The 144,179-nt window shown below is 40.4% G+C and overlaps 3 protein-coding genes and 1 pseudogene across 5 annotated transcripts in view; 2 read left to right on the top strand and 2 right to left on the bottom strand.

Annotated features, from left to right (window-relative positions):
* Positions 1 to 8,006: 8,006 nt before the first annotated feature.
* tcta (T cell leukemia translocation altered) lies at positions 8,007 to 32,261 on the bottom strand. Of its 2 annotated transcripts, XM_072581888.1 has the most exons (4): positions 31,785 to 32,261; positions 30,542 to 30,616; positions 14,931 to 14,985; positions 8,007 to 12,962 (listed from the first exon to the last, which is right to left on the bottom strand). In XM_072581888.1, exons 1-4 carry the CDS (start codon positions 31,996 to 31,998, stop codon positions 12,920 to 12,922), a joined length of 387 nt encoding a protein of 128 aa, XP_072437989.1. In that variant the 5' UTR covers positions 31,999 to 32,261; the 3' UTR covers positions 8,007 to 12,919. The 2 variants fall into 2 exon arrangements, with proteins under 2 accessions (XP_072437989.1, XP_072437990.1); XM_072581889.1 differs by lacking the exon at positions 30,542 to 30,616 and having other exon boundaries at positions 31,785 to 32,228.
* Positions 32,262 to 65,547: 33,286 nt separating this feature from the next.
* On the top strand, positions 65,548 to 120,606 carry LOC140483613 (transforming protein RhoA). 2 transcript variants are annotated; one of them, XM_072581886.1, is made up of 5 exons: positions 65,548 to 65,846; positions 108,784 to 108,941; positions 111,298 to 111,418; positions 117,090 to 117,220; positions 119,483 to 120,606. In XM_072581886.1, exons 2-5 carry the CDS (start codon positions 108,786 to 108,788, stop codon positions 119,654 to 119,656), a joined length of 582 nt encoding a protein of 193 aa, XP_072437987.1. In that variant the 5' UTR covers positions 65,548 to 65,846; positions 108,784 to 108,785; the 3' UTR covers positions 119,657 to 120,606. The 2 variants fall into 2 exon arrangements, with proteins under 2 accessions (XP_072437987.1, XP_072437988.1); XM_072581887.1 differs by lacking the exon at positions 65,548 to 65,846 and adding an exon at positions 66,393 to 66,529.
* Positions 120,607 to 136,394: 15,788 nt separating this feature from the next.
* LOC140483612 (glutathione peroxidase 1-like) lies at positions 136,395 to 141,905 on the top strand (annotated as a pseudogene).
* The window catches only part of LOC140483523 (uncharacterized protein C3orf62 homolog), a 9,503-nt gene continuing 6,095 nt past the window's right edge, over positions 140,772 to 144,179 (bottom strand). The window contains exon 3 of the mRNA XM_072581690.1: positions 140,772 to 141,025. Within this exon, the coding sequence (XP_072437791.1) occupies positions 140,772 to 141,025 (254 nt within the window). The remainder of the gene's footprint in view (positions 141,026 to 144,179) is intronic.

Genomic DNA, 144,179 nt, shown 5'->3' with positions numbered 1-144,179 from the left:
CCAGAGAAGTGCAAGTTCAGTTATGGTTTACCATGGTGAATGTGGAATTACAGGGATGTGGTGGAGGGCTGGGCCTAGATGAGATGTTGTTTGAAGAGGCGGTGCAAACTTGAGGGGCCAAATAGCCTCTTTTCATGCTATAGGGATTCTATGCTTCTATGATAAGAGTCCAATGTGTAACACCGTTTCCACTATTAAATTAGGGTAGTTATTGGGAATGTGAGCAGTTTCCCCCTCAACCTTTTAGCTGGGGTAGGGAGGGGACAGAAAGGACCACAAGTACTCCACAAAACCCAGCTCTCTGCATTTTGCATTATTCAGCCATTACCATTGCTCCTACTCCAAAAGTCTATATCCTACTGCTTACTGACAGAAAATGTGCCAAAAACTGCCATTGGGGGCTTCTACACATGTTTAAAGGACAAGAACACCTTTTGTAAGATTACATTATTGAAATCACATACAACTCGTTTCCTGTGTAATTGAAACTGTGTAAACAGATTTGCTACATAAGCATAAAAATAACAACAATAAATATTGCTATTATGTAGAATGTGGACATAGCTAGCTGGGCCAGCAATTTTGCCCATCTTGGATTGCCTGCCCACCCCCGCTGAAAATCAAAGATGGGAGAAGTCTGCTGTTGTAATTTAACGGTGGGGGGGGGAAGTGCTGCCTTATAAAGCTCCCAGCCAAATTGTTTCTCTGGCAGCTCTGTAGGCCTAGCAGTGCCTACTAAGAGTGGTGGCTGCTGCTGGGGTTACAGAAACTGCCACCACAACAGGAGCCCCAGCAAAGTCCAAAGTTGGGTACTGGGTTCAAGAGGCTGGAGGGAGCGTGAAAGATGAAGGAATGACCAATGGGGATTGTACAATATAGCTGTTGGATTCTACGTGAAGTAAAATGTTCCTTTTTTTAAAATTAGCGAATTTAAAGCATTACAAAATAATAAGTATTAATGTAAATTAATCGATACTTATCTCAAATTAGCAGTTGAGTCATTGTTAATAATGATGTTCCACTTGTACAGATTGGCAATTCCCACATAACATACATAGGTAACAGTACATGGCTCAGAGTCCCATGAGATTGACTGTTGATCATAAAAAGTGCAGAAGTACTCATGTTTACAATGATACAACCCCCACTTTCTTTTGAAGCTAAGTTTTAAGAAACTCCCCAACTCTTTGAAATGTGAATTAAATCGATGTGAAAATGGAATTCACAAAAAATGCAGAGAACATAAGTGCCATGTTAAAGCATGCATTAATAATTTAGATTGCGTAAACAATGTGCAGGTGTGAAAAAAAATCCAGAGATTGCAAAATGTGGCAAAACTATTTTGTGTCCTTAATTGTGACGATTTCTTGTAACGTAAAAAATGAAGGCGTTAATGCAAATTACTGATTGTTGAAGATCAAAATTTGTGGACAGCTTATGCAGACATTAGGTGGATTTTAAGTAGATTCTTGTTAGGCAAAGAAACCTAAGTTTGTTGGGGTAGATAGAAATGTTGAGTTAAAAACACAATCAGATCAGCCATGATCTTATTGAATGGAGAAATAGGCTTGAGCCACCGAAAAGCCTACGTCTGCATCTAATTCACGGGTTCACTTGTATTTTGACATCAAAGGCAACAACAAAAAATGTCTCATGAGTTTGACACTGTTAGTTATTCTTAAACATTAGTGAAAACAGATCAGTGTAAGAATCTACTTAAAGTCTTTTTCATTAATTGTGTTTAGGTGAGTTCCAAGTATAATAAATATATAATGTAAAGGCTGTATTCAAAGGGGAATTTCCTTCCCAAATAGGTCTTTTTAAATTTCATTAACAGAGCTAACCCTTTAGAAAAGTTATTCAGATTTTTACATCACCAAACCAAATTTCTAAACATATTTCTGCTGAGTACAGCAGCAATTAAACGATTTTCATCTTACTTACTAACAATTGTTAGTTAACCAGTGATATTTATCTTCAGTAGACACAACACAAGATAATTGTTCTTCCTTTTTGGTTTGGGAGTACAGCCAAAAAGAGAATAAAAAACTATAGAGCAGCTGTCAGTTTATAATTGTCACCCAAACTGAGACAAGATTACAGCCTTGAAATACCATCTGCTATAAAATTGTGATGAGTTTTAAGTCTTCCTTTTGGCAAAGGCAGTACTTCGTGCACACTCAAGAGTACTGTGTCAGGATGTGATGACACCCATGCTATAATTAAAATAGCAATATAACCTGCAAACATCTTCTATTAGTCTACTCAATTCCTGCCATGTTGCAATGGGAAAATAGTCCACATGTAGTATAATCTTACCAGAATTTTTAAGACAAAGATTCCTGATAGACCTTTATTTCTTGGCCACTTGCACATTCAAAACATTGTTTGCTGAGACCTCGAGTGACAAATATACAGATATTAACCCAGAAATAGCTTGATATACATAAAAGTTAACTAATTTTGCACAAGTTGTGTAGGATTAACATTACAGAATTCCTGTGAAAATGTTTTAATCCCATCACTACCAAACACATGAAAGGCAAAGTCACCATAGTCCTATAGGACCACAGGGCTGCTATTTCTACAGAAAGAGACAACTGGTGGTGGTTTAACCTAAGGGTCACCATGCTTCAGGCAAGGGGAGAGGCTGAGGAGAGTCCTTCATGGTAACCTCATTAAGAGACCTTATGGGTTACAGGGAAAATACAGGAAAATAGGCGTGAGGATTATCAGCTCAGTGATGATCCTATTGAATGGCAGAAGCGGCTTGAGCCACTGAACAGCCTGCTCCTGTTCCTATTTCTTATGGTCTAATAGTAAATATGTTCAACAAAAATATTTTCTGCAACTTAACTTTGCACCTCGATTTTTCTGCTAAAAGAACTACAAGCCTGTGACCTAAATGCTTGGTAGTACAGAACTTAAGCATTGCCGAAAGGAGACCATAAGTTGAAGCTCTTTGTCTTCAGAACTAGGATACAAGAAACAGCCTTGAAAAACAGAAACACCAGTTTTTGTTTTGTGACTAAATTCAGAACTCAAACCATAAGCCAAGTTTAGTAGGTTTAAACAATGACATGAAGCTATCATTGAATCATATTGAACAATCATTTGTAAGTACAGTGGCACTCACTTGCCAACATTTGCTGAAACAGGCATAATGTCAAGTAACAGTGCAAAAGTGACTTCAAGCACGCAAAGATCACACACAACAGTGCAAAAGCCACAACCTAAGATCCCTTGCCACAAAAACCTACATAAATTATAATACAAGTTTCATTATACAGGAATATTCAACGTCGTTTATACTTCACAATAGTCCAGTGTATTTTGTAAATTTAACTTTCCAATGTTTGTCAACACTGCAATTTATTGAACTTATCAAACTTAAAAAACTCAGATTTTTTTGGCACCTAATAAAGGATACAACCTAGTCAGGCTTACAGTTATGCCATTTATCAGATGGCAAATATGGTCGGAGGGATTCAGCTCTACAATCTATGAAGTAGATTTTACAAAGCAACAGCAGCTTGAACCTTGTTAGGCTTGGATTGTTTTCTTTTGAGCGGGGGGGGGGGGGGGGGGGGGGGGGCGGGGGGGGGGGGGAAGGGAGGGAGGGGCGTGGGGGGGGGGAAGAGAACACAATTGAGCCGTATAAGATTATGAGGGGCATAATCAGGGTGAAGAGAGAGCAACTGTTCCCTTTGGTTGAGGGGTCAGTCAACAAGAGGGCACAGCTTTAGGGTAAGGGGCAGGAGATTGAGGGAATTTGGCAAAAACTGTTTCGCTCAGCAGGTGGTGGGTATCTGGAATGCAGTGTCTGGGAAGGTAATGGAGGCTGGAAACCTTACAACCTTTAAAAATTTTGCACAAGCACTTCAAATATCACAACATTCAAGGAAATGAGTCAAGTGCAAGAAATTGGGATTAGCGCATTTTTAAAGTGGCATTTATGTCAGTACAGACCCAATAGGCTGAAGAGCCTTTATTGCGCTGCATGAATCTACGAATGGACTTTCAACAGCATTTTTAAAAGATCCAAACATCTGGTGTTAAATTAGTTAGATTGATCCCTTATTATATAAATAGGTTTTGCTTATAGATTCATACAAATCTACAGCATGGAAGTAGCCATTAGAACCCCTCACCTCTTTTTAAACAGCTGTCCAATTTAGTCCCAAACGTTCTTACAATTTCAGAGTAAACCAATCAATAACAAAAAGGTCTAAAAATTGAGCAAGGTCACAGAACTTTAGCATTTCCAGTTGTTTATTTTAGGGGTAGGAATTACACTTTTCTGTTTTCAATCTTAAACACATCATTACAGGGAGCTTGGAGTTAATATCTGGAACTTCCTTACATATAAGGGAATATGTGAAATACAGTCAATGTCTGGTCACCCAAGCTTCCCTTACTCATTTTCTGTGAAGGGCTTAAAATGACATTAGCTAACACCCGAGACCTATTTTTATTCCTCAACTTGGGATCAGCAGGTAGAAGTTAATAGATTAAAAAAATTAACGGATAAAGGCAGCAGCTGATGAAACACTAGGCAAAACTAACACTAAGTTTTAGGTTTAATTCTTCTTGGAAGTTTTTACATTATTTTTGGTCTGGGTGACTGAGGGGTGGAGAGGTAGGGAAGAAAAATAAAACAATTAAAAAGCGGAATTTCTATTCCCATTTGTTATCCGGTGGCCCTTGGAGAAATTGGTACATAAAAAAACTAAGAAAGTAAGAAGTAGGTCATTTGGCCCTTTGAACCTGCTCCACCATTCAAAATGAATCGTGGCTGTTCATCCAACTCAGTACCCTGTTCCCACTTCCTCTCCCTACTGTTTCATCCCTTTAGGCCTAAGAACTATACCCAAGTTTTTCTTGAAAGAAATTGCAGCAAGACATCCCTAACTCCTGTACTTGAACCCTCTCGAGATGAAGGTCTTTTTAATCTCAGGTTGCAAGTGCACTGCTTTGTTACTTTCAATGACTAATTTAATGTATGGTTGCACATAGCCTTTCTCAATCTATCACCACTCAAATTTTATTGGTTACAACCTCATTTATGTGGCCATGCATGTGCCAACTCAGTCAACTTGTCCAAATCACACTGCAGCATCTCTGCATCCTTCTCAGCTCCCCCTCACACCCTGCTTTTTTCGACTACCGACCAGTTAGTTGGCAATTATAGACCAGTTAGCCTACTTTCTTTTTTAAATATTGAGATCCATTAACTACCTTCTAATCTACACAAATTACTCCAGAGTCTATGGAATCTTGCAAGATGATCACCAATGCATCGACTATTTCTCGGGCCACTTCATTGAATATTCTGGGATTATTGGGCAATGGAAATTTATTGCCTTTAATCTCATTAATTTCTGCAACACCATTTCCATACTAATAATGTTTCCTTTAGTTCCTCTCTCTCACAAGGCCCTATGTTCCCCAACATTTCTGAGAAGTTATTTGTGTCCTCCTGTGTCAAGGCAGAAATAAAGTTTGTATTTAATTAGTTGTCATCTCTTTGTTCCCTTTTATAACTTACCAACAGGAAACTGTATTTGTCTTCACCAATCTTCCTCTCTTCACACACCTATAGAAGTTCTCACCATCAGTTTTATGTTTCCCACAAACTCGCTCTCGTACTACTTTCTCTCTTAAATCAATCCATCTTAGCTGAAATCTAAAAATTGTTCCCAATCTTAAGATCTGCTGGGTTTTTTTGACCAATTTGTTTGCGTCCTGTTTCTAATGTATTCCTAATTTTTCTTGTTTAGCCTCAGTCAGATCACCTTTCCCACTTTATTTCTGGGCCAAACAGAAATAAACAATTGTTTCAGTGTATCCACACCCCAATGCCTAACCACCAACATTCTGTTAAGCAACGTTATCCAATTGTTCATAGCCAGATTGCGTCTCATATCATTGCAGTTTCCTTTATTTAGATTCAGGTCCTGATTCTCAGAATCAAATAAGTCACCCGCCATCATAATGTGATCTTACACAGCTAGACTGTCAAATCTGTTTCCCCTTACACAATACCCAGTCTGCAATGGCCTGATCTTAGTTGTTCCTCAATATATTGATGCAGAAAACCATGCCATACACATTCCAAGAAATTCTCCTCTACAATATTGTTACTGGTTTGTTTTGCTCAATTTAAATATAAATTAAGTTTGCTCAGAACTCAGCTGTACTCTTATTGCTTGTGCCTCTAATTTCCAATTTCCCCAGGTGACAATACAATGGCTTTTAGAGATTTTATCCTGTGTTTTTTAAAAAAAAAAATCAAGAAAAATTGAGAGGGGTATCAAATGGTCTGTTAAATGCCAACAAACAGCTTGTGAGGCCTTGTTTTATTTTCTGAAGTAGGAATAATTGAAGCAGCCTGAATAGGTGGGATCAAGCTCCCACAGAACTATTACTTGTGCCTTTCAGCAGGTCCTAGGGTCTTGAAGCTGGATATAGAAGCTCTTAATTCTCTTTCTGGAGTTCTCTTCCTGCTGCTAAAATTGCATATGAGACAATCTTTTTTACTGAATTTGCCGAAGTGTGTGTTTATGGGATGTTACTATAATATTGGAACAGTTCATTAGTAGTAATTAATGTATTATTTTGTTGAGCACTTTGACAGTCAACCAATTCTTTATTTTCATTTTGTCTGTATTTTACCTGTGGTGTAAAAATAACATTTTGCTTAAAGTCAAGTAGCTTGACCAATCAAAATGCATCTAGCAATGCAATGCCTTATTCTTACTTTTAAAATAAGAAAACGTTAGGGTCTAGGCTAACTTCTAAATATATTAAGAGGGGGTTTGGTCTGGTCCATAGCATCCAGCAGTACCACTGAAGTTTGGGAGTGTACACACAGTCGCCAATATCATTTTTTGCTCCTGGTTGTTTCGAAGCACTACCTATACATATACCACTTCACAAAAGCTACAGGAGCATCACTAGTCTGTAGGATCAGCCCAATTGCAAACAAACAGTCAGTGACCTGTACCATCCATCATTAGAACCTAGCACACAGTGCATAGTGATAAGCTTCTATGACTTACTGGCAAGTCACCTCCACTGCCTGTCAGAGATGGGCTTCAGAACAGTTTCACCTGGTAGACCAAAAGTCTGATGAAGATTGATTACTTAGCTGGTGAGCTCCCTTGAATCAAACACCTTACAAGAGGTTGGGGAAAACTGTGTGAAGAAAGAGTCAACCAGAATAAAACAGGTGAAGATCTCAAAACAGCTGTGCACAGAGTTGCAAAGTTTCAGATGAATGGCCTTTTATCCAATAAAGAGAAAGTGAGGACTGTAGATGCTGGAGATCGGAGTCAAAGAGTTTGATGCTGGAAAAACACAGCCAGTCAGGCAGCATCCGAGCAGCAGGAGAGTCGACATTTCGGGCATTAGCCCTTCGTCAGGAATGAGGCTTTTTCCAGCACCACACTCTGACTTTTTATCCAATCAGCCACTTGAGTAAATTAGAAAAAGCAAAATTGACAGTATTTTTGCATTTGTGCAAATCTCAGTAAAAAAAATATCAATTGTAAGGCTTGTATAACTTTACAATGAGAGAGCACTCTGCTGACATTAAAAAGAAAAGTATTTCATGCTCAACCAAGTTCAAAATAACTCATAAAGAGATTAAGTGATTTAAAAAATTCCCTCCTGCTACAGTGTCATTTTGCTCTCCAAAGATTCTTAGCTTCTTCTTCCACTGGACCCAACTTCTTGTTTTTTAAAATTAGTTGTGTTCAATAAACAAGCCGTGACACAATGTACTACAGCTCTCCGGTTCAGCCACACCTACTACACAGCTTGCATCCAGTGCAGCAAGCCTCAGAAACATACGATTAAATCACTGAAGGAGCTAGGAACTCAAATCTTCTTTAGTGCCAGGTGGTTAGAATTTTGGAAGTTGAGAAATTTTGCACTTTAGTAATTAGTACAAGAAGTAACCTTCAAATGATCTTCAGCAAAAGAATAAAGTACAAACAGTCAAGTTTTGTTTCTGCAACTCCTTTTATACAATTAAAAACTATCTAGTACAGTCCCTCCCAAAACAAAATTAAGGATAAATATACATATATACATACACACATACAGCAGTTTTTCCAATGTACAGCAGTCAGGAAACCTTTACATTTTCAACATAAATAGAAGTTAATCAACTTTAGGGGCACATGTTTACAAAGATTATCCAATTTAAGGATTACAGTGATATACAAAATCTACTGTATATATACAAAATATTTATATTAGAAAAATGCATTTCAGTAGAGTATAAATTACTTCAGTACAATTATTCCAGGGTCTCTAGAGATTTGAGACTAACTCTTGGCAAACTGCTGTCTAAATCCAAAGTTCCTCTTTTATTTTTTAAAGTGTAATATAGCAATGGCGTATCAATGCCGCAGTTCAACGGGGACCAGTAAACAAATAAATTATCCTTGTATTCATGTAAAAGTTCTGCATAAAACTGAAAATATGGCTACTCATCTTAAAAAAAGAACATTTACTTTTGGATTTATTTCAACCATTTCTGTCAGCAACATTTACTGAAGCATTTAAGTATTGCCAGTGGGGGAAAGAAAACGCCCAAGAAACGTATGCAACATGGTCGCATCATAATCACAGAATACATGCAAGTATTGAGTGACTAATCTTGTTGCTACTGCAAACAATATTGACAAGCAGAGGCCAAGCACTTCCTTTCAGAGTAGAGAGACAGAGAAATAGAGAAATAAATAAGAATCAGTCTCAGTGGATTGCATGCACACTAGCATTTAGTTAATGGAGGCTTCATTAGAAGTCTCAAACACCTTTCTCCTTGCACTTCTTGTTACATTGAACATCTAAAAGGAACTTTAAAAGGGCAAGAAAATGAAACGAAGCAGTTATGTGAGGCTTTCCTGTATGAAGAAAATATAAATACATAATATTGTGACACTGAGCCTTGGAATCCAAAATAAAAACTAAGTCCACATGTTCAGTGATGGTATTATATAATTGACCCTCTTGGGCTGGGGCACTGGGATAGGGGATTGTACTAGGAAACCATAGGAAAATATAAGTGAGAGAAATTCATTACAACTAAGATCAGTATAAAACATTGTGTGAGAATATAACAACCATCACCCAACTTTCATTTATGTAACGTCTAACATTCAACAAGCTCAATCAAGCAAAGTACCAAGTGCTAAAGGCCATCTGTTTCAGGGAGGGAAAAAAAGCATGAAACAAATTACAATTTTTTAAAAAGGGTTTAGAGAAGAAAACTGAATAGCTTCATATGACTATTTAACAAAAAAAACCTCTTCTTCCATCACATTCTATTACTATGACATAGAAAGACAAGGGTGTGTCTTTTGCTGATTTTTTTCTATCATCATGAACACAGTCAGTGATACAGAATCCATGTCTTTTAACATAGACAATGTTAGCAATGTCTGACACAACACTGACTAAAATTGTAACATCAGGTACGTTGGATGGAGAATTGGCTGAACGTGTGAGAATCAGCAGACTCTGGACTGCAGTCTCTGTAGTGGGGCCAACATATGACTCCAACCCAGAGTAACTGCTGAACTACACTGCTAACCCGGGGAGTTGTAGTTTTCTGTTCTGAGCTGAATGGTCTGATTAATAAATGTCCAATTCAACTCAATAATTTAGTGTGTTTGTGTGTAGATGAACACTTAAATTGGATTAAAATATGTAATCTTTTTCATTCCACCATATTTTGAATTCTGATCACTCCTGATACAGTAAAAAAAGCTTAATTATACTCACCTGTCATTAACAAATTTTCAGAAGTAAGATTTATTGTACTATCGTGTCTCCAATTATCTTTTGAACTCAAACACAACCCTTACATTTTATTGAAAGCTGGCTGTAAGCTCAACTATTCAAGGATACTAATGGTCTTTTACTCAAGGAAAAAAAATTTGTCAATGCACCTATGTAATTCATCATATAACGAAATGGGCTGTGCTCCTCAGAGCTCAAGTTTACACAGCAGAGAAGAGAATCCTCAGCTTTAGGTTTGGATAGAACAAATAAATCAAATTTGTAGAACTAACTTTTTGACAAAACTCTCTCATTACATACTCTCTCTCTTCACATACCTCAATCTCAAAACCAGCTATATATTATGTCAGAATAATCAACCCCACCACTTACTGAATAAGGAATAAATAGTAAATGATTTATTTTCATGAATGCAATACTATCTTGTAAACTTAAGTCCAGTGAAACAAAGTGATTCTAACTGAAAAGAACGTAGAATAATAAAAATGCAAGTAGAATCTAAAACATCAAAATTAGAAATGTACTTATGGTTCTGTTTGCTCCTGGAGATTTTTAAGCAATATACAAACAAAAGATGCCTGTTTACATCTTAAACTCCAGTCCTTCTTTTGGTACACTGTTGAAAAACAAAGGTAAATTGCTTGGCAAACACTTCATGAGTTGCTTTCAACTTAGATAGTCTTTACATGGACGGCAAAATAAAATTTTCCTTCAAGAATGTTTGCTTTGAAAATACACAATGTACCATGACAGCAACTAAAGATACAATATCACTTCACTCCAGCTGGCAGATTGCATGGACTTAAATATTCATTCTGTGCAAGGTAACCATACTTATATTGTTACATAACATTGCATCACTATTCCCAATAGTTTTGACGCCTGGCAAAAGAAAACGTGGAGACAGATTGCCAAAATATAGAAAACTTAATGGCAACTTGTGATTTATTTGGAATTTAAATAGAGACATGAAAATCAAGATTAATGGAGATGAAGAGTCTACCATTATGTATCTATTTCTGCTATGACAATGTCCTTCACTGCAACTTCCTACTGATTTCTTAAGATGGAAAGTTTACTTAAATTATGGGTTCTTGTCCTGACTTTCCACTTAGAGTTGATTTTTCTGTGGTACATTGTGGACTTTAGCATTTCAGGTTTCTTAGACATTATGTATGTAAAGTCTATTTCATTCACATAATGTTAAAGCGAGTAGTAAGTGCACGATAATCCAGTCAGCAGATTGAAGTGTGTTAGTTAAGCTTTGTGGAACAGGGTGAGCTGAACCAAGGACTTATCCAAACCAACACCTTTGACAAAACCAAGGTAATGCTTTACCTCCCTGTAGGAAAGCAATGTGACAGTCAACAGGTACGAATACTGGTTCTGCTCATGCAGTGTGCACCTAACATGGTTGTTGGGAAACAAACCATGCCCTGATGTGGGTCTCAGTAACATTCGGTAGCTAAATTGGGGGTACCAGAGGGTTCAGTTCAGTTTACAAGTTTTCCATGGTGAAAAACCATGCAGCTGGCAAGTAAAGCTTGTCGGTATGTTGGTTTACACAGTTGAGGAAATGGGTCCGTAGCGGGCTACATCATTATTGTAAGCCAGTGAGGCACTCCTGCTTTTCTGAATTTTTAAAAAAATAACCTTTCCAGAAAGGGCACCCCTTTAAAGAGAATCAATGAGGCCTCTTAAGGTATAGTCAAAAAGTACTTGCATGCTCTGGGAGATCCACCCAGTATTCTTTTAAAAGTTAAAACCTGGGTTTTACAACAGGTGTGGAATCCTGATTCGAATGGATGAACAGCCTCTCAGTCGTTCTGGGCACTCACTTCACAGCATGCCTGAAAAGTTGGTTCAGTCAGGCAAATGAGTACACAAGATACACTATAAGCAAGGTGTCATGCATTTTTCATCTAAGAGACAGGGTACCATCACTTGAAAGTTTCTCCTGAAAAATATTTTTCCCAACAGCAAGATCAAGATTAGAATTATACTATATAGGCCAAGTTACTGACATGAGCTCACCATTCTAACATAGAACATCATACAGGCATACCAGAATCATGCCACCCAATAATTATTTTACTGGATATTGGTAATAAGCTCCTCAGTTTCTCACCAATTGAAAGACTTAAATTGAAATCAGCTGTTACAGGTCCTCAACAGGTTACACGTCATTAACTTTCCACAGGACATAGAGTTGCCAAAAGGCGTTCCCAGCATGAAGAACTAATGACATGTGTTCACAGGAAGATTGAGCAATTACCTCAGATACTAATATTTCACTTTATTTAGCTCCTTCAGAGGTCATCCCATTCTCATCATTGATAATGCTGCAAAGAACTGTTTTGGCCATGTCTATACACAAATCAGCTTGGGTTCTGCCATTATTTGCATGCATACAGAGGACAAAACAAAAGCAACTACATATGGGATAATAAACTCAAACTGGTCTGTTTTAATTCCTACCAATGCCTCTTTTGGGTCTACAAAACGATCCCATTGCACTTTGGGATCAACATGAAAACAATTTTATAGATTAGCATGTAGACATTTTACCTGAAGGATCTGTGTTCCCTGATGTTACCCAATTCAAATTAGTATATCCTCAACAAACTGCTGTAGAACATCATGTCATTGTCTATGAAAATCTTGTCAGTTCTTTGATAATCCACTTCTGGGCTCATCAAATGACACCCATCACTACTTGATTTTAATCTTTCCAAATAGAATCACATTGTTTTTTTTTCATCTCCTTCGGATAAGATCCATTTTATAGCACTATTAAAAATCCTTGGGAGTTGCGTTAGCACAACACATTTAAATAATCAACATTTTCATTGCTGGTACCTTTCAATTGACATGTGCCAACATATACTTCCCTGGATTCTCAGCAAAGCCTAAGAATATTAGGAAAGAAAAATAAAATAACGGCACTGAGTCACAATGGCACGTTTCAAGTCATCAGGCGTAACATACAATATTTTGTAGAGTTTAGCACCCAACAGCAGTTTGAACATTCCACAGTCTCAATAACTTTACTCCACACATCAAGCCACCTCATGTCTCAGCTGCAGGTTTCACACATCTTCATCACTCACTCCCTGTGACTTTTAATTGACTCGCCACTGGCATTGTCCCTGTAGAAACAATTAAAAACATTTTAGGAGTCAAAATTGGAATCATTTTCTTACACTGGTTGAGGATTGCATTCTCAAAAAATGTAATACGACACTTGGTTTTCATGTTTCCAGAAGAAGAGCTTATGGTTTCAGTCAAATATCACATTATAGGCATTTTCAAAACTTGATTAACAACACAAACACATTTAGCAGGTCTACAACTGGCCCCATCATCCTTAGGGTAGGGGAAGCAAAGCCCTCCCAATGCTATCAAAAGATCCTGTTGCAAAGTTGCGAACATAATTTGACATCACTATGAAACACACTATAGTTCAACATTTACCTGTAAACTCTCAAATTACTTTATGATAAATACTGCAAGACCAGGTGCGGATAGTAATCCAGCATGTTAGCAAATTCTAGGGGCTGGCCACTCTAATGGCTGTTTATTAAGGCAGAGAGTACAAGTGAGGAAAGTCAACGGTTCATAGAACTATAAAGTAGAGAGGCTCTTTGGACCATCAAGTCTGCACCAAAAAAACTATTATGAATTTACATTGCTCCCACTTTCAAGCACTTGGCCCACTCCTTTCAAATGTTATGATACTACAAGTGCTAAAAATACTTTTTGAAAGGTTGAGGTTTTCTGCCTCAACTACCCTCCAAGCTATGCATCCCAGATTCCCACTAACCTCTGGGCAACATTTCGACCAATTCCTTCTAAAACTCTGGCCTTTCCACCTTAAAATTATATCCCCTTTTTATTGACCCTTCAACTTGGGGATCAGCTGGTTTTTATCCAACTTGCCCATGCCCCACAATCAGGTTTCCCCTCAGCCTTCTGTTATCAAGAAAACCTCAGCTTATCCTGCCTCTCTTGACTAAACTACTCCATCCAGGCAACATCCTGGTGAATCTCCTTTGCACTTCCCCCATTTCCTCATAACATGTGCACAGTGCTCCAGCTATGGCCTAACCAAAGTCCTGTACAGCTCCAAAATAACCTCCCTGCTCGTATAATTTTTGTCACAATGGATAAAAGCAAGTGTCTTGTAAGTCACCTTAACCACCCAATTAACTTGTCCTGCTGCTTTCAGGGATCTGTGCCCGAAACGTCGATTTTACTGCTCCTCGGATGCTGCCTGAACTGCTGTGCTCTTCCAGCACCACTAATCCAGAATCTGGTTTCCAGCATCTGCAGTCATTGTTTTTACCTCAAGGATCTGTGGGCAAGGACCCCAAGATCGCTTCCTAGCATCCTGCCATTCACTGAGTACATCCTTATTCTGTCTACACTGAAGGTTAAATTCCATCTGCCACTGATCTGCCCGTCTGACCAATCCATCCATGTCCTCCTTTCACCTAAGACCTTCTTCCTCACAGTAAACCATCCTGCCAATCTTTGTGTCATTAGCAAGCTTACTTATCATCCTCCTGCCCACATTACATATAAATAATATGGAAAATATTCATAAACAATAAAGGACCCAGCACCAATGTCTGTGGTATGCCATTGGACACCAGTCTTTAGTCACATAAACAGCCATCTACCATGACACTCTGCCTTCTACTACTGCAATCAATCTGCAGACTATGATCAAAAAGCTAATTTCATTTATGAACTAGTTGGAGCAATACAACTGGGCTTTTCTTTTAGTGCCTCATTCGCATCAAACAGGTTTGAGTCAGAGTTCATATGTACATATTTTTAAGCAACTTACAAATGTGCTCTAATGGGAATTCAATTACTAAAAGCACTCAAATCATAAGATAAAGTTCCCAAATGCATTAGCACCTTGAGACTAGCAGATTTACTTTAACTGCGTACTTCATGAACAAACATATTGAGATCTTTAGCAAAATTAGCTTTCAGATCAAGGTAGAAATTGAACAACAAAGCTGTTTTAAAAATTTTCTATTGTATCAGCATTTCACAATGTGTGATGTACCACATTTCCAATAGTTTCTTTAAAAAGAAAAACATACCAACTGGTAAAGTTTGAAGAGCTGTCTGGAGTACCTCCATTCTGACCTCCAATACCTGTAAAATAAGCTCAAAGTCAAACAGCTTGTTCCACCACACACGAAAAATCACAATTTGTATTTTTTAACAGCTGGAATGCACTGTGCAGCCCCAGGAATCTCTGACAACTTTTTTTTTTCTCAGAAAGATATTTGCTTCTGAAAGAAAAAATCATTCGCAGGAACATGACATCACCTGTAAGGGTCGCATTCACTGCGCATCTCTCTTCAAATGAATAATTTGCTGGGCCGTTTCAGAGTCAGAAGTATTGCTATGGGTCTGGAGCTACACATAAGCCATCAGAGTAAGGATGGTAGATTTCCTTTCCTAAAGCACATTACTGAGCCAGATGGATATTCAAGGGCAATAAACTGTAAGGTATAAAAGGGAATGTGACTCACTGGATTGCACTAGAGACATATAACTTGGGCTCAATGGGCAAATGACCTCTTCTGTGCCATAAGGACTTGTAAACTGCATTGAAAACAAGAATGTCAAAATAGAATTAAACTATACCTCAAAAAGATTTAGCTCCATAGCTCCTAAGGATCTAAACTTGACCATCTCCCTATCAGTGCTCAGTGACACCATCTATAAGCATGGTATCAGCTCCCAATGTACTTTAACAATATCCACCTCTACTTCTCTTCCACACATCTTGATCTCTTTGGCATCTGTGCTGTCAGACTGCTCATTTGACATTCAGTCTTGAATAATCCACAATTTACATTCAATAAACATTAATTCCATTCCTCTTATCACCCTGAATGCTTACCCTAACTTCTCCCCACTTTTATTGGCCATGCCTTCAGCTGACTAGAAATTTCATTCTCTTACTCTCAAACCCAGACCATTGACTAAGTTTTACAACACTTTCCCTAAGAGCTTCTTCTTGGGCTTAGCACCCATTTTCTGGTTGAAATTTCTAAAGAGCAATGGGACACTTTGTATCTTGAAGGCATAATATAAATGAAAAACATTGATACACAAATTGGCATGAGCACATTTCAGAGGTGTAACACATATCAAAGTTCTGATAAAATTTTAATGATGTTTTCTACTTAAAAACAACAACTTGCTTCAGACAGTGATCAACAAACTGATAACAAAGATGTCATTCTGCCTCACTTAGAAATAATCATGAGGTGAATGATTAGTTTATGCTTTAAATTGGTAATGGTTGCTTGAGACAACTTTCTGCTCAAATAATGCTATAGGATATTTTACAGACCAGCTTGAATCACCAACAGAGAAATTATGAGACACCACCTGCAGTGTTCTGGAGAATTAGTCTCGGTCCTGAGCTCAAAAACTGCTCTGGGCTACTTTGCTGTGACAGGCTCAAAGTTATCATATTCTGCACCGAATCCTTAATAGTTTGTGGACATTTTTGGTTTAATTAAAAATAACTTGGAAAAGTACAATTTCCAGTCCCCATGCCACAATTCTTTGAACCTCACTTACACTGCACCACCTCAAACAAGTTCTATGATTTGTTTTGTGGTTAGCACTGCTGCCTCATAGCACCAGGGACCCAGGTTCGATCCTAGCCTCGGGCGACTGTTTGTGGAGTTTGCACATTCTCTCCGTGTCTGCATGGGTTTCCTCCGGGTGCTTGTGTTTCCTCCCACAATCCAAAAGATATGCAGGTTAGGTGAACTGGCCATGCCAGATTGCCCATAGTATTCAGGGATGTGTAAGTTAGGTGCATTAATAGGATAGGATATTGAATCTGGGTGGGATACTCTCTGGAGGGTTGGTGTGGACTTGTTGGGCCAAATGGCCTGTTTTGACACTGTAGGGATTCTATGACATCTTGATAAGCAAAGTGAAAATTTAACCTCACATTATACATTCCAAATGTATAGGCAATGAATTTCAATCAGTCAGTTTGTTTAGAATAAGGCAGAGAGTCTGATATTGATATTAGAAATAATGCAGACAAGAAAACAAAAACGAATGTACAAACCTGCCTCTCAAAATCCTCAATGTTCCAAACCTCTTTACAAATAATTACTTTGTCAAATATCATGAGACCAGTCCCTGATGTCTGTTCTGCCATTCCATAAATTATGCTCAATCTGTACCTGCAGCAGCATTTACCTTGCTTTTGATCCATATCCTTCGATACCCTTACACAAAAAAAACCTATACATCTCAGTCTCAAAAGCAATGATTGGCTTAGCAGCCCCAGCCTTTCATTTGGAGAGATGGGGGGGGGGGGGGGGGGGTGAAGAAAGAAACACGTTTTGGATTTCTGTTATAGACTTGCTGGGAAAGTGTGTCCTGATTTCAATCTTATATTACATAAACACATCGCCCCTATTCTGATACACCCAACCACAAACAAATTTTGCTTCAGCTATTTCTGTTCAAATGTACTTTTGTTTCAAAGACAGAGGCAACCACAAAAATTTCATAATACAGCTCTCATAAGTGATGCCGTTAAGTATGGATCACCAGTTTACAGACATTCAACTTATAAATGTAATCGTATACAAGGATGTAATTTTAAATATCCAAAATACAAACATCTTCTGTACTTACGAACGGCTGTTTTATGCTGTCTGGACTGTGTTCTGACTTGTGCACAGAACCCGTTCGCAACCCACAGACTGTCTGTATTATAATGAATCTATTTTCCCTATATAATATTCATCACTATCTATCCATCCCCCATCTTTCCTCCACATCTGTTGTGTATACCTACAGCAAATGGACAGATGTTCAAGGAGGCAATTCACCAGCACCTTAACGGCAACTAAGGACAGGCCATAAATGCTAGCCTAGCCAACAATGCCCACATCCAATGAATGAGTAACTTTGAAATCTCAACCACTTGTTGCACATATTGCCATTGCTTCTTTTGCCAGTTACCTTAAACTTGTACTCTCTTGCTCTTGATCTTTATACCAAGGGAAACAGTTTTCCCTGACCTACATTACCCATACATCTCATGACTTTTTAAAATAATTTTTTTTTGGAATCTGTCAACTTTTCCACATGACTCCAAGTTTGAAATTGTTTCATGTTTCAACCAATGTCAGGTTAATGCACAGAAAGTTGCCAAAAAGTAACTATCTTGCCTCAAGTAGTTCAAGTAAAAACTCTATTCTTCCAGTGACTGAAGGACTAATTGTTCATCAAAGTCTTCTTTGAACTACTCCTGGTTCAGTCTCCTTGGAAATATGAAAAATGGCAGATTTTAAATCTCAAATATGTTTCTCTCTCTCTTTTCAGTTCAAAAAGGCAGCGGTTTTTAATGTGTTCCTTTGTCTCCCTTTGTCCTTCAAATCTTTGGAAGATCTTAAATACTGCTCTCATCTTGCAGCTTTACCAAAGTTAAAGTCACAATCATTATTTTTCCCTCATGGAAACTAAACTAAAACCAAAATGCCATCATGCTTTCTGAATTCAACTAAAATGAATTACAGTAAATTCTATCCTCTTTCCAGGCCCATTTCTTACCCATCTCATGATTTCCTGGCAAACTTCAGCCTGAGATACCATTCCAAAGGCACTATTTAGACTATTAAAAAAGATCCAAAAAATATCCATATTTAGATATTCAAGTTCATCCTTTCATTTTTCTTAAAAACTGTTATTAAAAGTCAGTTAGTTCAACATTTTTCAGCTGTCAACCTCCAATTCATATTCCACACTAATCCACTTTGCAGGACTGGGTCATTGGAAAACAACTTGAGAAGAAAACCACAGTCAACTTGAATCAATCTCTCTCAACTGAAGCTAATGCAAGATCTTCTACTGTTTCCCTGGAGATGACCTTGGTATACATGGTTTAATTACAGAGCCAAAATGAGTCAGAGGGTAAATGGAGATTTGCTGAACATTTAATTAAATGTTCCTAAGCAGGTTGAGAAACTTTTTTAACATTTATTTGAATATATCAAAAAATTTTTCTACAATTTATTCAGTAAGTGAAAAGGCAAGACAATCTGGCTCAAATACCCAGTGCTACCTAGACATCAGTCACTTGGCATATGCAAAGTAGTAGTCAGGACTCCTCCTAACATTTTTTCTCTCCGTTAAAACTACATTGTCCATAATTGTAGCCAATTCACAAAATATCACACTTGGAAGGTGAAAATTGGCAACTACACATTTTTATTTCTGATTGCATTATGTGAATGATAGGAGAGATCCTGAAAGCGACCAGCTGACCGAAGTGTTAATTTACTTTATATCTATTACTGCTACTGCCAGAAAGTTGTAAATCCAAGCAGTACATCATGACCTGTGGATCTAATACAGCTGACTATCAGTGTACAGCTGAAAAGTTAGTGGTCTTTAAGACTACACATTAAATCAACAGTCCCATTCAGGTGTTGGCACACTTTTCAAGGAGCAGGAATTCTTCTGGAGTCTCAGTCAACCTACAACACCACCTACACGAACACCTGGTCACCCCTTCTCTGTTTGTGTTGCCAAAAGTGACCCAAGTGCTAGGGAACTTGAGCAGGCCTGACAGCATATTTGGAAAGAGAAACAAAGTTATAATGGAGTCCAGTGTGAGATTACGGCCATTCCAAAGAAGAGTCACACTGGATTTGAAATGTTAACTCTCGTTCTCTCTCCATAGATGCTGCCAGACCTGAAGTTCTCCTGCACATTGTTTTAATCAGTTTTTGAGAAGATTTGAACTCAGGTTGATCATAAGGTCTGAGTAGTCTTGAAGTCATTTCTGATATGTCTTTGATGTAAAGTAATGTGGCTATAGATTTTGGTTGCGCAGTGCCTGCTTGTTGGGCTTTGTTTCTGTTCCAGACTACTCAGACCCCTTGGTATCATGGTAGCCCACAAACCTACCAACACAATTAAGCAGCAACCAATGAACCTAAAGGATCAATTAGATACGAACAGCAAAACTACCATGATTTACAAAATACCATGCAGAGCTGTAAAACAAAAACCTACTACATCGGACACACACGAAACTTACCACCAGGATACACGAACACCAATTGATCACCAAAAGACACGACATACTATCACTAGTTTCCATACATACAGACAAAGAAGGACATCACTTTGACTGGGACAACACACACATCCGAGAACAGGCGAAACAAAGACATGCACGAGAATTCTTAGAGGTACGGCATTCTAACCAGCACTCCATCAATAAACCCATCAACTTAGACCCCTTCTACAGTGCCCTGAAAAAAACAGAAATGACATCACCCACCTTAAGAAACCAGGATTTATAGAGGCTAGGCATACCACCAGCACTTCACTGGAGACTCTCACTGGTTATGTTACCTAGTCATGGTAACAAAACGTCTGAAAACAAACCTTACAGCTCAGTAAGCTAACTTACATACTTACTTTAGTTTTTATTTCAGAATCCCAGTATCTGCAGTATTTCGCTTTTATTTGAGTGCCATTTATGGGATCCTGCTCAGTTCAAAATGGTTGCTCTATTTATAGAGTCATCGAGTTGTACATCATGGAAACAGACCCTTCGGTCCAACACGTCTATGCCAGCCAGATATCCTAAATTAATCCAGTCCAATTTGACCACATAACACAGGAGCAGAAATTAGGCCATTCAGCCCATTGAGTCTGCTCTACCATTCAATTATGGCCTCTTGCTGAGATATTTGTATCATCAATAGTCACAGGTGAGTTGCCGGAAGATTGGAGGTTGGCAAACGTGATGCCACTGTTTAAGAAGGGCGGTAAAGACAAGCCAGGGATCTATTGACCGGTGAGCATGACCTCGGTGGTGGGCAAGTTGTTGGAGGGAATCCTGACGGACAGGATGTACATGTATTTGGAAAGGCAAGGACTGATTAGGGACAGGCAACATGGCTTTGTGCGTGGGAAATCATGTCTCACAAACTTGACCGAGTTTTTTGAAGAAGTAACAAAGAAGATTGATATGGGCAGAGCAGTAGATGTGATCTCTGGATTAGTGGTGCTGGAAGAGCATAGCAGTTCAGGCAGCATCCAAGTAGCTTCAAAATCGACGTTTCGGGCAAAAGCCCTTCATCAGGAATAAAGGCAGTGAGCCTGAAGCGTGGAGAGATAAGCTAGAGGAGGTTGGGGGTGGGGAGAAAGTAGCATAGAATACAATGGGTGAGTGGGGGAGGGGATGAAGGTGATAGGTCAAGGAGGCAAGGGTGGAGTGGATAGGTGGAAAAGGAGATAGGCAGGTAGGACAAGTCCGGACAAGTCATGGGGACAGTTACTGAGCTGGAAGTTTAGAACTAGGTGAGGTGGGGGAAGGGGAAATGAGGAATTTGTTGAATTCGACATTGATGCCCTGAGGTTGAAGAGTTCTGAGGCAGAAGATGAGGTGTTCTTCCTCCAGGCGTCTGGTGGTGAGGGAGCGGTGGTGAAGGAGGCCCAGGATCTCCGTGTCCTCGGCAGAGTGGGAGGGGGAGTTGAAATGTTGGGCCACGGGGCGGTGTGGTTGATTGGTGCGGGTGTCCCGGAGATGTTCCCTAAAGCGCTCTGCTAGGAGGCGCCTATTCTCCCCAATGTAGAGGAGACCACATCGGGAGCAACGGATATGATAAATGATATTAGTGGATGTGCAAGTAAAACTTTGATGGATGTGGAAGGCTCCTTTAGGGCCACTCCCACAACCACATCCACCCCTCACAATTCCTCATGCATCACACCTAACATCACTTCTGCCCTCCACATCATCGCTGATGCCACATGCTCAGTGACTTCCGCCACCCCTATTGCCGTGGTCAGCACCACTTCCGCCCCCACCAGCGCCACTCACCTGCATTCTGCTGACATGCCCCCCACAGACCCCACTGTCACTATCCCCACCCCCCAGAACCCCAAGGGAAAAACTACCCCTGCTCATGACTCCACCCCCACTCCCCCCACCATCACACCTACTCCAGTTACAGATTCCGCCCCCACTCCCAGCTCTACACCCACACCAGATCCCAGCTCCCAGCCCTGCCGAGTTTTCACCATCCCCCCAGACCTTCCCCTCACTGAGGACGAACGATCAGTCCTCAGCAAAGGACTCACCTTCATCCCCCTCCGTCCACGCATCAATGAATTTAATACACGCCGTGATGTTGAACAATTCTTCCGTCGCCTCCGCCTCCGAGCTTACTTTCACAATCAGGACTCCCGCCCACCTTCTGAGGACCCCTTCGCCTACCTCCAACACACTGCATCCACCTGGGCACCCTGCGCTGGCCTATTACCTGCCCTCGACCTCTTCATTTCCAACAGTCGCCGGGACATTAACCACCTCAACCTGTCTACCTCCCTCCCCCACTCCAACCTCTCACCCTCACAATGCGCAGCCCTCCAATCCCTCTGCTCCAATCCCAACCTCACTATCAAGCCAGCGGATAAAGGGGGCGCAGTGGTTGTCTGGCGCACTGGCCTCTACACCGCTGAAGCCAAACGCCAACTCGAGGACACCTCTACCTACTGCTCCCTCAACCATGACCCCACCCCCCATCACCAAACCATCATCTCTCAGACCATACAGAACCTCATCACCTCAGGAGATCTCCCACCCACAGCTTCCAACCTCATAGTCCGGGAACCCCGCACTACCCGGTTCTACCTCCTTCCCAAGATCCACAAGACTGACCACCCTGGCCGACCCATTATCTCAGCATGCTCCTGCCCCACTGAACTCAGCTCTACCTACCTCGACACTGTCCTATCCCCCCCCTAGTCCAGGAACTCCCCACATACATTCGAGACACCACCCACGCCCTCCACCTCCTCCAAGACTTCAGTTTCCCCGGCCCCCAATGCCTCATCTTCACCATGGATATCCAATCCCTCTACACCTCCATCCGCGATGACCAGGGCCTTCAAGCCCTCCGTTTTTTTCCTCTCCAGACGTCCCCAACAGTACCCTTCCACCAACACTCTCATTCGTTTAGCCGAACTGGTCCTCACCCTTAACAATTTCTTCTTTGAATCCTTCCACTTCCTCCAGACCAAAGGGGTAGCCATGGGCACACATATGGGCCCCAGCTATGTCTGTCTCTTTGTTGGCTATGTAGAGCAGTTGATCATCCGTAATTACACTGGCACCACTCTCCAAACCTCTTCCTCTGCTACATTGATGACTGCATTGGCGCCACCTTGTACTCCCGCGAGGAGGTTGAGCAATTCATCAACTTCACCAACACATTCCACCCTGACCTTAAATTTACCTGACCATCTCTGACTCCTCCCTCCCTTTCCTGGATCTCACCATCTCCATTAATGACGACCGACTTGACACTGACATTTTTTACAAACCCACCGACTCCCACAGCGACCTGGATTACACCTCTTCCCACCCTACCTCTTGCAAAAATGCCATCCTGTATTGCTCCCAGGAGGACCAATTCCACCACAGAACACACCAGATGGCCTCCTTCTTTAGAGAGCGCAATTTCCCTTCCCACGTGGTTAAAGATGCCCTCCAACGCATCTCGTCTACATCCCGCACCTCCGCCCGCAGACCCCACCCCTCCAACCATAACAAGGACAGAATGCCCCTGGTGCTCACCTTCCATCCTACCAACGTTCGCATAAACCAAATCATCCGCCGACATTCCCGCCACCTCCAAATAGACCCCACCCCTTTCCGCCTTCCGCAAAGACCGTTCCCACCGCGACTACCTGGTCAGGTCCACGCCCCCAAACAACCCACCCTCCAATCCTGGCACTTTCCCCTGCCACCGCAGGAACTGTAAAACCTGCACCCACACCTCCTCCCTCACCTCTATCCAAGGCCCTAAAGGAGCCTTCCACATCCAACACACATGCACGAATATCATTTATTATATCTGTTGCTCCCGATGTGGTCTGCTCTACATTGGGGAGACTGGGCGCCTCCTAGCAGAGCGCTTTAGGGAACATCTCCGGGACACCCGCACCAATCAACCACACCGCCCCGTGGCCCAACATTTCAACTCCCCCCTCCCACTCTGCCGAGGACACTGAGATCCTGGGCCTCCTTCACCACCGCTCCCTCACCACCAGACGCCTGGAGGAAGAACGCCTCATCTTCCGCCTCAGAACTCTTCAACCTCAGGGCATCAATGTCGAATTCAACAATTTCCTCATTTCCCCTTCCCCCACCTCACCCTAGTTCTAAACTTCCAGCTCAGGAACTGTCCCCATGACTTGTCCGGACTTGTCCTACCTGCCTATCTCCTTTTCCACCTATCCACTCCACCCTCTCCTCCTTGACCTATCACCTTCATCCCCTCCCCCACTCACCCATTGTATTCTATGCTACTTTCTCCCCACCCCCAACCCCCAACCTCCTCTAGCTTATCTCTCCACGCTTCAGGCTCACTGCCTTTATTCCTGATGAAGGGCTTTTGCCCGAAACGTCGATTTTGAAGCTACTTGGATGCTGCCTGAACTGCTGTGCTCTTCCAGCACCACTAATCCAGAATCTGGTTTCCAGCATCTGCAGTCATTGTTTTTACCTAGTAGATGTGATCTATATGGACTTCAGTAAGGCGTTCGACAAGGTTCCCCATGGGAGACTGATTAGCAAGGCTAGATCTCATGGAATACAGGGAGAACTAGCCATTTGGAATCAGAACTGGCTTGAAGGTAGAAGACAGAGAGTGGTGGCGGAGGGTTGTTTTTCAGACTGGAGGCCTGTGACCAGTGGAGTGCCACAAGGATCGGTGCTGGGCCCTCCACCTTTTGTCATTTACATAAATGATTTGGATGCGAGCATAAAATGTACAGTTAGTAAGTTTGCAGATGACACCAAAATTGGAGGTGTAGTGGACAGCGAAGAGGGTTACCTCAGATTACAATGGGATCTGGACCAGATGGGCCAATGAGAAGTGGCAGATGGAGTTTAATTCAGATAAACGTGAGGTGCTGCATTTCGAGAAAGCAAATCTTAGCAAGACTTACACTCTTAATGCTAAGGTCCTAGGGAGTGTTACTGATCAAAGAGACCTTGGAGTGTAGGTTCATAGCTCCTTGAAAGTAGAGTCGCAGGTAGATCGGATAGTGAAGGTGGTGTTTGGTATGCTTTCCTTTATTGGTCAGAGTACTGAGTATAGGAGTTGGGAGGTCATGTTGCAGCTGTACAGGACATTGGTCAGACCACTGTTGGAATATTGCGTGCAGTTCTGGTCTCCTTCCTATCTGAAAGATGTTGTGAAAATTGAAAGGGTTAAAAAAAGATTGACAAGGATGTTGCCAGGGTTGGAGGATCTGAGCTACAGGGAGAGGCTGAACAGGCGGGGGCTGTTTTCCCTAGAGTGTCGGAGGGGTGACTTTATAGAAGTTCACAAAATTATGAGGGGCATGGATAGGATAAATAGACAAAGTCTTTTCCCTGGGATCGGGGAGTCCAGAACTAGAGAGCATAGGTTTAGGGTGAGTGGGGAAAGATATAAAAGAGACCTAAGGGGCAACCTTTTCACGCAGAGGATGGTCTGTGTATGGAATGAGCTGCCAGAGGATGTGGTGGAGGCTGGTACAATTGCAACATTTAAGAGGCATGTGGATGGGTATATGAATAGGAAGGGTTTGGAGGGATATGGGCAAGGTGCTGGCAGGCAGGACTAGATTGGGTTGGGATATCTGGTCGGCATGGACAGGTTGGACCGAAGGGTCTGCTTCCATGCTGTATGGCCGATAAGTTTCTGAACCTCGTTCTCCTGCTTTGTTCCCGTAGAAAGTTGGTAGCCTAATCTCTGCTAGGGAGATGCAGGAAAGCACTCGACCAGGGGGTGAGGGGGGGGGGGGAGAGAGAGAGAGAGAGACAGAGCTCACAGGAGTGAGTATATGCCTGTTTTTATATTCAAGTCCTATCAAAGAGCAAACGAGAGAGAACAAGTGTGAGAGAACATTCTTCTTGAAATTAGATTCACTGGCTGAAGGGTTCTGGGCGGGGGGAGAGAGAGAGAGCATATGCCTGTTTTATATTCAAGTCCTATCAAAGTAAATGCCGTCACTGCATTTGCCTCCCACTAACTACTGGCTCAACCTGTGAGTTTACCTTGAGAGAATCCAGGATTAGAACTCCCAAGTCTCTTTGTACAAATTGTTCAGACTTCTGAACTTTCTCCCCATTTAGAAAATAGCCCATGTCTCTATTCTTCTTACCCAAGTGTATAACCTCTTATTTTCCCACATTGTGCTCAATCTTTGCCTACTTCTACTCTCTACTACTTTGCCCACTCTCCAAAGCTGTCCAAATCCTTCTGCAGCCTCTGTATCTCCTCAGTGCTACCTGTCCTCTTATCTATCTTTGTATCGTCTGCAAACTTAGAATGCCCTCAATACCTTCATTTAGATTGTTAATGTATAAAGTGAAACGTTGTGATCCCAACACTGAGCCTCGTGGAACACCACTTGTCACCCCATCCTAAGAAGGGCCCTTTCATCCCCACTCTCTGCCAGACAGCTAAGCTTCTATCCATGCTAGCACTTTGCCTCTAACACCGTGAGCCCTGACCTTACTCAGCAGCCTCCTCTGTGGAGCCTTTTCAAAGGCCTTTTTTTTTTTAAGTCCAGGGACATAACATCCATTGGTTCTCCTTGGTTTAACCTGTTCGTTACTTAGAGTAGTAGAGGTGTACAACATGGAAACAGACCCTTCGGTCCAACTCATCCATGATGACCAGATATCCCAACCTAATCTCGACCCACCTGCCAGCACCTGGCCCATATCCCTCCAAACCCTTCCTATTCATATATCCATCTAGATGCCTCTTAAAATTGCAATTGTGCCAGCCTCCACCACTTCCTCTGGTAGCCCATTCCACACACGCACCATCCCCTGCATTAAAAAAGTTGCCCTTAGGACTCTTTTATATCAATAGACAATAGGTGCAGGAGTAGCCCATTCTGCCCTTCGAACCTGCACTACCATTCATTATGATCATGGCTGATCATCCTCAATCAGTATCCTGTTCCTGCCTTATCTCCATAACCCTTCATTCCACTATCCTTGAGAGCTCTAACCAACTCTTTCTTAAACGAATCCAGAGACTGGGCCTCTACTGCCTTCTGGGGCAGAGCATCCCACACACCCACCACTCTCTGGGTGAAGAAGTTTCTCCTCATCTCTATCCTAAATGGCCTACCCCTTATTTTTAAGCTGTCTCCTCTGGTTCGGCACTCACCCACCAGCAGAAATATGTTTCCTGCCTCCAGAGTGTCCAAACCTTTAATAATCTTACATTTCTCAATCAGATCCCCTCTCAGTCTTCTAAACTCAAGGGTATACAAGCCCAGTCGCTCCAATCTTTCAACATAAGATAGTCCCGCCATTCCAGGAATTGACCTTGTGAACCTACGCTGCACTCCTTCGATAGCCAGAATGTCTTTCCTCAAATTTGGAGACCAGAACTGCACACAATATTCCAGGTGCGGTCTCACCAGGACCCTGTACAGCTGCAGAAGAACCTCTTTGCTTCTATACTCAATTCCTCTTGTTGTGAAGGCCAGCATGCTATTAGCTTTCTTTACTACCTGCTGTACTTGCATGCTTGCCTTCATTGACTGGTGTACAAGAACATCCAGATCTCTTTGTACTGCCCCTTTACCTAACTTACCTATCTTTCCCCTCTCACTCTAAACCTATGCCCTCTAGCTCTGGACTCTCCCACCCTATGGAAAAGACCTTGTCTATTTACCATGTCCATGCCCCTCATGATTTTATAAACCTCTATAAGGTCACCCCTCAGCCTCCGATGCTCCAGGGAAAACAGCCCCGGCCTATTCAGCCTCTCCATATAGCACAAACCCTCCAACCTTGGCAATGGCCTTGTTAATATTTTCAGAATCCTTTCAAGTTTCACAACATCCTTCCAATAGGAAGGAGACCAGAATTGCATGCAATATTCCAAAAGTAGTCTCCTCAAAGAATTTTAGTAGATTTGTCAGACATGACCTTCCCCCTGATGAAACCATGCTGACTTTGCTCTATTTTACCATATACTTCCAAATATTCAGAAATCTCATGCTTCACAATGGATTCCAGGATCTTACCATGACAGAGGTTAGGCTAATTGGTCTGTAATTGTAAAAAATATTTTACTTCACCAACTTGCCTATCAAAGTGGATAACCTTTTTCCAGACTTTGCTTTTTTGCTCATGGCAATGGTAATAATGCAGAACTTGTCACTTTTACAGATCTGTTTTATAATTAAGTTCCTAACTTCTCATTTTTTTCAACAGCCTCTTTTTTTTTCTCCTCAGTGTTCTTGATATGTATGTGGACCATAATAACCTGATCTTTCCTCTTCTATTTTAAGTTCCTCTCCGCTCAGACTAGATGCTCTTTTGTCTTTTGCCTTCTTCCATTTTTGAAGAAGGGGTGTAATGTTAGCAATTTTCCAGTCCTCTGGGAACTCTCCCTGATTCTAGCCAGTACTTGGCCCATATTCCTCTAAATCCTTCCTATTCATGTACCCATCCAGATGTCTTTTAAAATCTATATATTTTATCTGTAAAATAATTCCAAAAACAATTTGGTGTTATGGACCATCCTGAACATATGACCAAACAAACAGTTGCTCAATTAAGTTGGAATTATAAGAACAAATATTTATTTTTAGCCTATAGGGCAACAGCAGTGATGGCAGGGAGGAAACAAAAGACTGGAAGCCATTTGAGAGATGCAGGGTGTAAAAGTGATTGTAGTAGTGGTTATGGATAGTGTGGTTATAGTGGGACAGATACTGTTTTCTGCAACTGACTGTCAGTAGCCAAGACCACACTGCTTGTCTGGTACTAATATTAAGAGCATCTAGTCTGAGCGGAGAGGAACTTAAAATAGAAGAGGAAAGATCAGGTTATTACGGTCCACATACATATCAATAACACTGAGGAGAAAAAAAAGAGGCTGTTGAAAAAAATGAGAAGTTAGGAACTAAATTATAAAACAGATCTGTAAAAGTGACAAGTTCTGCATTATTACCATTGCCATGAGCAAAAAAGCAAAGTCTGGAAAAAGATTATCCACTTTGATAGGCAAGTTGGTGAAGTAAAATATTTTTTACAATTAATAGACAGAATGCTCCAGTCCAGAGGGATCCTTACATGAGACAAAATGCTAGCATGCAGATACAGCAAGTAGTTTACTGTATTCATTCATTGAATGAGGACATCATTAACTAGGCTAGTATTTATTGCCCATTCCTAATTGTCCAGAGTGTAGTTAAGAATCAACCACATTGCTGTGGGTTGGGAGTCACACATAGGCCAGACCAAGTGAGGAAGACAGTTTCCCTCCCGGAAGGACATTAGTGAACCAAGTGAGTTTTTTCAACAATCATCAGTCTCTTAATTCCAGATTCTTTATGGAATTCATCACCTGACATAGCAGATTTTAACCCAGGTCCCCAGAACATTACCTGAGTCTCTGGTTTAACAAGCCAGCGATACTACCACTAGGTCATCGTCTAGCAAAGACGACAAATAGAATAGTGGCCTTCTTTGCAAGCGGAATTGGAGCATTAAAACAGCAAAGTCTTACCATAATTGCTCAGAAAGTTGCATAAAACACTCCTGAAGTACTATGTACAGTTTTGACTCCATATTTAAAGGAGGGATGTACTGCATTGGTGACAGTCAGAGAAAGTTGATTATAGGGATGAAGGGAGTCTTTTCAAGAAAAGGTGAGCACAGTAAACCCATTCTCATCGTAATTTAGAAGAATAATAAAATTTACAACATAAATTATGAGAGCGCATGACAGGGGATTAGGCTGTTTTCCCTCATGGGAGGATCTAGAACAAGGGGGAGGATGAGAAAATGGAAGAATTTAGATTAGATTCCCAACAGTGTGGAAACAGGCCCTTCGACCCAACAAGTCCACACTGACTCTCCGACGAGTAAACCACCCAAACCCATTTCCCTCTGAATAATGTTCTGAACACTATGAGCAATTTAACATGGCCAATTCACCTGACCTGCACATCTTTGGACTGTGGGAGGAAACTGGAGCACCTGGAGGAAACCCACGCAGACACGGGGAGAATGTGCAAACTCCACACTGACAGGCACCTGAAGCTGGAATCAAACCTGGGACCCTGGTGCTGTGAGACAGCAGTGCTAACCACTGAGCCACTGTATTTGTTGTCTCAGAGAGGATTAGGATTCTCTTCTGCTGGGAACAGAGGGTGAGTCACTGAAGACACTCAATGTTGAGATAAACATAATTCTGAACCATAGGGGAATTGACGGTTAAAGGGAACAGGTAGGAATGCAGAGTTCAAGCCAAAATCTGATCAGAGAGGCCATTTAGAGAATACATCACACACCGTTTTCCCTGCAGGACATGGCCTTGAACTTCAAATAAACTGAAAGCAAAGGGAATATTAATTGGTCAGTAACTTCATACGAGTAAAATACATCAGTGCACCTGCTCAACAATGGAACCATGGAAAGAAAAATATCATGCTTGAATATCAAACTTCACAGTGAGTTAGCTGAACTCAGCCAGCAAAATATTGCAGACAAATGTTACTGAATCTAAGAGAAGAGACAAAAGTTGACTATTATGCAGAAGGCTGGGACAAGTTATTGTTCTTGACATTCCTGGTTCTGACAAAAAAAAAGGTTCATTTAAATTACCTGCAATTATTACCCAAAGTGTTTGCGAGAGGTGACCACTTCCTTGATTACCAATGTTCTTGGGACTGTCAGCATCTTCAGTTTTGGGGCAGGAGAACAGAGGTTACAGAATATTGACTTTTTATTTTTAGAAAAAGCCTTCAATTGCACAGGAAACCACTGTTGGTGAAAATGGTAAAGATGAAGACAAGAATTCACAATGAGTTCACACAGGCAGCTCAGTGGTTAGCACTGATGCCTCACAGCACCAGGGACCTGGGTGTGATTCCAGCCTTGAGTAACTGAGTTTCCACATTCTGCATGGGTTTCTGCCAGGTACTCCAGTTTTCTTCCACAGTCCAAAGATGTACAGCATGGAAACAGACTTTCGGTCAAACTCATCCACGTGCAGGCTATGTGGATTAGCCATGGTAATGGTAGGGATAGCTAGGGAGCTGGGTTTGGTTGGGATGAGCTCTTCAGCGGGTTGGTGCAGACTCAATGGGCTGAATAGCCTCTTGGCATAATTATCTGATTTTATGTGAGCAGCAACACAAAACTTTTAAGCAATTTGTTTTCTCAATGTTTCAGGTCATCTGCCCTTCCAAGTGAACAACTTCTGGCTACAGTGCTAGCTGTGGCTCAGTTGGAAGCACTCACCTCCAGACTACAAGGTGGTGGGACAAAGTCCCAAGCTCGGGGTTCAGCACATTAAAAAAAACAAGGCTGACACTCCACTGCAGTAGAGGAAGCAGGCAACTGCCAGAAATACCATCTTTCAGATGAACCCAGGTCCCAACTACTTGTTCAGGCAAATATAAAAGATCTTTGGCACTATTTCAAAGAAGTGCAAATGAGTTATCCCAGTTATTAAAAGTAAAGCATTGTTCATGCTGAAGATTTGAAACAAAAAAAAAGAAAGCTCGAATCTAATCGCATCTGTGGAGGGGAGAAACAGAGCTAATATTTCAAGTCCAAAGTCTTGGAAACTCAAGTGATTCCTGGTATCCTGTATAATATCTATCCCTCAAACGACATCATATAAAAAATGTATCTCGGTCGTTAACCACAATTATAATTTACAAAAACGTTGGCGAGACACAGATATTAGCGTGAGATGCCTAAATCGTACAGAAGCTTTAATTAGCAATAGTAACTTGAGATCAACACGGACTAGGGAAGTGTAAAATTCGAGTGAATCCCCACCCTATACACTCCCAACAACAACAGCCGCCGCTCACCGTCCCCCGACACACACACACACCTTGCCTGTAGTACATGTCATTGACTGTCGCCCCATAAAACTTCCAGGCCATGTGGATAGCCACCAAGCTGCCCAGCAGCCAGCCCAGTAGGATCTTGAAGATGGTCACCCTCATGTCGTTGCTGCTCCAGTCCTGAGCGAACTCGCTGCAGAAGGAGAGGAGACGCTCCAGCAGGAATGAGAACAGCCCGAGATCCCAAGACGGCGCCTCCATCGCCGCTCCGGGAGCTGCATCACTCGGGAGTGGAACCTTCCCTCGCCCCTACCTGTCCGCCAGTCACTGACTGGGACACTGCCGATACTGGAAGCACCGAACCCACCCGGGACAAGGAGGTGATTGGGAGGGGGATGGGGGAATGACCAACCGACACGGCCTCTCCCAACAACCGCACTTTCGACACAAACTCCACAAAATCCAACCTCCTCAACAAACCCACCACCTCTAACACATCTTATTTCATCTTTGGGGAGAGCATGGAAAATTCCTGCTTTGAACAAGCATTCATCTCTTGTGGAATATCGAACCGAACCGGTTTCACTGATGGCGAATCTGTCAATGTGAATGGAAGGTTAACGGCTCCAACTACAGAATCCGAGAATAGACAAAGTACAGTTCCCTGGCAACGAGAACGCGTTTCGTTTTATCTCTCACATTAATTCCCAATGATAGAGAATTCCCAGTGTTGGACTGGGGTGCACAAAGTTAAAAATCACAAAACATCAGGTTATAGTCCAACAGGTTTATTTGGAAGTACAAGCTTTCGAAGCGCTGCTCTTTCATCAGGTAGCTAATGCTCAGGATACACAGGACACAGAATTTATAGGAAAAGATCAAAATGTCATGTAACTGATGTGATGTATTGAACAAACCTAGATTGCTATTTAATCATTTAGAATGGGGGATGCAAGTTTCGATTGTTTAACATGTAAATTCCAGAACTTCTTTCAAGTCACAGTCCCAAGATAACTTATGTTTTTATTTTTAAAACTTTTATTTTTAAAAAGTGACATCTCAGTTCAGACAATGTATTAAAGGAGTGAGGTTAGAGTCAGTCTATAGTAGAGTGCTGGAAAAGCACAGCAGTTCAGGCAGCATCCGAGGAGCAGTACCTAGAGTCAGTCTATATCCCAACCTTGAGTTGGTTTGGTTCTATTTCCAAAGTAGGAATTTTAAAAATGTCACCTGGACTGACTGCCTACAGATTCTAAGTGATTAAAGAATTAACTGCAATCTAGGTTTGTTCAATACATTGCATCAGTTGTATGACACTTCGATTTTTTTTACGATAAATTCTGTCAAATGATCCTGCCCCACTCGCAACCTGACGAAGGAACAGCTATCCAAAAGTTTTTCCTTACAAATAAACCTGTTGGACTATGTAAAGGTAAAAACAAGGACTGCAGATACTGGAAACCAGTCTCTAGCTTAGAGTGGTGCTGGAAAAGCACAGCAGGTCAGGCAGCATCCGAGGAGCAGGAAAATCGATGTTTTGGGCAAAAGCCCTTCATCAGGAATTTGAACGGCTTTTTGCCCGAAACGTCGTTTTTCCTGCTCCTTGGATGCTGCCTGTTGGACTATAACCTAGTGTTGTGTGATTTTTAAATTAGATACAATCCAACAAAAAAAATCATGTTTTTGACAGCAATTTTGTAGTAAATTTTTCATGTCACATGCTATTTTTGAAACAATTAAAGGAAAAAAATTCTCAATTAATTGAATTTTGTTTAAGAACAAAATGACATGGCCATCTAAGGCAGTTGCGTTGGTCTTTAGATAACTTTGTTGGTTTTAGAATATAGTAGCAATGACATATTCATAAATATCAATACAGAAAATGAGCAAATGCTGACCATGTACATTCAAGGAGTTATCAATGGAAGCTTGAATATCTGATCACATTTCATGATTGGATTACATTATTGGACTACTAAAGTTGAATCCCCTCTCGTCAAGATTGGTTGCCCAGATGTGAGGTTCCAGGAATACCAAAAGAACCATGCACATGGGAGAAGAGATGGGGGTGCCACTCCATCCAAAACAGGCATGTCTTTTGTGGTAATAATCTTTATTGTTTAAATGTCCTGTCACTCTACTGGTTTCTCACAGTGTTGTGAAATACCCCTGACTGTTCACCCTCTCACAGAGTTGGTTGTAGGATTGTATCTGTCTGTTTTGACCACAAACATTTTAAGTGCTTAGTGGGTGGAGATATGAGAGGGAAACTGAGAGTAGGATGAGGTAGAAATAGAGACTAAGGAATGTGTATTGGACAGCCAAGAAGCATGAGGGATAAAAGAGTAATTACAATCAGGCATCTATATCAGGGAAAAATGAGAAGGTTTGATTTGAAAAGGAAGATGAAGCTTGGATTAGTTGGAGAGTGATGTTGGGGTTAATGGGAAACTAGAGATCAAGCTGAAAAGAAAGATGAAAATAGAGGAATGGCAGAATGGGGAACAGCTTCTTCTACTATTCATTTGTGAAATGTAGGCATTGCTAGCGGGCCAGCATTTCTTGCCCAACAGGAGGTGGTAGTGATCTTTTTTAAACCAATACAGTCCACATGCTTTGGATTGACTCACAATGCCGTTATGGAGGAAATTCCAAAGTTTTGACCCAGTAACAGTGAAGGAACAGCAATATGTTTCCAAGTTACAATTGTCAGTGGCTTATAGGGGAACTTAAGAGGTGTTGGTGTTCCCATGTAATCTACAGAACTTGGAGTAACAGCAGAAGTAACCTGACTAGTGAGGGTAATATTTCAGAAAACTAGCCAGCAAAGAGATTGCAAAACCTTGGGATCTTGCTGCAGATAAGCAGCAAAATATAGCTTCCACTGTGATTTGTGGTTTGATTTGACTCTTGGATGTTACTTTAGTTAACTGGTGGCTTAAATTAGTAAGTCTCTGTACCGAAGAGTGACTATAGGCTGTTTCTGGTGAATTCTGTAAAACTCTTTTTATTTGCACTATTACACACTATTAAGTAATAGATCTCTCTTTGGACAGACTATCCCTTCTCTCTTCTTTTAGTCTAACATGATTGTTGATATCACTGTTACATCATCCTACATATCACTAGTTCATATAACTCATAAAGTTAATAAAGGGCAACTAGTGAATGTGGTTCATTTGGACTTTCAGACGGTATTCGATAAAGTTCCATGTAAGATTTTAGCATGTAAAACCAAAACACATTGGATTTAGATGAGTGTACTTGCATAAATGGACAACTGACTAGTAGACAGGAAGCAGAGAGTAGGAATAAACAGGTCATTTTCTGAATGGCAGCCAATGACCAGTGGGGATCAGTGCTTGGAAACCGGCTATTCACAAAAATAAATTTAGATGAGGGAACTAAATGTAATATCTCCAAATGTTCAGGCGAGACAAAGTTGGGTGGGAGAGTGAACTGTGAGGATGCAGACATGCTTCAATGTGATTTGGACAAATTGATTGATACATGTGAGACTATTCACTTTGGTAGCAAAAACAGGAAGGTAGGTTGTTATGTGAATGGTGATATATTGGGAAAGACTTGGGAGTCCTTGGGTGTCCAGAACCACGGGTCACACTCTAAAGATACAGGGTAGGCCATTTCGGAGTGAGATGAGGAAACATTTCTTCACCCAGATACTGGTGAGCCTGTGGAATTTGCTGCCACAGAAAGCGTTGAAGCCAAAACATTGAATGTTTTCAAGAATTAAATATAACTTTTAGTGCAAAAAGGATCAAAGGAAATGGAACGAAAGATGATCAGCCATGACTATATTGAATGGATGAGAAAGCTTAAAGGACCAAATGGCCTATGCTTCTATCCCCCACCTGCCCTCCTACCGAAGTATAATTTCAAATTTACAACAACATAACAAACTATTTTGTCCAAATATTTCCTTGAATTATTCATATTCCCATCAATTCATCCTCCCCAAAAGTCAAAATTTCAGAGATCAAGACTTGCAGTGCTTTTATTGCTCTCGCTGATCTTGTTCTTATCAACGTTAATTGAAAGTGATTGCCTTCAGTAATTTCACTCATTAGATCATCATTTTATGAGGCGATTGATATAGTCTTCCTGTCACCTTCCCAGACCTTGTGATATTCAAACTAAATAATCCTTGCAGCTTTTAGTAATGTTAAAGTCTTTCAGTTTCTTCTGAATATTCCAATCAGAGTTTGAATAATATAGCTCATGGATATTAAGTTTGCCTAAGGGTTATACCTCTGATCCCTGCTTTGAGAACAAATGAAAATGTATCAGTTCATTTTTTTTGTTGATTCTTTCCAATGTTTCTTGTTCATTCATAGTCATCCACTATAATAATTATCTTAGGCTTTGCTTCAATATTGATATTTATGTTCTCTACCTTCAGCCCATCAGCAACCCTGCCAGTTTGAACCTGTTGCTTGGGGATGTCATCCTACAATTCAGGAGGGCTAAATCCCAATCACCAATCTTAGATTTTCACCACTTTTTCTATCTCACCATTGGCTTGTGGGTGAAAAGAATTGCTGATGATTGATTCCAGTGTCTCCTGCAAATTTTAAAAAATATTTATTCATGAACTGTGGACAATTCTCTGACACAGTTTTGCCTAAAAATAATACATCAAAAAATATTTGTGATTATTAATTTTATTATTAATGTTGATTAAGCTTCAGCATGTGAGCTTCAAACCACCCCTACATTCAATCCATTCCTATGTTTATCATAGCATGTGCTGAAAAGTAGATAGTTCTGTTGGAATTTAGCAATTTGTTGCACTAGAATGACAGATCAAAATTCATGGCCACCACACAGAGCTCTACGCTTCACTATCCATAAGTGACCATTAAGGATTGCACGAAGAATTTTCTCCCTCATGGCTTTAGTATTACAAATAATGATTGAAGACTCGAAGCTTGTCCACTGTTACTAGGTGTTTCCTTTGCTAGTTCCTTCAGAGGTGATTGGACACTATCTTGACCAGCATTCTCAGCTAAATTTCTAAGTCCGCAGACATACCACATCCTCCTTTTGTGTTTTCCTAATTTCTTGTAGCTTTTTATCAGAAGTTGGCATCAATTTATGTTATGACCAGTGAAAATGCTTTCACTTCTGAACTAAGTGTTCAGTCTGGAGTTTCTGTATGACCAACTGTGACTCTTGACAATGTGACTGCTGTGGTCTAATTTCTTCATGATATGTGCACAATTGTACAATGCTAACACATCAATCTGAGTCTAAAATGTTGTGCATACAGAGGCATTTTGGAATTCAGCAAAATGTCTTAATTTGAAATTGCAATCCCATTAATTAGAGAATCTTTTACATATTTATGGTACTGCCAAATCTCTCTCCTTTCCCTATTGAAACCAACATGCCCTTCGGCCCAACAAGTCCACACCGACCCTCCAAAGCGCAACCCACCCATACCCCTACATTTACCCCTTACCTAACACTAGGGGCAATTTAGCATGGCCAATTCACCTGACCTGCACATCTTTGGATTGTGGGAGGAAACCAGAGCACCCGGAGGAAACCCACACAGACACGGGGAGAACGTGCAAACTCCATGCAGTCAGTCGCCTGAGGCGGGAATTCGAACCCGGGTCTCTGGCGCTGTGAGGCAGCAGTGCTAACCACTGTGCCACCGTGCCGCCCTTACTATGTAGTATGAGATTTCATTTAACAGATAGTGCAGCAGTAATTAACTTTCCAAACTTCTAGCATGTGAAAACAAAAGGAAAGAATTATCAGGAACACAGACGTCATGATATGAATTGTACTTAGCGCCAATAGTTTATCTGGTGCCAATTGTGTCCTCAACTGTTGTCAAAAGTAAGAGGGTTTTGTTCTTAGAAGGATTTAAAAGTAAGGAGGTGGCTAAGGGGACAATAGTCATCCAATGCCATTGGCCAAAAGGGTTCAGATATTGATTGACACAGCATAAGCTACCTGCTCCCAGAAATATGATAAAACAAGGAAGTGCTTAGGGTCAGAGGTGAATTTTTTTTGTCTGCAGTTCTTATGAAGGGGACCTTGAAGGCAGCAGTTCTTATCAGATAGTCCCTAGACAGTAGTCTTCATCAAGCAACCCAGTAGATGGAAAATAGACTAAAAGAAGTGGAACATAGACTAAAATAAGAATAGAACATATAACAGTACAGCACAATACAGGCCCTTCGGCCTTCGATGTTGTGCTGGCCTTTAATAATACTCTAAGATCAGACTAACCTACATATCCTTCATTGTACTATCTTCCATGTACCTATCCAAGTGTCACTTAAATGTCCCCAATGTATCTGACTCTATCACCACTGCTGGCAGTGCATTCCACATACCGTCCACTGACATCTTCCCTAAACCTTCTTCCATTTATCTTAAATTTATGCCCCCTCCTGATGGACATTTCTGCCTGGGAAAAAGTCTCTGGCTATCCACTCTATCTATGCCTTGTACACCTAAATCAAGTCACCTTTCATCCTTCTTCACTCCAATGAGGTAACCAGAACTGAACACAATATTCCAAGTGTGGTCTAACCAGGGCTCTATATAGCTGCAGCATAACCTCATGGCCCTCAAACTCAATCCCCTTGCTAATGAAAGTCAATAAACCATGCACCTTCTTAACATCCCTATCAACTTGGGTGGCAACTTTGAGGGATCTATGGACATAGACCCCAGATCCTGCCTTTAACCCTGTATTCTGCATTCAAATTCAGCCTTCCAAAGTGAATGGATTCACACTTTTCCAGGTTGAACTCCATCTGCCACTTATTAGCCTAGTTCTGCATCCTGTCAATATCCCGTTGCAACCTACAGCAGCCCACCACACTAACCACAATTCCACCAAACCTCATGTCATCATCAAACTTACTAGCCCACCTTTCCACTTTCTCATCCAAGTCACTTACAAAAATCGGTGCCAGAACTGATCCCTGTGAAACACCACTGATCTCCGAACACCAGGCTGAATACTACCACCCTCTGTCTTCGATGGGCCAGCCAATTCAGTATTCAGACAGCCAGATTCCCCTGTATCCCATGCTTCCTTGCTTTCTGAAAGAGCATGCCATGGGGAACCTTACCAAGCACCTTGCTAAAATCCATGTACACCACAGCCACTGCTCTACCTTCATCAATGTGTTTTGTCACATCTTCAAAGAATGAAGTAAGGTTTTTGAGACAGCTTTTTGTGACCCGCCCCTCACAAAGTCATGCTGACTATCTCTAAACAAACTATGGTGTTCCAAGTAATCATAAATCCTGTCTTTCAGAATCTTCTCCAAGACTTTGCCCATCACTGACGTAAGACTGACTGATCTGTAATTCCCAGGATTATACCTACTCCCTTTCTTGAACAAGGGAATTACATTTGCCACCCTCCAATCATCTGGCACTACTGCAGTGGACAGTGAGGATGCAAAGATCATTGCCAAAGGCGCAGCAATCTCTTCCTTCACTCCCTGTAGTAACATAGGGTATATCCAGTCTGGCCCAAGGGATTTATCTATCCTTATGTTTTTCAAAATTTTCAGCACATCCTTCTTCCTATCATCAACGTGTTCTCACATATCAGTCTGTTTCACACTGTTCTCAGAAACGCCAAGATCCCTCTCAGTCGTGAATACTGAAACAAAGTATTCATTTAGGACCTGTCCTCTACTTCCTCCAAATCCAGGCGCAAGTTCCCTCCACTATTCCTGATTGGCCCTACCCTCATTCTGGCCAGCTTCTTTTTACTCACAAATGTAGAACACCTTTGGGTTTTCCTTAATCCTACCGCTAAAGCTTTTTCATGTCCCCTTCTAGCTCTCCTTAGTCCATTCTTCAGTTCCCTCCTGGCTACCTTGTAATGCTCTAAAGCCCTGTCTGATCCTTGCCTCCTCAACCTCAAGAAGCTTGCTTCTTCTCCTTGACTAGATCTTCCACATCCCTTGTCACCCAAGATTCTTTCAACCTACCATCCCTTCTTGCCTCCATGGAACAAACCTGTCTAGCACTATCAACAAAGGCTTCCCAAACAGCCTTCACATTTCTATCATGCATTTACCTGAGAACATCTGTTCCCAAGTTAAGCTCCTCAGTTCCTGCCTATTAGCATTTTAAATCCCCCTCCCCCAATTAAATACTTTCCCAAATCGTCTGCTCCTAACCCTCTCCATAATGATAGTAAAGGTCAGGGAGTTGTGATCACTATCACTGAAATGCTCTCCCACCCAGAAATCTGACACACTGGCACAGTTCGTTACCAAGCACCAAATCCAATATGGCCTCTCCTCTAGTCAGCCTATCTACATATTGCATCAAGAACCCTTCCTGGACACATCTGACAAAAAACTGTTCCATTCAAACTATTTCAACTCAATATGTTCCAATCAATATGAGGGAAGTTGAAGTCACTCATGACAACAACCCTGTTACTTCGACACATTTCCAAAATCTGCCTCCCAATCTGCTCCTCCATGTCTCTGTTGCTATTGAAGGCCCTGTAGAAAACTCCTAATAAAATGACTGTTCCTTTCCTGTTTCTGACTTCCACTCATACTGACTCTGTAGACAAATTCTTCTTGTTGGTCTCCCTTTCTGCAGCTGTGATACTATCCCCGATTAGCAATACCACTCCTCCACCTCTTCGACCTTCCCCGCTATACCTTTAGAAACATCTATGCCCTAGGACATCCAACAACTATTCTTACCCCTGAGATATCTATGTCTCCATAGTGGCCACAACATCATAGTATCAAGTACTGATCCATGCTCTGACTTTGTCACCCTTAATCCTGATACTTCTTGCATTAAAATAGACACACTTCAAACCTTCACAATGACTGGACCTTTGCCCTATCAAGTGCCTATCCCTCCTCACTGCCTCTCTGAACACTGTACCTGGCTGTTCACTACCTACTCCATCATCTGATCCGTAGTTCAGGTTCCCACCCCCTGCCAATCTTGTTTAAACCTGACAAAGATCTCTAGTAAACCTCCCGCCCAGGATATTGGTTCCCCTCCAGTGCAGGTACAGCCTGTCCTTCTTGTACAGGTCCCACCTTCCCCAGAAGGTATCTCAATGATCCTCCCTCCCTCCTACATCAGCCCTGCAGCCACGTGTTCATCTGCATTCGCTACCTATTCCTAGCCTGACTAGCACATGGCATCGCTAGCTCAAGCTAACTCCCTATATTCCCTTTTCAGGTTCTCATCACTTTCCCTATCTATGTCAATGGTACCAATGGAAGACCCAAGAAAGATTTCCGTAACAATTTGGGTATGCAATTGGATGCTGTCCCTACCAATTTAACAAGACCAAAACATTTCTGCCAACAGCCTGTTGTCCTAATCGGCTGGAATATCTGGAGAGTTAATCAGATACCAAAGACAAGGCAATTAAAGCAGAATTGCCTGAAAGTTGCAATGAACTATGTTAACAACTGGATTTAAAGTTGAGGAATATCTGTCAAAAATCTACTGTTAGCATCAAATTTGGTGGTTGCAGGTTTTGATAAACTACTATTCCTCTTGACATGAGATGGATTTCCATTAGGCCATAAGACATAGGAGAAGATAAAGGCCATTTGTTCCATTCAGTCTGCTCTGCCATTGAATGAGATTTCATTTTTCTGCCTTTTTCCTACAACTCCTGAACTATTTCCTTACTGATTAAAAATCTGTCCATCTCAGTCTTACATATTATTAATGACCCAGCCTTGACAGCTCCCTGGTAAAGAATTCTACAGATTCACTACCCTCTAAGAGACAAAATACAAACAAAACCATTTTTTACCCTGTCAAGTCCCTAAGAATCTTATGTTTTTGTAAGGTATGCTCTCATCTTTCTAAATTCCAATGAGTATTGGCCCATCTTACTTAACCTCTCCTCACAAAAAAATCCCTTCCTCGCCCCAGGATCAACTTTGTGAATCCTCTCTAGACTGCTTCCAATGTCAGTATATCTCTCTTTAGGCAAGCCCTTTCGAGTGCTTTATTTATTTAATTCTGTCAAGTCCATATGGAGCCTGAGTGAACCATTCAACTTAGGACTGTCATGAACCCTGAACCTCACTGCATACAGGAACAGACTAACGTGGTGCTCAGCAGCAGGTCATATAATACTTCTATGTAACATTCTGTCAAATTCTTCTTTAACATTCTCTAGAGATGGATGTTGTAGCACCTTGGAGTGTATAAATATACGGCTTTAGCAGTGTGAATCAATACAGTATTATTTTCATATTCGAGTCAACTAGGTTCCTGAAAGAGCTCAGAGGATTCTTGGCAGACCGTTGTCCTGTTGGCTTGCAGGGTTCTGTCTGCTTTCTTCAGATGACCAGTTGTATACAAACAATTCTCCTCAGTAAAGATGTCTTTGATTGTGTAAAATATAGACACAGTTTCATTGATCTCTTACCCCCTTCTGATAAGTATAGCAGTGATCTGACCTTTTACTTAAAGATCAATGGCACTTAGATCTTGTAATTTAGTTCTTGATGGCTAGATAACTCTGCTTAAAGCCATTCTAAATTGTCAGTCAGACCATAACACCTATGACTATGTCAAATTCGAATACTGTTTTGAATTCTTAAACTGGCCAAAATTTTGACTGTGGTCTTTTAGTTCTCCCAGGAAATCTGTATTCTCACCTATTTCTCAATTTGCAATTTCCAGAATTTTCTGGGTTTCAAACATATTTTGTTGTTTTCTTCCTTATTTGTGTGTTTGATTTGCAGATCTGTTTGTGTTGTCCTGTCTTTCAACATTGGAAGCAGCCCCTGTTAGACAATTTGTCTTGGTTATTGTTTTCTGGCTCCATCACATGAACACTTGAAAATAGCTTCCAAAAAGATTCCTCCTGTCTGGGAGGCCTTTGGATTGGACTGGACAACCACTTTTGGTCCAAATGAATTAACAGAGTTAATCCAACGAAGTTAATTAATGGAGTTATCCAAAGCCTCGATATTTTCACATATTATGGCCCAGTTTTGTGCCCTCAGTTCAGCTTGCCTAATGTAGTGGACCGCTTGCTTGAGTGATAGATCATCATTTGTCTCCAAAACCTCTGACAGCTTGGATGTAAATTAGTTTGTCTTTGAATTCAGTATATCTCCGACAACTGGCTAACCTACACCCATTGGTATTGATTCAAATGGCTCCCCTAGCCATTCGGATCTCCAATTGAATCGTACTTACTGAATTACAACATTCTGTTTTGGGCCAAAGTTCTGTTTTGGGCATCAAATACACTTCTGACAACTTTGAAATCCATCTGGGTCTGTTTTTTATCCTCTTGTTGCCTAAGAACATTATCTGCAATGAACTCCACTGTATTTTTGCATATCTGATGTTATTACACACCTCCCATCTTTCAATGTTTCTTCAAAGAAGATTTCTTTTAATTGCGCCTTGTGTATTCTATTGGCGTGATCAATTTAGATTTGTCGATCTCACCACCCATTGTTTCCATGGTTTTTGATTCGGTTCCACTTATGGATCCTATTTGGATGTCTCTTCAGGTAACTTATGACCTGATATACGTTAGAAATGTTTTCTCTACCAATAAGTAATTTTTTTCCTGGCTTTGATAGGGTTCTGAAAAACTCTTTTTTAAAAATTCATTCATGGAATGGGGAGTTAACGGCTGGGCCAGCATGAGTGTGCATCCTTATTTAACCTTGAGGAGGTGAGCTACCTTCCTGAACTGGTACAATCCATAGATGTTTTAACACTTGTGGCTTGCAAAGACATTTCAGATGGTAGCTGAGAATCAGCCAAATGGTGTGGATGTGGAATCATACATAGGCCAGACTAGTAAGGACAGCACATTTCCTTCCCTAAAGACATTAGTGAACTCGGTAGGTTTGTACATCAACCAACAATGGTTTCATGGTTATCATTAAACTTTTAACCATAAATTTTTATTGAATTCAAATTGCTCTGACTGTCAATGGTGGGATTCTAACCCTGATCCCCAATACATTACAGTACTTAGGTCTCCCATTGCTAGTGTTATGGACCTGACCAAACTCCCTCAAAATATTCAGAAGATAGTCTAGACCCTGGCTGTCTCTTATTTTAAAGGTAAATGTAAGATGTTGAGCTTAAGATGCAATCCAATTGATCAAACTACTGGATTTAAAGCACTATAGTTAAAATACAACAAAAAAAGGAATTATAATAACTTGACTCTACTGGAAAATTTAACAGAATTATAGATACAGTAACTGTTACTAATTAACTGTTCCAATATAGTAACATCCCATAAACACATCCTTGGAAATGACAAATTCAGAAAACAGATTGTTTAAACTTGAAGAATTTGCTGTAGCAACGTCAGTAGCAGGAACAGAATTCCTAGTATTTGTCTGTAACTGAGAGAGGGAAAAAATAGCTTCCACTTTTTCAAGACACCAAAAGCAACTGCTGAAAACTAAAACTAAATATCCTAATTCTGAGGGAGGTTGACGACACCCATTCTGGTTGCTTCTATTATTTCAATTTGTAAAAAAAACAAACATCTCTCAAACTGATTACTGTGGTGATTCTGGTAGACTGTTTGACACATCTGCCTTCAAACCTCTCTTCAAAACAGAAACAGGACAAAATACACCTCTTAAAGTCACATTAATCCAGCAACAATACCACAATGCCTCCTTCATATATCCATATCATTATACATAGTTTACTAAAAGGTGGATATTTTATAAGACAGTTTCTTGAGATTGAAGATGCCTTTCTTCCACTCCAGAATAATGGGTCCTGAATCAACACACCCTGGCACAAACGGGCAAATTTGCCCGAAACGTCGATTTTGAAGCTACTTGGATGCTGCCTGAACTGCTGTGCTCTTCCAGCATCACTAATCCAGAATCTGGTTTCCAGCATCTGCAGTCATTGTTTTTACCTCATTGATTTTACTGCGAATCCTCTTGCAAGGATGCCTGCCTTGAAGAAGTTTTCCTCCTCTCTCTACAAGAATCTCAGGGAGTCCCTCTCCCACTGCAACTCCCAGGTACTCTATGCTACTTTCTCCCCACTCCCACCCTCCTCTAGCTTATCTCTCCACGCTTCAGGCTCACTGCCTTTATTCATGATGAAGAGCTTTTGCCCGAAACGTCGATTTCGAAGCTACTTGGATGCTGCCTGAACTGCTGTGCTCTTCCAGCACCACTAATCCAGGTGGGTGGGCTGCTTGGATTTTATGTACGCTCTTTCTTCTGTTTGAGCTTGGCCTCCACTTATACCTTTCATAGATGCTCAAAATAGCTAGCACCATCATAAATACTTTTTTTCCAATCCGAGAACCTTTGGTCAAAAGATTTCCATGAATTGATTAGGATTTTGCATTTGTCAGGGAGGCTTTTGCATTTTTCAGGGAAGCTTTGAGAATGTCCTTGAAACAGAATCACTGCCCTCCTGGTAATTATTTGCCATGGTGAAGCCCAAAATAGAGAGGTTGCCATCTTGTTAGGCATACAAACAATGTGGGTCACTTAATGCAGCAGATTGACAATAACCAATAACTGAATGTTGGCCTAAGAGGGGATACTGACACTGAAACACAATTGTGCTGTCGAATTTGCAGAGGCGATGCTGACAATATTTCTCTCGGGAATTTTCAGAGAATCATCAGTATTTGGTCATTTCAGTGCTAGAACTGGGAAGGATAAATCTCTGGAAAGTGTGATTGGCAAAGAAAGCATTGGGAAAGCAAACAGCAATGGAATCTTCCTAACCAAATACCTAGAGCATGGTGAGGTCATAATGAGCACCCTACTTCATCTGTAAGGACCATCAGTTTTGAGATACATTGAATCCCGACAGCATGGAAGCAGGCCATTTGGCCCAGTGAATCCACACCAACCTCTCTGAAGTGCATTCCTCCCCAGAGCCATTCCCCTATCCTATCCCCTGCATTTCCTATGGCTAACCCATCTAGCCTGCACATCCCTGGACACTATGAGCAATTTAGCTTGGCCAATCCACCTAACCTGCACATCTTTGGACTGTAGGATGAAACCAGAACACCAGGAGGAAACCCACACAGACATGGGGAGAATGTTTAAACTCCACAAAGTTGCCTGAGGCTGGAATCGAACCCGGGTCTCTAATGTTGTGAGGCAGCAGTGCTAATCACTGCTGCATAATTTCACATTAACTAATTCAATACCTATTGTGGTCCCTTTTTTTGGCTGTGGGCTCCTGCAATGTGCAGAGGATCAGTATTTAAAAGTGAAGCTGTTTGGTTCTCACTTAACTGAGCAGATTAGAACTGGAAACAAGTTACAGAGACACAGACAGAGGAAAGGCAGAGAAGGTCATGCTGTTGTTCTTCCCAGCAGAGGTTGTCTGTTCTCTGTAGTAAAGAACTCTGTTTTAACTTGAAGAAAACAAGTTATCTTCGCTATAGCAATTGTCACAAGCTGATTTTGTACTTGATAATTCAGAGACATTTTCCAAATGAATCAGTGCTCTGTACTTCTTACAAACCAGTGGAAGCTTCCAGAGGAAGATAAGTGAATTGGAATCAGGAAGCAAAGGTTATTGAACAAACTTTCTAGGTTTCTCCATCATTTTCTCTTGTGCGTGAGTGTGTGCACACACATGTGTGAGAAAGCTAGGGGGGTGGGGGGAAGGGGGTGGCGGATGTCAGGTAACGAGAGTTTTAGTTAGCAGTGTTATATGCCAATGGTTTACATCTGTTTATGGACAGCTATCATCTAACTACTTATAGGAAATTTAAAAACCCTTGTTTAGTAAAGAAACCTGGTTCCTGCTTTCAAGCAATCTTGGGTCTGAAAGTCAGGTAAATTAGGATACTGTATGTACCTCAAGAAAATTTTAACATTTGGTACACTCCATAAATAGCTGGGCTTAACTCATGGCGAACTACCAGTGGGTTGCAACACGTCAGAGTCAAATATAAGGCCTTGTGGCAACACCCTTGCTCTAGGCATTGGCACCTACTTGATTATGTAATCGTTGAGCATAGATCTATAAAGACGACATAACCGATGTGATGAGAAGAATTGACAACTTCTGGTTTTCACCTTATCCAGTCTATGAGTTACTACCACAAAATCTGGTACAGACCATTCCCTCTGATCTAACAAGTGAGTCAAAGGTTATAGTGGCATGGTTTGGCAGGGGAGAGGTGGCAGGGACAGTTATGGAAGTGGTGTGCAGATCACAATTAATAGATAAATTAGATTGACATGACCTTATTAAAGGAGGAAACAGATTAAATACGCTGAATGATCTGTGGCTGCTCTTGTTACTTTTGATTTTAAGAACTTATTGCAATATAGAAAGGAATCCACCTGAAAGACTTTGAGTTTTCTAGAATTGAACCTAGTTGCGTCAATTTGGAAAAGAATTGTATTATTACATTAGGATTTATAGAGATCTTACTAAGTGAATCCTGTATTTTGTCCTCTGAAGCAACTCAGGAAGGAGGGTTCCACACACCAACACTTACAATCATATGAACACATGGGAGGAGGAACAGGCTATTTGGCCCCTTGAGCCTGTACCGTCATCTATTTGTGGTCTCAACTCTATTTTTTTCTCTACCCAAGAATCTATCAGACTTAAAAATATTCAAACACTGCGTCTATGAAGAAGAAAATTCCAGAGACTAATAAGTCTCTACGGGCAAGGAATTTCTCATCTCAATCTTAAATAGGAGACCCACTGCTTTTGAATAGTGTCACATAGTTTAGTCTCTTCAACAGGGGAAACATCCTTACAGCATCCACCCCATAAAGTCTTCCCCAAGGATCATAAATGTTTCAATAAGATTATCTTTCATTCCTATGAATTCCAATGGATATTGACCCAACCTGTCTCACCTTCCCACATACAACAGTCCCTTTATTCCAGGAAGCAGTTGAATAGATTTTCTCTGTACTGCTTATAAAGCAATTATATCCTTTCTTAAACAAGGAGACCAAAGCTGTGCACGGTACTACAAATATGGTATCATCAATGCCCTGTAGAATTGTAGCAAATACTTCCTACTTTTATTTTCCATTTCCTGAGCTATAAACAGCAATATTCCATTGCCTTCCTTATAACCTTGTTTCTAATAAAGGTCAGTTCCAGCTTTGCTTGGGTCTCATGAAGGCATAGGTTTTTGACAATTTAGTGCAACAATGTTGCTTTTGTACAGTAAAATTTCCAAGACACTTTATTGGAGTGTCACTCAATAAGAACAAATGTTGTTGACCAAAAGCTTAAGGAGCATTTTAAAAGATGAAAGCGGTACAAAAGATTTAGGGGGAACAATTCAGAGGCCTAAGAGCTAAAATGTAGTTCTTAATTGTGGGAAAAATGATAATCAAAAGAATGCACGATGCTTGGATAGTTGCAAGGCAGGAACAGGTTAGAGATAGAGATGGGCAAGACCACAGACAGATTTGTATACAAGAAAGGGATTTTTCAAGTACCAGAAGCCAAGGTACATCAGTGGACAATGAGTAATAAGTGAAGAGAACTTGCTGCGACCGATGATGGGGGTAGAAGTTTAAGTTTAAATTTGTGGAAAGTAGAGATGAGAGACTAGCCAGTGATGATTTAGTCTTAAGGTAAGAAAGGCAAGGAAGACAATTTTAGGTGCAAAAGGGTTAAGGCAAATGAAGAGACATGACATTAATTGAGGGGAGAATGGTGGTCTTTGTCAGACAATCGACTTGGCACTAGTTCAGGAGTTTAGATTGCAAACACTATAAATTATTTTATGAAAGCATGAAGTGAAATATATCAAAGTGTGCTTACAGCACAAATTAAGGTGGGACAGCAAACTGTGCAGAGAAGGTAAAGAGATATTAGAGGAACACAGGCGAGTTAGATGATTGGGTAAGAAAGTGGCAGATGGAATGTAAAATGGGAAAATGTAAAATTGCCTCTGTAATGGAGAATGGAAGAGCAAAATATATTTCAAAAGGTAAGAAACAAGTAAATCTTGGGATTCAGAGGGATTCTGGGATTTTCTTCACAAATTGCCAAGAATAAAAAGTTAACACTGCAATAAACAGTATAGAAAGCAATTAGTAGGAAGGAGTGGGTTGTTTGTCTTTGTCACAAAAGGAGTAGGAATCGGAGATGAGCAAGTCAACTCTAACAGCTTACATTTATATTGGGCTTGCATAATATCAAATCACTCAAAATGCTTAATAGAAAAAATAAAACTTGTTGAATCACTTAGGGAAACTATAATAGATGAATAAAAGCTTGGTCAATGGTGAACAGATGGAGGAAGAGAGATTGGAGTACAGAGTTCAACTTTTTAAAAAATTACTTTTTACTACTTGGATGACATGTAAAGTCACAGAGTCAGAGAGATATACAGCACAGAAACAGACCCTTCAATCCTGGAGAAAAGTCTGAAGAGAATGCCAAGACTGTACTGTGTGCCAGAAAGAAATTAGCAGTGCACCCTAATGCTGTTGTAATTCTTTGTTTGCAGGTTTAGCAAAATTTGAAATAAAGATCGCCCAGCTTGAGCCATAGTACACAATAAGTAGCTTTTACGGTGTAACTGTTAAATGCATTGTAGAGACATTATGAGTTGTTCACTTAATGTTCACAATTTCAGGGGATAAAGTATGAAGTCTGAACAAATATAATTGAAAAGGTTAGTTAGTTTCTCTCCCTCATAAATCTGGCCTCGTTCAGCACAAAGTAGAATTAATTTACTATCAAAGCACAAATTGGTGAAATTTCCACCAGCAGTAAGTATTGAGACCATGTCAGTAAATGCGCCTTTTTGTGAAACCTGAATGAAATAGGCATATCTCACAAGCGAACTTTGGCTGATTTGTTCTTCGAATAAACTCTGGATTTCCTCATGTTAGCTCCACTGTTTAAACAAGAGGCTGGGTTCAGGCTGAGCTATTTCCTTGTTGAAGGGTGTGTGCTGCAGTGTTGAGTTTAATTGCCTGACCCTATACAGGTGCCCTATGATACAGGACTTTAGCTTAAAGTTGTAAATAATTTCCCTCCATGGAACACTTGGTTTCTTTCATAACTGAGCACACTGGGAATCATATGTGAACAGTATGGTGTCCATAAATATTGACTCAGTAACTAGAAATTATTTACTAGGTTTCTCAGAAGTGACTTAATCTCACAAGATAACTGGGTAAGCAGGAAGTGACTGTACATCTGCAGTCCATCCACCAACATCACATTTCTTATATTGTCATCTACTAATTTATTACCGGCTATTTGTCCAATTTTTAATTAGCTTATAGGTTTTATTTCATTTAGCTAGCTAAATCAATATGTAGTCTATCAAGTGAATGATTTAAAATGATTAAGCTGATTAAAAACCTGAGAAAATAGCTGATGAGAGTTAGCAAGACTGTTGTCTTTAGATCACTGACCAACAATAATTTGCATCTATATGGTGCCTTTAACACAATTCCAATGCACCTACAGAGATGTTATCAAATATCAAGCTACCCAAGACGTTTAGGAAAGCAGACCAGAAACTTGATAAAATAGGTCAAATTAATTAAGGTTTTGATATTTTCTAATCAACCTGTTCAGAGATGTCATTACACAATTCTGGAGAAGGTGGAACTTGATGTCAGGCCTCCTGGATCAAAGATAGGGACATTACCACTGCACACAAGATCCCTTATAAAATATGTTTTCAATTTTGTTAAAATGGGCCAGATCAGCAGTTAAACTGATAATTCTCTCCAATTATTTGGCTAATGCTTGTGTCAGAATCTACTGCCTATTTAGATCCAGAAGCAGGCACAGAACTAAAAGCATCTGCCTTTTTCAAAGCCAGTGGTGGAAGCAGAGTCAATAATTTCAAAAGTAATATGAATAAGCACTCAACAGAAAAAAAATTGTCAGGCAATGGGAATACTCACATTTGGCCAGGCAAGGTAAGGATTGGCGATTTCCTTTCCTAAAGGAAATCAGTAAACCAGATGAAGGGTTTAGGGTGAGAGGGGAAAGATATAAAAGAGACCTAAGGGGCAACATTTTCACTCAGAGGGTGGTACGTGTATGGAATGAGCTGCCAGAGGAAGTGGTGGAGGCTAGTACAATTGCAACATTTAAAAGTCATCTGGATGGGTATATGAACAGGAAGGGTTTGGAAGGATATGGGCCAGGTGTTGGCAGGTGGGACTAGATTGGGTTGGAATATCTGATTGGCATGGACGGGTTGGACCAAAGGGGGTCTGTTTCCATGCTGTACATCTCGATGACTCTATGATTCTAATTGACAGCAGTTACATGGCTATTATGAGGGTGGCTTTTTATTCCATTGAATTCAAGTTTCACTCGCCGCCATGGTGGGATTCAAATCCAGGGGGTTAGCCTAGGGATCTGAACTACTAATTTGATGTCCCTGTGTTGTCAGCAAATTAAGAGTAAGAAATAGACCTGCCATCTGATTATTATCTTAGAAATTACATTTTTTGCAAAGCAAGTCATTAATGCACATGAAAAATAACAATGGTCTTGGTTGTTAATTGTATATTAATTTAGTATTTAATTGTATTCAGGTGCTGAGCAAATTGAAAACATAGTTGTTAGATTCGGAAGTGCATGTTTTTGTGTGTTTCCAGAAACAAATATTTATAATTGTATAAAGATTACATTTCAGTTCGACCCTTCATTATCTGGCTATCTGAATACCACACCCATAAGAAAAACTGAAAGAACTGTGGATGCTGTCAATGAGATACAAAAATAGAAGTTGCTGCAAAAGCTCGGCAGGTCTGGCAGCATCTGTGAAGAGAAATTAGAGTTAATGTGTCAGGTCCGGTGACCTTTCCTCAGAACTGATGGTAGCTAGGAAAATGTCAGTTTTTATGCAGAAGATAGGGCCTACTCCTTTTAAATGAGCTTTAACAGTTTAGACATCCCTGGTGGGGCATCTCTGATTTCTATCTCTTTGCTAATTTTGTATCAATGCTACTTACTGGCCCATTTATTACAGACTTAAATTTGGCTAACAAACTTAATATCAAACATCTTTATTCATGAGGTAAACAATCAAATTAGTCAAACATGATTTGACCTTATAAGATCAAAATCGCCACTATTTATTAGTTTGTTTGTCAAAAGGACTGCTGGTTATCTCTGGTTGTTGTTTCTAAATGCTTCCTCCACCACCAATGTTAAACTGACAAGTCTATAATTCCAGGTTTATCCTTCTTTTTTGTACAAGGGTATAACAATTGTAAAGAGTATCTTGTGGTGCAGTGGTAGTGTCCCTCCCTCTTGATAGAAGTTTCAAATTCAAATGGCACCTGCCTGGTACAACTCCTGTAACTAAGGAGGTTTGGAAGGTTGTGGTCAGGACCTATTAAAACCTACCCAATTCAGCATCCTAAAGTGCATTCCCTCTGGACTGGTTTACTTACTCACTTTGAGTGGAATTAGAATTAGATTTATTGTCACATGCACTCAAATGAGTACAGTGAAAAGTTTACTCACTGTGCCATCTTAGGTACAAAGGTAACTTGTTATAGATTCTTGAGTACAAATTCTTCCAGCAAAAGAAATTAGAAAAAAAAATTAAAAGTTCAGAATAACAGTCCTTCCAACCCAGTGCACATAGGCACCTATTCTCCAGTCTGTGCCGGGCCTTGACTCCAGACCATGTCGGGCTTCAACTTGAGGCTCTTGAGTCCAGAAGATTGCTGTGGAATCATCTTGAGGCTGGATGTCCACGCTGAGGCGAGGCCAGGCCAGGCTGAAAGACTGCTACACTGGGCTGCCAAGAGACATCCACACTAGGCCAGGAGATGGCCAGGCTGGGAAACCACCACATTGCTTCGGGAGACCACCACGCCGGGAAGCGAGGCCGCCATGCCATGCCAAGAGGCTGCCATGCTGGGCCAAGAGGTTACCATGACAGGTTGAGAGATCAGCATGCCACATCCATGCTGAAGCTGAGAGTCCGAGTCCACACTGAGGCCATGAGTTCAAGTCCACACTGAGGCTGGAAGTTCAGGACATTGCTGAGAAGAAGGAAATTACACAAAAAAATTTAAAAAGGGGAATAAAAAGAAACGGACAGAGTAGATGAGTTTCGGCTGAGGAGTCCTACTCCGCCAATATCTTAGAATACTGACAGTCTCTAAGGAACATCCTCTGTACCTATTTTTATCTATGTTACAGACAGATTGTGACTTTTAACGTGATTGCCTCTCCCTATTCTCACCACCTGTCTTTTAGCAGATTGAGATTTAGTTTCTAACCATGCTTAAACAGTCGTGGCATATTTCCCCACTCCCTCTGTTTGTTGATTCTGACTTTGTAAGGAGTGCAAACACAATGTTATAAATTTAAACTAGAAGTAGGGTTTCTTTCATACACACTTAAACATAGCGATGGAGGAGGAAATACTCCCTTACACAGGCAAACTTGCAAACATAAAAGAGAATTTTAATCAAAAAGGATAAAGAGATTATTCAATCTTGAAATTCATTCACAGGATGAGAGCACCACTGACTGGGGCATCATTTATTGCCCATCCCTAACTGCCCAGAGTGCAATTAAGAGTCAACCACATTCCTGTGGGTCTGCAGTCACATGTCAGCCAGACCAGTTAAGGATGGCAGTTTCCTTCCCTCAAAGACATTAGTAAACCAGATGAGTTTTTCCAACAATCAATAATGGATTCATGGTCATTATTAGAGTCTTAATTCCAGATTTTTACTGAATTCAAATTCTACCATCTGCCATGGCAGGATTTGAACCCGGGTACCCAGGACATTACCTGGGCCTCTTGACACTCTCTACACTTCACCTGATGAATGAGCAGTGCTCTGAAAGCTTGTGATTTCAAATAAACTTGTTGGACCATAACTGTTGTGAAATTTGACAAGTTTCAGAAAAGATTTATAAGGATGTTGCCAGAGTTGGAGGATTTGAGCTATAGGGAGAGGCTGAATAGGCTGGGGCTGTTTCCCTGGAGCATCGGAGGCTGAGGGGTGACCTCATAGAGGTTTATAAAATCACGAGGAGCAAGGATAGGATAAATAGACAAAGTCTTTTCCCAGTGGGTGGGGGAGTCCAGAACTAGAGGGCATGGACCTAAGGGGCAACGTTTTCTCGCAGAGGGTGGTGCGTGTATGGAATGTTCTGCCAGAGGAAGTGGTGGAGGCTGGTACAATTGCAACATTTAAAAGGCATCTGAATGGGTATATGAATAGGAAGGGTTTAAGAAGAATATGAGTCAAGTGTTACTAACTTTCAAGTGTCACTAACACTCAACACTGGAGCCCCCCAGAGGTACGCACTCAGCCCCCTACTGTGCTCACTGTATACCCATGACTGCGTCGACAAATACCAGCCATTTACAAGTTTGCTGATGACACCACCATAGTTGGTCGAATCTCAGATGGCAACGAAACAGTCTACAGACGGGAGGTGGAAGACCTGGAAAAATTGTGCACTGAGATCAGCCTAGCTCTCAATGCCAGCAAAACCAAGGAACTCATTATTGACTTTCGGTGGGATGTTATTCATGTTCCTCCTACACATTAACAGCACAGAGTGGAACGAGTGGAGAGTGTCAAGCTCCAGGGAGCGGTCATCCACAACAAGCTTTCTTGGATTCTTCATGTGAACGCACTAGTTATAAAGGCCCAACAATGTCTCTTCTTCCTCAGGCAGTTGAAGAAATTTGGCATGACAGCGAATACCCTTGCCAATTTTTATACGTGCACCATCGAGAGCATTCTGTCTGGATGTATCACTACCTGGGATGGCAACTGTACCATTCAGGATCGGAGATGGTTACAGAGAGTAGTGAACTAGGCCTGGACAATCACAAAGGCCAACCTCCCATCTATAGAATCCATCTACCAGGCCTGCTGTCAAAGAAAGGCTGCCAGCATTCTCAAAGATCCATCCCAGCCTGGCAATGTTTTTCTACAACCTCTCTCATCGGGCAGAAGGTACAGAAGCCTGAACACATGCACCAGCCAGTTTCATAACAGTTTCTACCCGACTGCATGTACTTACAAACTCTTAACATTCGCCTTTACCTGTGTTTTTGTTTTTGCCGCTGTTTACCTATTACTTACTATTATGTTACTTAACTCTGTGATCTGCCTGTGTTGCTCACAAGACAGCTTTTCACTGTGCCTTGTTACAGGCGACAATAAATTCAATTCAGTTCAACTCAATTCAATTCAAGTGCTGACAAATGGGACGAGATTAAGTTGGGATATCTGGTCATCATGAATGAATTGGACAGAAGGATCTGTTTCTGTGCTGTACACCTCTATGACTCTGTGTAGGTGCGTGTGACTTCTGACTTTGAATTAGTGAGGCATAGAGCAGGTGATTGGAATTCTCCTGAAATGATGATGAGAGTTTGTTGTATTGTGAATGTTGTATGATCAGAGACAGCAAACCTTAAGATAGTATCTTGCTTTTACTTTAGGATAAGCCCATTGATTGGAAAGCTATGGGCTTCAGTTCGCAGAAGATAAAGCTGAAAGAAGTTAATTGAAAACAGTTAGGAAATAGGTTACCCCAGTATAAAAATTTTACTTTGACAATTCCAGACCAGAAGTGTTTGGTTAGAAACCTGAATGAGTTATTTGAGCCTCATTAAATTTCAATGCGTGAATCATCAAAGAAGAGTCTATGAAGTTCTCAAGACCAGGAACTAAAAGAAACAGTTAAAGTAAACTTATGAACTCCACTTGGTATTTGAGTACTGTTAAGTGGTAGTGTTGGGATACATGGGATTTTGTTCTGTCGTGCATTTCAAAATCTTTAACGTTGTTCAAATATGCAAATACCTTGGTTTTCTTTATTTTATCTTTATCACTTCTGTGTAACAAACCTCTGTTTTATTGTTGAAGCCAAATCTGTGATCTATCAAGCTGGATTTCAGTCTGGCATCAGACATCTTGAAAAGTAACATCAACTGGGATCATAACATCTAAGTTTAAGTGACAAATAATGAAATACCTTCTTCTCCTATGATTGTTGTGTTGTCCAAGTCGAATTTATGGTCCCTGTCATCTGTGGTCATAGGACAAGCCAAACAGAGGACAGCCAGAGAATTCCTAGAAGCATGGCACTCATCCACAGACTCAATCAACAAGCACATAGACATAGACCATATATACTGGCCACTACAATGGACAACTCGAACCAGCAACCAGAAGCAGCAGAAACTGAACCAAATAAATTCCAGTAGATACAGTACAGCAGCACTTCACAGGAGGCTCCAAAGCAGTGAAGATGACACCAGAGGATGAAACGCTTGCAAATCAACTTCCCATCTTGGTGAACATACATAACAGAAAGTGTATTGCTAAGTGGTGGCAGTGTGGAATTGTCACTGGATGAGTAATCCACAGAGCCTGGCTAATGTTCTGGGGATAAAGTGCATAATCCTGCAATGGCAGCTGGTGAATCTTACATTCAATAAAATTAGGAATTAAAAGAAAGCTAGTCTAATGGTGATTAATTCATTGATATCCATTGGGAAAGGAAATCTGTCATCTTTACTCTACCTGGCCCGTGATTCTGGACCCATTGAAATACAGTTGATTCTTAACTGCCCTCTGACATAGCCTAGAGAAAATATCAGTACAAAAGTTATTTGGGATAGGTTAAAAATGCCAGCTTTACTTAGCTGTGCCCATATCCCTTGCAAAAATAAGTCACATGATTATAATAGCCATCTTTGTTGCGCTGTTTAATGTGCTTACAACACAGATGTATAAAAATTGTTTTTAATCCATTTGTGACATCTTTCTGGTGACTTTCTTGTTCATCGTGGCTTTGGTAAAGTCCTTTTTTCTCACAAGGTACAGCAATGCCCTCTGCCTCCACCAAAACATGGATTCATTTTTGTCCCTACGCTGTTTAAAGCCAATAACTTTACAATGAAGATTAATGTACCATTTCACTTTCGGTTTATTTGGTAGTTGTGACATACCTTCAGGTATTTTTGGGGATAAAGACAGTTGATAAATGCAAGTAGCTCTTACTGATATCACGGTGTAGAGATTGAAATTGGATAAAAAGATAAAATTGTTTCTTGAATTAGTCTAAAAGTTTTGCTGTTCTTTTTCTACCCAGCACTATACTTTACATAAAAACATGCTCCCTGACATTAGTCCTGAACTTAGCAGTTAATTGTGCTCCCTTGCTAGAAAGATCTGTGACCATCCTTCGTTTTATTACAGGACTTAGATGCTGGCTTTGTATCAAAGATCAGGACTGAAAACCAAGTTGCAGCTTGAGCATAACTCTATGTGGAAACCTAAAATTCATTTCTTTTAATAATATAATTCCACATTCTGTTTGATTTGTTAAACTGAATCTCATGTGCCCTTGAAGGCAAACATGAAAGAATTCACAGAATCATAGAAAATTTATGACACAGAAAGAAACAGGCCACTTGGCACACTGCATCTGTGCTAGCTGAAAAACAAGGCCACAAAACCTAATCCAATTTTCCAGAAATTGATCAAGAGTCCTATAGGCTACAGCCTACAGCTGTAAAAATGGACACAATTTTAAACATTGAGGGTTGCTGCCTCTGCTACCCTTTGGGGCTGTTACAGAAGTTCTGAATTATAGAATCCAACTACCCTCGCCATGAAAAGATATTTCCTTACCACCCCATCTAATCTTTCAACCAATCACTTTAAGATCTATGCTCCCTAGTCATGGTAAAGCAAACAAACCTCTTCCATTCACTTTACCTAGGCCTCTCACAACGTTGTACATTTCAATCAAACCTCCCCTCTGTTTGAAGCAGTACAACCCCAACCAATACAATCTTCTCTCATAGCTGTATTTTTCCAGTCCCTCCAACATCATTGTAAATCTCTTCTGTACTCTTTCAAGTATAATTACATGAGGAAGGAAACAAGGGTTGACTTTCTTTCCTTTCTAGCCTGGGGACGTTCAGACCTTGTAAAATTGAATGGCCTGGATTTCTGGACTGTCAGGAAACATATCTGATACAGCAAAAATGGACAAAATTAGGAGTCCCACCTCAAATCGGGGAGTAACACATTTCCGCAAGGGTGGCAGTGGAGTTGACTTCAAGCATGCAAAGTTCCCAGAGGCAGATAGTGATTTAAATGATCAGGATTTTTTATGTTGGCCATGCGAAATGGGTTTTTGGGCATAGGGTAGCATTGGGGCTATAAAGGGCCATGTGGATGTGTAAATGGGCATAGGGGGCACAGGGAGTGCGAGGAGACAAGGAGGTGGGCAATGTGAGTAGATTGTCACTGGTTGGTACAGGATGTATATGATATATGACGGATAGAGGGGTGTTGGATGGTATGGATGGGGCGTGTGGAGTTTGTGAGGGTAAGGAGGAGTGAGCAGGAGGAATGTTGAATTTTTTAATCTTCATTTTTAAATATTGACCTTTCTGCCCAGCCGGTCTCAGGAACTGGCAACCCTCTTAGGTTTTTCCTGGGTCACACAGTTCAGCTCCAAGACCAGACCATCCCTCACTTCTCCTTCTCCCACCTCCACAAAAAATTGAAAGTGCAGGCATCCATTTATAAAGTGTGGGGTCACAGAGCCTTTATCTCACAACTGAACTTTTTCTCAAAACAACATCTTGTATTTGTATAGCACCAAAGAGGGTGAATCAGTATCAGTTTGTTAAGGATTAAATTTTCAGTTACATTGTAAAAGCAAAGTGGACCACAAGTAGTGCACCTTCTGTATTACTAGCAAGATAGAGACTGGTTGAAGGTAAAATGGAGACAATGTCTGTGAAAACCATAAGAAAGTAGTAGATCATGTATTATGTGTGCTATAATAATTTATATAAAGCTTGGAGGTATTTTTAACCTACCAGAGTTAGCTTTATGCTTCACAATGATGAGACTGGCCCACTCTGCTTATGCATAAAATAAATGAGCGTTAGCCTGATTTCCAGAGTTTTCTAATCAATTCCTTAAGTTATCCAATATCAGCACCTTCAATCAGGGAGCTTCAGTGGAGCACTGCAAAACAAAACTTGATGCCAAGGTGGCAGATAACCAAAAGCTAATCGGTTTTAAGGAATACAGTATTTCAAAGGAGGAAAGAAAGATGAGGAGGCCAATAAACTAAGGAAAGGAATTTCAGAGTTTGCAGCCTTGGCTGCTGAAAGGATAGTTTTTAATTGTGGAGCAATTAAAATTGGAGATGCTGAAAAAGACAACTCAGGTATCTCAGAGAATTACAGAGTTGGAAGAGCAGCAGAAAATATGAGATGATTTGAAAACAATGATTAGGACTTTAAAATCAATGCATTGTCTAACCTGGAACCAAAGTATGTCAATGAACACAATGGGGGGATGGGTGATTGGGACTTGATGTACATTACGATATGGGCAGTAGAGGGTAGAATGTGAAGGCCACCAAGGACAGTGCAAGTATAATTACGCTTCTAAGTAACAAAGAGATGGATTAGAGCGTCAGCTGCATGTGAGCTGAAGCAAGGGCAGAGTTGAGTGATATTACAGAGGTGGAAATAAGTGGTCTTGTGCTGGCATGAATATATAGTTGAAGTCTCGTGCAGAAACTCAGGTAGTGTCTTTTGATGAGACCTGTGGAATTCTCTACACCATGAAGTTTATAATGAGGTTAGGAGCTGAGTTGCTCTGCTGGAACCTAAACTGAGCATTAACAGGCAGGTTATTATTAACAGTATGTTGTTCCAGCTGTCTGCTAATTGATTTCAAATTTCAATATTTGCCATTGTGAGGTCCAAACCAATATCCCCAGAACATGAACCTAGGATTCTAAATTACTAGATTAGAGTGGTGCTGGAAAGTACAGCAGGTCAGGCAGCATCCGAGCAGTAGGAAAGTCAACGTTTCGGGCAAATGATGAAAGGCTTTTGCCTGAAACGTCGATTTTCCTGCTTCTTGGAAGCTGCCTGCCTTGCTGTACTTTTCCAGCAGCACTCTAATCTAGACTCTGATTTCCAGCATCTGCAGTCCTCACCTTTGTCCATTCTAAATTACTAGTCCTGCGACATTACCTCTACATCACTACCTCCCAGGTTACCAGCAGAAGGTTTCTTTCCTCATATATGATCTGATTCAATGAAAGTTCATGTGATCTGGAATGAATGTTGAGGACTTGGTCAGAGTATTGAGTACAGGAGTTGGGAGGTCATGTTGCGGCTATACAGGACATTGGTTAGGCCACTGTTGGAATATTGCGTGCAACTCTGGTCTCCTTCCTATCGGAAAGATGTAATGAAACTTGAAAGGGTTCAGAAAAGAGTTACGAGGATGTTGCAAGGGTTGGAGGATCTGAGCTACAGGGAGAGGCTGAACAGGCTGGGGCTGTTTTCCCTGGAGAGTTGGAGGCTGAGGGGTGACCTTATAGAAGTTTACAAAATTATGAGGGGCATGGATAGGGTAAATAGGCAAAGTCTTTTCCCTGGGGTCGGGGAATCCACAATGAGAGGGCATAGGTTTAGGGTGAGAGGGGAAAGATATAAAAGAGACCTAAGGGGCAACGTTTTCACGCAGAGGGTGGTACCTGTATGGAATGAGCTGCCAGAGGATGTAGTGGAGGCTGGTACAATTGCAACATTTAAGAGGCATTTGGATGGGTATATGAAGAGGAAGGGTTTGGAGGGATATGGGCCGGGTGCTGGCAGGTGAGACCAGATTGAGTTGGGATATCTGGTTGGCATGGATGGGTTGGAATGAAGGGTCTGTTTCCATGCTGTACATCTCTATGACTTCCAGGATAGCTATCTCCCAACTGCATATACCACTGTGCCACTACCTCTGCTGGGTCTGTTATGCGAATGGGACAAGATATACCCAGGGACAGTGATGTTGTTGTCTGTGACACTGTGTTTAAGATGGATTTCTGTGACTATATCAGGTTGTTACTTGACTAGTCTGTGAGTCAGCTCCCGATATTGATGAGGAGTACTCCACAAGACCAATGGGGCTGAGCTTGCTGTTTTCGTATCAGGTGCCTAGGTAAGTGCAAGTTGGTCTGTTCAGTATTTTCTTTTGGGGACCTTTCAATGGTTTGATACAACTGAGTGGCTTGCTAGCTAGCTACATACATGTGAATATACAAATTAAGAAGCAGGAATATGCTTTTCAGCCTTTGAGCCAGCTCTGCCATTCATTAAGGTTGAATGTTGATTTGGTTGTAATATCAAATCCACATTCCCTGGCGGGACTGACGTACAAGGAGAGATTGACTAGATTAGGGTTGTTTTCACTAGAGTTACCAAACGAATGAGGGGGGGGGGGGGCGGAATCTTATTGAGACTTATAAAACCTGAACGGGATGAGACAGGGAAGATGCAGGGAGGATGTTATTGTTGGTGTGTGTCCAGAACCAGGAGTCTCAGTCTGAGGATTTGCAATAGACCATTAAGGACAGAGATGAGGAGACATTTCTTCACCCAGAAGGGAGATTACAGAGATTTAGGCAGGAATATAAAAAGGAGGTCCTCAAGAGTAGTAATATCTGGATTACTCCCAGTGCAATGAGCTAGTGAGGGCAGGAATAGGAGGATACAGCAGATGAATGCACGGCTGAGGAGCTGGTGTATGGAAGAAGGATTCACATTTTTGGATCATTGGAATCTCTTTCGGGGTAGAAGTGACCTGTACAAGAAGGACAGATTGCACCTAAATTGGAAGGGGAAAATTTGCTGGAGCTGCTGAGGAGAATTTAAACTAGTAAGGTGGAGGGCGTGGGACCCAGGAGATAGTGAGGAAAGAGGTTAATCTGAGACTGATACAGTTAAGAACAGAAGCGAGTCAAACATTCAGGGCAGGCAGGGACAAGGTAGGATTAATAAATTAAACTGCATTTATTTCAATGCAAGGGGCCTAACAGGGAAAGCAAATGAACTCAGAGCATCGATAGGAACATGGGACTTGGATATCATAGCAATCACAAAAACATGGCTCAGGGATGGGCAGGACTGGCAGCTTAATGTTCCAGGATACAAATGCTACAGGAAGGATAGAAAGGGAGGCAAGAGAGGAGGGGGGAGTGGCATTTTTGATAAGGGATAGCATTACAGCTGTGTTGAGGGAGGATATTACTGGAAATACATCCAGGGAAGTTATTTAGGTGGAACTGAGAAACAAGAAAAGATCACCTTATTGGGATTGTATTATAGACCCCTTAATAGTCAGAGGAGAAACAAATTTGTAAGGAGATCTCAGTTATTTCTAACAATAATATGGTGGTTATGGTAGGGGAATTTAACTTTCCAAACATAGATTGGGACTGCCATAGTGTTAAGGGTTTAGATGGAGAGGAATTTGTTAATTGTGTAAAAGAATATTTTCTGATTCAGGATGTGGGTGTACCCACTACAGAAGGTGCAAAACTTGACCTACTCTTGGGAAATAAGGCAGTGCAGGTAACTGAGGTGTCAATGGGGGAGGACTTTGGGGCCAGCGACCATAATTCTATTAGACTTAAAATAGTGATGGAAAAGGATAGACAAGATCTAAAAGTTGAAGTTCTAAATTGGAGAATGGCCAATTCTGACAGAATTAGGCAAGAACTTTCGAAAGGGCAAAAGTAAGGACTGCAGATGCTGGAAACAAGAGTTTAGATCAGAGTGATGCTGGAAAAGCACAGCAGGTCAGGCAGCATACGAGGAGCAGGAAAATTGACGTTTCGGGCAAAAGCCTTCATCAGGAATAGAGGCTGGAAGCCTCCAGGGTGGAGTGATAAGTTGGGGGGGGGGGGGGGGGTAGCGCTGGGGAGAAGGTAGCAAAGAGTACAATAGGTGAATGGGGAGAAGGTGATAAGTCAGAGGGGAGGGAGATTGGCAGGTAGGACAGGTCATGAGGACAGTGTTGGAACTTTCAAAAGCTGATTGTGGGCAGATGTTCGCAGGTAAAGGTATGGCTGGAAAATGGGAAGCCTTCAGAAAAGAGATAACGAGAATCCAGGAAAAGTATATTCCTGTTTGGGTGAAAGGAAAGGCTGGTAGGTATAGGGAATGCTGGAAGACTAAAGAAATTGATGGTTTGGTTAAGAAAAAGAAGGATGCATATGTCAGGTATAGACAGGACAGATCGAGTGAATCTTTAGAGTATAAAGTCAGTAGGAGTATACTTAAGAGGGAAATTAGGAGGAAAAAAACGGGACATGAGATACCTTTGGCAAATAGAATTAAGGAGAATCCAAAGGGTTTTTACAAATACATTAAGGACAAAAGGATAACTAGGGAGAAAATAGGGCTCCTCAAAGATCAGCAAGGCGGCCTTTGTGTGGAGCTGCAGAAAATTGGGGAGATACTAAACGAGCATTTTGCACCAGTACTTACTGTGGAAAAGAATATGGAAGATATAGACTTTAGGAAAATAGATGGTGACATCTTGCAAAATGTCCAAATTACAGAGGAGGAAATGCTGGATATCAAAAAAGGACCTGATCAGGTGAACCCGAGAACTCTGTGGGAAGCGAGAGAAGTGATTGCTGGGCCTCTTGCTGAGATATTTGTATCATCGATAGTCACAGGTGAGATGCCGGAAGACTGGAGGTTGGCTACCGTGTTGCCACTGTTTAAGAAGGGTGGTAAGGACAAGCCAGGGAACTATAGACCAGTGAGCCTGATGTCGGTGGTGGGCAAGTTGTTGGAGAGAATCCTGAGGGACAGGAGGTACATGTATTTGGAAAGGCAAGGAGTGATTAGGGATAGTCACCATGGCTTTGTGCATGGGAAATCATGTCTCACAAACTTGATTGAGTTTTTTGAGGATGTAACAAAGAGGATTGATGAAGGCAGAGTGGTAGATGTGATCGATATGGACTTCAGTAAAGCGTTCAACAAGGTTCCCTATGGGAGATTGGTGAGCAAGGTTAGATCTCACGAATACTGGGAGAACTAGATATTTGGGTATAGAACTGGCTCAAAGGTAGAAGACAGAGGGTGGTGGTGGAGGGTTGTTTTTCAGACCGGAGGCCTGTGACCAGTGGAGTGCCACAAGGGTCGGTGCTGGGTCGTTTACTTTTTGTCATTTACATAAATAATTTGGATGCGAGCAAAAGAGGTACAGTTAGTAAATTTGCAGATTATACCAAAAGTGGAGGTGTAGTGGACAGTGAAGAGGGTTACCTCAGATTACAACAGGATCTTGACCAGATGGGCCAATGGGCCGAGAAGTGGCAGATGGAGTTTAATTCAGATAAATGCGAGGTGCTGCATTTTGGGAAAGCAAATCTTAGCAGGACCTATACACTTAATGGTAAGGTCCTAGGGAGTGTTGCTGAACAAAGAGACCTCGGAGTGCAGGTTCATAGCTCCTTGAAAGTGGAGTCGCAGGTAGATAGGACAGTGAAGAAGGCGTTTGGTATGCTTTTATTTATTGGTCAGAATATTGAGTACAGGAGTTAGAAGGTCATGTTGCAGCTGTACAGGACATTGGTTAGGCCACTGTTGGAATACTGCGTGCAATTCTGGTCTCCTTCCTATCGGAAAGATGTTGTGAAACTTGAAAGGTTTCAGAAAAGATTTACAAAGATGTTGCCAGGGTTAGAGATTTGAGCTATAGGGAGAGGCTGAACAGCTGGGGCTGTTTTCCCTGCAGCGTCGGTGGCTGAGGGATGACCTTATAGAAGTTTACAAAATTATGAGGGGCATGAACAGGGTAAATAGACAAAGTATTTTCCCTGGGGTCGGGGAGTCCAGAACTCAAGGGCATAGGTTTAGGGTGAGAGGGGAAAGATATAAAAGAGACCTAAGGGGCAACGTTTTCACGCAGAGGGTGGTACCTGTACGGAATGAGCTGCCAGAGGATATGGTGAAGGCTGGTACAATTGCAACATTTAAGAGGCATTTGGATGGGTATATGACTAGGAGGGGCTTGGAGGGATATGAGCTGGGTGCTGGCAGGTGGGACTAGATTGGGTTGGAACATCTGGTCGGCATGGACGGGTTGGACCGTAGGGTCTGTTTCTATGTTGTACATCTCTATGACTCCATGGTGAGCCTGTGGAATTCATTACCACAGGAAGTAGTTGATGCCAAACCATTGAATGTATTCAAGAGGTGGTTAGATATACTTGGGGTGGATGGGATCAAAGGTTATAGGGAGAAAGCAACATTTGGCTATTAAGTTAGACTATCAGCTATGATTGTGATCAATGGTGGAGCAGGTTCAAAGGGCTGAATGGCCTCCTTCTGCTCCTGCCTTCTATATTTCTAATCTGTAGAGATTCTATGATTTATACCCTCAGAGGAAAAAAAGTTGACTAATCTCTGTTTTAAATGGATGACCCCTGAGTTTTAAACAGCGACTCCTAGTTCGAGATCTGTCATAACAGATATACTTTTCTCCACATCCAGCCCAAGCCTCTTCAGGAGTTTTAAAGAAATCACTTTGTGCTCTTCTAAACTCTATGATCAGATAATCACATTAGTGGTTCTATCTTCCTGAGACCAGGACTTTTTTGAATGCAAATTTTAGCTTGACAGCCATTGAGTTGGCACAATGTCATTTGACTGGTGTATTTATAATTTTTGCCAGAGCACTCACTGAGGTGAATGTAATCTTTGTACAGTGAGTACCACAGACCTGGGATTGAACCTGAAACCTTAAGTGTCTATGACTCAGTTCCACGCTGCAGAATGAATTTCACCAACTGAGGGGGTTAATTTCCTCTGGTAGCATGTTGGTGATTAATACGCCCGCATAAAATTGCTTTTATGGCAACTCAGTCATTAAAGCAGGCACTGAGGAATTTTCTCTGTAAATGTGTTAACCAGTGCAGTGCCACAGCCTTAACAAGAACAATCATAATTTGAAGAACACAGACACGAGTCCCCACCCTAATCTGAATTCTTCTGCTCTTTCTGTAGGTCCTTCACACGATCCATTACCAGCTTGCTGAGGAAATAGAGGCTTGTTTTTATCGAAGGGCTGTCTGTAGTGCTTTGAATTCTGACTGCCACCCCCTCAGGCGTGGCCACATTGATCTGGAGGGCGCGTTGTCTGAGCCTGAGCTGTTTGGAACCGAGAGAGAAGAAGAAAAAGGAAGCGGCGCCAGAGAAAGGACAACAGAACCTATCCTTAAACAGAGAGGGAAATAAAAAAAAAACCTTGTCGGTAAGTCACCTTCCCTTCTCTGTAACTGGTGAACTCCTCAGATTTCTTTTAGAAGTAGAAATTGATCCAAAAGGCCTCTTCGATCGATATAACTTCCTCCCTCCCCTTCTTTTGTTTTGGGGAGGGGGGGACATTTTTGTTCTTCTTTAGAATTGACAGGACATGTTTTTTTTTAAACACCTTCATTTGGCAGGGCTTTAAAAAGCAGTTTCCGAAATAAGAATTTTGAATTCTTACCAGTGAGATGTTGTGCATGTCTAGTGTTTTAGTCTTGGGTTGGATTTCAATTTTTTTTTGCCCAATTTTTCTCTCTTTTTTTAATCATCTGTTGCTGGCCGCCGCCATCTTGTGTTTGGAGGAGTTTTTTTTTGGGGGGGGGGGCTAACCCAAGGAAAATACAAGCATCTTGAAAAGGTATATATTTTTTTCAAAATATATAAACTTAAAGGTTATTATTTCTTTTTTACCAAAAAAAAAGGTTAGCTAACAGTCCCCTAGCTCCTTCCTCTTTTTTTTTCTCCCCCTCCCACTCCCAACTACAAAGTTAGTGTCTGTTGCTGGGTTAGTATTGCTTTTCCTAATTGGCGAGGAAGAAGTTTCATTTAACTTTTTTTTTTGTTTTTGTTTGTTATTTGTTTCTTTTCAAGTTGGATTTTTCTTGTTCTTTTAGATTGCTGCAAAAGGTTGGTGGTTTTCTTCTTTTTAATTCGGAGGGGAAACAATATAAACGGAGGCCTCTCTTTATGAGGGGAACTTTATATATTTTTTTTTAATAATCCAGAAGTTTTTTTTAAAAGCGTTTTACATGGTGTCTTTGTAATGCTATCGTATTTCGCACGACTTTGATGTTTGGCTGTGAATTTTTTTTAAGTATATGATCAACGTTGTTTTAGAAGTATTTTCAAAAAACGGAAATATCAGGACATCTAAAATGAGGTAATCTATTTTAAAATGGCAACCGCCCTAAATTTAGATTTTATTTGGCTTCAGAGCCTTTTTTTGGTGTGCTTGTCATATTTTTGTGGAGATTTTTCGACTTTTAAGAAGGGCGGGGAATTGAAAGCTTTGGTTTTTTTTTGTGTTAAAATGTCGTCAGGCTTAGTGTATTTATTTTAAAGAAATAAGCTGTCTGACGTGTACTATTTAATCTGTGTTCTTATTATGGGTTTCCTCCAAATAAAATCACGTAAACGTCCTTAATAAAAGTGAAATGTTAAGGTACGCGGACGTGGTGTCATTTCCCTATTTTTTAAAAACATATTGCCTCCCCTCCATCGATTTTTTTGGAGAAGCTATTTAAGAGCTGCAGCCTGAATATTCATCCTTATTTTGAAATGGCTATGGCGGCTTTCTTGTGTTTTTTTTAAGCCACGTTGACTTTTTTCCTTTCCCTGACAAAGATGTGTGAATATTAATTTTGATAGTTTATGAATCAACAGACCAAAGAGAAGAATAGAACTGAGGAGGTGCATCCTAAACAGTTCTGATGTCTTGGCTAACGCCACATCTCTGGGGATAACATTTTCTCAATGAAGGAAGCTTTTATTGTTTCCCATACGCAGAAAAGGGAACTGGTTCTGATGCTATTGGAACATCAAATGCAGTTTCTTGCCTATGTAAATCTTGTAAATGTTTTCATGTTTTATATGCACTGGGTTGATTAGCGTTCAACGTTTCTAGAGTGTTTGTTATTTAGTGTACTCCAGAATCATCCACCATTGTAAAATTCATTGTGCTACAATGTACCCTGACATTTGATCACCTCAAACATGATATTCGAGTTGCAGTGAATTTCACAAAACCGGATTTGTGTGCCAAGCTTTTGAACCTGATCTCCTGTAAATGTGACATAAACCAATTTTATTCAGGGGGTGGGGTGTGCTTCCTGCATGCTCAGAGATGGTAACTGTCTTGAGACTAGGACGGTTCGAGGTTTGAGCCTGTCTTTGATTTAGCTAATCTCTATTGAGACAGCAGTGTATATACAATTGGCTGCAGTGCATCTCGTGAAGGGTAGGTTGATCGTGGCTGTCGCAACCAATCATTGTGCAGAGAATCTTGCACGGTTTGCGTGGTGAGTTTGGCTGTGATGCCTTCCATAGTTGCACAGCTTACTAATGTCAGCAGTTGAAGGCGCACACTTCGGGGTGAAAAAAAATTATCACAGAATATGAAATTTTGATAGTGCTTGGTAATGTATAACTGTGTGCCCATAATAAAATGTCAGTGTCTGCACAAGTGGGAAAAATCTAAAACCTAATTCTCTATAAGGGGATTGGAGTCTGTTGCTGTGTTCTATATTCCTGTATCTTTTTGCTAAAGATTAGTGGGATGTAAACATTGTTTATTTTGGTGAGGAGAGCATAGAGAATGGTCAGCTAAATAAGGAAATGCATTAACCTTTCTCATAGAAAAATGTAAAAGGAAGGTTTTGCTTATCCCTCCTAATATCTGCTCAGGCTCAATTTATTTTCCTTTTTCTTAAAAAAAAATTCTTCATTGGAACCGTGGTGTTGCTGCTTAGGCCAGAACTTGGGGCCTTGGAGATCATTGTAGAATACCACTACTTGAACCTCAGCAGTCTTTGCAACTAGGTAAGATATTTATAGGATTTCACTGGTGATGAAGGAACACTGTTTTATTTCCCAGCCAAGTGATGCTGTTTGACCTGGAATGGGTTGTGATCCCATGTGTTTGCTGGTCTTTCCTTCAAAGTTTAGGGGTTCATGAGATTAGGAAGTTGAAAGTGCCTTAGGTGAATTTAATGTTGTGCATTTTCACAGTGAATGGTGTGAAAATACGTAATTCTGCTGAAGCTGGTACAATTGCAACACTTACACCCATCCAGATGCCTTTTATGATTAGGGAAAGTTTAGAGGGATGTAGGCCAAATGCTGGCAAATGGGTCTAGATTCGGTTAGGGAATCTGGTCGGCATTGCCGAGTTGGATTGATGGGCCTGCTTCCATGCTGTACATCTGACTCTGTAGAAGATCAAAAATGGTATATAGAACAGTTGCATTTAAAATCTGAGAGGAGCAACAGCCAGAAGAACCTTTGCTGTAGTAATGTGCTAAAGTGTATTTTAAGTCCCTGGATTTTGTACAACTGTTGCAGGTTGCAAAAATGATGCACTGATGAATGACTGAGATGATGGAATGTTATGACAATCAAGCAGGTTATGCTAGGAGTCCTGGGTTTAAGTCCCACCTGTTCCAGAGATGAGAGAACATTTTGAACAGGTTGATTGGAAAATATGTGGTGTCTTGGATGGTGCAGACCTTATTTAGTTTAAAGTTATGTTCACAGAAAAGTGGGGAGTAATTCTCCTATCATGCTCTTGACTTGTGTCTTGCAGGTTACACTTCCTCTGTAAAACTCCTTGCAATATTCATCTGTCTAAGAGGTGCAGTAACTAGGTGCATAATCCAAATGTGCAATTCCAGAGTCGTCCTATCACTTCCCTGTTTTAAAACTTAAATTTAAACATTAGCTTTTTACAAGTTAATGTCTAACCAGTGTCCTAGCATAAAATGATTCCTGCATGAAAGTAGCCTCATTACTGTGCCTTAACCCTGAAAACTGCACAAAATAATCTACAAATCTGTTGGTCACAAAATTCTGTGTCGTGGTGATAAAGCAGGTATTACTGGACAAGTAATTCAGATGCCTGGACTAATGATCTAGAAATAAGGTAAAATACCATCTGGCTAATCATGAACCCACTGACTTGACAGAAAAAATCTAATTTCAGTAAAATCCTTTTCAGCAAGGAAAGTTGCCATCCTGATTGGATCAGATGAATAATTGACTTCGGAACCACAGCCATAAGTTATGAAAGTTAGCTGACCTCTGAAAATACCTAACAAAGCACTCAGTTGCTTCAAGGTCTACAATAAATGTTGACCTGGCTAGTCATGTTCATACCACGCAAATTTTTTTTATTAGAAAAAAATTGTCACCAGCCACAGAATATTGATGCCAATGAACCTCCAGTGAAGTAATTAAACCAATAGGCTTTTTAGTATGTGTTTTTTTTTGTTCACCTCCAGTTTCCACGCTGCCACTGGACAAGCCTGCATCTACCAACACTTTGAGTTGTACAACTTAAAGACACAACTTAAATTGGAGCTACAAAATCCGTAGTTGTACTGTTGCTTTTCACAGTGAATGTAGTGAAAATACACATTCTGCTGAGATGTCTGTAGCATCTCAAAAATAGTATGTAGAACAGTTGCAGTTAAAATTGGAGAAGAGCAACAGCCTGATGAATCTTGCTGCAGTCATTGTGAATTGTTTCAGTGCCAATTCTGATCACGTTATACGTATCAGACCAGCAATCTATGCTTCTGTTTCCTTTGTTATGTTGTGCCAGTCTGAATTGTAAATCTCTTGATTTTGTATATCCATCATCTATTTTTCTTTTGTTTATACTGAAATATTCTAAAAAATGAGAACTATTTATTTTAAGAAGGCCAGGTATCCTAGTTGGAATGGGTGTGTTGCATTTTGAAAATAACCAAGCAAATTTATTTTCAATCATTGGTGCTCTTGAACTATATAAATACTGCTGAGAGTTCAATCATCCCAATCAATATTTCGCATCGCTCTAAAATCCTGCCTTTCTGCATCCTTTTATAACTTTTTTTTTCATCTAGTCCGTCAGTGACAGTTTGCGCCTTGTGTTGATTTCAAAATTCCATTTGATCTTTGTGATATGGAGGGGGTTAATTTTGTTTTGTCTCATTTGAGTAGTGATAATCCTCATTAATATGCCCGTTCTTATTCCAGTTTACCAGGTTGCACACCTGCTTAAATAACTCCCAATTTCAAAACTCATGACATGACCTCTTAACTTTCACTGAGAAAAGTCTAATTTCCAAGTGGTTCTTAATCCTTCTAATTGAAATGTATTCTGTCCTTCCTACAGCTGCCACAATTGCATGTGATACAACATAACCAATGTTTGTGCCAACTCCGATTACTTTCCTATTGAATATAAGACAGTAGTTGGACCTCCAACTAGAGTACTATGTGCAGTTATGAGTACCACACTTCAGGAAGGATTTGAATACATTGACGAGCGTGCAGAAGTTTACAGTGGTTCTGAGGATGAGAACTTCATTTATTGAAATATTGGAGAAGTTGTGTCTGTTGTCCTTTGAAAAGGCGAGGCGAAGAACGACTTTAACTTGTAAAATGATCAAGAAAGATAGCACATATATTTTAAAGTAATTTGCCAAATATGATAGCATCTGGAATATGCATTATGGCAATGTGATGGAGGCAGATTCAAATGAGGCATTGAAGAGAGCATTAGACAAGGAAAAGGCAGGAAAATAACACTAAATTATAACCCTCATTTAGAGAGCCAGCGCTAGTGTGGATATGACGGGCCAAATGGCCTCTTTCTGCACCATAATGAAAAATGCAGTACATTTGTTTTTTTTCAACTTGACACCTGCACCTGTAAAGCTCTATATCGAGCAAACCTTTTATTTACCCTGCACCTGCGGACGAGGATTGTGCTGGTTGGTCAAATATTCCAATAATCAAGAGGTAAGCATAAATCCTGACCAAGTGAAGCTTTGCGACATCAATATCCTTCAAAAAACCTGTTTAAAAAGATCAACACAACTCCTGAAATCAAGGTAAAAACACATAGTATGTAATAGAAACACAATGCTGGGGGTATACACATCCCTGTACTTTATTTGCAGCATAAACACTCAGACTTCGTGGTATTTGAGGTGTATAATTTTTGCTGGTTTATCAGGGGTGCTGCTTAAAACTAAGTTTGCTGTATCAATTCATCTCTGTACTTTTTGCTCTTTGTTAAGAATTTTATCTAGCATTTTTCAAATGACCCTGAATTTCCAAAGGCCCTGCTACTTCAACATACCATGTTCCCTGGCTAGCTTTTCTCTTAGGCCCGTTGCAGTGCTCCAGTGAAGCCCACACAAGATGGAAGGACAGCGTCTCATTTTCAGCTTGGAGACCCTGCTGCCTTCAGGACCTATTATTGGGTTAAATAATTTTAGAACCTGAACGCCTTCAATTTCCTTTTTCCACCCAGACACCCAGGCCCTATCATGTCATGGACTGCTTTCAGCACAGCCAGCCCATTTTCACCTACTTATCGTCCACATTATCGTCTTTTCTTTCTCAATGGCATGTTAACATTAATCCCTCACGCTTGCTGTCCATCTATCTGTTCACTGCCTTATGTCCCTCATCGCTGACTTCAGCAGTATCAGTTCTGAAGAAATTCTGGACTTGAAATGTTAACTCTGTTTCTGTCGCCACAGATGCTGCCTGATCTGCAGCATTTTCTGTTTTTGTCTCAGATTTCCGGCATCCACAGCTCTTTGTATTTTAATATTTTCCGTTGTTCTTTTATACAAAATATAACTGAGAAATTTCTCCAAGAGTGGTGAGATTATGGAATTCACTGCCACAGAAATTGGTTGAGGCCAAAATATTGTTTTCAAAAAGGTGGTAAATATTGCTTTTGTGGCTAAAGGGATCAAGGGATATAGGTAAAGGGCAGAATTCATATTGAGCTTGATGATCAGCTGTAGTCCTATTGAACCGCAGAACAGGATTCGGCGTTTGAATGATCTACTCCTGCTCCTATCTTCTCTGTTTCTAAATTTGGCATTACATTGAATCTGCTAGTTAGCTGTACTTTGGGCCAATTTAGTGCAAATCCTATTTGCATGCCTTCGTTTGTTTGAAAATAACTCCTGTTTTGTGCTCACTTCCATCCACAAAAATCCTGATTTTTGACCCTCCCCTTCTTCTAAAATTACTTAATCTGTTACAAATATAAGGCCAAATAGTCTCTTGTTTCATTTAATGTTTTTCCAATTTTATTTGCTAATATAGATGCTCTGTAATCTAACTAAAATGAGCTAGGTTCAATTAATTATGTCTATCATTGACTTAGCTTGTAATGTGACTTTAATCAGGTTACAGGTATTAATTACCAAAATGTACAACCTGCAGAGTTTTGGTCCATGCTTAGAGTTAAAACTCCTAGTTTCTAATTCCACCTCAGGAGTAGGTGGACAAGGAAGATGCATTCATGATATGGCCAAACAGGTTGAGTTGCAATCTACAAATCCTTTCAGGATACCCCAGTGATGGGCAGTAACAGCAAAAGAAATGCCTGGTCAGCCATGTGATGGAGGTAATATTAATGTCTCAACTATCACAACCTATAGCTCTGAACTGCAACATGTATATTACCAGAACAACTTTGGACTTGAGTGAACTGTGACACAGCACAAATGTTGGTTGCTTACTTTTTTCTGCAAACTAGAACAAAGGTTTATAACTTGGTATGTAATCAAAACAGCAATAATCATCTGTACTTTTTTTTTCGCCTTTTGTTTCCATAAGACTTTAAACGTTGCACTCATTTCTCTCTTCCTATATCATATTTGGAATTGTTTTAGTTTAACAAAGTCAGAAACTTGTTTGGATTACTTTGGACTGCAATTGAAATTCTCAAGTAACAACCAGCAATTCAGCTTTTGTCTTAGGGCCACGTTAGCTTCTCAAACTAAAGTTGTTCAACATTTCAAAACTGTATAATGGCTTTTTTTAATTCTCAAATTTCTGGAATAACTTCCATCCCTGAACAATGTTACAGCTGTTTTTCAGAAGAATGCAATGTATTTAATTTTTGTTATGCCATAAGAATTCTTTTAATCAAGACTGTTATGGATGTATGTGATGCCAGTATAGTGGGTCTGTGTAGGAAGGGGTGGTAATCTGAGGGAAATGCAAATTATTGTACTTGCAGAGATGCAAGTTGGAAAGCAGAACAAACAAGCATTACAATGAACCTAGAATCTTTTTTTTAACCACTGCAAGTGCCTAAAAGGTGAAGTACTACTTATCTTAAAACTTATTTTTAAACAAATTTGAAGGAGTGGATGATTTGGGATTTTTGAGGTAAAGGCTGGGTAGAAGGCGAGTAAGTATTTAAAAAAGAAAAGGCTAAATAAACTATATTTTGCTGGCCTTAGGAGCACCAAGTAATTAAAAGCCTCATACGGGTTAATTATACTACTGTGTTGTAGTTGAGGGTATGTTCACCGAGCTAGGGAGTTGATTTACAGATGTTTCGTCCCCTGTTGAGGTGACGTCCTCAGTGCTTTGGAGCCTCCTGTGAAGCTCTGCTGTACTGTCTTCTGGAATTTATTTGGTTCCATTCCTGGTCCTTCTGGTTGCTGGCTCCTGTTTGTTGTAGTGACTGGTATATTGGGTCCAGGTCTATGTGTTTGTTGGTAGAGTCCCTGGATGAGTGTCATGCTTGTAAAAATTCTCTGGCTGTCCTCTTTTTAGCGTGTCCTATGATTATGTTGTCCCAGTCAAATTTGAGGTCTTTGTCATCTGTGTGTATGGCTACTAGGGATAGTTGCTTGTGGTGTTTAGTGGCTAGTTGGTGTCCGCGCATGCGGATTGTCAGTTATCTGCCCGTTTGTCCTATATGTTGTGTTTTGTGCAGTTTTTGCATGGAATCTTGTCAATTATGTTTGTCTAGCACATGATGGGTATAGCTCACCAGATTGGAAGATCCTATACCCATCATGTGCTAGACAAACATAATTGACAAGATTCCATGCAAAAACTGCACACAACACTATAAACAGGCAGGCAACTAGAACACCAACTAGCTATTAAATATCACGACCAGCTGTCCTTAATAGCCATACATGCACAGATGACGACAAGGACCACAAATTTGACTGGGACAACACAACAATCATAGGACAAGCTAAACTGGACAGCCAGAGAATTTCCAGAAGCATGGCACTCTTCCACAGACTCCATCAACCAACAGACAGGCCTAGACCCAATATATCACTCAAAGAACAACCAGAAGCAACAGGAACTGAACCAAATAAATTCCAAGGAGACAGTATAGCAGCATTTCACAGGAGGCTCCAAAGCACTGAGGATATCACCTAGAAAGGGGCGGAAATGTCTGTAAATCAATTTCCTGGCTTGGCGAACATACCCACGACTACGATAACCGGCACCCAAACTACAAATCTTTAATGCAAACACAACGGTATTCAAGGTATCAGTAAGGCTGGTTTTGACAACTATTGTATTGACCTTCTATATTTGAAATCCAATGTGTAAGTGTTGTGTGTCAATGCAGTAAATTGAGAACATGGGTAATTTTTCATGGAAGCAGTTCCTTCTGTAGCATACTTTTTTAATTGCATCTGTGAAGCAGAAAATAACAGTGTCAAAGTGTGGCGCAGGAAAAGCACTGCAGGTCAGGCAGCATCTGAGTAGCAGGAGATGTTACGTTTCGGGCATAAGCCCATCACCAGAAATGTGAAGGGCTTATGTCCCAAAACATTGCATCTCCTGTTCCTCTAATGCTGCCTGACTTGCTGTGCTTCTCCAACACCACACTTTTCGACTCTGATCTCCAGCATCTGCAGTCCTTGCTTTCTCCTAGAAAATAACATAGTTTGGTTTTCTAGATAATATGCGATGGTGTTTCTCTTCCCTTTGTTACCCCTAATAAAAGACTTATTCAGAATGTAGAAATCTTTACTCATGATGTCAAGGAGCTAAGACTTGGATATATATATAGAACTTTGGCTCAAATGTCCTTCATCTGACCAGACTGAATCCTTTCCCTCTACCAAAAATGCTCATTAGTCAATTCTGTATCAACCTTTGGAACAAAGATTCTGTCCTGCAACATTAACTGTCTGATTTAAAAAAAAATCTTTTCTGTTCTAGCTTGCATGATATTGTTTTGCCAGATAGGCAGTGTGTATACTTGTTTTGACTTGAAGTAATTTTTGAATTTATGTCTTCATTTATCATCCTTGACCTCAAAATCCACTCTTGTCTTTGTTCTTGCAAATAAATGCCAGCTTTTGATGCTCTCCTCTTCATCTGTACATAAACTGATGATGCCAAGAGCCACTTCTCCAATATTTCTTTAAAATTTGGTTCCTGCACCTTCTCCTATCTCCAACTCCTTGTGTGTTTTGCTGTGTCTCAAATTTAAAAATCTCCATCATTCTCCTCATTGTGGTTAAAATCCCTCCAAGGTTGCACCATCTTTCTCACTTGTATTTGTCAGAATTCATGCTGTGCAAACTTTTCACTCCACTGACTGCTGTTTTCTGTGTTTCTCTTTTCTGTTTTGTCCAATGTTAATGGCTTTGCTTTCGCTGCCAAAGCCCATACCTTCATTTACTTCCTTAAAATGCCCTAATTTCTTTCATCCAGGCACTCGTTTTAAACTCGCTCATTTTACCAAACTTCTGATCACTATTTCTAACGTATTATTCATGTACTTAGTGTCCTCAACTTGGGTCTTTCATGATGTTTTTGGGACATTTTTACTACATTTAAAGGTGTTCCATAAAAATCTGTTTTCACCAATCAACCAGCATACAAAGGTGTTGATCTTTATTTGCAGCTGATCATATTTCTCTTGTTAATTTCATCTGTTTTCCTTGAATTGTTAATTGTTCTAAGAACTCTGACCGTATTTTTCTTTCTGGGCAATACGAAGGGCAAATTGTTTTAAGAGGAGTTACGTATATCTGCCTCATGGTCTATATTGTTTTGTCTGTACATTTTGCTTAGAATTCATTATCATTAAACTCTCAATCATTAGAAATAATCTTCGCAATGAGCATAAACTTTGAGCAAATAATGATGGAAACAAAAATTATCCAACAAAAAGAAATTTAATTAGAATTCTAAAATTTTTTTGTTTTTTTTGCTCCACAAAGTTTTTTATGGTCATCTGGGAGACTAAACCCCTTCAGAATAATATATCTTAACTTCAGGTGCACTTTATGTAGGCATGAAAATTAAAGCTTCAACAGTACCATACCTAAAGTCTTGTCTGATATCAAACTGCCTCAGCAAGTAATGTATATATCTGTGAAACCCAGCTTGTGGATTTGGTAATGTTTCACATATCCAATTTGTCACTGGAATGCACAGATGGTCCAAAGTGGCTCATCTTGGACAATTTTTGCCAATCCATTGCATTTACCGTATGTCTAGCAGTGCAGCTAAGATACTGGATTGTGCCCTTTTTTAAAAAAAATACAGAGGAACCTGATTGTCCGAACGAGATGGGCAGACACTATTTCGTTCGGATAATTGATTGTTTGATTAATCGATTCAATGCCTTTCCTCTGGGGCTTGAAGTTTTCTGTAAAGTCTGCTTCCTGTTCAGGAGATAAGGCAGCATCACAGCATGCAAGAGCCCCCCCCTGCCACCCCAACCAACACCACGCCCCTGCCCACTCCCTAACCCCGTCCAACACCGCTTGCCTCCTCCCCCACACCCCCACGTGACCCCAGTCTGCCCAGCCCCCTTCTCCAAGATAGCTGGAATGGACAACAACAAGACTGTTGCTGCTGCTGCTACTGCCTTTTTTTTGGGGGGGGGGGGGTGAGTCTCCAAATAGCACGCGTACAACGTTTTTCACAGGTTCCACCTTTCCCCTGTACTGGACAATGTTGGAGAGATTATCTGGGGAGGGGGTGCGGGGTTTACGGTACATGCCTGTGTAAAATTCCAGGGAAAGTGTGAGTAGAGAGAAAGATAGAGATATCTATCATTTAGAGATGGTGCCTGTGCTCCCATCAGTCCAGGACTGTTCTCTGTAGCACTTTTAATCACTGTAAACAAAAGACGAGATCAGTGTTGAACACATGTCTTTGATGTAACGTTTCTGTTGGGACCACGGGATCTCCTTCGGATATTCTGATTTTCGGGATAGTTGGTATTCAGATAATCAAGGTGCCTCTGTATACAAGTGATGCACCCATCACCAAGTTAAGCTTGATGAGGGTGCTGCTGTTCCTTAGTATAATCGCACATTTTGCAGTGTTGCTATGCAAGGATCTTCCCAGGAAACAACCTTAAATTTTGAAAACAAACTGTGTTTAGTTCATAAGCTGTTTTATTACTTGACTCTGTACATGTGTAAACTTTCCCTCTGAAAATGTTCAGAGTGCGTCAGTGGCTTCTGGTAATTTCACAATGTCAGATATTTTGTCAGCAAGCTTTTTGTTTTTATTTGTACTTTCTGCTTGAACACTGGATTTTGAGTTGTATTTGGAAGATGATCATGTAATTCTGAGTTTGTTATGTAAAGCTTTTAAATGTATTGCTGTTATGCAAATGATTACTTCATTCCCTAAATAGCAAATTATATTGAATTTTTAACTTGTGGCTGAATCAAATTATGTAAACATTCAAAGGTCTTGATATACCAATATAGTTTGTAGTGTTGCAGCCTATCCTCTATTAACCTAAAAGAGAAAGATCAAATCAACTGTTATGTACTTCATGGTGTTCATCCAGGACGTACTTTGCATCATTTTCTTAACGCATCTCAATTTATTGAAGTGTTATTATAAAATTTGCTCGTGTTGTTATGACTTAGATACTGGATTAGTGGTGCTGGAAGAGCACAGCAGTTCAGGCAGCATCCAACGAGCAGCGAAATCGACGTTTCGGGCAAAAGCCCTTCATCGGGAATAAAAATTTATTCCTGATGAAGGGCTTTTGCCCGAAACGTCGATTTCGCTGCTCGTTGGATGCTGCCTGAACTGCTGTGCTCTTCCAGCACCACTAATTCAGTATTTGCTTTCCAGCATCTGCAGTCATTGTTTTTACCTCCTTGTTATGACTTAGTCAGTCTGATTTTTAGCGCCAATGAAGCAGTTTCTCAAGCATGTAAAATAAAACAAAGCAAAAGCATGTGGATGAAAATTTAAACAAAACACAGTTTAGAAGAATATTCCCCAAAAATGCAAATTGCTCAAGGTATTATGTGCTGTCAAATGTACTGTTGACATGAAAACAACATGCTGGGGATCACAACGGGGTCAGATAGCATTCATAGAGAGAGAGAGAGAGCACGCTTAATGTTTTGAGTCTAAATGACTGTTCTTCAGAGCTGAAGTGAAGCATAATTTGGCAAAAGGTGCCAGAATACAAAATTTTGGCTCTTTTGTTTGAATTTAATATTTACAATAGAAGGAGTACTGGTGAAATAATATATTGCCCAAGTGTAAAATAACAGCCATCTTATTAAATGTTTTCTTCTTGGGAAAACTCTAAGCCATTTCCTGACTCTTTCCAAAGCAGTTTGGTTGGCTTCACAATAGCAAATCTGATGTGAAGTCCAAATCCATTGGGTCTGAAATGCCACAATTGATTGACTTGGAGCTAAGACCTTGAATACGTTTGGATTGTTTGCAAAATATGATCATTTATAAAATGTGTAACTAAAGTTAATGGTAGTTGTCTTTCCCTCTAGAATAGGGGTTTTCAAGACTATGGGACATTTTTAAGGTGAGAGGAGAGATTTAAAGACCTGAGGAACAAATCTTTTTTCAGGGTGGTTGCACATGTGGATATGAGTAGGAGCAGGTAGGTGTCAATTTAATTTGGGATTATGTTTGCTATGGACTGGTTGGTCCGAAGGGTCTGTTTCCATGCTGTATCACTAACTTGCATTCAATGGGGAGGAATTTTCACGGAGTCAAAGAGCAGCATTCCTTTCTGTAGGATGGAAAAACAAGGTTTTCAACGTTTAAATATTGTGCAGATTTGTAAATTTTCATGAATATATACATGATCCCAGGCAGCCACACACAATAGTCAGAAACATTTATCCTTTTTTTTTAGCAGTACAGATTTGTATTACAACAGTGACAAGCCAGACATAAAATAAATGTAGCTGTAATCACTGACAATTTTCTGACTTATCTAAAACGCCTTCATGATTTTCATAAATTTCATTTATCTGGCCATGGATCAAAATATTGAGAAATTAAACAGTGTCTATGGGCTGCAACGCTGGAATGTGTGATTTTAATACGTAAGGAATTACTAATTAAGGAATTATGTAAGGAAATACGTCAGACCATAGAAGGAACAGTTTTTTGGGTCCCTTTATCTCAGGAAGGACATATGTATTGGAAGCAATTCAGAGAGGCTCACTGGACTGATCTCTGGTATGGTAGACTTGTCTTATAGGAGAGTTTAAGTAGGGTAAGACTCTATTCATTGGAGTTCAGAGGCTGAGAGGCAACTTAATTAAAACATGAGATTCTTGCATGAGTTAAGTTTGATTCTCCATGTGGGAGAGTCTCTGACCAGAAGGCATAATCTCAGAATAACGGATCACCCATTTAAGACCGATGAGTAAGAAGCCAAAGTGGACATCAGCCCCTTTTTAGAAAATGAGGGAAATAATATTGGGGAACGAGAAATTGGCAGAAGAGTTGAATAAATACTTTGCATCAGTCTTCACCATAGAAGATATTAACAGAATGGAAGAATATTTAAATATTCGAGGTGGGGGGTGGGGGGGGTTGGAAAGGAGAGAAAATAATATCTGTTGTGAGAGGGGAAAAACGTGTTTGGAAACTAATGGGGCTAAAGACTGTTAAATCCTCCCTGCACCTGATGGGATGTGTCCTAGGATGTTAGAAGTTGCTACAGAAATGGTGGATGCTCTGGTAGTAAGCTTTCAAGAATCCTTATACTGGAAAAGTCTGAGGATTGGAAAACTGTTAATATCGCACCTTCATTTAAAAAGGGATGAAAAGCAGGTAACTATAGGTCAGTTAAATGGGAAAATGTTGAGTCTTTTATAAAGCATATAATAGAGCATTTAAAAATGCATAATATGATCAAACAGTCAGCATTGCATCATGGGGCAAATCATACCTGACAAATCTTCTAGAATTCTTTTGAAGAGTTAGTTACGGAGAGAAAGTGGGAGAATGGGGTTGAAAAACATATCGGCCAACTATGAATAGCAGAGCAGACTCAATGGGCTGAGTGGCCTAATTTCTGCTCCTATGTCTTATGGTCTTGTATTTACTATTTCCCTTTTTTGTTCTACTTGTGAAAACATTTGGATTTTAACAAGATGTTTGAAAAGGTACCACACAAGGCACACATCAGATGAGAGGCCATGGAGTTTGAAGTGGTATACTGGCATGGATCGAGAATTGGCTAATTAATAGAATTGGGAGGGGGGAGGCGTGCGTCTTTTTTTTTCAGGATGAAAACCTGTAACTAGTGTGCCAAAGGGATCATGCTAGGATCACAATTACTTAGAATATACTAATGACTTGGGGGATGGTGAACTATGACCAAGTTTTTGAGTGATGCAAAAATAGTTTAAGGCAACTGGTAAGGATGATGCACACACAATCTTGCGTTGTGGTACAGAAAGGTTAAACAAGTAGGTGAAAACTTGACAGATGGAATATAATGTGTAAAAATGTAAAGTTATGCTCTTTGGCAGAAAGAATGTAGGGGTTGAATATTACTTAAATGGAAGAAAACTGTGGGAAACTACAAAACAGAAGGATTTGGGTGTCGTTATCTGTGAATTATAAAAAGCCAGTTTCCCCAGTTCATTGGGTGTTAGCAAGGGCAAATGGAATGTTGGCCTTTATTTCAAAGGGATTGGAGTATAAAACTATAGAGATTTTACTATAATTAAACCAGAAACTAGTCAGCCTATAGCTGGTATACTGTGAACAGTTTTGAATCCTTCTTTATTTAAAGAAAGATAAAGCATTTTGAGGTAGACTGGAGGAGATTCACTCTAGTGATACAAGGTATGGATAGTCTGTCTTATGAGGAGAATTTGAGCAGATTAGGTTTCAACTCATTGGAATGTAGAAGAACATAGAAAACATTCAAATTTTTTTAAGAGAACTTGACAGGTTGATCTTGTGGAAAGATGTTGTTTCCTCTTGTGGCAGAGTCTAGGACCAGAGGGCAAATCTTTGGAGAAGGGTTTTCAGATTTGAATTGAGAGTTATGACTCTGTGGAATTCTTGACTACGGATGGCTATTGAGGCTGGATCATAAGTAAATTCAAGGCTGAAATAAACAGGTTTTTAAACAGTAAGTGAATAAAAGGTTATGGGGTAAAGAGTAGGAAAGGTAGAGAGGAGAATTATTGGATCAGCTGTGATTTCATTGATTGGCAGAACAGACTCTGGATTGAGTGCTTGATTCTGCTCTTGCACCTTATGGTTTTATGGGAGGTTTTAAATGCATCCTACTTGTATGGGAGACTACATGGATTACTTGCTGGGAGCAGTTAAGTCCCATTGTTTTTGTTCCAAAAGATCTGAGAGAAAATTTTAGATGACTTGTTGAGATACTAATTTATAAGTCCTCCAGTCATCCCAAACTCTTTACTGCCGAGTCTAATACTTTTGAAATATTGCCTTTTTTTCTAAAATATAAGAATGCAGATATTATAAGCTGTTACTTTGGGAACAACATAATCCACCTTGATGAAAAATCAGCCTGCTTTTAAAAACTGTTGTGTGGTAATGAACAGGTTTGCTACTTTATTGACTTTGTGATATGAATTACTGGCTAGGATACAAGAACTAACTCCCTTACTCTTCTGTGAAATAGTGCTATACAATCATTTACAGCCTAGGAAGGTAAATGGAATCACCAGTTGAAGATTTCACCCAAGAAATAGTACCTCCAACAGTGTAGCATTTCCTCAGTACTGCAGTGTGGATGTCACCCTGGGCTTGCTGCTGAGGTCTCTGAAATGGAACTTTAGTTCCGTAACGCTCTGTGATTGCCATGCCAGTGCTGAACCATAATAGACAGACTTGGGGGCAATGGGAGGGATATTAACTCTTTACTGTCTCAACCCAAATGCAGGCAGGCATTATTTCTGAACCAGAAAATGCAAATATATGTCAAGAATCCTTTTACAAAGTAATTGGTTTTCCAGGGCAGTTGAATAATCTGGAAGTCACTCAGCTCTTTTTTTCTTGGTCTTTCATTTGCACAGTTTGGGATAAAGGATCTTGACCAGTCCAAAATTTAAGAGTTTCTATGAAACAAGTTGGGATATTCAGAGGGAAGTTTTAAAGTGTTAGTTGAACACTTGGCCATCTATTGATTTGCCCTGCAAGATAAACTACCTTTACATATAGCTACACTTTCAACCTCATAATGGATATAATGTGGATGATGGGCATCTTTTACTGTTGTTTTGATACTGTTCGAGATAATTTGGATGTAGGTATCACTGGAACGACCAGCATTTGTTACCCATCCCTAGGTGCTCTTGAACTAATTGGATCTCTAGGCCACTTAAGAGGACAGTTAAGAGTCATTCAAGTTGTAGGTCTGGAGTTACATGTGGGCCGGATATGGTAAAGATGTCCTCCTTTTTCATCTAAAGGACCTTGAACCGGATCAAATGAATTCCAGCTGTAACTTTCAGAGATGAGCAGTTGATCAAATTTAAGCGTAAACTTCAGAGTTTGGGTGGAGGGAGTGTAATTTTTTTGTTTTGCACTTAACGTTTGCTCTTTACAATCTCTCTCATCTTGTCTGTAATTAGCAGAAACTGGAAATGACTGAAAGAAAAATAATTGTTCTGTCTGTCTTGCCAGGGCAAACATGTTTGCAGTAAACATTTGAAGTTTAAATCCCTTCAGCTCAGAATTTGAGCCAGAGGCTAAACTGCAATGTACCAGGAAGGGAGAATGTTTCCAGAACTCTTTGTACCAGGAGGTAGTCACGTTTTCCTTTTAGAGAAGGGTCTTCTGATTTGGCTAATGGCCAGGGACACTGAAGGCAGGTGTATCAAGTTCTGATATTAGGCAATTGGGAAGAGTCAGCATGGTTTTCTGAAAGGAAGATCATGTTTTAACTAACTTAGTACATTTCGTTAAAAGATAAAGGATAGCTTGTGGATGTATTGTACTTGGGCGGGGGGGGGGGGGGGGGGTGGGGGTGTGGGGGTGCAGAGGTTGCTGGAAAGGCTCATCAGGTCTGCCAGCACCTGTGAAGAGAAATCAGAGTTAACGTTTTGGGTCCGATGAACCTTCCTCATAACTTGGATTTACAGAAGGCGTTTGATAAAGTGCCATTTAAGTTTGGCATATCAAGGGAGGCATTGGCCTAGCCTTATCACTAGGCCATTAATCCAGAAATATAGTTCGTCTCATGGGAACACTAATTCAAACCCCTGGTTCAAAAAAAATCTGGAATTAAAAATTACTAACCATGAAACCATTGTTTGAAAAACTCATCTTCATTATTAATAGCTCATGGGAAAGGAAATCTACCACCCTTGCCTAATGTGACTCCAGACCGACAGCAATGTGGTTTACTCTCAACTGCTCTCTGAAATGAGAGAAAAAGAGGACTGCAGATGCTGGAAATCAAAGTCAAAAAGTGTGGCACTGGAAATGCATAGCATGTCAGGCAGCATCCAAGGAGTAGGAAATCCCTGATGACTGGTTTATTCCTGAAACATCGACTCTTTGAATGCTGCTGGAGATAAGGCAGGAAGAGGATACTGATTAGGAATGATCAGCCATGATCATATTGAATGGCAGTGCAGGCTTGAAGGGCTGAATGGCCTATTCCTGCACCTATTGTCTATTGACCTGGCCTTTTCTAGTGCCACACATTTCAACTCTGCCCTCTGAAATGGCCTAGCAAACCACTGTCGTACCAATTTCTAAAAGTCTGAATAAAGAAATGAAATTAGGTGGACCACAATGGGCCTAGGCACTAGGAACAGCAGAAACAGTCCTGTTTACCCTGCAAAGTCCTCCATACTAAGCTGGTCAGACTATATTTGGAGTATTGTGCACTGTTTTTGTCCCATATCTCAGGAAGGATGTACTTCTCTGGAGCATGTTCAGAGGAGGTAGAATGGTCCCAGGAATTAAAAGCTTGACATATATGAGGAACTTTTGACGACTGGGTTAATACTTAATAGACTTTAGAAGGTTATGGGGAGACCTAATTGAAACAAATAAAATGCCGAATGGCCTGGACAGAGTGGATGTTGGGAAGATTGGTAGGAGAGACTAGAATTGAAAATGTGTTGCTGGAAAAGCGCAGCAGGTCAGGCAGCATCCAAGGAACAGGAGAATCGACGTTTCGGGCATCAGCCCTTGGCAACAGTACCACTAATTGACCTGGTCAGGTCCTAAAGAACACAACTGCTAACCTGGGTCTGGTACCATCAAGGGAAAACATACCTGACTTCATTCTTTATCAATTGACCGGCTGTTGATGCAGGTGCTCATGACAGTATCGCTAAGAGTAACAATTGTACAGTTATTTTGGAGACAGGTGAAAGTGGGTACAGCAGATGCTGGAGATCAGAGTCTAGATTGGAGTGATGCTGGAAAAGCACAGCAAGTTAAGCAGCATCCGAGGAGTAGGAAAACCCTGATGAAGGGCTCCTGCCCGAAACGTCCAATTTTTTTTTTTTGTCTTTTTTTTTCCCCTGCTCCTCAGATGCTGCCTGACCTGCTGTGCTTTTCCAGCACCACTCTCTAATCTTGACTCATTTTGGAGACATTGACATGCCTTCACATTGAGAATACCCTCCATATGGTGTGGCACTATTACCATGCTAAATGAAACAGACTAGCAACTGTAGACTCTGCATCCATGAGGCCATGTGGGGCTACCAATACCAGCAGAATTGTACTCCAGCACAATTCACAGCCTCGTGTTCTGGTATGTCCCTCACTCTGGCAGTACCATCAAGCCAGGTGTTCAACCCTGGTTCAATGGGGAATGCAGGACAGTATACCAGGAGCATTACCAGGCATCCCGCAAATAAGGTGTCAACCTTCTCAAGCTACCAAACCGGTCTATGTGCATGCTGAACAGCATAAGCAGCAAGCGATAACCAGCTAAGTGATCTTGCAACTATCAGATCAGATCAATCCTGCCACATCCAGCTTTGTTTGGTAGACAATGAGAAAACTCAACTCACTGGAGGAGGAGGCAACACAAATATCCCCACCCTCAGTGATGGAAGAGCCCAACACGTCAATGTAAAAGATACGGCTGGAGCGTTTGCGGTAATCTTCACGCTAGAAGTGCTGAGTGGATGATCCATCGTGGCCTCTGCCAGTGGTCCCCAGCTTTACAGATGCCAGTCTTTAGCCACTTTGATTCATGACATCAAGAAACAGTTGGAGACACTGGATACTGCAAACGCTACGGACCCTGTCAACATTCTGACAGTAGTGCTGAAGACTTGTGGTCCAGGACTTGCTGCTCCCCTAACCTAACTGTTCCAGTACAGTTACAACACTGGCATCTACCTGACCATGTGGAAAATTGTACACAAGCGGAACAAATCTAACTGGTCATTTATCATCCTGTCTATCCAATCTTGATCATCGGTAAAGAGATGGAAGGTGTCACCAACAGTGCTATCAAGCAGCACTTGCTCAGCAATAACCTGCTGATGTTCAGTTTGGGTTCTGCTAAGGCCTATCAGCTCCTGACCTCATTACAGCCTTGGTTCAAATGTGGACAAAAAAGCTGAATTTCTGAGGTGAAGTGAGAATGATGGTCCTTGTCACGAAGGCCAAATTCAGAGTCTGGCATCACCTGACCCCCTAGTAAAACTAGAATTCATGAGTATTAGGCAAACTCTCTCTCTACTGGTGGAGTCTTAGCTGGAACACAGTTGTGGTTGTTGGATCTCTGTCATCCTGCCTCCAGGGCATCTCTGCAGGTGTTCATCAGGGTAGTGATCTTGGCCCAGCATCATCATCATCTGCTTCGTCAATGACCTTCACTCCATTAAGTCAGAAATAGGGATGTTTGCAGATGGTGCTGAACATTACAGAATCGTTCACAACTCCTCAGATACTGAAGCAGTCCATGTCCAAATGCAACAACAACTGGACAATATCCAGGCTTGGGCTGACAAGTGACAAGTAGCATTCACGCCACACAAGTATCAGGCAATGACTGTCACCAATAAGAGGCAATCTAACCACCGTCCCTTGACGTTCAATGGTGTTACCATCATTGAAACCCACAGAATGTTAATTAGTGGGGGATACCATTTGACCAGAAACTCCACTGGACTTGCCACGTAAGCACAATGGCGACAAGAGCAGATCAGAGGCTAGGAATACTGCAGGCAAGTATTTCCCCTTCTGACTCCCCAGAGCCTGCCCACTATCGACAAGTCAGGAGTGTGATGGAATACACCCCACTTGCTGCATGAGTGCAGCTCCAACCACACAAGAAGCTTGACACTACCCAGGACAAAGCAATCCATCTGCTACTGATGCTCAGTAGCAACAGTGTGTACTACCTACAAGATGTACTGCAGAAATTAACCAAAAATCCTCTCATCTTCCAAACTCGTGATAACTTCCATCTAGAAGTAAAAGGGCAGCAGATACAAGACATAGCGTCATCTGTAAATTTCCCTTCCAAGCAACTCGCCATCCTGACTTGAAATAATTGCTATTGTTTCACTGTCATTGTCAAAATCTTGATTTTCCCTCCCTAATGGCATTGCAAGTCAACCTGCAGCATGTGGTCTGCAGAGGTTCAAGAAGGCAGTTCACCACCACCTTCTCAAGATCAACTAAGACTGGCAATAAATCTTGGTGAGCCAGCAATGCCAATGTCTCACAAGTGAATAACTTTATTGTGGAAAATAACAGCTCATTGTTTAAGGGGTAACTTGCGAGCATTTGATGGATCCTTTTTGGCAGGATGTGACTACTTGTGGCCTGCAGGATTCTGTGCTTGGGCTCTGATGTTTTACAATTTACAACAATGACTTGGATGAGGAGAACTGTCAAAAGTATTTTGTGAGTAAGAGATAAGGAAGTTACAGGAGGATGTAGGTTGAGTGTGCAAAGCTCTGGCAGATGGGCTATTAAATGGGAAAATGTGAAGTTCTTAACTCTGGCCGAAAGAATATTACCTAAACGGAGGACGACTTCAGAATTGCAAGCTGCAGAAGGATCGGGATGTTCCGGTGCAAAAGAAGTTATTATGCATGTTGGTAAAGGGAACTACGGAGTACTGTTTTAGAGATTTGAGATGAGAAATTGAGAGTTTGATTTTTGCAACAGAAGTCAGTTGAGATTAGGTCATTTATGTAGATTGAGGGTTATTTGGGATAGATGGGAATGTGGAATTCCAAACATAAACAGGTCAGCATGATCTTATCAAATGCAGTACTGGCTCAAGTAGCCGAATAACCACCTGCTCCTCTATTTTGTCTTTCGTATGTTCCCTCGTTTGGAAATAAATATTGATACCCAAATAGTATGGCAGATTGTTAGACATTTGTTTTAAGATGTCAAAATCCATTTTTTTTTTTTTTGGGAGGAGTGTTTTAACTCCAAATCAGTTTGTTTTTAGTTTTCAGAACAACTCCTCATCAGTGAATAATTTTTAGTTCAATGTGGGCTTTGCAGTTCATTGGTAATTCTTTGTCCACCTTTTAAAATTACATGCCATTTGTTTAAATGTATAATAGGCTTGGAGAAGTCGATGTTTTGGATGTAACCCTTCAGAAACGTAACTTCACCACCAGTTGATGCTGCCTGGCTTGCTGTTCTTCCAGCTTCCTGCCTGTCAACTTTTTGGATTCCAGCATCTGCAGTTTTTTTTTTGTCTTTAATTGTTAAATGTTCATCAGTTACATTTGTGCTAATGAACAGCATTAATTGGGATTTCACTGGAGTACATAACAGCATAGAATGGTTCTCTGTATGGACTGATGCTGCACATATTCCAATTCCTCACCTGTTCAACTGTCTGGATACACTTTTTGGCATTTGTCTTTTTTCTCTGGAGGTGGTGGGTTTCTCTGGGAAATCTACCCCTTTTACCTTCATGAATTTGGTGTGGGGGTTGTTTTAAATGCAGAAGTCACACGTAGATATTAACATAACTCATTGACTCCAAGACTGCTTGTATTTTTTCAGCTTGTGAAGTCTATGTTCCATGTACATACAATTGTACATGTTCTACAGCCATATTTAAAAATGTTACTTCAAGGGGGAGCAACTTTAGACTGAACTCCAACCAAAACGTTTATGTTCCATCCATCTAAAAGTGGAAGTTCTAAATTGGAGAAAGGCCAATATTTACGGCATTAGACAAGAATTTTCGAAAGCTGATTGGAGGCAGATGTTCGCAGGTAAAGGGATGGCTGGAAAATGGGAAGCCTTCAGGAATGAGAACAAGAATCCAAAGAAAGGATATTCCTGTCAGGGTGAAAGGGAAGGCTGGTAGGTATAGGGAATGCTGGATGACTAAAGAAATTGAGGGTTTGGTTAAGAAAAAAGAAGGAAGCATATATCAGGTATAGACAGGACAGATCGAGTGAATCCTTAGAGTATAAAGGAAGTAGGAATATACTTAAGAGGGAAATCAGGAGGGGGAAAAAAGGGGACATGAGATAGCTTTGGCAAATAGAATGAAGGAGAATCCAAAAGGTTTTTACAAATATATTAAGGACAAAAGGGTAACTAGGGAGAGAATAGGGCCCCCTCAAAGATCAGCAAGGCGGCCTTTGTGTGGAGCCACAGAAAATGGGGGAGATACTAAATGAATATTTTGCATCAGTATTTACTGTGGAAAGGGATATGGAAGATATAGACTGTAGGGAAATAGATGGTGACGTCTTGCAAAGTGTCTTGAAATGGGTAAAGGTGGATAAATCCCCAGGACCTGATCAGGTGTTTCCCTGACAACTCTGTGGGAAGCTAGAGAAGTGATTGCTGGGCCTCCTTGCCGAGATATTTGTATCATCAATAGTCACAGATGAGGTGCTGGAAGACTGGAGGTTGGTTAATGTGGTGCCACTGTTTAAGAAGGGCAGTAAAGACAAGCCAGGGAACTATAGACTGGGGAGTCTGACCTCAGTGGTGGGCAAGTTGTTGGAGGGAATCCTGAGGGACAGGATGTACATGTATTTGGAACCGCAAGGACTGATTAGGGATAGTCAACATGGCTTTGTGCGTGGGAATCATGTCTCTCAAACTTGATTGAGTTTTTTGAGGATGTAACAAGGAGGATTGATGAAGGTAGAGTGGTAGATGTGATCTATATGGGCTTCAGTAAGGCGTTTGACAAGGTTCCCCATGGGAGACTGATTAGCAAGGTTAAATCTCACTGAATACAGGGAGAACTCGCCATTTGGATACAGAACTGGCTCAAAGGTAGAAGACAGAGGGTGATGGTGGAGGGTTGTTTTTCAGACTGGAGGCCTGTGACCAGTGGAGTGCCACAAGGACAGGTGCTGGGTCCTCTACTTTTCTTCATTTACATAAATGATTTGGACGTGAGCAGAAGAGGTACAATTAGTAAGTTTGCAGATGACGCCAAAATTGGACGTGTCGTGGACAGGGTTACCTCAGATTATAACAGGATCTGGCCCAGATGGGCCAATGGGCTGAGAAGTGGCAGATGGCGTTTAATTCAGATAAATGTGAGGTGCAGCATTTTGGCAAAGCAAATCTTAGCAGGACTTATACACCTTAATGGCAAGGTCCTAGGGAGTGTTGCTGAACAAAGAGACCTTGGAGTGCAGGTTCATAGCTCCTTGAAAGTGGCATCGCAGGTAGATAGGATAGTGAAGGCAGCGTTTGGTATGCTTTCCTTTATTGGTCAGAGTACTGAGTGCAGGAGTTGGGAGGTCATGTTGCGGCTGTACAGGACATTGGTTAGGCCACTGTTGGAATATTGCGTGCCGTTCTGGTCTCCTTCCTATCAGAAGGATGTTGTGAAACTTGAAAGGGTTCAGAAAAGATTGACAAGGATGTTGCCAGGATTGGATGATTTGAGCTATAGGGAGAGGCTGAACAAGCTGGGGCTATTTTCCCTGGAGCATCGGAGGCTGAGGGGTGACCTTAATAGACGTTTACAAAATTATGAGGGGCATGGATAGGATAAGCAGACAAAGTCTTTTTCCTGGGATCGGGGAGTCCAGAACTAGAGGGTATTGGTTTAGGATAAGAGGGGAAAGATATAAAAGAGACCTAAGGGGCAACTTTTTCAGAGGGTGGTACGTGTATGGAATGAGCTGCCAGAGGATGTCGATTTTTTTTTTTTCCATCCAGAAATGAGACAAATATCTAATTGACCTATTAACTTTTGTTTGATGCATGTACTTAATTTCAATGTCTGTTAACAATTTGCATTATCCACTTTAACATATTACAATGTGTTTTAAGCACTAATATCTGTTTATACAAAGCCAATATAAACATGGGGGCTAGGGTGGGAGGGGAAAGGAGCCAGATATGATTTTAGGAAACAATCCTACTAACCCCATGTTTAGAGTTAAAAGCAGATTAATTACAAAGTGTCCTTTTCTTTTAAATTGAGAGTTGAGATTGTGGATATCTGTAATTCATGGTTACTTTCTCTGATCTTGTCCTAAACTCCATCTGTGGAAATATGTAAACAGTCATATTTAAGCAGCTTCCACCTCATCAAAAGAAATGCAGATGTTTCTTGTAAACCATTTTTTAAAAAAAACCTCTCATGACTACTATGCTCGATCGTCAATGGCAAATGCATTAAACATAAGTATAGTTAACTGAGTACTGTTGACTTTTTTGTCATGAGTGGTCATTCAGCTTATTAAACAAACGAAGTATTGTTAATACTATTGAATAATGTCTTCCATTGGCAGATAGGATCCATCTAAGTGAATGGATTTAATTTACACCCAGTGCAAATGTGATAATCACTTGAGTTAATGCTCAAACTTAATTCTGAACCATTACAGAGGGTGTTATTGTTAATGTGCGGTAGCATGTTACTGTTATATCGAAATATGTAAAATTCCTTTAGCTGTGGGACTACATACACTTTAAGATTCTGCCATGTGGGCTATTACCATTTTTCTGAAAAATTTTTGAAAGGCTGACTAATTTTTAGAATGTTGCCCCAAGTCAAACTTGGTGTTGATTCTAAATGTTTTGAACTTCACAGTCACTGAAATTCTGCTCAAGATGAATATACAAAGCTCTTGGTAAAACTCTTTTAATAGACATGTTTATGAATGGAAAATAACTTGCCATTATGACTGTTATGTTTTTGTTTCTGTCCACTTGTCGATTGGAAAGGATTTTCAAGCTCTGGAACTTATCAGCTCTGAGACGTCTGGACTTAGGCTTAGAATATTAGAATCCCTACAGTGTTGAAACAAGCTCTTCGGCCCAACAAGTTCACACCGACCCTCCAAAGACTATCCTGCCCAATCCCATTCCCCGCTATTCTTCATTTTACCCCTGACTAATGCACCTAACCTACCTCTGAACACTATGAGCAATTTAGTATGGCCAATTCACCTAACCTGCACATCTTTTGGACTGTGCGAGGAAACCCACACAGACACTAGGAGAATGTACAAACTCCACACACAGGAGAAGAAGGTAGCTGGGAATGTGTTTAGTTAGATAAAGGTGGAGGGTGGAGCGGATAAGTCGGAAAGAAGATGGACAAGTAGGACAGTTCAAGAGGGCGGTACTGAGTTGGAAGTTTGGATCTGGGAAAGCATCTCCAGCATACTTTCTGTGCTGCAAGAAGCTTATCAGTGGACTAACCTGTCAAAATCGCCCAAAGATCATTCTATAAATGAGCCTCCTGGTCAAATAGAAAGGCATTACGTCGTAGGCAGTAAATGTTCGTCTAACTCACATTGCTATTTTCAGAATAATTATTGAGAGTACAGATGCATAAGTATTTTTGTTTTTCAAATTTAAATTTCCTTTGTAAATATTTCACATTGTATAGGTTTGACTTTATTTATGTGTGCATCATTGTTTGTTGAGACTAGCTTATTCGCTGCGTACAGAGCACTTGGGGACATTTTTATTGTGAAATAAACTCTTTTAAATGTTAATGTTAGTTATTGTGTTCTTCACCATTCTGGGATGGGGCTAAGCCTGCAGGCTCACCTACCCTCCCTTCTAAGCATTTTTCAAGAAGACTGTCTGACATTGCACTCATTTGGGATGATTTAAAGTATGATAGTGAACTCAAACCTGTGTTAAGAATTATATCAACTAGTACTTTGAGAAGGATCAACACTGACCCTGCCCTTCAAGCCACTCATTTTCTTATCTTTTACTGTCCTCATCAGCCCAGGAAGCCAGAACTTCACTGCTTCATGCAGCCAAGTCATGTGATCTCATGTGGTGCTGACTTTAATTCCATTCTACCTTAGAGATAAAGTTTTTAAACTTAATGAGTATTCATCGCATGCAAATATATTATAAGTATGACCCCACCACACCACAGAACAGGATGAAGCCCAACATGCTGCTGACTTAATCTTTACAGCTCAACCCAGCATCAGGAAATTGAAATTTCGCATCCTGCCTAATTCAGTCACCCTGCACGCCATGTTTCCTGTTCTGTGGGCTCCATTTTTTAAAAGAAAAACCCACTTACTGTTCACTTGTACTAAATTTTTCTAGTATCTGTCAGTAAAATACTAATCTTGCAAGCAGAGACATGAGCAGAGGTATGACGTTTTTAGAATTGAGTATAATTTGCTCTTTAAAATTTAAAAAAAACTCAACTTTTTTTTGTCATTTCTCCACCCTTCCACCCCACTTCCTCAAATCCCTCGAAGACAGCTTAGCAGTATTCTTCTGATATTCCGGAAAAGCAGATTGTGTGCGAATCTGAGCTGTATATATCAGCTATGCACTCCATTATGGAGCCCATCACGTCTAGGCTAAATTCTGCACTTGCAAAATATGTTGATACACTTTTCCAGCAAGGCTTAATGAACTGAATAGGAATGCTTCATGCTACCCCGTCCCCTAATCTTCTGGCCTGAGGTCAAAAACAATTCAAAATCAATAGTACAAATTCTTTTTGTGATCTTCCTACAAATTCTGCCAAAATATCTGTTGGGACATGTTGGTGGCTGTCAACAAATTAAAATTGCTGACTTTCATGACCTAACACAATTGCACTGTTTTGACCTATGTCAGTATATAAAAGTAAGACTGGTATGCAAAACCCATGTAGTTGATGTTTGTACTTACTTTCAAATGCATATCTCATTCACGTATCATCTGGTTTCATTGAGTTATAGTTCTAGTTCACTCGCTGAAATAGCTCAGTTGGCAGAGCATTAGATTGAAGATCTTAAAGATTTCTGGTTCAAACTTGGGTTTAAGCTTGAGCGTTTCCTGACACAGCACCAGCCTTTATTTTTGGGGCAGCATGGTGGTTCAGCACCAGGAACTGGGTCTGATTCCAGCCTCTGGTGACTGTCTGTGTGGAGTTTGCATATTCTCCCCATGTCTGCGTGGGTTTCTTCTGCTCCTCCAGTTTCCTCCCACAATCCAAAGATGTTTGAGGTTTGGATTAGGTGAATTGGCCATGCTAAATTACCCATAGTGTTCAGGGATGTGTGGGTTAGGTGCATTAGTTAGGGTTAAATGTAGAGTAATAGGATAGGGGAATGGGTCTGGGTAGATTACTCTTTGGTGGGTTGGGGTGGACTCGTTGGGCTAAATGGCCTGTTTTCACACTGTAGAAATCCTATGATTTTAGTCTTTGATAATTCACAATATCTAAATACCTTTTTTTTGTTTTGTGACTGTACCGTAGCATGTTAATTCATTCCCTGTCCAGGTGTACTATCAAATGAAATCAAAATGTTTTGCTTTCAAATTGAGTCCTAGAGTCAGTATGTAGCACAGATACAGACCCTTTTTTGGTCCAGCTCATCTATGCCACTAGGCAACGTGCTTTAAAATCTTTTTTGAATCTTTTTCACGTTTCACAACATCCTTCCAATAGCAGGGAGACCAGAATTGAATGCAGTATTCCAAAAGTGACCTGACCAAAGTCCTGTACAGCCACAACATGATTTCCCAACTCTACTCACTGCACTGACCAATACAGGCAAGCATACCAAACACTACCTTTGCTATCCTGTCTACCAAGAACTCCTACCTTCAAGGAATTGAACCTGCACACCAAATGCAGGGTCTCTTGTTTGGCAACACTCCCCAGGACATTTTATCATTAAATGTATAAGTCCTGCCTTGATTTGCTTTATTAAAATGCAACACTTCACACTTTACTAAATTTAAACCCCATTTGCCACTCCTCGGCCCATCTATTCAAAGTCCTTTTGTACTGAGATAACCACCCTCACTGACCACTACACCACAATTTTGGTGTCATCCGTCAATTTACTAACCATTCCTCCTACATTCGCATCCAAGCCATTTTATATAAATGACTAGCAGAAATTTACACAACAGATAACAGATAACTTGGTCGTTATCACTTTTTTTTAAAAAGTAGAAATTAGCTCTATGTAAATTGGTGACTGTGTTTCTTACATGATGGTGGCTAAATTTGAAAGTAATTAGCTGTAAATCGCTTTGAGATGGTTTAAAAATCTCACGGCACTGGGTTATAGTCCAACAGTTTTATTTTTAAAACCACAAGCTGTTGGAGCCCCCACTACTTCCTGAGGCAGCTGAGGAAGGATCAGGGCCCCCTGAGGGCCTACAGTTTCAAATAAACCTGTTTGATTATAACCTGGTGTCATGTGATTTTTGATTTTTATTCACCCCAGTCCAACATCAGCACCTTCACATCACATCACTTTGAGATGGCCAGTGGTGAAAAGTACTATATTAATGCAAGTCTGTTTGTTCTATTTACACTTTTTATATATATATAATATATATAGTAAAGCAACTTTAAATTTCGGCCTCCAGTGGATGCAGATATCCAAAGGCAGTTCCCCTCACATAGTGGAGAAAAATGGATGCTAAGCCACAGGAGATCTTGGGATTGGTGACAAAAAGCTTGGTCAAAGAATTGAGTTGTAAGGAGCATCTTAAAGATCTTAAGTGACGATGGAGTCACTGCAGAACATAATTAGAGCATGGGCCAAGATGGCAGAAAGCACCACCGGGCAAAGGGATGGAAACGATACAAGTATAAGCGAATTTAGTGCAAGTCTTTCGGTTTCAGAAATCATCTTATTTAATTTCTTTTATCTTTGCTTTGTCATGGCCAAGATCAAACCTCTAACCCACAGGATTGACCATGTTCTACCCTGTTAACCAACATAGAGAGAGCCGTGACTGAAAACTGACCAGACCCCTTTTTCATACAGAGGATGGTACGTGTATGGAATGAGCTGTCAGAGGAAGAGTTGGAGGCTAGTACAATTGCAACATTTAAAAGGCACTTGGATGGGTATATGAATAGGAAGGGTTTGGAGGGATATGGGTCGGGTGCTGGCAAGTTGGACTAGATTGGGTTGGGATATCTGGCCGACATGGACGGGTTGAACCGAAGGGTCTGTTTCCATGCTGTACATCTCTCTGGCTCTATGATGCCCAAAACAAGTTATCTGGTCTTTTTGTTTAATTGCTATTTCTGGGAAATGGCTATGTGCAATTTGCTGTATTGCCTACGTCACAACAGTTGTTTTCTAAAATTGTGAAATATGCTATCTAAATACAAGTCTGTCTTTCTCCTCTTATTTCCTCCTCCCTCCACAGGAAAGAAGTTTGAGCTCAATCATATCAGCATCCTATATGGTGATTGGCTGAATGTTAATTCAGTCTAGAGCTTTTTGAAGCTTTTTCCTTTTTTGAGTTTTAATGGAGGAATTGATTGTAAATCTGTTTTGTGCAACTTCAACTTCCCATGGGTACCAGATTTTTGTTTTTAAATCATGTGATGATTGTGAAATAGCCACCCTTTAAATTGGGGTGTTTTCTTGATCTTCACTCTTTGCAGTTTCTGGCAGATGACCAGGATAAAAATATCTATTTCTGTCATTTTACACATGGATGTAATTAAATCTAGCAAAGCCTTCCAGAGTCAGATGAGTATAATGCAGGATGAAATCTTTCAGCATCTTTAACAGAGTGTACTTAATTGAGTTATTACATAACTTTGATTCTTACATATGAACATGTTTACCAGTACTTATGAATATTTCTGTCACCTGTCTTGCTGTTTAGTACTTTGAATGTACTGCTGAGAGGCACTCCAGAGCTTAGCACTTAATTGCCTTGAAGTGAGGCCATAACAGGAAATGGTTTGAACTTTGAACCGAATTCCCTATTTGTAACATGAAGTGGAGGAAATTGCTGGTTACGTCAGTCCACTACAGTACTTTTAGCCATTTAATCCGGATTGTGAAATACAGTAGAGGCAATGTAGGTATATAATGTTTCATTTCTAATCTCTCAGCAAGATTAATGTTTTAGATAACTTTGCGAATGAGACTATGCTTCTAACAAAATGTTAATACAAGAGCTGCACTTTTTATACATTGGATTGACTAAATGCATATATTTAACTTGGCTGAGCATTTGAATATCCAATATGAGCCAAATTTAGTGCTACATCACCTAAATTTGGAAAAAGTTTGCTTTCGTAAGAGTATTTGCTACAAACAACTAAATTGCAGAACTTAACTCCCTTAAGCTTTATCCAGGATAGAAACAGCAGTGTGGACATGGCAGTCTGAGTGGTGAATTTGCCTGTCAACTTTCACTTTTTCTAGAAACTGGGTCAGACCTCCAGAAAATGGAACATTCTGTGGATTTAATAGTTTTGAGTAGACCTGTACCATTTGTGTTAGTAACTTGAATTGCCTTTGTCTTTTGTGTTGTGGCCTACCAAAAAAAATGAATTCAGGGCATAAGTAGAGAATTGAGCCTGCTCCCCCATTCTGTAAGGCTCTGGCTGATCTGATTTACTCCACGTTCCCACCTCCCCATGAGCAATCCTGGCAGTATAAACATCTTTAGAGAAATTGTGTTGTAAAGTTGTTTACAATTCAAATTACACATATTTAAACATTGTTTCCCTGTTTACGATATCCTAAAATGTATACCATGGGATCAAGTAATAGAATCCTCTTTCAGTACAGTACCGGTACTTCACTTAAGTGTGTGCAAGTGACTTGAGATGCCTTTTTAAAACAAAAAATTGACTGACAGGTTTTAGTTGGACAAAAAGATAATTGTTTGTAATTTCTGCAAACAGTGTTACAGGAGTGCTGCACTGTTGAGGTGCTATAGAATCAGAGCTGTACAGCATGAAAACAGACCTTTCGGCCCAACCTGTCCATGCCAACCATATTAATCTAGTCGCATTTACCAGCATTTGGCCCATATCCCTCTTAAACCCTTCCTGTTAGTATACCCATCCAGATGTTGTAATTGTACTAGCCTCCACCACTTCAGCGAGCATCAGTAGTAAGGATTAAGCCATCTGGCATTATGCAATGTATGTTCTGAACCTTGTTAACTGGCATTACATAATGGATGCTTTTCACCTTGTAAGCCCACTGCCCTTGCCTCCAGCACCTCATTGCTACTGCATGTTCTTATCTGGTCAAAGTCATGCTAACTGAGCCTTTTGTTACACAACCCAAACTTAATTCTTTCCCTACATTGGAAGTTACATTGCAAAGGTACTTTCATAAAGTAATTTGCAAAGTCATAGGGGTGTCACTATATCATAAAGACACTTGTATAAATGCAAGCTTGAGGCAGTAGTCCCTCTCTCTGACCCAGTGGTCCAGGTTCAAGTCCTGCCTGCACCAGAAGTGTGGCATGACCCATCTGAACAGGTTGATTGAAAAATCTATAAATGAAAGCCTTTTATTTTTAAAAAATGCAGTGGTAAAATTAATTGCTACGTGTGCAAGTTGGCTGTGATGATTTGTCCTAATATATTTCTCTTTCCCGCATGGCTTGGCATTTTATTTCCAGTGTTGCTTTCCGGCTCAGTTTTGAAATAACAAAATTGTTATTCAGTGTTAGAATTTGTCCCTGAAATTTGGTCTCCGTGTTTATCAGTTGAATCATTACGCATGATGTTAACTCTTTTTAAACAGAAATCATGCTTGCTCATCATTTTAAGGGAGCCATAAGCCAAAAGTACAATTAGAATTTCTGATGTTAGAACAAAATGTTTATGCAGACAGTTAGGCTGTGATCAGAAGCCTTTTAGTTTGGTGATAGAGTAACGTTTTTGCATGGCAAAGTCAGCAATAGAACGAGGCAAATTGTTTCTTACCTACATCATGTTAAATCAATTTTAATGCAGTTTTGTTGTTTCCAAGTGGCTTTATTTTTTTTAAATTAGAAATATTCCTGATGTGAGACTTGTCAGAGGACAACCTCCAATATGTTGGGTTAGTAAATTTACAGATCACACTAAGGTAGGCACAGTTGTGGATACTGTTGTGGGTTACAGAGGGACATTGATAAGATGCAGAGCTAGGCTGAGAAGTGGCAAATGGAGTTTAATGCGGAAAAGTGTGAGGTAGTTCACTTCGGAAGCAAAGTAACAGGAATGCAGAGTACTGGGCTAATGGTAAAATTCTTGGCGGTGTAGATGAACAGAGAGACCTCTGTGTCCAGGTACATAGATCCCTGAAAGTTCCCATCCAGGTTGATAGGGTTGTTAAGAAGGCATATGGTGCGTTGGCGTTTATTGGTAGGCGGAATTGAGTTTCAAAGCCACAAGGTCATACTTCGCCTGTACAAGACACTGGTAAGGCCGCATCTGGAGTATTGCGTACAGTTCTGGACATCGCACTACAGGAAGGATGTTGAAGCTTTGGAAAGGGTTCAGAGGAGATCTACTTGGATGTTGCCTGGTATGGAAGGAAGGTCTCACGAGGAAAGGCTGAGGGAACTGAGGCTGTTTTCTTTGGAGGGAAGAAGGTTGAGAGGTGACTTAATCAAGGCGTATAGGATAGTCAGAGGGTTAGATAGGGTGGACAGTGAGAGCTTTTTTCCTCTGGTGAAGGCTAACACGAGGGGACAGATTTAGGATAGATGTCAGGGGTAGTTTCTTTACTTAGTAGTAGTGGCGTGGAAAGACCTGTCTGCAACAGTAGTAGACTCGCTGACGTTAAGGGCATTTAAATAGGCATTGGACATACATATGAATAATAATGGAACGACGTAGATTAAATGGGCATCAGATTAATTTCACAGGTCGGCACAACATCGAAGGGCCTGTACTGCGCTGTAATGTTCTATGTTGCACCAAGATAAGCAGTCACTTTAATTTGTGAACTTGACACATCGCATATGTGAACACATGAAGTATAATTAGAAGATCATATTGCCCATTGAGCTATATGTGATAATGGCTGATTTTGGGCTTCCACTCGACTTTCCTGTCTACATCCCATATCTCTTGATTTTCTAAAAGACAATTTGTCTATCCCAACCTTCGGCAATGGAGACTTCACAACGTGTTGGGTAAAGCAACTTCTCCTCTTCCCAGTCCTAAATATTTACTTTTTTTTTATCCTGAGGTTGTGCTCTAGTAGGTTATTTCTGCACGTAAGAGAATCAAGTCTCTTGGCATCTAAACTGTCGAGCCCCTCAGGATAATGTATGTTTTGAATTAAATTACTTGCCATAAATCCAGAGAATGTTGGCTCAATTTGTTCAGTCTGTCACCATGAGACAATCCCCTCATCCCAAGGACTAATTTAGTTAATATTTGCTGTACTTCCTCCACTGCAAGCTTATTTTCAATGTGGAGACCAAATATGCATGCACTACAGCAGATGTGGTCTCGCTTCTCTCTAGTTTGGTGTTCTAATTTTTGTTTTCATCTATCCATGTTGCCTTCTACCCAAGACAGATTTTTAGTTTGAACTTGAGCGGCTAGTTCAAAGAAACTTTGCACAACCTGCTACAACCCCAAACTAAAACTGCCAAAATTGTTTATGGCAGTGATGGAGGAGACATTTCTTTCAAACTAGGACATCTAGGCTGTGTAAATGTATGTCCCAGATCGTTCACAGACTTGTAACGTTGGTTTATAGCTGCTGGAAACATGCACGCTGACTTTTGCGACATCTCCATATACGAACACTTAGTTGTTCACCTGATCAACTTCCATTACCTGGGTAGACAAAGCGCTTACAATTAAAATGGCAGCAGAAGGGAGTTTAGTGACTTTCACATCTTCTGAACATTCTGGAGTGCTTCACAGCCAATGAAAACCACTTATTAAAAAATGTAGTCACTGCAGGGGAGGTGGTGACTCAGAAGGTGAACTTGGTTAATATTCTGAGGAACAAAACCAGAAATTGTCGACTAAACTCAGCAGTTCAGGCAGTATCTGCAGTAAGAAGAATGAGAAAATTACTGGACTTGAATCATTTAACTCTGCTTTCTTCCCATAGATGCTGCCAAATCTGCTGAGATTTGATAGCAATTTCTTTCTTTGTATCAGATTTCCAGCATCCTCTGTTCTTTTGGTTTACATTATTCTGAGGACTTGTGTTTGAATCCCACCAAGGCCAATGGTGAAGGTTGAATTCAATAAAAGCTAGTGTAATTGTGACCATTTAAGTACTGTCATTAAAAACTCATCACGTCCACTCTGCTTTTCCTTTTCAGGGAAGGAAATCTGCCAATCTCAACTGGCCTACTCCAGACCCCAATAATATGATTGACTCTGACTCTGACTCTGACTCTGACTCTGACTCTGACTCGTCATCTTAACTGTCCTATAGAGCAACTTGAGATGAGCAACAAATAGTGATATTGCCCATGACCCCAATATTCCACGCAGAGTAAAGAAGGAAAGGAAATGGCCAATTTGCCTGTAGGATCTTATTTTGTACCATGAGATAAATGGCCACGTGTTGGTTAAGTATTGATCAAGACTCTCGGGGAGAAATTCCTTACTCTTCAAAGGGTATCATTAAACTTGGTGACCCCTTGAGAGAGTAGATCAGGCCTTGGTTGAGCATCTTTTGACAATGCAGTTCTTACTCATTACTGCATTGTGGAGTGTCAGGGAATGAGATATAAACAAAAGCAATATTGGAAATAGTAGTTCACAGAGAGCAAGAACGTGAACCCTGAACCAAAATGGCTTCCCTTGGTGTTCCAACTTGTCTGTTTACCCTAGCCATGCCCCTCATGATTTTATAAACCTCTATAAGGTCACCCCTCAGCCTCCTACGCTCCAGGGAAAACAACCCTAGCCTATTCAACCTCTCCCTATTGTTTCCTAGTCTCGCTGCTGTTTTCAGCTTTTTTTAAAAAAAAACTTGCAAATATGTTCCAAGTTAGTGGGAAAGGTAATAACTTGCATAATTAATGGCTGTCATTTCACATTGTTGCCCCCCACCTTACTCATCCACTCAGACCTCCTTTCCACGCACTGATAGGCTTAATGTCCATGATTTTTTTTCAAAATCATTTCCTATTATGTCTATTTTAAATCTTCATATTCTACATTTTCCAATATTAACTGAAGCCAGTATTGAGTAGCTACATAAAGTTGTATAAAAATCTACATAACATAAACAGACTATTCAACCCAACTGGTCAGCACCAGACTGGTCTCCTTCCATTTCATCTGCGTATGTCTGCATTTTTTTTTGTATCCCCTTTCTCTTGTGTCCTTTTGAGTTTCATGTGGAAAGCATCTAAAGTATTTAATTCAACCACTTCCTGTTGTAGCAAGTTTCACATTCTACTCATTCTCATTTAAAAATAAAGTTCTTATTTTCCTTTTGGACTTATTAGTTCAGTAACTATCTTGAATTTGTGGCAAATCCAGAATTGAAAGCTGAGGCCATATTCTGTCCATGCATCCACAAAGACCTCCTGGGCTGCTTCTAAGCTTTTTCTATTCTTTTTAAAGGAAAAAGGGGAAAGAAACTTTTCAACTTTTCCAAATAATTCTTCAACTTATTTTGCAATTTTTTGAAAATCTTTTGTATTTTCTCCAATTCCATTCTTTTTATCTAATGTGCATACAGACGTCATGCATGACAGTTAACTTCAGGGTCCTTGTATAACTCTGCAATTTACATGATAATCACTAATTTTTCATTTGATACCCCTAGAAATAAATTCCAGTGCTTTTGTTAGCATTTTAATTGCTGACTTGCGATTTTTGCTTGTCATTTGTTTGCCATATTTCTCTCCTTTTTTAGTTTCTCATTTGCTGAGGAGTAAGTGATCTTTCTCTTTTTGCTATCAAACTGCATCACCTCCAATACTGTTGCTAATATTCAGTTATCAAATAGCTGTAGTTTGCAAGCTTTCTAATCTTGTGTATTATGTTGCATTCTTCATCTATTTCTCTCTCTCTCTTTCTTTCCCCCCAGCAAGCCTGTTGACATGGTTACCTTTTCCAAAGTGCTGGTCCTCTCTCCTTTTCTGTGTTATCCATATCTGAATGACTGTCCTTTTTGTCCCTGTTTTTTCCTTTTTTCTCTCTCTCTCTCTTCTTTTATTGCTGTTTGGATTCTGATTCTCTTTTGGCTACGAACAAAGGTAGAGTCTTTCAAAAACCTGTTTAAGGCTAAAAGGAGTGGTTTTGTTCTCTGGAAATGAAGTTTTGACAAAAGCAAATACAGAATGATTTTAGATCAATTTTCTGGTGAAAACTTTAAAAGCAATATTTTAACAGTCTTCTATCATTGCAACTGGTTCTGCAATCTGTTTGTAGATGAGAATAACCAAAATGCTGTCAGTGTGTGTGGTGAGAAGTGAGGATATTTTCTCACCTTTTTTGTAGTCAAGATTTTTCATTTTTATTTATTGCAGATTGATTACATAGAAATGGGAGAAGACTATTTAATATTAGATTATATTACTTAGTGTGGAAACAGGCCCTTCGGCCCAACAAGTCCACACCGACCCACCGAAGCGCAATCCACCCAGACCCATTTCCCCTACATTTACCCCTGCCCCTAACATGACGGGCAATTTAACATGACCAATTCACCTAACCTGCACGTTTTTGGACTGTGGGAGGAAACCGGAGCACCCGGAGGAAACCCACGCAGACACAGGCAGAATGTGCAAACTCCACAGTCAGTCGCCTGAGGCGGGAATTGAACCTGGGTCTCTGGCACTGTGAGGCAGCAGTGCTCACCACTGTGCCTTGTGTTGTGGTAGTCAGATTCTGGTTAATTGGCGCCTCAACTCTCTTTACCCACCTTTGCTCCACACAAGGCCCAACAAAATTCTTTATTCATTTTGAATCAATTGAACCAGAATATATTGGCAAGAGGAGAATTCCAGATTTGCAATATTGAGTCCTGATTTTGGTCTGACATGCATTTTAGTACAGTACTCCCTCATCCTGGTCAAGGGTAGTTGCAGAGAAGCTATCAAAACACAAAACTATTTCCAAGAGTTTATTCTGAAATCTTAAGCATCAGACCAGAGTAAAAATACAGCCTGTATTTATAATTTAACCCTTGGAAATCATTCTGGTGAACCCAGTCTTTTTCCTTCAAGACTGATATACTGTTCTTAAGGCGTGGTGCCCAAAACTGAGTGCAGCTCTCCAAATAAGGTCTGACCACATGTTAGCTCAATTCCTATGAGATAACGATCAAAGTTCTTTCAGCCTGTTGTAGAAGTGCACTAGTCATTGATCTATACACATGGGGTCCTAAAACTGTTTCCTTTTCTGTAATTCCTGCTGTATCTCCATTTTAAGAAATTATTCTAATCTGTTTCTCTATTCCAAGCTTTATTTCTCCATGTTGAGCACAGTTTGCTACAGTTTTACCTCCCTTTTTTTTTAACTTTCTAGTTCGGGGAAAACAATTGCCATGCATTGACAGCAATGCTGTTTATTTTTTTAAAAGTCTAATTACTTAATTTTATTTCAATTCCAGTAGAGAAGCCTACAGAACCATTTGTGTATAACTTTGGTCATTTCAGAATAAAATCTGCTTTCTTTTTAAGAACTCTATTTCTATAAATCTTCTCCATCATAATCTTTTAAATTGACTTCTTAACCAACATTCCTACAGACATACCTTTTTATGGAACATAGCAACAGTTTGAAGATTGGTATCCACAGCGAACAATATTTTTGTGCAAGTCAATACAATTATTGTACTGTCGTCGTCTATGTCATAGTCCTATGACGTGCAGCCATATAGATTATTGAAGTCATACACAATATTCCATATCTAAGCAATTGGGAATTAAATTTAAGCTTTTTTTTTCTTTGAAGTTAATAAAACAAAGATTTTATCCATGCTTTAGAAGCTGGAGAGTTGTATTCATAACATATAAGCAAGGAACAAAGAGTAGGCACTTGGCTCTGCTATTAAATAAGATCATGGCTGATCTGATTTTTTAACTCCCAATTCCAAATTTGGTAATCAAAAATTTACCTCTACCTTAAAAATATTTAAAGATTCTGCATCTTCTGTCCTTTTGAGAAAGAGAATTCCAAAATGGGACAACCTGAAGATGAAAAATGCTGTCTGAAATGGGTGACTGGTTTTTAAAAAAACACAATTACCTTAATTCTAGATTCTACCACAAGAGGAAATATCCTTTCCATATCACCTTGTCAAGTCACTCTAGGAACTTGGTATGTTTTAATTAATTCACCTCTGACTCTTAGGCTAGGCCTGTAGGCTCTGGATTTATCTTGCTGTTCCTTTATAAGGCAATCTGCTCATTCCCAGTGTTAGTCTAGTAAACTTTCTCTGAGCTGCTAATGCATTCAGTTAGCAATTAACAGATTAATGCAAATACAGTGACCCATCCTGCACACATCAATGCCCTGCTTAACTGAAGCAAAACCTACCACTCTTGCATCAATTTCCCATGCAGTAAAACCTAACATTCTTTTAGCTTTCCTGGTTACATATATGAAAAGCTGATTATATGAAGTATACAAGATGTAGGCATGTATGGTTCAGCCCCCTGAGTTTAGTAAGAGTGGTGATGTCTGTGTATGTTGCTTGTACCTAAGAGACTGATGGAGATTTTGTTTATTGTGAATTTGATGTCAACTCAGTCCAAAATCTGAAAGGTCTGAGATGAAAAGTCTGCATTCAATATCATTATACATCACCATTTTATAACACCATTCGATCTAATAGCTGTAATTTATTTTCTTTCATTGCACTACCTTCCACAGGGTATCCTGAAACTTGGTTAGTTTAGTTGACTAGATGTCTAGCATATGGTGTTGAATAGCACCACTTATGTTAGTTCTTTGTACTGACTGTAGTAGATTTTGGGCCCTGTCACCTCCATCATGCTTCATTATAAGGTTGTGCATGAGTCATGATCAGCAATTCTGACTATTATCCTGGATAGAAATCGTGGAACTTCTGTCTTGTTGAAATTACCCTAAGTGTGCGCCCAATTGCAATTTATATGTAATCTGCAGCGCAGAAGCAGTTTAGCTGTTCTGAGCCAGTCTTTATTCTGAGTGCCTCCTGCCCTAATTGATCTTACTGTGTCCTTTCTTTCCTTTCTCCCTAATATGCGTGTCTATTTTCTGCCTGAAAGATATCTAGGCTATTCTTCTTTTCAACTTCATGTAGTTGCAAGTTCCACATTCTAGTCAGGCTCTTCCCAGGGATAGGACAAATTTTTTTTGAGAGAATGGAGAATGATGAGTTGTATTCAGAAACCCAGGTGGCAATTTATGAATAAGAAATTCTACAGCCATAAGTGATTTTTTTTGTGTGTATTAATACGTACCATGTTGGTATAATGTAGCAAATTAGCTTTGACCCCAACTATTTGGACTCGTGAGCTAATCATGTTGCTAGAACACCACCACCAAAGCATTTCCAAGTTGGATTTTTTTTTATTGTACTGAATATGTTGTTTATACAGATGCATAAAATTATGAATTTATATTGCTGCACAAAAACTGGTTCAGTGGGTTCATGAGCAGCAGGAGTGCCTGGAGGAGGATACTTTAATGGCTCTTTTGGTTCCGCATGCCATTTCCGTCTGGTTTTGAAATGCAATCCACCTATTTGAACTAGTATCCAGGGTTGCTTAGCAGTGTTAAGTATTCTGGAGGTGGTGGAAAGAACATACTAACTTAAATAGTAAGTGTGGTTCAACCATTAATGCTGTCTTTTTCTTTTCAGTTTGTTTTGTAATGTCTTTATATCAATATGTTTTCTCATGAGCTTTTGAGCCAAACGTTAAGGTTTCTTTTCCTGCAATATCCATAGTAGTTTGAATATTTTTTTTCAGTGGAAATACCCTTTCAGTCTGATATGTCTGGACTAGAGTGATGCAGGTCAGACTGTACAAGCGCCCTCTGTGTTGCACTGGGGGAAAATGCCTTGTTTTAGCAGAACAGAAAAAGTTGCAATAATAGCTCCAATGATGACGCTAAACTAAAGGACTGCATTCTGCAAGTTTTCAAACACTTCGCAGTGAAAACCACAAGTTAGTTTTCTTTTAGAGAAAAGAAAATAAACCATTGAAGACGAGGTACTGAAATCAATTTAGAATACTTCACTTGCAAAATGACACTGATTTGTTGAGACAGAATGGCTAACAGTAGCTCTGGGCCTTCAGTATGAAACTGTTTAATGTGTTTGGGCCTTTCTTTTTGTGTTCGGCATGCTTTGCTGGGACTAGATGGAGATGACCTTTGGCAGCCTTCCAATAAGTATGTTTGCTTGGAAATTTGTGGTATGAAGAGAGTTGTTTTGTTTAAATTGTATACTTGTTATGCTATCATAGTTTCTGAATTTTCAGTCAGTCAACTTGTTTGTCTCTGGAGTGGTCAATTTATACTGTCTGTTAGTACAGTATAGATCTGTTTTATAAGGTTTTGTAGTATATTTCTGGAGTACAAAGTCAAATGGCAAAATAGAAAGGAAATGTTCCAGGTTTACACTGAAAATAATTAACTGTAGGTTAAATAACCAGTGTACCTTTTTTGTAGAATGTTAACATTTTTTTTGTATGTAATACTTCTGGATTTTGTTTACTGTTCCTACGTCTACTTCTGTGTAACCAGCTGAAAATGTTGCTTTGTATCTGCTGAATAGTGCATTCATATAACAATTCTGTTTGCTACTTTTTTTTTCTAACCTTGACTTGAATTGCTGATTCCTTTGAGTGTCCAGAGAATACATTTGCACGATACTTTGATATCGACGTTAATTGATTGAGAATCTTTTTGTCAGGCCGAAGTTTGTTACCACAGAACATTTTATGTATGTGAGCAAATTAATATTTTCTATAACCAGTGACCTAAGTGGTAGGAAAGCCTTTTTTAAAATCCAAGTTTTACCTGAATATTTCTAACTATGCTATTGTCAGGAAATTGGGAGCTGATTTTGAAACTAAAGATTACATTTCACGGTAGGACATCTAGGTTTGAATATTGGGTCAGCGTGCAAGAATGCTATTCTCTACCGCACTGATATAATATGAGCCCCACTTGTGTGAAGTTTTCAAAAAAATGATTTGCTGTTTGCTAGCCACTTCAGTACTGAAATATTCTACAATATTGGATCGCCCTGGCCACCACCTTTCTCGTCTCCGGTTGAGAGGAGCAACTGGAGAATTCCTTTTGGGTTTCTGCCAGCTGATAGGATCTTTATTTGCTTTCCTTGATGTTGCCTGGCGTTCATGTACTATTCACATGCCATTGTAATGTCATGATTAGCAACTTCATAAATGGAGAATCTACAGAAACTTGTGTGATGACCACAGTATACTGAAGCTTTGACGCACTAAGCTATTGCACCACCCACATTTTTCAAAGACATTGCATCAATTAACTGATGCATTCATTGTGTTTCCTGATAATTATCTAAACCTTTTAAACCAGAAACCTTATTATTGGCAAGCAACAAATGAGTGCCTGAAAAAGATGCTTCTCATTTAAGTACAGTAGAAGTATTGGCAACTATCTTATCTAGTGCTGTATCACAAATACATTATTCATCTGAAAAGCCAGAGAATTGGATCAGTGTCATCATAAATAGACAGTACAAATTGACCACTCTCAAGACAAACAGGTCACCAGAAAGTCTCAGATTCATTTTCTAGTCTGTATTAAATTTTTGTCATTCCCTCTGTTTCCCCACAGAGGTCACGCTCAAAAGCTAACTTCAAATTTTACTTCACAATTTTTTTGAAATGAGCTTACAAATTAAGACCACAAATATCTGCAGATTTTAAAATAAAATGTCTCCTTACTGTTGGAATCATATGAATTTAAAATAGAATTGATTTTGTCATTCAGTGCTCTTATAACTGTAATTTTCACTTTACAGTGATGGCTGCCATACGCAAAAAACTGGTTATAGTTGGTGATGGTGCCTGTGGGAAAACATGTCTACTCATCGTCTTCAGTAAAGATCAGTTTCCTGAGGTGTATGTTCCAACAGTTTTTGAAAATTATGTAGCAGATATTGAAGTGGATGGAAAACAGGTTGGTAATTAATGATATATGATTCTGTTTGCATAATACATTGAGTATTATTTGCAAGTTTTTCATTACTGTATTGTGTTGCCTGGTATTCCCTGTAAGGTCAAAATATATAGAACTTTTTTCATATGTTAATGGTTAGATCTGAGAATTGGGTGGTAGTGGAAGGAGCTAGTGGTTGGAACGTTGAAGGAAGTGCAACCAAAGTTTTATTTTCACATGAACTACTCATGTCAATCCACATGATCTTCTCTTGTTCCTATGTTGAATAAATTCTGCAGGCCAAACCCCTCTTTCTCCTATTGGTAAGACCATTAAGATATGGAGCAGAATTTGGCCATTTGGCCCATCGATCATGGCTGATATGTTTCTTAAACTCATTCTCCTGATTTCTCCCCATAATCCTCGATCCCCCTTGCTATCAAGAACATATCTGTCTTAAATACACTCAATGACTTGGCCTCCAGCACCACCTATGACAATGAGTTACACAGATTAACCATGCTCTTTTTTTTTTGGCTGAAGAAATTCCTCCTACTCTCAGTTCTAAAGGGTCGTCCCTTCACTCTGAGATTGCCCTCTGGTCTGACACTCTCCTACTCATAAAATGGATGTAAACAAATGCTTCTATCTAGGCCTCCTGGAATTCTGTAAGTCGCAATATGATTCTGTTACCTTTTCTGCATGTGCCCGAGTACAGCCCCAGAGTCCTTACTGGGACAATTATTCGTGTAAACCTCCTTTGAATATTTCCTTCCTCCTCAAACCGCTGACCTCCTCTTCAACCGCCCCCTTCCATACCGTTCTTAGATTCAGGGTAATATTCCAAATGCGACCTGGCCAAAGCCTTCATACAAACCTTGAGCTGTAGTAATACATTCTTGCTCTTGTTATCTAGTTGTTCTGAGATGAATGCTAACATTCCATTTACGGCCTTAACTGCATGTTAACCTTGAGAGAATTTTGAACAGCACCTCTCAATCCCTTTTGTGCTACGGATTTCCAAAGCTTTTCCCCATTTGGAAAATATTCCATACCACCTCTTCCTACCGAAGTGCATAGCCTAACATGCCTTCCCACACCTACCTGTCCTTTCACCTATCTTTGTGTCATCTGCAACTTAGCAACAATGCTGTAAGTTCCTTCATCCAGATCTTTAATGTATAATGTGAATAGTTATGATCCCAACTCTGAACTTTGCAGAACTCCATGAGTCTCTGGCTGCTATCCTGAAAAGGGCCCTTCATACTCAATCTCTGCCAATCAGCCAATCCTCTGTCTGTTTCAGTACCTTTTCCCATAACACAATGGGCTTTTATCTTATCTGGTGGCCTCCTTTTTCGAAATCTTGTCAAGAGACCTTCTGGAAAATAGATCACATCCACTGACTCCCCTTTGTCTAACTTGCCTGCAAGTTATCTCCAAAGAATTCTTACACTTGTCAGGTATACCCTCCCCTTGGCAAAGCTGTGCTGACTCCGGCCTATTTTACCATGTACTTCCAAGTACTGTGCAACCTCATCCTTAATAATGGGCTCTTTAAATTCTTACGGCAACTGAGGCCAAGATATCTGGCCTATTATTTTCTGTCTTCTGCCTCATTCTCTTCTTTTTAAACAGGGGTATGTTAGCCATTTTCCAGTCTTCTGGGACCCTCCCTGACTCCATTGATTCCAGTGGTGAAGTCACCTTACTTGAAGTTACAAACATCTTTCTTTCAGCACAGAAACAGGCCTTCCAATTGAACTGATCTGTATATGCTCCACTCCAGTCTCCTCACCTCATCCAACCCTACCAACAGACACTCTTTTGTACTTCAAGTTTTATTTACTATATAAATGCATTTCTGCCATTTGTCTCAGTTACTCTGTGGCAGCAAGTTTCACATTTTAACCATGCTGCTCTTGTATTCCTTGTTAGATGTATTTATGATCTGTAGCTTTGTTATGGAATTATGAAGTTAGTGGGTTGAGGCACAGTAAGAGAACGCTTCAACATTTCTGTGCTTTATCTGATAGACTTCTCCATGTAAAAGGGAACTGTATTGCATTCTTCAGATATCATCCTTGCTGACCTTAATTTTTCAACAATCTCCACATTAGTATCTCAGTAACTCTTGAGTACAATATTCATCCATTATTTTGAATGGCTCACAATATGCAAGCTTGCTTTTCTCTCTGAAAAATTGGGATTAGCAGACACTTGAGAAAGAATAATTTAATATGAAAGAGTGAATTTCCTTGAAGAGAATAACATTTTAAAACAATTTGACTATCAGTCCAGTGTATACAAGAGTTCATTTGAGAGAGTGTTTTAATTATTCCACATTTGATATTCTGAAAATTATTTTGTTCTCTAGGTTGAACTGGCACTTTGGGACACGGCAGGGCAGGAAGATTATGATCGGCTTAGGCCTCTCTCCTATCCAGATACAGATGTTATTCTAATGTGTTTTTCTATTGATAGCCCTGACAGTTTAGGTAAGAGTGTACTACTTATTATACTTGATTGTATGTGTGTTTAATCTTTAGTTCTTACTGCTAGTTACAGATACTAGTGTTTGTTCATTGTTAGGTTTTACACTTCATTCTGGTTAGCTTATGTAGAAATTAGTGCCCTTTTTAATGAAGGGCAATTTTAATGCTAATACAAAAAGTTATGCCTGTTGAATAAAAATTAGTGATGTTATGGTTTAACATACATTAGCTTTGTAATAAGGATTGTACAATTGAGAGCATCCAACTTGCCACTTTGAACTTTTGTTTTGAGAAATCTGTTTCCAGGTTTCATCATTCATTATCTTGTTATATTTAAAAGATTAATAGCTAGTGCACTAACTAAAACCTTGCCTTAGCCTCACAGCTATTAATGTGTAATGTCATTTGCTTTAATTCTGTTAGTGTTTTGTGCATAAGTCTTTTTTAGTTCTCTTCAGCTATTGCTGTTTAGTAATGTTATTGGTTTTGACTTTTCATTGCTGTTCTCAAAATCTTGTTGGGAATTTTTATAACTTGAAGGCATTTGTGTGTCATTTATCTGGGAATTGGAAGCTGCTGTGATATTAATAGAATCTTACAATACAGAACAGGCTCTTTTGGTCCATCTAATCTGCACTAACAAAAACTACTGTAAAATCTACATTAGTCCAACTTTCTAGCACTTGGCCCATAGCCTTTTGAACATTAGGACATTTTGAGTGTTCTTCCAAGTAGTTTTTAAAGGTTGTAAGCTTTCCTCCCCTCCCAGGCAGTGCTTTCTAGATTCCCATCACCCTCTGAGTGAAAAGATTTTCCTCAAATCCCCTCTTAAACCTGCTTTTGTTTTTTTTTAAATGATGCCTCTTGATTATTGACTTTTTAACTGCTTTCTATCCATTCTGCCCATATCCCTCACAATCTTTATAGTTCAATTCCTCCCTCAGCTTTCCCTGCTCTAAAGAAAATGACTTGCACTTATACAGCTTCTCTTCATCACTAAACTGCTCCATTCCAGGAAAGATCCTGATGAATCTCCTCTGCACTTCAGTACATCGCATCCTTCCTGTGGTTACCAGAGATGTGCAGAGTACTCCAGTTGTGACTAGTGACAGTGAGGAAGTAGGTCTTCGGTTACGGAAAGATATAGACCAATTGTTCAAATGGGCAGATTTAGTGGCAGATGAAATTTAACCCTGATAGGTGCGAAGTGATATACTTCGAAAGTAGTATCACAACCAGGGAGTATTCAATGAATGGCAGGACACTAGGAAGCTTGAGAAATTGAGAGATCTTGGAGTGCAGCAGACAGCACACCTAGAAAAGATAATAAGGCTTACTGTTGTGGCATAGATTATTAGAGCAGGGAGCTTATGTTAGAGCTGTACAAAACTTTGGTATTTTCATATCATCCACAAACTTGCTAATCATCCCTACATTTTAAGCTCTCCAGTACCTCTCTCTCCCCACGTCAAACTGCTAAAGACCCTCTGTCCTGTTTCCAGAATTCTGCAACCTAATCCGCATCCTCAGTGAAAACAAATGTGAAGACCTGATTACCACCTTACCGTTGTCCTCCAGCTGCACACACCAATTGCCTCCATGGTCCTGAGAGGGACCTGACTCTTAGCCTGGTTAGGGTCCAGATTAGAGTGGTGCTGGAAGAGCACAGCAGTTCAGGCAGCATCCGAGGAGCAGTAAAATCGATGTTTCGGGCAAAAGCCCTGTCTTCCTGATGAAGGGCTTTTGCCCGAAACATCGATTTTACTGCTCCTCGGATGCTGCCTGAACTGCTGTGTTTTTCCAGCACCACTCTAATCTAGACTCCGGTTTCCAGCATCTGCAGTCATTGTTTTTACCTCTTAGCCTGGTTATTCTCTTTCCCGTGATATACTTACAAAATATCTTTTGGGATTCTACCTAATCTTACCCACCAGTTTATTTTTTTTTCTTTGGTACATTCTTTAGTCTCCCAGTTGCTTTAAGTTCCTTGCACTTTCTACATTCCAGTAGGATCTTCCTGATTTGCTCCTTTTGTATCTGTTAAAAGCCCCTCTTTTCCTCTTTATCCAGTCTTGAATATTCCTAGAAAAACAGTTGTCTGTGCTTGTTGCTCATATATTTCATAAAGGGCTGGTTCTAGACTACTTTGGCCCGATTCCTGCCTTTTTAAAATAAAAATCTGTCTACTTTAATCCAAAGCCCTTTTTCTGCAGGCATTCTTTTTCTTTTCATCCGAGCACGGTACGATAAGTTTGTTTCAGTGGTCAGTAAAGTGTTCTCCCCATTCTTCTGGAATTCAGAATGATTGAAAGGTAAAATACAGTTAGTCACCATAGTCTTCCCAGACCATAGGCTGCTAGAGATGACAGATGGTGATTTAGCCTGAGGATCACCACGCCACCCCTCCGGTGAGGGGAGAGGCCAAGAAGGAGAATCCTTCATAGTAACCTCAGCTGATGATGGAATCGAACCCACACTTTTGGCAACACTGTGTTGCCATCCAACTGTCTATCCAATGGCTAAACCATAGACTTACAAAGGTATTCCCTTTTAAGAATATCTATGATCAGGCCAAAATCTCAGTAAGGGCCTGCCCATTTAGGACCAAGTGAGGAGGAATTTCTGCTGAGGATGCTGAATGTGTGAAATCTTTTACTGCAGACGGTTATCATGACTTGTTCATTTGAGTGAGTGCATTTCAGGCTGAGTGAGACACATTTTCAAGCAGTAAGGGGATTAAGAGTTAAAGTACAGCACAGATCAGGCCCTTTGGCCCACGATGTTGTGCTGAGGGTTAGAGTCATAGAAATGTACAGCACAGAAGCAGACCCTTCGGTCCCACCTGTCCATGCCGACCAGATATCCCAACCCAATCTAGTCCCACCTGCCAGCATTCTTAATAGATTCTCTCATTTTAATTTTAATCTTTTGCTTTACACACCTATTTGCAATGTATGCTCCCTTTGGTGTTATATTCACCTTCAGTGCTTTGTTTCTTCATTGATTCCTTTTCATGGGATATTATTGATTCCCACACCACTTCTTTTAGATGAAGTCTTCCCATCTATCTTTCTCTAGGGCACGTTTGTATGTGGTTCAATCATCTTCTAGAATAACCTCAAGTTCTTGCTTTATTAAGCTAGCTCCTAACTCCTGATAGTATCACAAGAGGACCTATGGCTCAGCAGTAGAGATTCATGAGGTGGAAAATTATGGGTAAAGTCCTACTCCAGACTCGAGCACAAAATTCTAGACTGACAATCCAGGTTAGTATGGAGCGAGTACTCCATGAAAGGCAGAACCCTTTTTCTAGAGGAGTCGTCAAAATTGATGTCATCTTTCTGATCTTGCCTGAATGTGAAGTATCTCTCTAATATACCCTTTTCAAAGCGAAGTAGTCAAGTAATTTTTAATGTCACAGCCAATATTGGTAATCAATAAAACAGGTTCAGGTCATTATCATACTGGGGTTTGAGAGAACATGGTGTTTAAAATCTGGATGCCACATTTCTTAGATTGCAACAGTGACTACACTTCAAATATACTTGAAAGACAGTTAAGTGCTTCTGAATGTCCCAAAAGATTAAAAGGAACTATATAAATAAAAGCTGTTTTATTCCACTCCCCATATTGTTTGTTCTAATATGGACAACAATATTACTGTCTGCTGCTAAGATATCCCTTACCATAGCAATGTGTGGACAACACATTTCTTCAGAATTAGTGATTATGATTACTGACATCTTTATGTATCCCCTTAATTGCAAAATTCCCTCATCACTACTATATTTCAAATATAATGTTGGACCGACTAATAAATGATCCACAATGTGCAAAATGACAATACTCTTGCACCACATTAACCTTCTCTGTGGCAAGATGCTTACCTAACACCTTTGTAAAAGGCCACAATTGCAAGCTGCATTTGGAAAATCTACATAAAACTACAATTTTTACATGGGCATTGCTGAAACAAATCAGTGCAGTTCATACAATTTTTACTCGCACTTTTAGAGCCAAGTGTTGTCATAGCTGTTTGAATAAGGGGCTCTTAGTTTTCTGGTAGATCCAAATAACAATCACTTATTTTGTCCAGGTATTCAATGGTATGGCGAGCAGCCAGTTTATAACCATCAGCTATGCGCATAGGGTGAATACCACAGTCCAGTAACTGTTCAGCTTGTTCCAACAGGACACCAGCAAGAACAACTACACCTGTAGTGTAATCCTAATGTAAAATAAAATAACTTAACCTATGCTCCCCTCAACTCACTACTACCATTTGCATGTCCAGCAGTCGCTTAAATGTCCCCAATTACTCTGCTTCCACCACCACTGCTGGCAACACATTCCATGCATTCACAACTCTCTGCGTAAAGAACCTACCTCTGATGTCTCCTCTATACTTTTCTCCTAATATCTTTAAAACTATGATCCCTTGTACCAGTCAATCCTGCCCTGGGGAAAAGTCTCTGGCTATTGACTCTATCTGTTCCTCTCATTATCTTGTATACCTCGATCAGGTCACCTCTCTTCTTCTTCCTCCTCCTCCAGAGAGAAAAGTCTGCGCTTATTCAGCCTCTCTTCATAAAGCAAGCCCTCCAGTCCAGACAGCATCCTGGTAAACTTTCTTTGCACCCTCTCTAAAGTTTCTATCTTTCCTATAGTAGGATGACCAGAACTGGACACAATATTCCACGTGTGGTCTCACCAGGGACTTGTAGAGCTGTAGCGCAACCTCGCAGCTCTTAAACTCGATTCCCCCTGTTAATGAAAGCCAAAACACATTGCTTTCTTAACAACCCTATCCACTTGGGTGGTAACTTTGAGGGACCTATGTATTTGCACACCAAGGTCCCTCTGTTCCTCCACACTGTCAAGAATCCTGTCTTTAATCCTATATTCAGCATTCGAGTTCGACCTTCCAAAATGCATCACTTCGCATTTATCCAGGTTGAACTCCATCTGGCGTTTCTCAGCCCAACTCTGCATCCTGTCTATGTCGTGCTGCAGCCTGCAATAGCCCTCTATCCTATCAACGACACCTTCAACCTTTGTGTCATCTGCAAATTTACTAACCTACCCCTCCAACTTCCTCATCCAAGTCATTTATAAAAACGACAAAGAGCAATGGCCCAAGAACAGAGCCCTGCAGGACCCCACTCAACACTAACCCCCAGGCAGAATACTTTTCATTTACAATCTCTGCCTTCAGCCCAGCCAACCAGTTCTGAATCCAGATAATCAAATCTCCCTGTATCCCATACTTTCTGATTTTATGACTGAGCCTACTATGGGTAACCTTATCAAATGTCTTGCTGAAGTCCATATACACCACATCCACTGCTCGACCTTCATCAACCTGTCTCGTTACCTCCTCAAAGAACTCAATAAGATTTGTGAGGTATGACCTGCCCCTCACAAAGCCATGCTGTCTGTCTTTTATAGTGGTAACACCAAGAAAGTGAAATTGAGGATGATCAGATCAGCCGAGATCTCATTGAATGGCAGAGCAGATTCGATGATCTGAATGGTCTACTTCTGCTTCTATATTTTATGGCCTCAAAGTGTTGGCATAGACTTGATTGGCAGAGTGGCCTCTTCCTATGCTGTGATTTAATATTATAAAGAAAAATGTTCCTGTTTTTAACATTTTTTTTTCTTCAAATTTTAGAAAATATCCCTGAGAAATGGACCCCAGAAGTGAAACACTTTTGCCCTAGTGTGCCAATTATTCTCGTCGGGAACAAAAAAGATCTGAGGAATGATGAGCACACACGGAGAGAATTGGCAAAAATGAAGCAGGTTCGTAGAGGAAAAATTTCAATGTCTGCTTTTACGAACAGTGGATTGAATTTCATCAGCCCATTAATGATTGGGTGGGAGGACTGAAAAAGTGGCGCAGGGAAGTATCTGAATGAAAGCCTGACATTATTTGCTGCCACTTTGTATGTGATGAGAAGCCTGATTTTTAAAAACCACTTCTTGCTTCTGCAAGTTTTTAGTCTCTGTCAAGTGACGCTGCTTCTATGTGGGGAGACGGCCAGTATGTGTTCAGGGTTGGTGGGGGTCACAGGTCCCTTTTGAGGGGCTCTCCACCCATGGGAGAGAGACTCAGGAGTTGCATTGTCAGTGCTCCACACTGGGTCTGAATTTCCCTGATCTTTGAGGCTGCCACCTTGCCTGTATTGCAGTGTCAACATTTACCGCTGCAGAATTTGACTGCCATCTCATTTGACTCGGTTCTTGAGAGTGGGACTCCATCCTTAATTAGACAGCAGCCTCTGCAGGATAATCTGAGGGTTCCATCACTAGCCAAAATAGGATCAGCTCCTGCTTTCAGATATGGTGGTGTGAATTGACTATTGTCAATAAAATTCAGCTTAGTGATTTGATGCTTCTGTTGTGATAAAGGATCATATGTTTTTTTTTTCCTTTGGTCACAAGTTTCTTCTTGTAACTTTCATTTTCAAATTTTCAAAATATAGGGTGGTTGTTTTGGTAGGGAGAATTGAAAATAGCAGTATTACTTAATGAGTGAAATTCTGATAAGCAGAGGGATTTGGGTGCTCTAGTGCACAAAGCATAAAAGGTAATCTGTGGGTACAGAAAGAACAAGAAGGCGACTGGGATCCTGAGGAATTGAACATCAGGGTGGATATTATTTTTGTTATACAGGGCATGAGTGAGACTGCGTCTTGTAGTGTGTATGCAGTTTTAAGTAAGGATATAAATGCATTGAAAGCAATTGGGGCAACTTAATAGATTGCCTAGAATGACTGGGTATTTTAATGACAATAGCTTGGACAAGCTGCACTTCTGTTGGAGTTTAGAGTGAGGGGTGACTGGATTGAAGTGTATAAAGGTCTTAAATAGTCTTGACAAGGTGAACTTGGAATGGATGTTAGCTCTTGTGGATCATTCCAAAACTCTCACCGTTAAGACTGCCCTTTTTAAGATTGCAATGCCTATTTTTCAACCAACTTTGTAATTTTCTGCCTTACAAGATGGTAGAAGCAGCATCATTTGAATTCTGTTTAAGCTGAAGATGGATTTTTTTTTTACTAGGTAGTTAGGTATGTATATTTAAAAGCTGTGATCTTGTTGAATGGTAGAGCAAACTTCAGCAAGCTGAATAGACTTTTGCTCCTATTCCATATGTTCAATATTCTTTTTCTCTCTCCCCCACCCAAAACAAAACGAAGAACTGCGAATGCTGGAGATCTGAACCAAAACAGAAATTGGTGGAGAAACTCAGCAAGTCTGGGAGCATCTTTGGGAAGAAAGCAGCGTTAAAGTCCAGTGACACACTATCAGCACTGTTAGAAGCTAGGAAAAAGTGGCATTAGTATTGAAGATGCCATAACAAGCCACATTCTCTTCCCTCATCCTCATCCTCATCCTCCTTCCAGCATTCCGTAGGGACCATTTCCCTCTGGGACACACTCTGGTAGACTCCTCTGCCATTCCCAACATCTCCTCCCATTCCATGGCACCTTCCCATGCAATTGCAGAAGGTGTAATATCTGTTCGGCTACCTACCACCTGTTGCTTCTCTTCATTACCACATGCCACCAATGTCATCCATGGCCCCAGACTCACCTTCCAGGTGAAACAGCAAGTATTCTGCACTTCATTCAATCTAATGTCATGTTTTGCTGTTCACAATGTGGCTTCCTCAACAATGGGGAGACTAAACACAGGCTTTGCAGAACGCCTATGTTCTGTCATCAAAAATGACCAAGGTTTGAGTTTCTTGCTACTTCGACACCACTGTGTTCCCACACCAACATTTCTGAATGATGCTGCGAAAAGATAGTTGGTCTTTTTTTCGACCTTTCAGCATACAGCATTCATTCTTAGCTAACTTGAATATGTTTGTGCTTTTTTTATAAAATAAAAATTCACCCTACTGATAAGTAAATTTGATAACCTCGTGCTATGCAATTTGGGAACGTGATCGTGAATACGAGAACTGTTCTTTGTTTTTTTTTGCAGGTTAACCGATTATGATAGGAATTATACATTCTTGCTTTTTTTTAAGTAATCCTTGTTTCATTCATACAGGAACCTGTAAAACCCGAAGAAGGCAAAGAGATGGTCACCAAGATTTGCGCATATGGGTACATGGAATGCTCAGCAAAAACTAAAGATGGAGTGAGAGAAGTTTTTGAAATGGCCACACGGGCTGCCTTGCAAGCTAAGCGCCCAAGGCATAAGGCCTTTTGCAGTGTTCTATAAAGCAAAAATGCAAACCAAGTGCATCCTACCACACACTTACAGTCACTTGATTTCTAAAGAGAATCTCGAATTGATGTTTGTTAAACTTAGTATGATAGTGTCTTGATTATATTGGCCTCTCATTTATCTGTAATACTGTTCCTGACTATTCCATTTGCTATCAATATTTAAAAGCCAATCAAGGTTTTTATTTCCTAGCTCATTGGTGTGCTGATGTATAGCTCTGGTCAATTTTACAATATGCATGTATGCACCTAAACTTTGGTTAGCCATTATTGAAAGTTTTTTTTGACCTATCTACTTTACATAATGAACAGGTGCAGCCTTATTGGTAGGAAATGGCACTCCGTCAGCCTGTATTTCTCAACATAGAACCAAACCAAGAAGTCAATTTGGCACCATTGTTTATAGATGTAGTTTAATTCAACTTTTGTATAATTGGATTTCATAACGCTAATACTGTAGCCTCCACTGAAATTTTTAAAAGTGTAATGGAAAAAAAATAAAAGTTGAATTCATTTGTATAACAGCTTGGTAACTTTCTGACATTGATAACTGATGTAAACCAAATCGGGCTTTAACATACTTAAGTACAACGTGGAGATTTTAATTGGGGAAGGGCTAAGAGTTGGGGAAAGGCGGGAGTTCTCTCTTCGGTCTCAGACACTTTGCTGATTAAATATGAGATGCTGTTCAGTTTGAGGAGTAAAGCTGGCCAGTAGCTCCGTAAACAGATTGGCATGGTCAACCACGCCATGCGTTCAATGCCTTCTATTTATCATATGTTAGTATATGTACTGCCTGCCTTTATGATTTGTTTTTAACATTGGAGATATATCTGAGGTTCTGAATGTACCTCACCTGCAGTTTAATAGGTGTGTTTTTTGGCTGTATCAGTAAATAGTTACCAGCAATACTAATAGCAAAATAAAAGCCGTTTTTTAAAAAAAGAGGTCTATTCTTTACACTTTCTATAAGTCTGTGGGTGTGTTCTTAACAAAGTCACTGTGCTTTTTTTCTTTGTGTTTAAATAACTTTTAACCTTGAAACACCAGGAAAGAATTGCATTAGTTGCTCTAAGGCCAACAGTTCAAGAAGGTTGATCATCTCCACCTTCTCAAGGGCAATTAGGATGGGCAATAAATGCTAGTCTTGCCAGCAGCACTTGTGTCCCATGAACTTATTAAAGAAGGGTTTTTTTCTTTGGCCTTCAGCCATGCACGTTTTTAAGGCACTCTCTTCTACTCACTCCTTTGACCACACTTCGGTCACTTTTGCTAATTATGTCCTTTTGGTTCAGTATCGATTTTTGTGTGAAGTGCCTTGGAATATTTTGATACATTCATGAATGCAAATTGAATTTGAACGTTGTATCACTGCTTGAAGGTAGTCCATTTGTCTGGCTTTTGGGAGTTCACATTGGAAAAGAAAAAGCCTTATATTCAATGTGGAGGAAATATTGTCTAACATATCAGACAGGACTGGTCCTTTTAATCTTGCTGAATTTCCCATTCTAAGAATCTTTTCTACTGCCAGTTCAAATATATTGCTCTAACTTTGCTCCATGATCCTGTTACTGTGCTGTAATGGGGAAATCCAGTATCTACAATGTAATATTGCGTTTAAATTTCTGTGAAACCTATTACACCTGTTACTTTTTGGAAGTATCTTTTGGTATTCTAATGGGATATCGGGCAGGACTTTGCTGATGGGCTTCTGAACCCCGCAATCAGGCTAAAATGTGACTCCTGTTCTCACCTTTGTAATCTTATCTCACATTGTGGCTTTTCCCCAATGCCATTTATTAATGGCCAACGGGTCGTCTCCCTGTCCACTTGAAGACAGAAGATGGGTTGTTTAAGCTGGAGTCGATCAGAAGGTTTCAATGAAAGGAAGGGATAGAGCACTTCGGAATAGACTTGGCCTGTCCAATTATTTAAAAATTTCAAAAGGGAAAAACTACCTTTTCATGCCAGCTACAGCCTGCCTGCCCTTGCAAGCTAACCCTGACTCCCATCACCTCCAAAGGCCTGAAATCCTGCTCAGTTTCTTAATTGGCTATCAGAGGTTGATTTGAGTTTAAACAATGTCCTGCCATATGTGAGATGCCTCTGCCAGCCAGCCTGCCTGCACAACATTGGGCAGGATGGAGCCAGGGAACTGGTATCCAGGCTACTGGTGGTATTTTTGGTACTCATCCACCTCTGGTCCTGATCACTAGCCTGATCCTGACCTCAGCAGGTCCTATAAGTCAAATACCTGGGGTACAGGTTGGAGGTTGCAGTTTGTTCAATTTGAGCACTGCTTTTGTGAATTTGGTATTCTGGCTATTAGGCATAGGATGAAATTCAAACTTCCTCTCCATCGTTTTTAACCTTATTTAAAAACCATAACAAGACTTGTGGTACTTGCTGTTTCATTACCCTGGTGGATTCAAAGTGGAGAAAAATTGTATTTTCATTGGAGTGCCACAAGGATCGGTGCTGGGTCCTCTACTTTTTGTCATTTACATAAATGATTTGGATGCGAGCAGAAGAGGTACAGTTAGCAAGTTTGCAGATGACCTCAAAATTGGAGGTGTAGTGGACAGCGAAAAGGGTTACCTCAGATTACGACAGCATCTTGACCAGATGGACCAATGTGATGAGAAGTGGCAGATGGTGTTTAATTCAGATAAATGCGAGGTGCTGCATTTTGGGAAAGCAAATCTTAGCAGGACTTATACACTTAATGGTAAGGGAGTGTTGCTGAACAAAGAGACCTTGGAGTGCAGGTTCATAACTCCTTGAAAGTGGAGTGGCAGGTAGATAGGATAGTGAAGAAGGCGTTTGGTGTGCTTTCCTTTATTGGTCAGAGTACTGAGTACAGGAGTTGGGAAGTCATGTTGCGGATGTACGGGACATTGGTTAGGCCACTGTTGGAATATTGCATGCAATTCTGGTCTCCTTCCTACTGGAAAGATGTTGTGAAACTTGAAAGGGTTCAGAAAAGATTGACAAGGATGTTGCCAGGGTTGGAGGATTTGAGCTATAGGGAGAGGCTGAACAGGCTGGGGCTGTTTTCCCTGGAGCGAGGAGGCTGAGGGGTGACCTTAATAGAGGTTTACAAAATTGAGGGGCATGGATAGGGTAAATAGGCAAAGTCTTTTCCCTGGGGTTGGGGAGTCCAGAACTAGAGGGTATAGGTTGAGGGTGAGAGGGGAAAGATATAAAAGAGACCTAAGGGGCAACTTTTCGCACAGAGGGTAGTACGTGTATAGAATGAGGGTGGAGGCTGGTGCAATTGCAACATTTAAGAAACATCTGAATGAATATATGAATAGGAAGGGTTTGGAGGGATATGGGCCGGGTGCTGGCAGGTGGGACTAGATCGGGTTGGGATATCTGGTTGGACCGAAGGGTCTGTTTCCATGCTGTTCATCTCTATGACTCTGTTTTAAAAGAGCCTGGAGGAAGGAACTTCAACCAACTTCTGTTTCTTTATTTTAATTATCTGGTGGTTTGATTTCTAAATGTGAAATTCTCATTTAAATTTTACTAATTATTTTGTAGTTAAATCATAAGCCAGAGACTAGGCCAAATTCATCCAGGTATTTGGGCATAGCTTTAAAATTTTTAAATTAAACTTTGATTTTGTTCTGTGCACATTATTTCTTAAGAGACAATATTCTGAACAGAACTGGTGATAAACCAATGTCTCTACTGCATCTGTTGCACCTGATGTGGTCTCCTCTACACTGGGGAGACTGAGTGCCTTCTTGGGGATCGTTTCAGAGAACATCTCTGGACACCTGCCCCATGGCTGAACACTTCAACTCCCCTTCCCACTCCATCAAGGGCATTCAGGTCTTGGGCCTCCTCCACCACCAAACCGTTATCACCCGACGCCTGGAGGAGGAACGCCTCATTCCACCTTGGGATCCTGCAACCACACGGGATAAATAAGGATTTCAATAGCTTCCTCATTTCCCCATCCCACATTATCTCAGTCCCAAGCCTCCAATTTGGCACTGCCCTCCAGATCTGTCCATCGCTCCCCCCTCTGACCTATCACCCTCTCCCTCACCTTCATCTACCTATCACTTTCTCAGCTACCTTGTCATGGTTGGAGGATTTGAGGATGTTGTCATGGTTGGAGGATTTGAGCTACAGGGAGAGGCTCAATAGACTCTGGCTGTTTTCCCTGGAGCATCGGAGGCTGAGGAGTGACCTTTATAGAGGTTTACAAAATCATGAGGGGCATGGACAGGGTAGTCCAACAAGGTCCTTTCCCTGAGGTGGGGGAGTCCAGAACTAGAGCGCATAGGTTTAGGGGGAGAGGGGAAAGATATGAAAGGGACCTAAGAGACCACTTTTTTCCTGAAGAGGGTGGGGTGTGTGTGTGGAATGAACTGCTGGAGGAAGTGGTGGAGGCTGGTACAATTGCAACATTTAAAAGGCATCTGGATGGGTATATGAATAGGAAGGATTTAGAAGGATATGAACCAAGTGCTGGCAATGGGACTAGATTAGGTGAGGATATCTGGTCAGCATAGACGAGTTGGACCGAAGGATCTGTTTCTGTGCTATATATCTCTATGACTATGAGTAGGCTACATTTATGCAAGATGTTCCCAAATCTTATACGTGTTGTTTGAAGTTCATGACCGAAAACTATTTACCATCTGGCTAAGGAATAATGTACACCGTGCATTATGGTAACTAAAAGGAGGTGAGTACCTTTTTCATAAAATCTTTTAGTCTTGGTCATGATATACTTGAGGCAAACTGATTCAGAGAAAATTACAACAGATGTTGTAGATGCAAGACAGGCTCTTGACTTGTGTATGTAGCGAAGAGCTACTGCAGATGTTTTAAAAAGGCATGCTTTTACCTACTGTAGATGCATGTTGGTGGATTAAAATCCTTAGCCGTGGCCAGTAGCAAACAAAGAAGAATGCTGTTTTTTTTAGTTGAGAGCAGAAATTCAAGTTCAGCAAGTCCTTTTAGAATTTACAAAAGGTTAACTAATTATATATATATATAAAATATTAGAATAATAACAATAGTCATTGAATCCATAGTGCCTACGTAACTCGAAATAATTATATTTCCTTGAAGTTTAACTGAGAGTGACATTGACGTGAAAAATCTGCATATAATGTATTCTCTTCCCACGTAGAGCCAAGAAGATAATGAAGCTAAGCTAGTGAATGATAATCTTATGTTTAATGATGAAGGTTATCTTTCTTCAGCTCCTCTGTGTTAGCACTTGTGTGATAATAGGACTGAACTTATGAATGATTGATTATAAGACTGATTCACAAACACTTTTCTCCCCAACACAAACAAACCACCACCACCTTCTTCCCGTAGGTCATTATGCTTATACTTGTCATGAGTAGAAATTGAATTGACCTTTTTGAGGGATATTCATATTAACTCTCAAGGCAACTTGCTGTTCACCACCTCAATTGTGTCTCCAAACTTCCGAATCAATATCATGAAACCAGATTGGCTCAGGGTTCAGCTAATCCTGAGCAATGGATGAAAGTAGTAATTCAGTAGAATGGCTAACAGCAGAAAATGCTAAAATGTGCTGGAGGTGGATTAATATTGGGAGGTTAATTGTTTGAATGTAATTCTTCATCTGAAATAGTAATGTGAAGGAACACAGCACAAAGTAGAGATTACACTAACTTAACTGTTCGTGCTAAATAGCAATTTGGTGGAACACAAGCTGCAGATGATGTCATTATAAAAATGTTCGAGACAAGATCAAACTGATACAATGGATAAAGTTATCAGAAAATAATCTGAATGTGCTGGATGTCTATAATCAGAGGATAGAAATTTTTTGCTGAATGGAGATTCATAAGGTAAAGATCTGTCTTAATTTAAGCCTCCCACCTTCACTGCCAAAAAAAAGCAAAACTTTTGTTTGTGGGCATTGTTGACTACACTTGCGGTCATTGACCACCCTCTTGGACTGCTGCATTCTCTGGGAATAGGTACATCCACAGTGCCGGTTGTGATGGAGATGCAGGATTTTGATTTAGTGTCTGTAAAGGAGCAACAATATATTTCCAAGTCTGGATCAAGTCAGATTTGCAGGTGGTGGAGTTCTCATATATATGCTGCCCTTGTCATTTTACATATTAGTGATTTGGGTTTAGAGGACATTGTGGAATAAACCTGCATGAGTTGCTGCAGTGTATCTACTAAGTGTACACACTACTGCTGCTCTGGTGGTGAAGGAAATAAATGTTGAAGTTGGTCGATGGGGTGCCAACCCAATGTGCTGCTTTGTCCTGGATGATATTCAGCATCTTGAGTGTAGTTGAAGATGCACTTACCCAAGCATCTGTCACACGCCTGGCTTGTGCATTGTAGGCGGTGGACAGACTAAAGAGTGTCAGGAGGTGCTCATGACAGAATTCCTAGCCTTTGACATACTCTTGTAGTCATGGTATTTATATGGCTTGTCCAGTTCAGTTTCTAGTCAATGCTGACTCCAGCAATTTTGATTGTAGGACATTCAGAATGGTAATGAACATCAAGGGGTGATAGTTAGGTTGTCACTTGCAGAGATTCATTGCCTTACACTTGTGTAGTATAGCATTACTTGCTACTTTTCAGCCCAAAACTGGAATTTGTCCAATTCTTGCTGAATATAGATGCAGTTACTTCAGTATCTGAAAAGTAATGAATACCTCTGAAGCTTGTGGAATTATTAACCAACATCCACACTTCTGACCTTTTATGATAGAGCTCCTTAGGCAGTGGTGAGCAGGTGCCTCTTGATAGTCCACTGTCAATGATATCCTTTCTGTCACTTTGTGGGTGATACAGAGTTCATTGATAGTGTGATAGTTGGCTAAGTTAGATTTGTTTTACTTTTTGGGCACAGGACATGCTGGACAATTTTCTACATTGTTAGGTAGATACTGGCGCAGCTAGTTCTGGAGCACAGGTTTTCAGTATTATTGTCAGAATATTGTTAGGACCTATAGCCTTTGCAATATCTAGTGTCTTCAGCCATTCTTTGAAATCACGTGGAGTGAATCGAATTGGCTGGATACTAACACCTGTTGGGGATCTCCTGGAGGAGGCTGAGATGAAACATCCACTTGCAGCTTCTAGCTGAAGATGGATGCAATTGCTTCACCTTTGCCCTGATATGCTGGGTTCTTACGAAATTCAGGATGGGGATATTTGAGGAACCTCCTCCTCCAACAGGTCGTTTAATTGTTCACAACTATTCACTACTGGATGTAGCAGGACTGCAGAGCTTAGCTATAGTCCGACGGTTATGGGATTGCTTAGCTCTGTCTATCACTTACTGCTTATTCTGTTTGACACGCCAGATGTCCTGTATTGTAGCTTTACAAGTTTGATACCTTATTTTTAGTTATCTTTAGTGTTACACTTGGCTTGATGGTAATGGTAAAGTGGCCATTTGAGTTGACAGGGCCAGTTTTATCATTGTCATTCAATGGTTTGTATATGTCCCATTTTGTTCCATTCTTTAGGTTTCATAGTAGTTTAATATAGGTGTTTGGCGTGTGAGACTATTTTGTGTGCAGTTAAGACTCAACCACATTGCTTTGGGTTTGGAGTCATATTTGGATTATACTGGTAAGGACATAATCGTGAATTAAAAGGGGTTTTCATAATGCTTAAGTGATTACCAATAGCCTAGTTTATAATTCCGCCCCTCACCTACACCTCTTTCTTTGGATTTATCGATGATATAATCGGTGCTGCTTTCCTGTCTTGACTGGAATTGAAAAGGTTTGTCAATTTTACTTCCAATTTCCACCCTTCTCTCACTTTCACCTGGTCCATATCTGACTCGTCCCTTCCCTTCCTCGACATCTCTGTTTCCATTTCTGGAGATAGGCTGGCCACCAATATCCACTACAAACCAAATGACTCCCACAATTACCTTGACTAAACATCTTCACACCCTGATTCCTGTAAAGACACTATTCCATTCTCCCAATTCCTCCACCTGTTATGATGTTAATATCGACAAGGGGGACTCCAATGTCCACCTTCTTACTCAACTGAGGACTCCGGGGCATCGTAACTGACAGGGCTCTCAACCAAGTCTGACCCATCTACCGCACTTCAGCCCTCCCCCACTCTCTTCCTCCCACAACAGTGATAAGAGTCGACCTTGTCCTCACCTCCATCCCACCAGCATCACATCCAGAGGATCATTAGCCACCATTTCAGTCATCTAGGAAGCCTGACCTGAGTCCTTTTTGACTGCATTCTTCCAGGTCATTACACACCTCAGTTACCAAACAGTTACCTAAGGGTGACTCAAGTGTAGCAATATTTTGATTAGTTTTCTCTCTCACTTCTTCCAATTTGTTTCTAACAGGCTTGGAGTAGCACCTCTCCATATGATATAGTTCAGATTGGGAAATATGAGCAGTGGCCAACCAAACCTACACCTTCCATTCCTCCCTGCTAAGTATTACATTCCACACCCTCTTTGAATTCCTACACATTATGATCACCACCAATACCTGTATTTAAAAATATAAAGCTGCGAGCATAACAAACTGCATAGCTATGAATCAACACGCAAAATATCTCACTAAATGAGTCATAACATTCTTTCCAACCGATTTGAAACATAGTACATTGGCAGGGTCAGTGGAAACCTAAGGTGGATGACATATTTGCAATTTTTCACTGAAATTATTCAGCTTTCATGTATTAAGCAGAAACACATGATCTAGACTGGTCACTTTAGACTTCAGTATCTTTTCCAATATTTATTAAACGAGCTTGGAATAGTCTGTCATCCCAAGTGTCAGGATCAAATGAATGAAATTCAAATCCAGAAAAGGTATCAAAGTTCCTTCACAATGTTCTACACGGTAGACTAGTAGAGACAAAAGCTCAGTAATCCATTAAGAAATGGCAAAGGATGTTTGTTCTTTTTTGGAAGCGTCAGTAATTAGCCCTGTCAGCTAGGGCACCCTGAATGGCCCAGATTAACAACCTCAATCAAGTCATAGTCAATGTGATCCACTTGGCCCTTGTTCCATTTGTTACATAGATATGGAGGTATTTGATTTAAAGGAGAGGGGATCTCACCTGTTGACTGGAAAACTGTGAGAGCTCTGTGTCACTTTTTGAGAAGGACCATTTAATTAAGCTCTGATTGAGCACTCGACTACTCAATGGGGAGGGCCTTACATGGGCTCAAGGACCCCAGAGGTGGATGTTCCATCCCTGAGAACTGGCAGCCAATCAGAGGTTGGCAGCTGGGCATGCACCGGTGAAGCAGTAACTGCTGTCGCTATGCACCAACCTGAGGTCAACAGCCAGTGGCAGTAGATCAAGCCATTAATTGCCCACTTAAGAGCTGCAATTGTCCCTTCCCTGTCCCAGACTTAATTTGGAAGGTGGCCAGGTCCCAAACTGTCAACCTCTTGCCCAATTAAAGGCATCCCTACCACCAAACTTACCTTGGGGAACAGCCTTCATTGCTGGCCACGCTTTCTGTGATTGACCATTGATGCTTGGACATCAAAATGGACCATAGCTCCTGTGATGAATATGAGACACCAGGACCCTGTTCAGTAAACTGGAGAAAAAAGAGTCCTACTTCAATAGCCCATACTTTCAGCAACACACAGAATAAATTATCCACTAGGATCATTTTGCCTCTTAAATGAGAAAACTGTGTCGCAAATTGCTGCAGCAGGGTTTCAACAAGTGATCAAGATTAAAACTTAGAATCATAGAATGGTTACAGGCAGAGGTCATTTGGTCTATCCTTTTCTGTATGACACACCTAGTTCCACACCTCCGCTTTTCCCAGAGCCTTGCATATACTTCCTCTTCAGATAGTTATCCAATTTTGTTTGGAAGGCCCTGTTGGAATCTGTCTCCACAACATTCTCAGACAATGCTTTCCAGATCCTAACCACACACTGCATGCAGTGAGGAAGTATTGTCTTGCTGGAGTGTTGCTTTTCAGGTAAGATATAAGACTGAGGTTTGTATTTTGGGTCAAGTTGGACCCCATAAAGATGAACAAGAAGTTTTCCTGACTAATATTCACCTCTCAATCATTGTCACCAGGAGCAACGTGCTTCAGAAGTCTTGTTGCTGTTCCTAGTCGGAAGAGAGCAATGGCACATAAATCATTTTGGCAATCGTACTCAGATAAGCTACACATTACTTCTTGGAGGGTGCTCAGTGTTATAGTGATCACTGCGAACCCAACATTCTCCTCTGCTCAGTTGGAGGTGTTCATTCAAGCTATGTGTGGTCAACTTCCGTACCTTCTTCCAATTATCATTCCTCCTATGATTGTTTAGATAGCAAAAAAAAGTATTTGTATAGCCCTTTTCACAACCTTGATGCCCAAATAATGAAATACTTCTGAAGTGTAGTCACTAGTTTGTGGTTTGGTTCCACTATTGAATAATGGTTGAAAGTCTCCTTTGGCAAATTGTCATCTATTCTGTATTAGGAAGGTTATCCTCTTCCTGAAAGTGTCTAAGGCTTGACTCTAGTCGATTCCTGCAAATACCTTTTATTTACACAGTAATACATTTTCCTGTCAAGATAAAAAATCTCACTGATACAAACTGCTCCTTCTCTCTTCTTAGACTCTGCCATGTCTCCTGATATCACTGTTACAGCATCATACATATCACCATCTCATTATAGTCACTGATGTAATTGTAGAATGATTGACCATCAATTAAGTTGAGGAAGTCCTTTATAAAATTAATTAAAGCAAAACAAAGAACTGCACATGCTGAAGATTTTAAAGTCAGCAGGTCAAACTCAGCAGCTTTGGCAGCATCGGTGGAAAGAAAATAGAGTTAACATTTTGAATTCAAGACTGTTAACTCTGCTTTCCTCTCCACATATGCTATCAGACCTGCTGAGTTTTTGTGTTTGTTTCACAGCTAATTCTTCTAAACAAAAAAAACCCGAAGAACCGTGGATGCTGAAATTAGAAACAAAAATAGAAATTGCTGGAAAACCTCAACAGAACTAATTCTTCTGTATTCCTGATGAAGGGCTTTTGCCTGAAACGTTGATTTTCCTGCTCCTCGGATGTTGCCTGACCTGCTGTGTTTTTCCAGCACCATTCTAACCTTGACTCTCATCTCCAGCATCTGCAGTACCCACTTCTGCCTAATTCTCCCATTGTCCAACACTACAAATCACTTATTCTTCAGCAGAGGTCAGCAGAGAACTGTTTAAAAAAAACAGGAAGTACGATTTTCCTCAGTTTCAGCCCTTTACATGCACAATGAGAAACTGTCAGTCCTCAGTTAACAATGCCCAGAGCTGCAAATGTATGACACAGGTAAGATTGTGTGGTAAGGGGTCACACAGGCTAGAAACATTACTCAGCCTTGATTTCTGTCCAATGCTGATTTAGTAATTCATTGACAGGTTGATGGAAATGGACCCAATTGATTTTTACATCCGTCCAGCAATTCATAGTTTGCAGAATGGTAAAATGTGAGTGATATGTGTTTGGCACTCCATAGACCCCCATTTCTGGAAATCTGGAAAAAGTGTGGAAGTAGATTTTATCACAGTAGACAATACAACTTCGCTGCTGCTTCTCAGATTACAATTTTTAAATCTTTGCTGTCTAGAATATTGATGTGACACAATCTAATAGCGAGAAGACCTAATGAGCAGACTTACATACTGCACATGCAGAGATGAGCCAGACTGCAACACCAGAGTGGTAATGATAAGAATGTGGGAGAGGTCCCTCCATGAGGCACCATCCCTATCAGCTAAACCCACAAAAGCTGACCCATATTTAGGAGGACATTTAGTAAATACTGGCACACAAACTAATAAAGGCCATTGGAAATAAGGTTCCCAAGCCAGATGGCTCCACAAGGCTTTGTATTGGCTACTAAAAAGTTAATGCAATTACCAGAGCCAATTCCAACCTGATATTCCAGCTGGAGGATCGCAGAGATAGGTAAAGCAGCCTACGTTCCCAAGAGGTTTACTCAGGAGGTATTGGTGGGTTCCCATGACTGCCCACAAGAAGAAAATCTTGAAACAGCAGACAGATTATACCAGTGTTGAGATATGGCATTCAGACACTGAAATGCCCTTTTCAAAGGTAAGTAATGCAGACTTATCTAATTGTAGTGTGTCCAAATGATATTCTAGAGTTCAGTGACACTGGGAAAACGTACTTAGAGCAATTGGCTTCCAGAGAGTACAGACCTAGTGGTCAGTCTTGCAAAGAGTGAGTTTGTTAAGGCTAACCTAACCTACCTCGGTCAAGGATGAATACAAGGCAGAGGTGGGTACTGCAGATGCTTGAGATTAGAGTCAAGATTAGAGCGGTGCTGGAAAAACACAGCAGGTCAGGCAGCATTTGAGGAGCAGAAAAATTGATGTTTCGGGCAAAAACCTTTCAAGGATGAGTACTGCCCAGGGCTGCAAATGTAGAAGCAGAACACAGTTCCACATTCCCACAATAAAACAGGAAATCATGAGGTTCTTAGGAATGTGTAGGTTCTACTAAAGGTTTGGCCCAAACTTCAGCACAGTAGTGATGTCACTGACAGATCAAATACAGAAAAAAAGCAAAGATAGTACGGACTGAGAAATTCAGAACTACTTTTGAAAATCTGAAGGCCATTTTGACAAGTGAGCATCTGCTTACAGCTTCAAACTTTAAAAAAGTATTTAAGGTGAATTCATAATACAGAGGCTAATGGGTACTTCTCCAAAGAAGTAAAACAAGTATCAGAGACAGTACGCCATATCAGAAAAGGTAATCTTAGTTTATTACAGGCTTAGTTTATTACAACTTTGAGATTTCTTGGCTTCTTTGTCTAAATTATTAGAATAGATTATAAATAGCTAAATTCCTACAATGGTTTCTGTGGCACTCCACCAATCACAGCTTGTCAACTTTATTTAAATATTTTTCATTCATCGTTTGCAATCATAACCTTTAGTCCAGCTATCATCTTTCTACCTCTTTCCTTGCTGTCCATAAGCTGGTCATGGCATTAATCAACTCCAGCCTCCCCACTACTCTAGACCCACTCCAATTTGCCTATCAGACCAACAGATCCATATCAGATGCCATATCACTTGCCCCCTTCACTTACCTTGACACCAAGAACAGCCACGTAAGAATCCGACTCATTGACTACAGTTCAGCCTTCAACACTATTATCCCCTCAGACTGATTACTAAACTTGGTGATCTTGGACTAAGCCGCACTCTCTGCTACTGGATCCTCAGTTTCTAGACCCACAGGCCACAATCAGTGAAGATTGGGGAGAATATTTCACCCGCACTAACACTCAACACTGCAGCCCCTCCCCCATACCAGGTAGTGATACATCCAGACATGGGTATACAGTGAGTACAGTAGGGGGCTGATTAGGCACCCCGGGGAGGGGGGCCTAATCAGCCCCCTACTGTACTCACTGTATACCCATGTCTACGTCACCAAATACCAGACTAATGCCATTACAAGTTCGCTGATGACACCACCATAGTTAGTCGAATCTCAGATGGCGACGAAACAGACTACAGACGGGAGGTGGAAGACCTGGAAAAATGGTGCACTGAGAACAACCTAGCTCTCAATGCCAGCAAAACCAAGGAACTCATTATTGAATTTTGGCAGGATGTTACTCATGCCCCCCCTACACATTAACAGCACAGAAGTGGAACTAGTGGAGAGTGTTTAGCTCCTGGGAGTAGTCAGCCACAACAAACTTTCCTGGACTCTTCATGTGTACGCACTGGTTACAAAGGCCCAATAATGTCTCTTCTTCCTCAGGCAGCTCAGGAAATTTTGCATGACGGCAAATACCCTTGCCAAATTTTATAGGTGTGCCATCGAGAGCATTCTGTCTGGATGTATCACTACCTGGTATGGCTCCCTACCATTCAAGATCAGAGATGGTTAGAGAGTGGTGAACTCGGCCTGGACAATCACAAAGGCCAACCTCCCATCTATAGAATCCATCTACCAGGCCTGATGTCAAGGAAAGGCTGCCAGCATTCTCAAAGATCCACCCCAACCTGGCAATGCTTTTCTACATCCTTTACCATCAGGGGGAGGTACAGAAGCCTGAACACATGCACCAGCTGGGTTCGTAACAGTTTCTACCCTACTGTTGTTAGAATACTGAATAGACTCACAAACTCTTAACACTTGCCTGTACCTGTTTTTTTGTTTTTGCCACTGTTTACCTATTATTTACTTATCTATGCTACTTAACTATGTGATCTGCCTGTATTGCTCGCAGGACAAAGCTTTTCACTGTGCCTTGGTGTACGTGACAATAAATTAAATTCAATTCAATTCTCCATCGAGAAAATATATTACCTCCAACTCCATGACACTTTATCATCCTTTTTGTGTGACTTTAATGAATGTCTTTTATAAATCCTTAAAAATGCCTTTCATCTCCCTTACTAATGACAGTCTCAAAAACTTCTAATTAATTTGTCAAACATGAGTTCCTTTTTGTGAAACCGGGTTGACTTTGTCTGATCATACTATGATTTTCTAAGTGCATTGTTAAGACTTTATTACAAACAGAATCCATTGTTTTCCTGATGAATTATGTCAACTTGAATGTTGTTCCCTCTCTCTCTGCCTCCTTTATTATATTTGCTTACTTTCAAGATGTCAAGGCTATTTTAGAAGCTCAGCGATTATGCAAAATCATAACCAAGGCATACACTATCTCTGCAGTACCTCTTTTAGAACATTTGGATGAAGGCCATCAGACCCTGGGGATTTGCTGGCTTTTAGTTCCTTAGGTTTCTCCAAAATTTTGCTCTCCTGATATTAATTACTATACAGTCCTCACACTGATTAGCCACTTGCTTACACCCTGTTTCTGGTATACAATTTGTGTCATCCACTGTGAACATTGATGAAAAATGTTTCTGCTGTTCTCCAATAGCTCACACTGCCTGTAATGGATTCATGTTTACTTTAGTAACTATCATTTTTATATACTTGTAAAAGTCATAATGTGCTTTTCAATCCTGGCTAGTTTAATTCCACTTTTTCCTTTTGCTCTGTTGTGTAATAGGCTTTTAAAACATCCTTATGGTATTCTAGGTAACATCTGATTTCTGTGGCCCAAGAAGACTGTACTAAACTCAATTTAGAGTACAAGGAATAGTGATTCCTGTACAGTCTATTAAAAAGACTGCATTTTACCCTGCTTCTGTTAATTTATGGTTAGCCAGTACAGAGGCAGGTGGGTTAGTTGATGGGACTTTTTATGGAATGGCTCCGAGGCCTCACTAAACAGCAATTTGTAATCTCAGGGCTGGTAAAATACATGTTAGTGATTGATGTATGCATGTTCGTGTGTGTGTATGTGTGGGGGGCATGTGTGGGTGGGTGAGGGTGGGTAAGGAGGGATAGTTAGATGATGTTGCTTTGTGTTCTGATTTTCTTTCTTCTTGTCTATGCCCAGCTATCTTTGGAGAGAAAGCAGGATACTTGAAGCAGGATACAAGGTGTCTTGCAAAATCAATAATGGAATGCTGAGTTGGTTTGACAAAGTTACAGTTATGGTTAACTTAGTCATATTTTTTCATTTGCTTGGACCATTCCAAAGGTTCCTATACATGGCAATGTACTAGTTTGCTTTATTCATTTACAGGATGTGGACTCAAATTTTTTGCCCTTTCTTTCGATCAAAGTGGTCTGCTAGGCCATTTCTCAAGGTGAGGAGAAAGTGAGGACTGCAGATGTTGGAGATCAGAGTCAAAAAGAGTGGCGCTGGAAAAGCACAGCAGGTCAGGCAGCATCCAAGGAGCAGAACAATGGACATTACACCCTTTATCAGGAATGTGGGGGTGGGGGAAGGGGGCTGAGAGATAATTTGGAGGGTGGGAGTAGGGGTGAGGTGGCTGGGAAGGTGATAGGTAGATGCAGATGGTGGGGTGATGGTGATAGGTTGGCAGGGAGGGTGGAATGTATAGGTGGGAAGGAAGATGGACAAGTAGGGCCGTGCTGAGTTGGAGGGTTGGATCTGGGATGAGGTGAGGGCAGAAGAGATGAGAAAACTAGTGAAGTCTATGTGGGGTTGGAAGGTTCCAAGGCAGAAGATGAGGTGTTCTTCCTCTGGGTGTCAGGTGGCTTGGATTTGGTGGTGGAGTAAGTCCAGGATTTGCATGTCCTTGGTGGATGGGGGGTGGGGAGGGTGAAGTGGTGAGCCACATTACTCTGAGTCTGGAACCAAACTAGGTAAGGACCGCAGCTTCATTTCTCTAAAAGACATTCTTTTTAAAACGACTATCCATTAGTTACTTGGGTATCATTACGCTTGCGTTTTATTCCACTTATTTATTCACTGAATTTTATACATTTTTTCACGCAGCTTCCATTGTGAAGTTCGATCTGTATTGTGGACCACTGCTCCTCCAAATACATAGCCACTATCTACCTTTGTCTGTTATTGGGCCTGGCCGGCTGAGGCAACTCAATGACAGTCTGAATGTATGGGACTGAACATTTCACTCGAAAATTCTCTTGAAAGAACATCAGCCACAAGTTATCAGGGGTTTCCTCTACATCTATATCCAGTGGGATATTTAAGTCTAGTAATGAAACTGTCTACGCAAACAATTGATGTGTCAATTTCCTGAATACCGCTTTGACGTATTTTGTCACTTGCTGGTACAACAATTACAAAAAAAACCTACCAGACACAGATATTTACCAACGTTTACCCATTTTAGTTTCATTTATCTCGAGCTGGGAATATATTTTCACAACATTCTGCTCTGCAGAAGGACTGTTGGGTGAAAGTTTTGATTGGATACATTGAGGCTAGTACCTGGCCAGTGTTCAACGAGGATCTTCGGGAATAAAGAGTTTAGGAGATGGCGGCTGTCTGTGAAAAGAGATTTTATGGGTTTTCCGCCAAGCTTCTCAACGGCGATATCCTACACTTCTCCAAACTCCAAGGGAAGGTGGTGTTGATCGTAAACGTTGCCTCCCTTTGAAGCACGACCAGCAGGGATTACCACCACTTGAACGAGCTCCAGAAATGTTTCGGCAATCAGGGGTTTGTGGTGATCGGTTTTCCCTGCAACCAATTCGGATACCAAGTACGTTTAGTTTTTCATTGGGGTCCATTATTTTTGAAAATGTCTTTTGTCCAAACCTTTCCCTGCCCCGCGTAATTAATTCATTTTTCTTCTCTTGTAAAAACCTAACCTTTTTTGTTGTTGAATAAGCCTTAATCACAAAGCCGTTGTAGTCCCTATTACATAAGATTTAGGCACTTTAAAGCTAAATTAAGTTTTACCATTCTGTTTGCTAAATACATTCGTTTTCGATTCTGCGCGTTAGAAGTAGGATCCAACTTGTGTATTTTATCTTGGCGGCAGTTTAAGAGTTTACTTTCATGCTGAAGTTGCATTTATCGTATTCTTGTGTTTAATTTTGTATAAATCTTGCTCGGCATCGATGAAAGTTTGTTTGTCATTTGTTTCAAAAGTGCAAAATAGGAAGACAGCGTTTCCCATTCTATCCCAAAACGTGCAATAGGAATGTGGTTATCTTTTCGCGCAGCTGTGGATGGCACAGCGATGGGAAAGAGTCAAAATTTTCAGGAAAGCGTGGTATCTGTACAACTTTATTGCGCGTGGTCAAGTCTGTTACGTATAGTTAATTGCATTCGAGACTTACAAATGATTGAAAATCGAGTTTTCGTTTCTGTAGAACTCAATGCTTCCCCCGCCCCCACTGTTCTTAGGTTTTCGACAGGCTTCTGTGGTGCAGCGGTAGAATCTCCACCCTTAAGGATTCCTGATGAAGGGCTTTTGCCCGAAACATCGATTTTCCTGTTCCTCGGATGCTGCCTGACCTGCTGTGCTTTTCCAGCACTACTGTAATCTAGACTCTGGTTTCCAGCATCTGCAGTCTTTGTTTTTACCTAGCAGACATGATATTAACGTGTTATGAATCGTATCTGGAGCAGATTAATTAAAAATACCAATAAACCCAGTCTCCGACACTGCAATGTGAGATTTAATTTTCATAGAGTTCTTATAATGCAGGGGTAGACTCTCCCTTTGGGCTAGGAGGTCTGGTTTCAAGGCCCACCTTCCCAGACATGTGAATAGGTTGATTAAAAATACTCCAACTTCTGAGGAACATGCATGGCAACAAACCATCCTTTGAATGGATATTGGAATTAACCAGGGGATTGTTGCAAAATAAAACTTGCCAAAAATTAAATGTCCCAATGCTTTGTCAAAATGCTTCAATTATGTTTGAACATCTGCACAATTGTCAAATAATCCAGTAAATGATGCGCCAAGTATTATTTTTGCAATTGACATTGTTTTATTAATGGTTTTGCAGGAGAACAACGATAATAGTGAGATCCTCAATGCCTTGAAATATGTTCGCCCAGGCAATGGTTATGAGCCAAATTTCTTAATAACTGAAAAGACCCTTGTAAACGGAGTCAATGCGAATCCAATCTTCACTTTTTTAAAGGAGAGGTTGCCTGAACCTCATGATGAACCAAACATCTTAATGACTGATCCCAAGTTCATTGTTTGGAGCCCAGTCTTTCGGAATGACATCTCCTGGAACTTTGAGAAATTTCTCATCGGGGCAGATGGAGAACCCTTCAAGCGCTACAGTAAACGTTTTGTAATCACCGATATCGCAGAAGACATCAAAATTCTAATGCAAAAGGTCTAAAATTAGAGAACTTTTAAAGTGTAAAAAAATGTACTATCCTATGATATTAAATTGTGGCAGTTTGCTAATGTTGGGCTAGGGTGGTCTCTTGGTTTATTCAAGAGCTCAGTTATAAAATGTAAAGTCATAATGTCATAAAATTATCGCAAAGAAACAGGGGCAAATTTTTTTCAATCACCCAAAAAAAAGTCATCGGGCAGGTTGCATCAATTTGATGCTCTGTAGTTCTGGCAATGCCAATGGTCAGGACTGGCATAACAAGCACTCCCCATATTATAAATCCTGGCGTGCAGGATCAGATCTCTCTCAGTAGAAAAGGGAGGTGAGATCTTGATGGAGAGTCCACTTTGGTTGGGGGGAGGTGGAAAAACACCAGTTGAAAACATATCTTGGTTGTGGAAAGGGAGCTGGTGGCCTGATGTGGAAAGGGATCCTTGGGGAAGATGCTCTGCCGCCCCATTCATGCCTTAGAGTTAACTGCTCCCTCCTCCTATCTTTGCTCCTGAACTTCTCCCAATACTTCAGCATTAGAACATAGAACATAGAAAAATACAGCACAGTACAGGCCCTTTGGCCCTCAATGTTGCGCCGACCCAAGCCTACCTAACCTACACTAGCCCAATAACCTCCATATGCTTGTCCAATGCCCGCTTAAATGACCATAAAGAGGGAGAGTCCACCACTGCTACTGGCAGGGCATTCCATGAACTCACAACCCGCTGAGTAAAAAATCTACCCCTAACATCTGTCCTATACCTACCACCCCTTAATTTAAAGCTGTGTCCCCTAGTAACAGCTGACTTCATTAGCGGAAAAAGGTTCTCACTGTCAACCCTATCTAAACCCCTAATCATATTGTACACCTCTATCAAATCTCCCCTAAACCTTCTTTTCTCCAATGAGAAACGCCCCAAGTGCCTCAGCCTTTCCTCATACAATCTTCCTACCATGCCAGGCAACATCCTGGTAAACCTCCTCTGCACTCGTTCCAATGCCTCCACATCCTTCCTATAGTATGGCGACCAAAACTGCACACAATACTCCAGATGAGGCCGCACTAGAGTCTTATACAACTGCAACATTACCTCAGGACTCCGGAACTCAATTCCTCTACCAATAAAGCCCAGTACACCATATGCAGCAACTGCAGCAACTGTGTCCATTTCCTGTTAAATTGTGGACACACTGGGGACAGAAGGAAGAGTCATTTGGGAAATTTACAGATAGGATCTATAAAATCCTGCCAATGGATCCTCTACATTGTTTTCATGGTATTCTAATAAGTCTTTTCCTTGTTTTAGAAATGTGCTGCTGGCAAACGAAAAAGACGTAGATGTTCTCCCTATACCTAAAAGAGGACCCTGCACTGATTCTTGTGAAGCAAACATCTGTACTGTTAAGCATTTTACTATATGATGGTGCTTTTTGAAAGGTTAACCAAAGAGCACTTGAATCTTGTAAAAGACTAACATGTTACACCACAACCAGCGGAAAGGGCTCTCTTTAAATAAAACTGTTCTGATAAAAACAGAACTACCCTGGCACTGGTTACTTTGACACAAAATTATGCTTTTTTTCTTGCATTACTGTGAATTCTTGTTATGTTTTATGTTTATTGAAAAGATAAATGTTTGTTTACTGGTTAGGAAATAATCTATCACTTGGGAAATAACTTATCATATGATCCTGCATGTTTAACCAATATTGTTTATTCACAAAACTATTCATTCAGCATATGGAAATGTATACATATTTACAGTCTTCTCTGGAACATATTATGTGACATTTAATATATAGTGCAATTAATACATTTGTCAGTATTTTTAAAAATAGGTGTGTGTTCACTGTCATACTAAGCTTGGATTACTTAAAAATTTAAACTCCTCATCTCTCATTGAGCTGCCAACAAATTAAGCGAAATAGTAGTGAATTGCTGAATAACTTGTGACATACCTAGATTTATTTCAGAGGTATTAATTATCAATGAGAAACCATCTCTACATAAGGTATGGGTCAAGGCTTATATTTCATAAAGCAATCAGAACCAAGTATTTTTTGTATTCTGTTCTATCCTCAATGCAAATTTGCAGCTGTACTTAACCTTTTCATTTGTTTTTTAACAAGCAAAGCATTAGTCAAAAGCAGAATGGTAATCCTTTTGTTTCAATCTCTCTCCAACATTCTCCGCTACCATTATTTACTTTTGAAAGTCATTCAATTTATTTGGTTCTTTCAGTCGATGTTTGTGCTCCTGCAAAAAGCTGAGCAAGTATTCTAACTGGAAGACAATTTTAAATAGGGTGTTCTCTTAACTTCAAGACCAGGTACAATATTGGGGTATGCTAAGCCCCTTAACTGGTCACTTTATATTTATATTATAGTTATTTATGGTTCATAACTTTTTCACCAAGTTGTAGTCTTCCTCCAAATCCAAGACAATATTAATCAGGTTGTCATCATCTGAGACTCTGTATTTTCCAGTATGTGGCTCTTTCTTTATTGGGCTATATGGTGGATCCGCAAAAAATAGGGCTAGACTGTCTTCTGCAGAAATGGACCCAGCCGATTGAGAAGGAGATAGACAGGATTCACTGAAAGGTTCCAGTTTTCCTGCCAAGGCTTCAAGTGTTCGCATACTGGTGCTTTCTTAAAATACAAGGCATCAGTTAAGTGCAGGAGAAAAACAAGTCATCAAAGCTGCCCTACTGTGACGAAAGACATGATATAGATATATAAATCATTTTTAAAATTTGAATTTCAAAATAGTGGCACAGAGGTGTTGGTCATTTTTGTGAAGGATCTATTTTTTAAAAGAAGGTCAGACAGTTCTTCAGGAACAGTAATTTAATCCATGAATCCCTGTAGTGTTAACAGAATACAATATTTATGCTGAAATAACAACTAAGTGCTAGAGAAACTCAGGTCTGGCAGTAACTGTGGAGAGAGATAAACAGAGTTAATATTTTGAGCCCATATATGACTCTTTCTGTTTTAATTTCAAATTTCCACCATCCACAATACTTTGCCTTTATGATGTTTAGGCTGTTGGGTTTATGACAGAGTATACATTGAGTGCATTAATTTGTTTTCAGCTGAGAATAATCAACAATTGAGTTGAGTTTAGAAAACCTAAAGGTGGAATGGTTTTAGGGCAGTTTTGAAGAAACTCATTTAAGTTAGAATCAAGAATAGCTTCTCTCCTCAAAGGGCATTTTTCAGATCAGCTCAGGGAATAAGTTATATCAGCATAAGTTTAATTAGTGGTTTCCATATCTTGAAAGTTTGGTTAGAAATTTGCAAATTATCAGAAGCTGAGAAAGTTTAAGCTCCCAGTTTTGAGGATGGTCATTTGAGAAGACTACAGTTCACAGGAAGGAAACTAGGAAGAATCAGTTCAGTAGAACTTAAAGTTTTGACATAGGGTCACTTCTCTGAATTTGAATTTCTATAAATGATGCAGTGTTTTAAGATTTTTCTAACAGTTAAATATTTAGATAGCTGGATTTGTATTTATTTTATTATTAAAATTCTGTTGTTAAAAACTCTCTATTGCTTTGTTTACTCTGTTTCAGGATCTGACCATCACATTAACTAAAATTGAAAAAAAAATCCATAAAGTCAGCTTTTATTCTAGGATATGATTTGTCCAGAAGTACTATCAATCAGAATCAAATCGAGTAGAGATTTTATTAATTTAAGGGGAAATTTCATTCCTCTTAAACACATGCATTTGTGGAAATGCTGGATCTTAACTGGGAGTGTTGTGATGTTCATTGTTTTTTGCATGGATTGTATTTTTAAAATGGTTTTGAATGTTGCTAGGTGTTTCCTGAAAGTAGAAGATGTAACAGTGAAATATTTGAAATATTTGACTAAGATTAAACTGAGAGAGTTAACAGATAAATTGGAAGCAGATTTAAAATCAGGGTCTTTACAAGGAACAGATGCTGAAAATGATTACCAACATTCGAAAAGGGTAGCCTGAAATTGAGATGTCACAGCCCGAATTTACTAAGATATAGTTAGAAATGAAAAACAAAGGAAAGAGAAATGAGAAGTCTTGATTTAGAAGTAAAAGAGAAGAAAATGAAAAGAGCAATGGAACAGGAAATGGAACTAAGAAAGATTAAACTTTAAAGAGAAAGACAAACCAGACAATATGACTTTGTCAGCAAAATGTTTAAAAGAAGAGGTAGTATCTTGGAGGATGATTCAGATTCTATTGATGGATTTAATTAAAAATCTGCACTTAGTACCTAAATATATGGAAGATGAAATTATAGAGTCATAGAGATGTACAACATGGAAACAAACCCTTCGGTCCAACCCATCCATGCCAACCAGATATCCCAACCCAATCTAGTTCCACCTGCCAGCACCCGGCCCATATCCCTCCAAACCCTTCCTATTCATATACCCATCCAAATACCTCTTAGATGTTGCAATTGTACCAGCCTCCACCACTTCCTCTGGCAGCTCATTCCATACACGTACCACCCCTGCATGAAAAAGTTGCCCCTTAGGTCTCTCTCACCCTAAACCTATGCCCTCTAGTTCTGGACTCCCCCACCCCAAGGAAAAGACTTTGCCTATTTATCCTATCCATGCCCCTCATAATTTTGTAAACCTCTATAAGGTCTCCCCTCAGCCTCCGACATTCCAGGGAAAACAGCCCCAGCCTGTTCAGCCTCTCCCTGTAGCTCAGATCCTCCAACCCTGGCAACATCCTTGTAAATCTTTTCTGAACCCTTTCAAGTTTCACAACATCTTTCTGATAGTCAATATTCCAACAGTGGCCTAACCAATGCCCTGTACAGCTGCTACATGACCTCCCAACTCCTGTATCCAATACTCTGACCAATAAAGGAAAGCATACCAAACGCCTTCTTCACTATCCTATCTACCTGCCACTCCACTTTCAAGGAGCTATGAACCTGCACTCCAAGGTCTCTTTGTTCAGCAACACTCCCTAGGACCTTACCATTAAGTGTATAAGTCCTGCTAAGATTTGCTTTCCCAAAATGCAGCACCTCCCATTTATCTGAATTAAACTCCATCTGTCACTTCTCAGCCCATTGGCCCATCTGGTCCAGATCCTGTTGTAATCTGAGGTAACCCTCTTTGCTGTCCACTACATCTCCAATTTTGGTGTCATCTGCAAACTTACTAATTGTACCTCTTATGCTCGCATCCAAATCATTTATGTAAATGACAAAAAGTATAGGGCCCAGCACCGATCCTTGTGGCACTCCACTGGTCACAGGCCTCCAGTCTGAAAAACAACCCTCCACCACCATCCTCTGTCTTCTACCTTTGAGCCAGTTCTGTATCCAAATGGCTAGTTCTCCCAGTATTCCATGAGATCTAACCTTGCTAATCAGTCTCCTATGGGGAACCTTGTCAAATGCCTTACTGAAGTCCATATAGATCACATCTACTGCTCTGCCCTCATCAATCTTTGTTACATCTTCAAAAAAGTCAATCAAGTTTGTGAGACATGATTTCCCACGCACAAAGCCATATTGACTATCCGGAATCAGTCCTTGCCTTTCCAAATACATGTACATCCTGTCCCTCAGGATTCCCTCCAACAACTTGCCCACCACTGAGGTCAGGCTCCTTAGTCTATAATTCCCTGGCTTATCTTTACCGCAATATTTTCCCTAACTTGAAAACCTAGCTGGGCAGCAAGGTAGCCAAATATTGTTTAGACCTTAATATAATAAAGAGTTATGACAAGTACAGCTATGACTGTGTGTGTACATTTTTCAGAAAGACAAACTAAAGATTATGAAAGTGT

The sequence above is a fragment of the Chiloscyllium punctatum genome, chromosome 12 (assembly GCF_047496795.1).
Source record: "Chiloscyllium punctatum isolate Juve2018m chromosome 12, sChiPun1.3, whole genome shotgun sequence".
Classification (NCBI taxonomy): Eukaryota; Metazoa; Chordata; class Chondrichthyes; order Orectolobiformes; family Hemiscylliidae; genus Chiloscyllium; species Chiloscyllium punctatum.
Note: the sequence above shows the minus strand (reverse complement) of the source record. Positions and strands in the feature narration are given on the sequence as shown.

Excerpts from the sequence above, each read along its gene's own strand:
- LOC140483613 (XM_072581886.1), top strand. The coding sequence starts at position 108,786 with ATGGCTGCCATACGCAAAAAACTGGTTATAGTTGGTGATGGTGCCTGT. Across the intron at positions 108,942-111,297 it reads TTGAAGTGGATGGAAAACAG|GTTGAACTGGCACTTTGGGA; the intron begins GTTGGTAATTAA and ends TTTGTTCTCTAG. Across the intron at positions 111,419-117,089 it reads TGATAGCCCTGACAGTTTAG|AAAATATCCCTGAGAAATGG; the intron begins GTAAGAGTGTAC and ends TTCAAATTTTAG.
- tcta (XM_072581888.1), bottom strand. The coding sequence starts at position 31,998 with ATGGAGGCGCCGTCTTGGGATCTCGGGCTGTTCTCATTCCTGCTGGAG. Across the intron at positions 14,986-30,541 it reads ACTTTGGGTAATAATTGCAG|GTATTGGAGGTCAGAATGGA; the intron begins GTAATTTAAATG and ends CTTATTTTACAG. Across the intron at positions 12,963-14,930 it reads TCTTCAAACTTTACCAGTTG|GGACAATGCCAGTGGCGAGT; the intron begins GTATGTTTTTCT and ends TTGTTTCTACAG.